Below are 128,721 nucleotides of genomic sequence, written 5' to 3'. Positions count from 1 at the left end.
TTTTCCAGTTAAGCTATACATTTTTTTATTAACAAACAGTATGATATGAGATATAAGTTATGAAAGACAACGTAATAGATTTTTCATTAGTATCATTAATTAAAGTGAATATGCTGATGATAGAGTTTGCTCCCGTCCTTAGTAAAAATTGATAAACATGTTAAAAAATACTTAATCTTGAAGGAATAATCAATAAAGAAATACATGTGTGATTTAAAAAGAAAAAAGAAATACATATGTAGTCATAATTGAGTTACATTATCAAAATTATATGCTACAATTATTGTCTATATTAGAAATTGACAATAAGAATATATACGTCATAAATATCAATAATGGAATAGATTCTGTATCGATTTTATAACGGAACAGATTTTTCATTAGTATCATTAATATAACCAAATTTTAATATAATAATAATTTATGTTTGGAATAAAAATTTATAAGTTTATGGATCTATTATTAAATTATTAATTGTATAATTAAAATAATTAAAAAATAAATTTTTTTCAAAAATATTTATAAAAGACATGAAAATAGTAATGACTATATAATTAAAATTTCTCGTTGTCGCCTAATGGCAACACCTCGTATCTTGAATAGAATAACAAAAAATTATAATAAACCGCATGTAAAAATTTTTATTGTTAATTTATTTAAATAAAAATATGCTCATTTATTACCACATGAAAATTATTTAAGCATTTTGGTCCGTGCTACACACACAGGTATGAAAAAAAATGCTCCATTAATAATGAAATTATAACAAAAATTCTTGATCTGGAAATTGAATGTAATGAACATGAAAACTGTATAAATTAAACGAAAAAGTATTGTTGTAGTAATAAATGTCAAAATCTGTGGAAATCAAATGAAGTTTGACTTCCTATTCGCATATAAGCTATTACAGTCCAGATTCATGTATCGAAAATTTGTAAAACTGAGTGTATGAATACTTCCCTATATATCAAGAGCTGAAATTATAGAATGAGAAAAGACTCCATTAATTTGAATTTATAACAAAAAGTTTTGATTTGAAAATTAAATATAGTGTATATGTAAACCACCACATTTTATGCAAAAATGGATTGTAATAATAAATGCCAAAATTATTGAAAATCAAATAAAATTTGACTATTTTTCCTTATTGACATATAAGTTATAGCAGGCTAGATTCATGTATTTGAAAATTTTAAAAGTCTAATATATAGAAACTTCTTTATCAAAAGTTAAAATTGTGAAGTGAAAAAAAAAAAACTCCATTAATCGGAAATTAAAACAAAAAGTCCATCTGAAAATTGAATATAGTAAATATGAAAACTGCACAGATTATACGAAAAAGTTTTGAATATTAAATGCCTAAAAAAGTGGAAATCAAATTATGTTTGACTACGTTTCCTTTTTTGCTATGAATTATAGCAGTCTATATCCATGTATCAGAAAATATTCAGAAATAATAATTAATATATGTAAATATCAAAAGTCTTGATTTAAAAATTAAATGTATTGAATATGGAAATCAATTTATATTATACAAAAAAGGATTGTAATAATAACGGCCAAAATTAGTTAAATAAAATAAAATTCGACTATTTTTCCTTATTTACATATGGGTTATAGCATGATAGACTCATGTATCCAAAAATTTAAAAGGTCAAATATATAAAAACTTTCTTATCAAGATCTAAAATTATGGAGTGAAAAAAAACTCTATTAATTTGAAATTATAACAAAAAGTCTTGATTTGAAAATTTAAATATAATGAACGTGGAAACCACAAACATTAAATGTAAATGGTATTTTAGTAATTAATGTCAACATCAATGAAAATCAAATAAAGTTTGACTTCCCTATTTGCATATGAGCTATAACAGTCTAGATCTATGTATTTGAATATTTAAAAATCTAATATATAAAAACTTTCTTATCGAGAGCTAAAATTGTGAAGTGAAAAAGTACTTCATTAATTTGAAATTATAACAAAAGGTCTAGATTTGAAAATTGAATATAGTGAATATGGAAACCACTACATATTATACAAAAAAGAATTAATGCCAAAATCATCGAAAATCAAATATATTTTGACTACATTTCCTTATACACATATGAGTTATAGTAGGCTAGATTCATGTATCTGGACGGAAATTGGGTCATATTCATTCTCGGTGTCTCTTGTCAAAATACAATGACACGCAATAAGAAGTAAACAAAAAGCCTTGATCAGATGTTGGGAAAAAGTGAATATAAATCTTCACACGGTGAGCATCCGATAGTGGCCTGGACGAATCATCTCTTTTCAGTAGCTGCAAGGAAAACTCAATCATAAAAAAAGGATCAATAAATGCATTAGTGGACATATATGCATCATAATCACTATCAATACGAAAGGAAATTATGCAAAAATAATGTCAAAAAAATTAATTACAAAATATCATGTCATCTATACAATATAAAAAACTTAAAAACTGGAACAAAAATACAAAAAAATAGAACATACACCAATGCTAAGCCACAATCCCATATGTGGAGGTCGTATACTTTCAAAAAAGGCCTCTCCAGCTTTCCAAACTTTCACCCAATAACTACCTTAATCCAATATTAGGTGAATCATATGAGCTCCCAACATGAGAATACCTAATAATTAATAACAGATACAAACTTATTACAAATTGTTGTATATCACACTAATGATTCTACATGAAGACGTTAACGACAATACGATCGCGTCCAAGACTTTTGAGGAACCAAGACCAAGAGTACTGTATCTTGAAAATGAATGCGTATGAAAACTTTACTCTAGTGCGGAAATCAATTACCTCATGCATGTGCTTTCTTTTGATTCTTGAAAATTGTCTCAACACTTTTACCACGATCCACATCCATTTCTTTTCACACCTGCAGAAACAAAAATTTACGATTATAATCGAGGATTTCGATACCGCAACATTATCATAAAAAGGATTGCAAAACCTGTTGACGACGTTGAATCCGTCTTCATGCTAAAAAAACACGACCACCGTTATCACTGCAATATAAAATAAATGTTACTACCATACACTCTACAAATCGAGAGAGAAAAAAATGATCAAATGATTACAGATGCAAGTAGATAATAAGAATTTCGAATTTTATATAAAAAATAGCAGAGAGCATAATGGAGGAGGAAGAGATTGATTTAGATAAATAAGCACGGATTTGTTATGATTAATTATCATGTTTGAATTTGAAATCAATTAGACGTAGTAATGAGTGCCATGATTGGAGGAACCGAATTCAATGCCTTTTTCAAACTCTCATATGGTTGGAAGATGCTATCAGATCCAAAAAGCTCAATGAGTGGCTTGATCAATGGAACAGCAATAAATGCCACGCTCCTGATATGGCAGGAACTTGCTGCATGCCCAGTGGAAATCGGGTGGGTCGCATAAAAACCCGGAATATTCTTTCATAGTGTTAAGCTAAATGAGAAAGCTGCCGGGTCGATCCGAAGCTTAATGGGTTGATCCAAGAGAAAGTGAAATTACCAAAGCAGCCTTAAAAAATGACTCATGCTTTAAGAATTATATAGATATAGATAAGAGAAAATATACATCAAGACCGAATTTATTATTCGGCATAATATTAGCGGGTCACAAAGGTGAAGACATAATCCATTTTTATTGTTATTTTTTCTTTCAACGTCATTACAATTGTGACAACATTTGATGGTATTCGAACACTTTATAAACAAAGTCAAAGGGCGTTTATATATTTAATTTTCGTTTGTTGTGTTTCTTGTTCTTAGATATGATAATCGGTTTCTATGATCCGGTTTTGGCAAACCCGAATGGAATTATGTTTTTCAAGACGAACTTAAAGTGGACCGAATTAAAACCAAATTGAAATCACGAGTTTTATTTTGGTTCGATTCCGAAACCCGAGATTTATATAAAATGGGTACTAAAAAAATATATCTCAAAATATAAGTTCATATATAAATCTTTTATTCAAGAATTTAACATGTTTTGAAATTATGACAAGCATAATAAAATACACTGGTTAAATTGACAATTATAATCATTCATAATTTAAAAAAAAAACTCCATGTCCTTCCTATTCATTCATCAGTCATTGATTATTTTCATGTTTGCAATGTTGTTCACCTGCAACAACAAAAACAAAATTTATGATATTAGTAATGTAAGGAAATATCATGGCCACTTTCATTCCCAAATTTGTCTTCCCTTTCCACATAAAACATAGAATTAGATAAATCTATTAATTATTTTTAGTAATTTTTGAAATGTAAAATATTAGATATACTCCCTCCGTCCCTCCCATTTCTTATCAAATGGGTTGGGCACGGTGAATTAAGAAATATGTATAAAATAGTGGAAAATAGAAGGAAAAGTGGGTGAAGTGGTGAGACACTTTGATTTTTAATGGTATAAAAAGAAGATAGTGGAGTAAAAATAGTGTAAAAAGGAAAAGGAAAGTGGAGAACTGGTGGGACCTATTGACTATTTTTGGTAAGTTTTGAAATGTAAAGAAATGGACGGTACACCCAAAAAGAAAAGTGTAAATAAGAGCATCTCCAACCATACAAACCCCTTGGCTAAAAAATGAGTTGGCATTCCAAACATAAAAAATTTAGCCAACTTGTTGAAAAAATCACACTCCAACCATATGAACATGTTGTCTATAATTTTAACCAACCTCTTATGTATGGCTATATTTGTCAACCTCTACAGGTCTGTAAGAAATCTATAGGATGATTGCACATCATTTATTACCATATTAAACTGATATATTCTATTTTAACAAACTAAATATTAATAACATTCTATTTTTAAATTATAGCCAACCAATATAGCCAATACCACTGAAGTACAATGTCTTACAGGTTGAGCAAATTTTACATAAAATCTTACAGGCTCAATTTAGCCAACAATTATAACTAACTCCGTTGGAGATGCTCCAAAATGGAAGGGACAGAAAGAAGGAGTAATATTTATAAAAAAAAATGGAGGGAGTAAAAGTGTAACAAGGGGATTTAAAGTGTTCGCGATCGGATAATCCAGATGGACCTAAACTGTGCACAATGGGTTTTAAGCAAATTCGAGGGCGGATATGATGAGATGAAAAGGAAATGGCTGGCCCGAGTTTATTTTGGGCTGTAAAGTTTTCGTAATTTTTGACAATTGGGGTTTAGGCATTTATAGATGATTACCATATACGTTTAGAAAATTGTTTTTTACCAAGCCCAAAGGTCCTGCAATTTTTATTTAATGAACTATTTACGATATCTGTATTTTCAATAATTTTATTATAGACTGTAAATTCAAGGACATCTTTAACATATGATTTACATTGTCAAACTCGAGATCAATTAAATCAAAATCAAAATTTTCCATGACCACCTTTATCAATTTTACAAATATAATATTTCATATTGAAATCGTGTCATTTTGTAGATTATAAAATAATTTATTATATACTTTTAACTGAATAAAACTCGAATGATAACACCACATACTCTGAATTATACAAAAATTTGAAAAAATTAATCTCCGTTCAAGATATTTATATACGAATTCGAGATAAAAAATATATATATATATATATATATATATAATTTATAATAAGAAAAAATCTTAATTTTCTTATTTTGTCCCAAATTTTGACCAGATTGATATTGAGATATATTTGAATGAATATAATTTATAATGTATATATATATATTAAATAAATTAAATTTTTAAATAACTACTAAATATACATATAATAAATAAAATATATCCCGTATATTGTCCCAAAAAGAAGTTGTATTTTTTAAAAATATACTGTATATGCATTTTCAAAAAAAAATTCCCAAAATGTCTATACTCCTGCTCGTGTTATGCTGATCTAAAAAAATTACAAAGTACAGCACTAGTCAAAGACAATCAGAGTGCCGACATCCCCCCTGATTTATCTCGCCTTTTCATCTCCCCTGTTCTTCTTCTTACAAGCCTATACATACACACCCATCTAACTATACTTACAACTCCAATCCAGACATGAGTAGCGGTGGATACGGCGATGCAAGCCAGAAAATGGACTATGTTTTCAAGGTGGTGCTGATTGGAGACTCCGCTGTGGGCAAGTCACAGCTGCTGGCTCGTTACGCACGCAATGATTTTAGCTTGGATTCGAAATCAACTATTGGGGTCGAGTTTCAAGCGAGGACTCTTCTTATTCAGGGCAAATCTGTTAAGGCTCAGATCTGGGACACTGCTGGTCAAGAGAGGTCAAATCTTTTTCTTTTCTTTTGGTGTTTTTTTTTACTGTTTTTGATGGGTTTTTTAGATGGGTTTGTTGTGATTGGTGTGGTTGTTTGAGTTTATTTGATTTGGGTTTGTTTGATTGGCGTTTGATTTGGGTTTTAAGATGGGGAGGAGATGTTTTTGTTGTTTGTTGATATGTTGGTAAATGAGATTGTTTTGAATAGCATGTGAGGTGTGAAATTTTGAAATGGCATTGGTGAATTACTGTTATAAGGGTCGGTGGAATTTTGTGAAAATCGGGTTTTTACTATTTAGGCATTGTTTGGGAAAATTGGGATCGGATGCGGAAAATAGGAAAGAGGGTGAATTAATTTATATATGAATGAGAACGATTAATAACTAGAAGGTAGGTAGTGCGTCTTGCTTTAAAATATATCGAATAGTGTTTAGACAAAGCTCATTAGCTCATTGTTCCCGCCTTTCCTCGGAGGAGTAGTGGCAAGTTGGTATCCTAGCTGTACATCCTTAATGAATGCCTATCGATTCCTAATGTAGGCATTTATTAAGATGCACCACCTGATAAAGTGCATAGTAATTATAATGTGTGATTGGGATTGTCCTTTTATGTACAAATCTAAAATATCTCATTTATCTCCTAATCTCATTTACAAACTTTCCGGATCATCTTTTCATGTCACAAACTCCTTGGCTATACAAAATCTATCTTGCCTTCCCAATGGTAAGAAATCCATCTTCAGAGAGGAAGTCCAAATAGAGTAAATTGTAAGCCAGTCAAATGGAGAAATAAATTCAATCCTATGTGGTGGATTGCCATGAAGATGATTTAACTGGAGTTTAAGTTTTCAAAAACACCAGACAGCATATGCCAAGCACCTATATTTGTTTGTGTCACGTGGCACTCTCTAAATTATAGTAAAAAGACTGTCTACTTGTTCCTAATGGAGCTTAGTGGTCAAGGAGATAAGTTGCTGACAGACTGCATATTGTCTGACGGGAATGCAGAAGAGCTGCCCTCGGCTAAGTGCTCTTTACACACTTGATTAGTGCCTTCCTTTGCATTGATAGGTAACAAATGTGCTATACAATGCCAGTGCACAGCTGTGAGTTCCTTAGACCTTGCTTTCCTATGACTTATCTCCTCTCTTCTGCATAGTTGATCTCCATTCCCCCAGACTCTTCAATGTTGCCTTCATACCCGCGCCAATTTGACATGCCTTGGGTGTGGGTGTGGAATATTGATTCGTATCTTTGATACTAGAACTGGACACTTCATCTTGCAGCAAAATAACTTTCAAATGATATAGAAGGCTTGCAACAAAAAATAATTTGTTGTTACTGGGAATCTTTTGTGGAACATTTTTCTTTTCCCCCTTAAATGAGACTTTGAAAAAGAGAATGAGCTCGAGCTAGTTGGTTTTGTAATATTGAACTTTAGCAATCAGCATAGTTTCTAGGTCCTTTCCAACTGACATTTTTATTTTCTCATATTTATTTCAGGTACAGAGCGGTAACGAGTGCATATTACAGAGGAGCTGTAGGAGCAATGTTGGTTTACGATATAAGCAGACGCCAGACCTTTGATCATATACCCCGATGGCTCGAAGAGTTGCGTGGTCACGCTGACAAGAACATTGTCATTATTCTTATTGGAAACAAAAGTGATCTTGAAGAGCAGCGTGCTGTACCAACTGAGGATGCCAAAGAATTTGCTGAAAAAGAAGGATTGTTCTTTTTAGAGACCTCTGCGCTTGAAGCAAGAAATGTGGAGGATGCTTTCTTGACTGTTTTGACCGAGATTTTCAACATTGTGAATAAGAACAATCTTGTTGCTGATGAGGACCAAAGTAACGGCAACGCTCCACCCCCAGCTGGCAAACAAATTCTTGTTCCTGGCCCCGGTCAGATAATCCCACCTAAGAGAAGTATGTGTTGCTATTCTTAATATGTTTGCAGTTGAGGGTGATATCTGTTTGGAAGATAACTCTCGTTAAACCTATGTCTTCGGCTAGCAAAACCATATAGGAGGAGATTTTTGACATGTTTTGAAGTGAAATTATGGGAAAATACAACAGCCATGTGCGTGACCATGTTTTTTCTTCCTTATAATTCTTCCTTGTCATATACTATTAGTTATTGTGAACATCTGTTTGTCAGTCTCTCTTTATTATGATGTATATTAGTTAATAATGATATTATTGCAGAATTTCGTATATTTCCCATTTACCATTGGAAGGTACTGCAAGCAAATTGGTTATAAAGAGGTGTACTTTCAGTTTTTTGAAACAATTGTTATATTAACAAGTGAGACCTTGTTAACAAGAGCTGACTCGTTCTGCGTCTAGCCTTCAGGAGTGGGTTGATACCCCTCCTGATTTCGTTTACCATGCTATGGTTTTTGATATTTGACAAGTAATGCAAGTACGATCGTTTTGAAAAAACTAATGAACAAGTGAGACATGAATTCAACCTATAATATAAGATATTTGATTATATAAAATTTGTGCTATGGTTTTTGATATTTGACAAGTAATGCAAGTACGATAGTTTCAAGAAAACTAGTGAACTGAGTAAGAAATGAATTCGACCTATAAATATAATATTATTCTCTTTGTCACATAATTCTCTATAAAATCGACCTATAATATAAAATATTTTTTTCGAATAAAACTAATGAAATATTATTTTCTGTCTAACCAAAGAGATACCCTATATTTGATTTTATTGTATTTTGCTTTAGCTGAATACTTATTTTAAGTCAAAATTTTATTTATTTTGATATTTTGTTTCAGGTAATGTGTAGTGGAGCTAATAAATTTCTATTTCAGACAAATAAATTATATTTTATAAACGTCCAAAAATATCTTGTTTTAATTTCAATTAATTAGATGATAATCTTCAAAGAAAATTCTTTTTAATGAAATATATTCTTATACAAGTAGGTACAAAGGGCTTTGGACGAGATAGTATAAATTTGATGTCAGATTGCATTTTTCTCACGAATGGAAGTGAGAAATCGGTTGTATTCTAGCTAATACAAAATAATATGTTCGATTTAATAGTAATATTAACCAAAATTATGATAACATATTTTATAAATAATTTGCACATTTAACCAAATAAATCATGCAGTACAAATGTTCTAAAATATTGCATGCAAAAGAAATCTTATAAATTCCATCAAGTCCATTGAAGTATGGTGCAAAATCTTTTAACATAGTGTTGGCGAAAAATAAAACTCAACCGCTAATATCTGGTGTATGTGTAACAATGTCCTCACTGTCAACGCCGTTCACTTTTGTTACAGCATCATCAGCAATGGGAGGCTTGCAACCATCTGGTGTAGAGCCGTTTACTTTATCTGTTTTCGGTACTAGTCTTTCAAGAAGTTCTTGGCAGTCTATAGCGGTTACCATTACAGCAACATTAGTCCTACCTCTCCAGCAACCAATAGCAATTGTAGAAGCATTAACATGCGGGGGATCATGAACAATTTCGCAGCCTGCAAATGGAAGATAAAGATATCAATGTTTGGTTCATGCACATTCGCCAGATCCAATAACTAAATTTACCAAGTTAAAGATAATATTCGAAAAACCTTTATTCAAAACCACCACACAGCAACCCAACAGAAGTTTTGATGCCTTTTCGCCGAATTCAGCATCAACAAAATCTGCAAACTTAATGGTTTTATACTGCAGAAGATGGTTAAAGTCGATTTCTTTTGCAGATATAACTTGTTTTGTTATATGTGGAAGAAGTAGAGGCAGCCCTTCAGATGATATACGGAACATGGCAGCATTATTCCCTTCCTTTGATGTCTGTCTTTCCTGGATTATAAAAGAATTCACATGATCAACGAGAAGTCATACAAGTAAAATTAAAATGTAATCTTTCTGATTCCAAGGGGACTCCAACAGTCCGTCTCAAGGAGTTCATTAGAACTTTTACTTATTTAACATCAAGCAGGAAGAATATATTTTCCATGCTGAACAAACATTAATTTCTAAATAGGAAACTTACAAACATCTTTAGGCCAATGGAAGTTATCTTCAGTTGCTCCCCTCCAAGGAAGTTAAGCTTCAGCACATCCTTCACAGAGTCTGATACATAGTAAATTCTCTTCACATGATTAGTATCACTATTTCTTGTAACAAGGTAACCACTAAATGGAAACGATTCTTTGATGCCATAAAATGTTTTTATTCCATTTATAATGGCATCGCTATTTAAAAAAACAACTGGATCAACGCCTCTCCACTTTCCTTGAAGCTGCAGCTTTCTCTTCCCTCTTGCAACCTCTGGAACAGTTTCCTGACTGACAGGAGCTGGGATATCCTCGGGTTCAGTTTCTTCAGATATATTATTTGCTTCAGTATCCGTCGAAGCAGCTGTTTGTTCATCCGCTATATCGGAATCCTGAAATGGTTCTGTAGATTGTTCTTTTACATCTGTTAAAGCAATCTCCATTAGGTCTTCCTCTGTGCCCAAATCCTCAGATTTCTCGGATCTGTCATTCGAAGTTAGTAGTTCAGGTGGTGTGATGGTCTTTTTCTGAATGGCTGCATGATTCTGAATAGCTGCGTGAAAACAAACATGTAATATTGATCAAAATAAGTACCACCAATATTTATGATGCAGATGGCATAATGCACCTACAATGAAAGAGTGCTTCATATTATGAAATAAAGATGTATATATTTCCTTAGTTGCCTACACTTTCTCAGACCTCGATAATGGTGGTAATGGAAACTGCCAGAAGTAAACTCCACAGTAAAAAAGGTGCCGGTGCAAGTAATAATATTAACAACCTATAGCAGACCAAAATTTAGGCTGTCCCTTCGATGTTCACCCTTTTTAAAGAAAAGGTTTAAAGATTATATTATTAGATACATGCAACAAGCAGTTTGTCGTTAGATGACTTTAGGTACCACAAAGAATTCAGCAACTATATACAGCTTTCTGTCTATATTTACTACACAAGTTTCCTGGTGAATGCTTTGCCTTATGGGTCTGAATGCTGGGCAATAAAACCCAAGAACAAAGGCTGGAGGTACCAGAAATGAAAAATGTTAAGATGGATTTGTGGACGCACTATGTTTGATTGACTGTCAGTAGTTTTCTTCCGTAGTCAATTACGTGTTGCCTCTATTTCAAATAAAATAAGAGAAGGCAGATTACGGTGGTTTGGGACATGTCTGAAGAAGACAAGTGTCTGCTCTTGTGAGAAAGGTTGAGATTTGGAGATTTCAGGGTCAAGGAGTAAGGGGAGGCCAAGAAGGACTTGGGATGAACTACTTGCAATAGATATGAGAAATTTGAATCTTCAGAGAGACATGGTATCAGATAGGAGTACATGGAGGCGTCGTATTACAGTAATGGATCAGTATACTAGATAGTGTAAGTAGGTTATGTTATCTGTAGGTATAGTCTAGATATATGTGTTAAGTAACGTTACCAGATTTGCCTCATATAAAGAAAATCATGGCCTCAGGTACTTCTTGATCACTTTATAAATTATATGATCAATTTATGTGTTTATGCATATATTTCATATATCTTATTTTATTTAGTATTATAATTCCCATTTTTTACATAATCGCACACATATAATCACACAAGCCATGGGTCTTTTCTGGAAATAGCCTCTTCATTCTGTTGAATGAACAGACTGCTTACATCTTACCCTCCCCAGACCCTGCGTCAAGCAGGATATACTGGGTACGTTTGTTACAAGTTTCCGGGTGAGAAGTGCTATTAAGATGATACTTGGCATATTACATGCGGATAGTGTCATAGTTTTCTACTTAACATAATGGAGAAATGCTCATGGCAGTATAAGGGCATAATTTTGACAGAGAGAGAGTTGTGCCTATTCACGTAAACTAGGATGAAAGGAAGGATTGATTACCAGGCAAAGGAGAAAGTTTCTGAAAGACAGCTATAAAGAAAGCACCACTATCCTGGTCATGAGGCACTATCCGCATACAATATTCCAAAGGAAGATCAGAAATTTCTTCCTCACAATTATTGTCAGAGGAAGTCTTATCCTCCATCAAGTAGGACCCATTTATAGACTCTCCACCATTCTCAGGTATTACTTCCAGATCTGCCTCTTGGTCATTAGCAGATTCCTCATTATAGTGTTTCCCAGAAGGAAACATGCTGGGAACAATTCCCTGTCTACGAAATTTGCGAACGTCTTCGTATGATGCTAACCAACTTCCTTTATCACGAACCTGCATATCACAAAAGAGAGAATTTTACAATCTTTAACAGAGGTAACTATGGAAACATGATTAGAATAATGTCAGAGACTAGAGGTGATGAGCATATTTCCGCAGGAAGCGCCACAGGAGTACTGTAGGTCTCTAATAGACATAGATTACACTGCTAAAAGGAGGTGATTTCAGTTAATATAATTATGCTGTGTGTTGTCTATATTTCTGCTATGCATCCAAACTGCGAAAGTTAATCTTGTTTTTTTTTTTTTTTTTTTGCAAAAGTAAATATACAAATCAAGCTATTATAGACACAATTCAATTGAAGTTTCATGATCTGACCAAACAAAAAAGAAACTCATGTATTAGATGATACACATAAGCAGATTGTTTCATCATATAATAATTCTGTTATATTTCTATAGAAAGAAGACTCAAGAACTTTATCGAAAAAAGACCGGAGAGTCCAATCATAGACCACAGAGGCGATGAATAGTATATAGAAGATAACTCTGCATATGAAGATTTTTGAAACTGCATAGAGGAACAGTAATGTATTCCCCAAGCTTGCATGCAAAAGTATCACATGTTACTACAAAAAAATATACACATCACACTAAATTAACATAAGGATTCAGAAATAAAGACAGACCTTCCATTTCTTAAGACCTGGCCTGCGAATGAGATTGGGAAGCTCAGCTGACACATCAAGAAGTTCAACACTACCTCCACATTTTCGTAATATCTGCGAAAGGGAGAAGGCTAGATGCTAAATAAAAGAAAGCTAGTATGTAACATATAAGGATACACTTGAAATCTCTAATTCTTGCATTGCATCATAGTTAAAGAAGGTAACATATTATTGTCAACGAGCGCAATTTAGGAGTTCATATGTTTTTAGCGGTGCCCTTTTGTGGTGTAGTAATTTTGTACTGGACTTTTCTGAGTAATATAATTTCAATTTGGATCAGTAAAGACCATTATCTTGATATTAAACCGTTGTCAATAACTAAGTGGGGGACTAGCTGTGGGTGCCTTACCAAGTTTTTTTTTTTTGCTTTGAAAAAGTTAGCAATCTTGGATATAGATCCAAAATTAAACACAGGTGCAGGGATTTGACACTTATCCACAACATAAGTATATCAGTGTCTGCAGCTAAAAAACCAGGGAAGAAGCCAGACGTATAACACAACGGGGGCCAATTCAAAATAATATTAAAACATATTTGACATACCCCCTGTCCCATTTTTAATTGATATTTGACCTTTTGACACGTATATTAAGGTGTAAAAAGAAGTAATAGTTACACTCAACAAAAAAATTCAATTCTTATATCAAATTAAAGTTTAGAGTCTAAACTTTTATTTGATATAAATTTAATAATAAATAATTATTTTTAGATGCGATATTTTTAGCCCTTTGGCCCTTACTGTGCTATATATGTCAATATCATAGCATAAAGTTTGAAAGGTGAAATAGGAACACGCCATTCTTGGAACTTGCTCTCTCCAAACAGTTTGTCAAGAGGGCTCATATTTCAGTTCGTTATAGACTGCTTATGCCCTCTCCAAACCATATATGCCAAGGCTATTTATTGTTTCTCTCATACATTGGGCTGCTAACAAATTCAAATATGTATTATTTGACTTGTATATGTTGGCCTTTCTCCCTAGCAACACTCAAATATCCGAATTCAGGTTTAATGGAATTAATATAGTATTTACAACAAGACATTTTTGTGAAATCAGAATTCAAAATAATAATTTGTTACTAAGATTTCATAATATTATACTAAAATAGAATATTCTTCAAAATATTTTTATCTTTGGGAAAATAATTTGGATTGGAGATTGCAGAATTCTTTACCTTCTACTCTGTACTTGCAACAGAAACCGGATGTACATGCTTCTTTCCAAATCGTAGTTTAATTTAGATTTCAGAAAGAGTGAAAGATAACAATACAACTTACATGATTAACACATAATTTACCTCAACCACATCTGGTTACTGCGACACCAATGAAGTTGGCAAATAAAAAGAGAGTTTTCCTCCTATAGGCTTTTTCGTAAGTACGAAGCTAAACCATATTCTTGCATGTACTTCAGGTAGCAGCAATTAGACTCGAGTAGGAACTAAACACCACCGCACTAAAAAACTAACACGAGACAGAATTTAATTCCAAAACCTGAAGGGTGTTGCAACCTGAGTCAACATAGATTTTTCCTCCAACACCCCAAGATTTCAAACAGAAGGAATCCCTTTCAGATGCGGTAACTTTTACTGTTCTTAAATATGTTTAATTGTTATATAAAAATATAGTTGTCTGTAAAGTGTAAAGAGCTTCTTTTCTAGTCATATAAGAGCTCCTCCTGAATTTAAGGTTAGGTTGTACGTTCTCCTCACCTCACGCACACTAATAGCAAAATACTAAGATCTAGATTGACTAGTAAATAAAATGCCAGTATATATTTCTCTGTGAAGAAGTTTTAGAGAATAATTTTGACATTCATACTTTACCTCAGCAACTACAGCCTCATTTTCAACTGGATTCATTGAGCAAGTTGAGTAAACCATTTTCCCACCAACTTTAAGCAAAGATAACCCTGCAATCAGAGCAGATAACCACGAGTAATTCCCAAGTCATTCGTGTTCATAGATATACCAAGGATCCTTAAAACAGATGAGATCCTAATTGATTTGACTGGAAGACCACGACATGGATAATCTCATCTAGACAAGATTTAATCACGGGACTACCTTTAAATTTTCATGAAAAATGCATTGACGAAGAGTATTGGCATTGAAAACATTTCAAATTTTGCAATTTCTGATCAGAACTAATATTAGAGTTTCCCTAGCAAAACATTGAAATGATTTCCTTAAACTAATTTGCTTATAACACTACTTGACTATACAATTAAGATTAGAAAAGACTTCATATTGACACTACAGTTTTTCTTCTCAAATCAGTTTCTTGTATAAGTATCCATAAACATATTAATAAGACTCCCGTGCCACAGTACAGATCCAACACCAAAGTTTAGTACAACTTGAGAACAACCAAATTAGCTTTCAATGTCAGGAAAGTGTTGGTGGCAAGTCTATTAGCTGGTTTTCCAGCCTCGGGTATAGTAGCAATCAAGTCGCAATTCTTTTATTGTCAAGTATAGAGAATATAGTAGCCGTTACCTCGCATTGCTATTTGAACTTGCAGACAGTGTAGAGAATTTCCCATTCCCACATTCCTACATTACAGTAAAAACAAAAGGATCATTCATACAGCTACACGCAACAAGAACCTCATTTAACAAATAAAAAGGACTTCCATAAAAAAGAAAAAAGAAAAAAGAATACCATTTCCGCCAGATATCAGGAGCTTTCCGGAGCGTACCGTCACCGCTGCAGGGAACATCACAAAGGACACGATCAAATAAAAGTTGATCAATAGCAAGCTCCTTTACACCTCCTGTCTCTGACTTGGCAGTGTTATTTTTTTTCAAACGACAGCTAGGGAAATGTTGAGCTTCATGATTTGTGACAATCAAGTTAGCTGTACACATTCTCTTAGTTTGATGGATGAGAAGATTACATCTTTGGACGTCAACATCATTAGCTATCACCTTGAAAACAGAATTTGTATGCAATATATTATTTAATGCAAAATCTGTACCATAAATATTATGAAGAAAATATAACTAAAATCACACAAATGAGTGGAAGACATGCGTATTCATACAAAAATTTCACATATAGATGGTATACAAGAAATATATTAAAAAAATAAAGTTAACAGACAATAAGGAGAAGAATAAGGAATAGCACCATTCCACTAGGCAATGTTCCAGGTTCAACTGATCGATATATCATCTCTAGCAATTGAAATGTCTTTGAACCTGGAGCTGCACACACTACATAAAATAAAATAAAAAGGTCAAATGATTTGGTGGGAGAAGTGGTAATAGAAAATAACACTTTAAGATATAAATAGTGTCTCCTCATTCCAGATCAGACGTCCTAATCTCCTTTTAGTGTTCCCCCAGTGAACATTGTCCTCTTGATAATGTTAGTAGTAATTCTACACATGATTCCACCATGCTCTCAAGTTCATTGCATAACTTAAAAAATTGTTACACACGTGCACATCCGATAATTATCAGTTATATCAAGTCTACTAAGTTTTAACTGCATCTCCAAGTGAGAGAAAAATAAATAATAGTAACCTAATGAGGAAAGAGAATGTCACTGAGAGTCAAAAATTAGGGTAGAATGTTTCTCATAACAAGAGTCCAGGAGAAAAGACGGACGATTGAAATGTCAAATTGTGAGGGTGGCGAGTAACTTTTTAGAGCCTATGGAACCCACAAAACTAACTAGCATGATAACTAAAGAATGGAGCTTACTGTCAAGAACAAAATGATCTGGCCGTACATCCAAGAACAGTGGTGGTACCTGGATAAACAGATTAAAATATATATAAAAGATTTCATCGAGTAAAACTATACATACATAATGTTCCAACTATCTTTACAGAGTTGTTTTCTTTCAAAATTGGTCAATCTTTCTTCCTTTTGGGGTGTGTCTGTGGGGGGAGGGGGGAGGGGGGGGCATGTATGACAGAGGTTTCAAGTTATAACTAAACAAGTAGACAACAATAACCCACGAGGAAGAAGCACGCACCATGCTCACAGCCTCTTGTCTTGTAATATTTCCAATTTCATTTTCTAACTTCAAGAACTCATGGAACCTGACAACCATGAATAATTATGGACATAAATACAGTGAAAATAGATTTCTCGGAGTATAGTAGCATCAAAAGTGGTTGATTGTTTACATAATAAAAAAAAATCTGCATAAACCCCATTTTACTAGACTACCCTTTATTAATAATTTTTAGTATACACACTTGCAATACAAATTTTGTAATTCATATATACTTTATCTTCTGTATTACAGTAATAATTTATGGACACCATATCTTGCCAAAAAATCTGAGGAGCATACCTTAAAATCTTAATATATTTACTGTCACGCATGATAGAGTTCTTTAAAAATTCTTCAAAGCTTGTACAGTTTATAACTACACCTTCAAAAGGAGAATCTTTCCTTACAAAAAGAACTTACGTGCACAGGTTTAACATTAACAAATTCATCGTTGTGTGTGTTCAAAAGTAATTTCAAAACATAATACATTAATAAGACATTTTTTTTCATGTGCAGTTCTGCTGCAGAACCCTAACTAATACTAGAAATAAGGTAATGGTTCTAAGAGTTCTCTCCCTAATGGTTCTCTCTGGAACATGACCCAAATATATATATATATAAACATTTAACACTCTAAACAGTTGATCCCAATATATTGTACTTGGTCCTCATACCAAAATCTAATTTTTAGTACTACGATTAGCCCAAATATCACGAGGCTCTGTCCATTATATAAAATGCAAAACTTTACCTCTCAAGAATTTGGTTTTTCCTCAACTGCATCCGAGAAAAATTTGACTGCCAAGCAAGATTCTCTGGGTACCAAGACAGTGGTTTAATTGCAGCAACTTCGTTCCCATCAGTATCCTGGCCATAATTAAGCATGAGAAAGCAGCAATTGAATCATCTCTTGCAGCTGAATGATCTTTCATCTAAATATGGGTGAATGTACAATACAGTGAAGAAAATCAAACCTCAGCCTGGAGAGATTTCATGAAGTCATTCTCTAATTGTGACCGGATGTCATCACAAAATTGGCTACTGCAGAATTTAAGAAACACAATTGTAATAAACTTTAAGATACATCCTTAAGTTAAAATACTAATAGTGAATGGTGGTAACAACAATTAGACCAGACTCAAAACACAAGGGGATACATACAGGTTATAAATTACATAGCAAGTAAAAAAATAAGGCTGGTTTAAGACACTACCTTAATCATAATAGTTTAGACAATAGGTGTCTAACAGTCTGAGTGGCAACATTTTGGAATTTTTAGCCCTCGAACAGAGCATGGAATAAATAGATAAGTTATCAATTGTTTGAACTTGTTATTTCGATAAAGGTCTAGTCAACCTATATTATCCAGTTAGTAAGATTCTACAATTTTGTAATATATATACATGGTCCATTTCAATAGAGTACCCTTGGATGCAGTTCTAATTGGAAGTTGGAACATATTGCAGAACATATGATCTTCGATTAGCACTCCATTTCAGGGTACATGTTGACTATGTTACCGGACTCGGGTATGAGTGTTGGACACGGGTACGGATCCATGAGTCAGATACATAAGGATAACTAGAATTCTTGGACATGGATCCGAAATGAGACACGGGTACAGAGACTTCGCACTTAAGCTCCATGCAAGTAAAAGTTTATATAGATTGATTTGCAGTACATTCATAAAACTAGTGTCTACTACAGATAAATCACATACACTAATTATGTATGTTAAATTTTAGCACAAAGTTAATAGAATAACATAGAAAAAAGTCATTCCTTAACCCTGATCTCTATAAACAAGTTGTAACACCTAAATTTTCATAAACTGCGATGCTACAAGGTGAAAGTGTCTAGTTGTAATAAGAAGGATCCGACTCAGATCCTGTACCGACACCCATGTCATGTCCAGTGGACACAGGTATAAGCACAAAAATGGAGAGTCCGGGTATCATAGCTTGTTGAACTTTTGCTCCATTTGAAATCCATTTAGCCTAGAAAGTACATGGTGATGATTATGACAGTTACATTTAGTGATTATTCAACTTCTACAATTAAATAAATACATGTAAACACAAATGAACCTCCAATGACCACCATCACTGATTCCAGCCACCATCATTGATTTCGGCCACCAACAAACTTCGCCTATTTACTGCAACTAGGGGGCACTTAATAATTTATTTAAAATATTAACAAGTGCATAGATTTGTTCGAAATTGTATAAATTGAGAGAACAAGAAGAGCGGTGAGCTAGCCGGAGAGGTGGGGGGGAGAGAGTGCAACTAGGGGGCACTTAATAATTTATTTAAAATATTAACAAGTGCATGGATTTGTTCGAGATTGTATAAATTGAGAGAGAGAGAGAGAGAGAGAGAGAGAGAGGGATGCCGCAGAGGAGAAAAGAGGTCGCCGGAGAGGGAGGAAGATCAAGGGCTGGACAAAGTATGGGGATGGATGGAGCGGGGCTGGTGGTGGCACTGGGGGTGGGGGTGTAAGATAGGGTAAAAAAGGTTGTCCGTATTTAGAATATAGTAATTTCCTTTCAGACTCCAAACGATTAAAAGAAGGATCCCGAACATTTTCCATAAGACCTGATACAAACTCCTATGATCAAAAGAATGAAATGGAGAAACTCGTCGAGGAAATGTAAGTGTCTTAGGGTAATAGACCCAACAGTTCCCTTTCTCCTATTAAAGAAAAAGGATTATACCTAGAGGTTTCAGAAGCTTAAGTACCTTCCTAAAAAGAATAAGTTTACTGTAAAGAGTTTTTAGATGAATCAAGCAGGGTGGAGTACTTTTCAAAGCTGGATCGAAAGGCAGGTATCACTGAGTGAGAAAGAATGATTAAGATATAGAGAAAACTGCTTTTGGAACTCGCTTGGGACATTATAAATTTACAGTGATGCCCTCTAGCCTCACTAATGCCCCAGCCACATTTCAGAATTTAATAAATAAGGTATTTGTACCTTATCTCTGGAAGTTTACTTTGGTGTTTTTAAACGAAATTTTGGTTTTTCTCAAAGAGCATACATGAGAATTGGGAACAAATATCCAAGTGTGTATTCATGCAAATCAAGTTGCATATCTAGGGCATGTTTTAACCAATGGGGTGGCCATAGAAAGGATAAAGGGGTAAAATATGTTGGACTGGCTATTACCCAAAAGTGCCAAGGACCATAAGACGATTTTTAGGACTGAGCGGTTAATATTGAATTTGATGCTTCCAACACAGGAACAAGGGCAGTCCTCACACAAAATAGGAGGCCATTGGCCTACTTCAGCAAAGCTCTAGGTGTAAAAGGGCAATGTATTTCTACTTATGTAAAAGGTATTAATGGCTTTGGTGACTGCTATTAAGAAGTGGACTCCTTACCAAATGGACAAACACTCTTTTTCAAAATCAGTGGGCAATGAAATTTCTTTCTGGGCAGAAAATCAATAACCTTTTGCAACAAAAAAATGGATCAACAAGTTAATGGGCTACAACTGCATTACTATACTATATTATACAGGAAATGCAAGAAAATCAAAGTGGATATTGCATTATTCATAATGCATTTTCAAAGAGAAGACTAGTTGTTCATGAGATGTCAGGACATAATAGATCAATTGAAGGAGGAAGAGATGTCGGGATTGCCATAGTATAAGTATTAGCAATCTGAATAGTATCAATAGTTGATTCTTGGGTACTGAAAGCTTTTACTAGTATCAATACTTGGGCAGGGTCTGTAAATAGCTCAAGTAATGTAATTTGAACTATGTTTACTATTATTCAGAAAATGAATTGTTATTTCCACCAACTACTTCTCTCTAAACTCTCTACTCTCTCTGCCTTTAACAAAATTTGCGTGTTCGTTCACTAAGATTTATCTCTCTGTACTCTGAAAATCTAACACTCTATCTGTTTCTACTTGTTTGCGTCTTTCAAACACTATTTCATACTTGTTATCACTAGATTAACCTCTCAAATATAGAAAATCACAAGAACCGGGTCATAACCTTGAGTTCCTGAAGCTTCACCCCAAATTTTCTTTCTTGTTTGACCTTTTGTGGTGAAATTGGCCAAAATTTTGTCGGAGTTCACATATTTAATATATTTGTTAAATAATATAAAATTTATATTATCGTAAAGTATATCTAATGTACTTTGAGAAGTAATTTTATGACTTTAATTATAAAAGAAAATTTTATATTGACAGCCAATTTGACCACGAAAAGTCACACAAAACGTTTAATTTGGGACGGAGGGAGTTATAATCATAGGACCTAAATAAAATTTCATCCGATCCCGAAAGAGAAAGTTTAGTTTTAATTAAAGATTATAAATCTAACTTGGCAACACTCTAACTCATGCATCAAATCACAACAAGTGTTGAATTTACTAGAACTCTCACTAAAAATAGTGTGCAGAAGAAATATTCTGTTTCACAAAAATACATGTTAAATAAATAACTAAAAAAGTTAACCTGGAATTGATTCGAAAAGCAGCAGGAAGCGGTCTGCGTAGAAACTTATTGAAAGTATCCCACTCTTCTAGAGACACAATTCCTTGCTCCTACGACACATAATATCACATAAATGAATTAATTCATCAGCATATACACATAAACACACTACTGCTATAGCAAAATAAAATTAAAATTAAAATACGGTAGCTGCTAAGTGCTAATACATAATACACACATACACTGCTATCCACAAATTAAGAGCATACAAAACAACATACATGAATCGATTACGCTCGATACACATATACACACATCACTACTATCCACAAATTAAGAGTATATAAAACAACATGAATCAATAACGCTTAAGCCTCGACAAATAAATATGCTTCGGACGCGGAACTTTATACATTTATCAAGATAATTCATTTCATCGAACTAGATAATATATACAATGTCCCGCTATATTAGCGCCGGAAAAAAGAATTCAGGCAACTAATTTATTATTTATCGAGGTGTACACAAACAGAGAGGGAACCTTGTAGTAATCATCAAAAGCAGGGTTTTGAGTAGCAAAAGGCTCCCAGTGTTTTTTAGCATTGAAGTCTTCTTGCTGTTGCGCATCTGACCTGGGGCGTTTCCAGACGTTCTCTCTGCCGTCTTTGAAGTGCTTTCTCTGTGTGCGTGACCTCCTTCCTCTCCCTCCCATCTCTCTCTCTATGGAGACGCCGCCGCTTAGTGCTGTTTTGCTGCTCGTTTGGGGAAAGAGAGAGAGTGAAGAAAGCATGCGACTGAGGCTTGGCTGCTGTGATTTTTAGGATTTTTATGTTGTGGGCTTGAGTGGGTTTTGGGTCGTGTTGGGATTGGGTGGTTTTGCATGGGCTGGTTGTTTGGATTGACCTGTATTTTTGAACTGAGCCCAAATTTAAAATCATGAGTTTAACAGTGACTATAATAAGTGTTGACTTTAAATTATTAAAATATAAATATTTTAAATTTATTTTTCAAAACTTTATACATTACTTGACACATATCATTAAGTACATATAAAACATAGATTATAATTTTTTAAAAAAAAATTCTATATAAATATGTGACAAGCACCCGTCCCGAAAATAAATTATCTTGGAGGACAAAGAAGGTACTCCTTCCGTTTCTTTTTAGTTATCACATTTGGTTGTGTGATGGTCCCGAAAATAACGTTTCATCTACTTTAAGATGTAATCTTTAAGTTTTTAAAATAATGAAAGAGTGTCCTATAGTTTTTAGTCAAAAATTAATCAGTTTGACCGACAAAAATAGAAATGTGACAAATAAAAAAGAAGTGAGGGAGTATTATTTTGTTACGATTACGTCCAATAAACAACATACGGAGAAGACCTTGACTTGTCGATGTTGTGATTAACTCATTGCTTGAATGCTTGGACCGGACCACATATTCCAGTCACACTCTTCTTTCGTATTTGAATTTGTTGAGATATTTTCTTTCTCAATTGACTATTGATGTGATTGGAGGAAAAACTCTAATTTCACAAACCACTCTAGTCTACTATCACATTCAACTCATAATGCACCACACTACGCATAACACTCATGCGATCTCATCCAAACTCTGGTCATGATTTCATGCACTCTTGACTCTTTTTAGTGCTTTAACTCTCGAGTATTTGAGCATTTAAATTATAAGATAACGTTTGAAGGCAATTAATAAGTTGAGGTGAGAATAGATTTCACAGTGGTGGTCACGCTGCAAGTAAATCATTATACGAAGATACGTTGAGGATACTATATTTAATGATAAAATGGTAGCAGTGGGAGTAATGGTCGGAATAATACACAACCAGGAGAGAAGACAAGGATGTGTCGCCATTGTAGTTGTATGCCATGTAGGGGACCTCCTCCTCCTCTATCTATCCTCTTCTTTGCTTCACAAACAATTGTACTCTTTGCTTGCAGATGGACCACTCTGCAAAATATTTTAACTACTATTCAACTCTTAGTTTGGTGTCTCAAACTCTGTTTTCTTCGAAACAATATGAAAGTCCTATCTTCTAAAATTAATCCACGTTCATTCTTGTTATGTAACTTGTCGAACTGATTATCTCTGACTAATCACCGATCAATCTGATTAATTTCTGATCAATTTAATTAATTCATGATCAATTTTTGTTCCGTGACTTGGCCGATTAAGTTTGAAACAGATAAATAAACGAGGGAACAGATAAATTATATAGTTGTACTCAAACTTAATCTCTAGGAATATGTCCGGTGATTGGAGTTTTTGTTTTATAACATGATGGTCAAAATTTTATATTGATTTGACCACAATTTTTTAAATAATAATTTTTTTAAAATGATTTAGAAATTAAAAATTATTAGAAAACATATCTTATCTATTGTAACATGTATTTATTTACAATCAACATTTGATCATTTAGCTATCGAAAAATTAAACAAAATTGTTATTTTGATTTGGAGGGAATATATCAATGGCCAGACTGAAGAATAAGATAAGGTTGCAGGCGAATTATTCGATGAAAGGATGCAAGTTGGAAGTTGCTATTTGTGAGATGAGAGCGGTTCAGAAACGGGCCCATGAATAAGCAAGTGAGTGAGGAAAAACAATAGAGACGATGGGTGCGTTGAGGCATGAATGACCCTATGTAATTTCACCACCCCCTCCTCTCACAACAAACTCTCTGATCCTTTTATTATTTGAAGCACAAAATTTGAGACACAAACATGAAACAACTTGGCCCAGTTATTGTTAAACCACAGCCCTATACATTGTTGACACACATGCAACTGGAGGGACATTCACACATGTAATACTAACTTGGGTTTGCCTGGTGTGTGCCTATTAAGTATTAACACATACTCCCTCCGTCTCAATTTATAGGTCTATTTTGAAATAAACACACATATTAAGAAAAAAGTTGGTTAGATAAAATCTTATCTCATGTACCATTAATTAGTGGATTGATAAGTGAGAATATAGTTGAGTTTCAAAAAAATCACAATAAATACAGGGATTTAGTGCATTGAGAAATGAGAATAATGTTGAGTTTCAAAAAAATCACAATTAATGTGTAGATAAATTTGTATTGAAAGAAAAGATGGACAAGTATTTTGAGACAATTTTTTTTTTTCCAAAATGGACCTATAAATTGAGACGGAGGGAGTACTAAACATCAAATTTTATAAGTTTGGTGGATTTTGATTGGTGTGGTATGTGAATTTACAGGAGGTCCACCATTATAAAGAGTTAGTAGCCAATTAAAATCACTCAAATTTATGAATTTTAGTTCTTAACATGTGCTCATTGGCACACACTCTAAGATATATGCTTCCAAGTCATAAACACGAGGAAAGAAAGTGAAGAGAAAATAAAGTTTTTTAAAAAATGAAAATAAGTGAAATAAATGCAATTATAACATAGTTTTACTCTAAAAACTTTCGCTCCAAAATGAAATGGAAATAAAACTTACTTTTACTTAGATTTACTTTATCTCCTGAAAAAATGGGGAGTCCCTGGGTGTATTCAACCATGTATATGGAGTAGGTGTTTGGCGGGGCTTTTAAGCCCCGCTTCTGGACTTTTAAGTTATAAGCATTTATTCGTACCGTTTGTGTAAAAAATCGAGAAGCACATATAAAAAGTTACGATTCCTAGCTTTTGTTTCATGACTTCTACTTTTTTCCCAAACACTTTAATCACTTATAAGTCTTAACTAACTTCTAACTTCTACTTCACTTTTTTATTTTAAGCAAGAAGCACTTATTTTAAGCTCGCCCAAACGGCCCGGAGTGTATGATCTATCAATCTTAATAACTTATAACTGATTTAATTTGATGTCGGCTCTAAATAAATAATTATAGAGTAAATTTTTTAAGTTTTAAATTTTATGAATTATGGTGAAATGTCAAAATACATTAAACACCATAAAATTAATTATTTTATGAAATCCAAAAAATATATTAATATTTGAATATCATCATAATTCAAAAGAAAATTTATAATTTAATATTTTAATTCAATACATCAGATTATGTAGTATAATTTAAAATCTCAATTGAAAATCTTAAGATTCTGATGTATTTTATAAAATTATATCTGAATACACGTCAATTTAAATATAAATGAAAGATTTTACTACAAAAATGTAAATTCTCAAGTTTAATCGAAATCCGCACACACTCGAGTTCTGATTAGATTAAAAAAAAATTAAAACAAAAATCAATTTAATAACCGTAAATATAATCATATCCTCCCTCTGTCCCAATATTGTTATTTATATTAGAGGAAGGGTCTGACTCGCATACTTTCATAAATTATTTCAATTTTTTTTTATTATGAATAAAATTATAATGTCTAAAATTTTATTTAAAAAATTTAAAATAAATCATAAAATTACATTATATGAAATTTTCAAATATATAAAAAGATTATTAAAAAAATGATAGGGAGGAATATTACGGAATAAAAAAAATTCAAAAGAGAATAGAATCCCATATCACCTAAGAAAAGTCTATAAATTCCGTCATGCCTTTCCAATAAACCATTTTCCATTACCTCAACAAAAAAAGTAACATGCTTTCTCACCATCTCCCTCCAATGCTTCCTCTCTTGCTCTTCATCGCCCATGTCATCGCCACGGCCACCGCAGAGCCGCCGCTCCGGCCAGGTTACTACTCCGAGAGCTGTCCACAAGCCGAATCCACGGTTCGGAAAGTGATCAAACAGGCCATGATTAGAGAGCCAAGGAGTGGCGCCTCTGTTATGCGCTTGCAGTTTCATGATTGTTTCGTCAATGTAAAATTCTCTCTGTTTTCTTTTCGGCCTTGGCTCGATAATTTTTTGTTCTGATTGAGTTGCGGATTGATTTAATTTGCAGGGATGTGATGGTTCTTTGTTACTAGATGATACACCGGACATGCTAGGAGAGAAACTCTCTCTTTCGAACATAAACTCGTTGAGATCTTATGAAGTTGTTGATGAAGTGAAGGAAGCCCTTGAGAGTGTGTGTCCGGGCGTTGTTTCTTGTGCGGATATCATTATCATGGCCTCTAGAGATGCGGTTGCTCTGGTAATCAACCTATATCACCTTTAATTTTTTTAGTTCTGGAGAAGATTAATGCTAGAGCACCCAAATTCAGTATTCGAAATTCTTCCCAAATGAGATGAAGTTGATTTTGTATCGGTTTGAAATATTTTAAGGAAAATGATTCATGCATAAAATTGGGTACAAAATTTTTCACAAGATGACATGTGGTAAGTTTTGATTGGAATGAGCCCTTGTATTCATATAAATAGCACTAATTAAAACATCTCATCTCAATTGTCATTTTCAGCAAGATTTTGTATCCAATTTTGTGTACGTATCGCTATTCATATTTTATCATTTGGATTCATTTTAATAACAGATTCGGGTGATCTAGCATTTTCCTTCTGAGAATACAACAGAAGATCAAATGAGAACAATTTTTTTTTGTACTGATCTAGCAATTTTTTTGTTGTATTTTAGCACCAAAGATCGTCTTTTACTAAAATCGAGCGATGACTAGCTATTTCAACTTTAGCATTAAAATTGCCATTAAGGAACACAGCAAAAGCATGACCCCCAAATTTGAAGTAATCCAACACCTCATTCTCACAAAATTTCCTTGGTAGTTTCTTTTCTTGGTGTGTGTTTAATGTTTATAGATATACTAAAAATCTGCAATCTTGAAACGGAACTTCTATTTTTTTTAAATTTCTTTTTCGTACATATGGTCTCGTAAGTATTCATTATTATTAAGGTAAGTCTGTGACCAATTTGTTGTGATTTAGTAAGTCCGTGACCAATTTATAATATCTAGTATTTTAATTTAAAAGCAAGGAAATATTTGCTTGTGTGTCTTGTGCAAGCTGCAGTTGTACATGTTGAATAGAATGAGGTTGTATACATTTTTGATTCATAATGTGTCCTTAATTAGTAAGGATTCTCACGTTGGCTTTGCTGCACAGAACAGCAGCCAGTGCCACATATATGTATCAGTCAGCCATTACTACAAATTCAAACATGTTCAAAAAGTTAATGCTAGTTTCTTAATCTATGTCAAACAAGTCAAAGAACTTGCCTTCAAAGTAATCTAAAGTCTATCCCATTTAGAATAAAGTTTTATGTACACTTTTATCAATAAAGCAACCCCTACAAATTATGTTACCCGAGTCTTCATTTTGACTCAAGAACCCGGGTCGGACACTCGACACTCAGACATGGTTATGGATACTCCGACACTTATTTTATGCAAAAAAAACATGTCAAATTTTCAGAATATTGTTGAGCCGACACTCGTACACGTGTCTATGTCGGACACTTCTAGCCGAGTCTGGGTAACATAGGTAACATAGCCTACGAATATTCAAATATGGTCATGTAGTTAATCCTAACATGTCATAAATTCATAATTGAAAATTTCCAACAATTTGTTGCTCTTGCAACAGAGTGGAGGTCCTAACTGGGAGGTGAAACTGGGAAGACTGGATAGCTTGACAGCAAGCCAAGAAGATGCAGACAATATTATGCCGAGTCCAAGAGCCAATTCAAGTTATCTCATTGACCTCTTCAGCAAATATAACCTCTCTGTCAAAGATCTTGTAGCGCTTTCTGGGTCTCATTCGATTGGTAAAGGCAGGTGTTTTTCTATTGTCTTTAGGCTATACAACCAATCCGGCTCCGGGCGGCCTGACCCAACCATTGAGCCAAAGTTTCGGAAAAAGTTGGACAAGCTTTGTCCACTAGGTGGAGATGGGAACGTGACAGGGGACTTGGATGCTACACCACAGGTGTTTGATAATCAGTATTTTAAGGACTTGGTTAACGGGAGAGGATTTCTGAATTCAGACCAAACATTGTTTACATTTGAACAAACTAGAGGATATGTGAAGCAGTTTAGTGCTGATCAAGAAGAATTTTTCAAAGCGTTTGTGGACGGAATGGTGAGAATGGGAGATTTACAGTCTGGAAGACCAGGGGAGATTAGGAAGAACTGTAGAGTAGCTAATAGCAGACAACCTGAGTTGATGTCTGATGCCTGGAGGAAGAGAAAGTATATGTGATCCCAATTTTTAATGCGACTATAATTAAATGAATGTTTGGCTGTATACAGAATGAGAAGTTTTACAAATGCGTTTCAGGTTTATGTGTTGCCTCATGAAATTAATGATTTAAGATCGAAGTGATGTTCATGTTAATGTCAAATATCAGTTGAAAGACTATTTGTAATTTTCGCTTTGCTCCTGCACAATTTTCCAAGGATCCTCGATTTACAATTCTCTAAGGATCTCGATTTATCGATTACACAATTTACCGATTACACTTCTATTTGATTATAAAAAAATAATAATCCTGAATCAAATTTTGACTATATCACAAAAACCCTCAATCAATATGATTCCCAAATTTCACAAATTTCACAACTATGCTCCTGCATCTTATTGTTCATATTATTTCATATTGCCAAATTTCACAATTATACGATGTTCATTTTGTTTTATATTCATACACAAATATGAAATAACCAACCATATTGCCAAATTTCACAATTATACTGATGTTCATTTTGTTTCATATTCATACACAAATATGAAATAACCAACCATCAAGGATTCCCAAAATTCAGAACCATGCTCCTGCATCTTCATTTTGTTTCGTATTCCCAAATTTTACAACTATGCTCCTGCATCTTATTGTTCATTTTGTTTTGTATTCATACACAAACAACCAACCACCAACTTGTTTCGAGGACTGAGGACAGGCTACAGACAGATTTTCCGTCACACTAATTCATATCATAAATTAAAAATCATCATAAATTGAAAAGCTTTAAATCATCTTCGATCAGCTACAAAATGCTGTTGTGCAATCCAACTAAACTCTTTTCGAAAATCAGAACCTTCAATATCCTAATCTGGTATTCCAAGACAAAAGTAACATTAAAACAAATTACATGTAATCGCAAAGTTAGGTCTGTGTTTTCCTTTTATATTGGAAGATCTCATTTTTCACTGATATTATAACTACTGATCAATCCACAAACCAAGTGAATTGAAAACAAAACTAGCATGACAGACAATATCTGAAACTATAACCAAAATCTGAAATCTTTTTCAAATAGATGACAAGTACAAATAACAAGTCTAACGAAGTTCCATAACACAGTAGATGTTTGACAGACAAAAATACCTCACTTTAGAAATTCAAACTTAAAAAGAACACCATCAAAACTCAGGCAGTGTTCAATTTAGGCAGCAATAGATGGCTTGGAGGCTGCAGAAAGTCTTGACCTTTTCTTTGCCAAACTTTCACTGCGCTTCTCACGCTGTTCCTTCAACCTACTGGCAAGAAGCTTTTGGTAGTCAGCTGCTTCTGACTTGGCTTTGGCAATTCTTTGCTTCTTCTTAGCAATTCTAGCTCTCTTCCTTTGCAGAGTCAATGGAGTCACTAGCCTCTGAATTTTGGGAGCTTTACTGATCTTCTTCCCTGCAAAAAAGTTAATCAGAAGACTATAAGGGATCACAATTCATCACTTTATTCTTTGATTTCTTGAACAAAATGGTCATCAACTTCAAAGATCATAACAGAAACAAACTCACCATTCTTGCTTGTAAATGTACGACGATAGGTGTTCACATACTTCCTGACATCATCATCCTTTGTCAGGTTAAAGAGCTTCCTGATCTTGGAAGCTCTCTTGGGACCTCTCATCCTTGGTTTCTCAACATCAGTCAGGCCAGGAAGATCATTCTCACCCTTCTTCACAATCACCAGGTTAAGAACAGAAAGGTCAGGGCTGACAATGCACCCTCTTACAGACTTCCTTCGGCGCTCACCATTACGCCTACCATAACCTCTGAAGCATGGTGTTCCTGAACATAACATATAAGTCAAATGGATTTACAGTACTTAGTGATAAGTATTAATCCAACATTATGCCAACAAACCTCGAACAAGCAAAAGGCGAACACGGCCAGGAGTCAACACTCCCTGCTTCATTGGAAAACCTTGCTTGTCACAGCCTCCCATAATCTTGAAGACATAACCCTTGAACTCCTGTAATCATTTGTAGGCTCTATTGTTAAACTTGCCACAATGAGATACAGAAATCAAATATATGTACAATATAGTTTTATTAGTTTAGTTTTGAATACAGAAGAAAAATATACCTCCCCAAGAGCATCCCCGTTAACCTCCTGAGAAATCCTCTTATCATAAAAAGCTCGGCTGCAAGATGAAGCTACATGTCAGGTAATAATTCATGCAATGCATATGTTCCACACGTCTTCAACATGGCAACGTAGCTCAACAACGACAAGATTCTGAAATCAAATACATGTCTAACACAGAAAATGCATATGCCAAGATATATATTACTACTATCCTGTGCAAAAAAAACAATCTCTTTACTTTCAGCTTTCACATATGGAAAAAAAAGTTTACATAACAAACAACTGTGTTAATAGTATTATAGACAAACACTGTGCCTGTTTTTTATTACAATTTGACTAGTTCTAGACAAACAATACCTACTTCTGGGGACTTAGGGTACACCCAGAAATCTGCTGTTTGAAAGTACTAAGACTGGAATCTATTATCACACATGACCATATTGTTTAACCTATCAACTTCTTGCCATATTGCAAATATTATATATTTCAAAATTAAATATTACAGAAAACAGAAAAACATCCAAGCACAAATATATACATTTTCACTTGAAAAATCTAGAAATTAGAAAAAGAAATAATACAGCGAATTTATTAGTATTTGTCAAAAACATAGACTTGCAGCCTCATATGATACCAACATATTGCATAACACAAACACACATAAGATCTACACAAATAGAATATCGTAGCTTATAGATTGAATCAAACACAAATAAATGTTAGATACACAACAGCTTAAACACGTACAAATAACAAACCCTGAGATACACTATATCTTTTAGTTTCCTACTATAAATGTAAAATACCAGAGGCGAAGCCAACAACAAATATCAGCACTTATATAAACATCAAAATCAAGAAACACAGAAATGCCTATTAATCAGAACAAAAAAACATATTTAACTGGAGCAGAACAGCACCGCAATGCACAAGCCAGAACAGAAATCACTACAACATAATTAAAATCCCAAACAAGCTTGTAAAGTCAGGGCTTGCACAAAACTTCATTAATATCACATTCATGAAAAAAATTACTCAGTTTATCAACCAGTTTCTTAATACCTCCTAATGTTCATTTGAAACTATCATAACCTAACCACATATATCACCACTTCATATAACAAAACTCAGACACAAGAAACAATACTTAATTGGAACAAACACACGCATAAACATATAATCAATTCCAAACTAGCTCGTTAACAGGGAACAATCCAATTCTAAATGCATAATAACAAACAAATATATCAATCATTCTCATAAATCATCACAAATTCTACACGCATTTATATAAATAAATTCAAAAATTCAAAAAAATTATGAACAAGAGCATTACAGTTTGAGGTCATCATCGATCTCGAGCTTCTTCTGGCATCCAGTGGTGGGATTGGCGATGTTAAACTACAATTACACACACGACAAATAGAAAACTATTAATTGACATACGAGAACATATAGATACATCGATTTGTATGTATAGAATGAGCGAGATTTGATACCTTCATCCTTGCTGAATTTGATTGAGATGAATTGCAGCTGCTGCTCTCACTCTCAGGCTCGGGCTCTTGTTGCTGCCGCTTCAAATTAGGGTTTGGGATGGCCGATATGTTTTGGTTTATATAGTAGGCTTATGGTGATTTAAGATGGGCCATTTGTGTTTTTTGGGCTTTCAGCCCTTAGTTGGCTCTTGGGTTCGGGTTCTCGATACCATTTTATTTTTTTGAAGGTGGGTTTCTGATTCACAGGCTTTTTAACCAAACAAGAGCTTCTTGAATATTGATACGTGGCAATACGAATAAAGAATTATTCAATACATGGCAATAAGAAAAAGGACAATTTACATAGATTTTAAACTTTTTGTAAAGAAATGGATGCTTAATATCCCATAACATCTGTGATTCTGTATGAGCCTTTAGGTTGATGATTTGATAATTCTCCTCGTTGGATAAAGGTAGAAAATTGGCTTTCTCAAATTTTATTTTTTATCAGGTTTCAAAATCACGATATCATTTTTTTTGCGCTGTAGCCGGTATTATCAAGTTTAAATACCATCTCGCCGTCGTTGAAGTTTGGCTCGTTGTACATATTAACCCTAAATTTTAATTGTCAAAAATTCAAAATAAACGTTCGAGTTTTTATTATAAGTTTTCGATTTCCCTGTTTATTTGCTTTTAGAAATTTGATTTAAACAACACAATTATTTTCATCGTACTTATCAAATTATATATACTAGTCTTTAACCCCTTGCAAAGCACGAGCAAGTATATAATTCGTAATTTATTAATTATAATTTAAATCTTAACGCCATGTTATTAGTATTTTAGTATTAATGAATTGGATTTTAATTAAATTATATTAACCAACTGATTATATCTTCCAACAGAAATTTAGCTTTTACAATTTATTATCTATATATAAATATTTTTCTAATATTAATATTTGACATTTTATTATTCAATTAATTTTAAATCAAAATTTTCATATTTCATATATCTTCATATGTTACGTAATGGTTCGTGTTTGAAATAGAAGCGTCTCTAATTATTTGTATGTATTTTAGACAAAAGATATTCAAAATTGTATATTTATAATTTTATTTGTAATGTCATTATAATTTTTTATATGAAATATTATATGATAACGTATCGAAATTTGATAAAATATTATTATCAAAAAATTTTATTTGACTTCCAGTTTGATAAAAAAGATATTAATATACATATAAGAAGTGTTTTTAATATATGAAACTGTTTAATGATGCAAGAGAGTCCTAGATATCTACATGTTGTAAACTTTAGTTTGAGAAAAGAGTACCAAACCAAAATTTTGTACGACTACAAATTATACCATGTTGGCTTTTTTTATAATACTAGTTTTTAACCCGTGCGAAACACGGACGGGTATATAGTTCGCAATTTATTATTTATAATTTAAATTTAACATCATTTTATTAGTATTTTAGTATGAATAGATTGAATTTTAATTAAATTATATTATTCAATTGAATATATATATATATATATATATATATATATATATATATATATATATATATATATATATATGTGTGGGTCAAGTTCCGTGGAGACGCAGCTTATCAAGAGACGAGAAAGACGCAACACCAGCCGTTGATTTCCATCAGTATACTTGCAACCAATACAGGGGCACGCTGGGGAAAAAAAATTATACACTGATGTAATATGGAAACATACGATCTGTATACGTCCCTTATAAGGCAACGTGAATATGCTACTGATTTAGAGATTCAATCATGGATTTTGTAATTTTGGAAGCTTTGTACGTCTTAATATATGATACATATATAACTCATAATCAAGAACAGAAGCGTTGAAAAGATTTTGCAGAGGTTTTGTAATATCAGTGTCAATGGAAGCTAGCATGGACGAACTAAGGTTCTGTTCTTGATTTTGATCTCATCGATTCACAGTTTTTTTAGGAATTTTTAATAGAACACTCTATAGAACCCTAACTCTTGATTCTTTATCTGGTTCAGGCATCAGAACGATAGCCAACAGTTGCAGAACACCGTAAGGTCCATGTCAATTCATCCTGAAGTTCATATCTCAAGGTTAGTTGTGCTTCCTAAACTCTTTTTCAGAATCAACTAAGTATATAGTTGTTATTTTTCTGAGAATATGAAGTAGAACACCAACAATTTTTTGTTCTTGATGTTTTTGCCTCAGCCACGACAAGCCGATTGTTAGAACCAAACCTAGTATGCTTGTTCGTGTGTTGTCGTCGTTGTCTGATGACCAAAAATCATGGATTTCTTCAACCGGCTTTGATTCTATAATAAGTTTCGGACTTAACGAGTACCCCGTGAAGCTTTCTGAATTTCTGTTATCATCTTTTGAACCAAATCCTCAGGTGACGCAGGGTTTGTTCTTGATTTTGATCTGATTGAATGACAGTTTATATACGATTTTCGTACAGAACACTGCAAGGAACCTTAATTGTTCATGATTTTTTGATGTTCTTGTTCAAGCATAAGAACCGTGGGGAAGAGTCGCAGAATTTAGTAAGGTCAGCGTAGATTGATCCTAACATTGTTTTCTCAAGGTTCGTGGTTATTCTTGATTTCTCTGAATCATGTTTGTAGACAATTTTGTTTAAAGAACAGTATAAAGAACAATGATTCTTCTTTGTTGTTGATGTTTTTTGTTCAGGAAAGAGAAGCCGATCGTTAGAATTAACCTTGTATGCTTTTTAATGAATTTGTCGTCACTGTTTGATGATCAAAAATCATGGATTTCTTCTACCGGGTTTGGTTCCATAATGAGTTTCGAACTAAACGAGTACCCCGTGAAGCTTTCTGAATTTTTGCTATCATCTTTTGAACAAAATCCTGCATTTTTAAGGATTAACTAAAAAAATTGAGATAGCGGAGGAGCATGTACATGAAATTATGCATGGGTTTTCCTCTCTGGGGAGTACACCAGGACGACCAGATGCTGAAGAGCAAGAAATGGACATCCAAAAAATTAAGAAGGAGGACTATATCTGGAAAGTGTGTATGTTAGGCTTGTTTATTTCTTATAGAGATTCTAATATTATTAAGAGATTTGTATTAAAGTTTTATCATATCAAGTATTAAAGTTTTACCATATTAATATTAAATGTGTACATTAATGCATACATTTACAATCCCATGATATATGCATTGTATTTAATGATTTTGAAATTTAAATTTTCTTTACTAGTTTCCTTATTTATGTTTCTACGATTTGCTTGCTACGGATGAAATCATTTCCATTCTTTCATGATTCTCTTGGGATTCTTACTTCCAAAGCTAATGTTATATTTTAATAAATAAAGAAACAACAGCTTAATAGAATTTTTGTTCTGAAATAATAAAATATTTAATCTTATACTACAATATTTAAATATTGAATCTTAGTGGAACACTAAAATGGATCAATGATAAGATAAGTGAAATATAAACAAATATAAAAATGGTATAAAATTGATAATTCACAATATTTACTCACAAAAATTATATTAAATTTTATATTAGAACAATTTATATATTATGCACAAACCTAAATATTCAGAGAAAAAAATGTTGTTAGATCTCTCATTAGAACCTTAGTATTTTTGAGAACACCTTAATGAATCTTCATATTAATCAAATAATAAATCTCTATTAGTAAATTTTATAAAAACACAACCATATATATTTATTGTATGGCTACGTAACACTTTAAGGAATCTCCAAGAAATATTGAATTAATATATGAAAATTTTAAATTAGTAGGACACTTAATGAATTAATTTTTTTTAGATTAATCATCTAAATTAAATAAAACAAAAAGGTACAATTTTTAACGTATTCGTAAGTAACATCTTAAAGAATATCTATGAAATCAATAAGAAAAAATTTGAAAATATAAATTATTCGATAATATACGTTACATTGGTGAAGAACCCATCGATTAATATAATTCTTATTTAAATAATTTAAAATATATATATCTTATTATCTAAATTTTAATAAAACAAATTATTTATGATTGTTGAATTATTATCTTGTGTCTAAGAAACACCGGAAAGAATCTAGTAAAAATAAGTTAGTAATTTAATATTAAAAAGATATAAATTAGTAGGAAAAATATACTACAAGGGTTAAGAAAGAATGAGTACTTCTCCTTCAACTCATAATAGTAATAAATACAATAGATTTTGCAGATATTAAAAGTAGACCTTATTAATATTGTTTTGATTTTAATTTTTTTTTAATTTTAATATTAAAACATATAATTATTTTTATCACTTTCACGAACACGTTATACAATCTTGTAAAAATATATAATTGTCTCAGGAACACCTTAAAATATATAATTGTCTAAGACCTTGGAAATTTATTGATATTATTATAATTTTAAATAAAATTTATTTTAATATTACAATATAATTATTATTATCATTTTTTATGAACACGTTATGAAATCTGCATATAATTTAAACAGTTAAATCCTTAATACAAATTTTTTCGAATCTCTATTCACCTTACCAAAAGTCAACATAAAGTTTCTCACATTTTAAATAATAATAAATTAATGAGAGATCAATTTGAATATCTATTGAAATATTTAATTTTTAAAAATAATAATGTCAATATTTAAAAAAAATTAAGAAAATATCTACTTGTAATGGATAGTAAAGGGACATTATTGATTTTACTATGTATTTGAAAATTTATTCAAAGTAGGAGTTCAACTTAAATTAAACAAAAATGCCTAATTCTTAACACTCGCTTCTCCAACATTAAGAATAATGTATCAATAAAATATATTCTAACAAAAAATTTAAATTGAATTTAAAAGTAAACATAATTGTATTGTATTGTATATTCTATTAGAATTTTAATTTTATCAAAAAAATATAATTGAACTTAATATAGAATAAATATATTCAATAATAATATAGTCGAAATATGATACTAGTGAAATAACTATTATATTTTTGGTAATATTAAGGTAACACTTGCGAAAGTTTATATTGAAGGAACTTCAAAATTTTAACATATAATTTTTAGAAAATTCTATATTTCAACTACTTTTCCAAGAAAATGTTATTATGAAAGAGATATAAAATATGAATAAAACACTTTAAAGAATCTCATTTAAAAAATAAAATACATTACGAAATCAAAAATTTTAAAATATGATGATGTAATTTGGAGGATAATTTAATATATGACTTCTATAAATTATCAAAATAATTTATAATAATATTTTCTAGTTATAAATATATTGTTTATGTCAAATGAATTTTTTTTATAATTTATGGTTCTTTAAAGTGTTTTCGATTCTTTAATCTTATAGGTGTTCGTGGATTCTTCAGCTTTTATTAACGTCTCCTAGTGAAGAATCTATTATTAAATTCTACAATATAAAATAAATGGAAATCTATTTGGAGGAATATCATAATGAATCTTTTAGAGATCAAATTTCTAAAACTATCACATATGATTTGAGTTAGTATGATAGCAATCAAAGTCATGAATTTAGAATAATAAAATTTTTGAAATTTTGCGGTTTAGATTAAACATGTTATTCTTAAATTTTCTGGTTCTATAAGAACACCTATAAGAACACTTATGAGAACAATACATATATAAGAATTCGCAATGGGAGAATTAACGAGATTAAATCCAGCAGCTTCTTCTTCATATATAGCCAATAGATCAATATACACTTGATCTCAAGAGGAATCTATACCATAATAACCACAAAACAATGACCTATCTTCTCCTCATAACACAACCAATAGAAGACAAATTGATATTGTTATTGTAGTAGCCACCAACATCTGTCTTCAAATAAGGGGGAGGCTTTAACCAGAGGACCATTGTAGTGTAAGTTGTATAAGATGAATAAGATCTTTCACAACAACAAAGCAAGAACACGCATACAAGCATAAAACATGTTAGAATCAATCGACGTTGACATTAGGATCTTCGGCAACTCTTCCCACTGTTTTCATTCCTGAAGAAAAACATCAAAAAAACTAGAACTTTTGAGGGTTCCTTACAGTGTTCCCTAATGTAAATTGTGCATAAAGATTGTTATAGAGAGGTCAAGAGTAAGAACAAACTATGATTCATCCATGGTGGGAGCTTCTTCAACCTTTTCCTGTAGTTCCGATTTTGCTTCTGTGTTGTCTCTGGTAGCTATATTGTCCCTCAAAGCTTTCAAAATTAAATGATCCCATGATCGAGTCTCTACCAAGCTCTTGTACATCAACATCAAAACTGTCCGATAACCTAAGGTCATCAAATACAGTATTGCTTCACGCATCTGTACACAATAAATAATGAAACGTGAAGGCCTCATCTCGTAGATAAGAATCCAAAAAAAAGTAAACTTTATCATGAAACATAATTCAAATCTCTCGAGAATAAGCAATCAAACCAGAATTCGACTGCAATTCCGTCTTCCCGTTGTTGATCTCCATTAAAGGAGCTTACCGTGGAGAGTAAAGAAACAGAATGGACAACTGTAACGAATAGAAAAGGAAAAAGATAATTTGGTGGTGAGAATCAATCAAGGAGAATATTAATGAAGGAAAGTTTTGTAATAAATCTAAATTGATACACTCAAAGATACATATAAAGAATTTGTGTGTTTAAAACGTTCCATATATTGTCCCTGTGGATAATTAAGTGTATTTATACAGTATGTAGAGTATTTAATTTGATCACAAGACTGATCCAACGGATAGAAATCACGTCTCTCGCTAAGGCTCCGTCTCTTTTGAACCTCCCCATATATATATATATATATATATATATATATATATATATATATATATATATATATATATATATATATATATATATATATATATATATATATATAGGCTCATGATCAAATAGAAACCACTTTTAAAATAAAAACTAGAAACCAATACAAGTTAGTGATATCCTCAGTACAATTTAGTGATATTCTCTTTACGATTTAGTGATATGTGTTGCACGAATTAGTGAAAACTTGCGGAAACTGCCCAGAATTTCTGAATCTGTTCTAGTTGCCGATTCAGGTGGTGGTTGCGGTGGTGGAGATAATGGAGGTGAAGGTGGAGATGGAGGTGGTGGATATGGAAGGAGCCTTTAGCTTTGTCCGGCAGATTTTTGGCAAAGATCTGGAATTTAAATCGGCATTAAGCTAGATATACGGTACTGTAGGTGAGGAAGACCAAGGTGGAGGTGAGGACGAAGATGCAGGTGGAGGTGGAGGTGGGGGTGGAATGGAAGGGGCGGTGGAGGCCGGAGGGGGGTTGGATTTGGTGGTGATATAAATAATGGATGCCGACATGGAGGTGGTGGCTATGGAGGGTCGGGCGGCATGGAGGTGGAGAGAGTAGCAGAGACTTGGCGGGGGTGGTAGCGTGAAGCTGCCGGAAGTGGGGTGGAGGGTTGGTGGGTTGGAGAAGAAGAAGGAGAAAGTGGGGTTGTTTGAGAATTTAGTGATATTCTCTTAGAAATTTAGTGATAGTTTCTAGTTTCTAGAATAAGGAGGTTTCTATTGGAGTAAAACTATATATATATATATATATATATATATATATATATATATATATATATATATATATATATAGATGTATATATATATATCTATATATATATATATATAGATGTATATATATATATATATCTATAGATGTATATATATATATATATATAGATGTATATATATATATATATGTATATATATATATACATCTATACATATATATATATATATATACATATATATATATATACATATATATATATATATATATATATATATATATATATATGGTTGCACTCCACACAGAACACTTTAAAAAAAGAACAACACAGAACACTGTCATAACACTTCATTTTTCACAAATAATTATTTGTTAAAGTTATAACTACATAGCTAAACACTAATTAAACTTAATATATTAAATCTAACATCCAAACTCATCCAAATTATTGATATGAAATATTATAGAATCCAGAACAGAATCCAAAATCGAATCCAGAATATAATCATATAAATATATTTTTTGCACGATTATTTTACATAGAATCATGTTATTTTTAATAAATATTTATAATTAAACATGGTGGATACTATTATCATTCATAATAAAACGTTATTCAGCTTAAAATTTGAATTTAATTCAAGTTTCAGATGAGATTCCATATTTGATTCTAAAGTGTTCTGTTTTGAGCAATGTCCTATATATATATAGGGCATTGCTCAAAACGGAACACCCTTAAAAGAAGAACACTTTGGAATCAAACATAGAATCTCATCTGAAACTTAAATTAAATTTTAACTTTAAGCTAATTAACCATTTATTATGAATAATAATAGTATCCAACATGTTTAACAACAATTATGGATTAAAAAATAACATGATTCTATGTGATATTAATCATGTAAAGAATATATACATGTAACTATTCTGGATTCTGTTCAGGAATCTATAATATTTTATATTAATAATTTAGATAGATTTGGATGTTAGAATTCATATATTAAGTTTAGTTGGTGCTTAAGTATGTAATTATAATCATAACAAATTATTTTTTATGAAAGAAAAAGTGTTATAATAGTGTTCTGTGTTGTTCTTTTTTTAAAGTGTTCTGTGTGGAGTGCAACCCATATATATATATATATATATATATATATATATATATATATATATATATATATTAGTACATTTAATTTGAATTTAGTACACGTAGATTTAAAAATAAAAAAAATCAGAAAATTCAAATTTTTTCGAAATATAGCCGATCTTGTAATACTTTTGAAAGATTCAGTAATCTAATCAATCAATCGAATTTAAACGTAATTTTGTAATCTTGATTTTTGACAACAATAACTTTTAAGATTAGAGTTAGAAAGAGTTATGTAATGGTTCGTGTTTATATTGAAATAGAACACTTTAAAATTAAAAAAAGTTATATTTATAATTTTATTTATAACATCATTATAATTTGTTTAATGAAATATTATATGATAATGTATTGTTATGAGGGTTTTTAGTATTTGAAACTGTTTAACAATATAATACTAATAGACTCCACATTTGTAGACTTGTAGTACTAAAAGAAGAGTACCAAACCAAAAAATATAACTAAAATCTTGTACTACAAATTATACTCAGGTTGGCTTATTATAACATAGATACATAGTACAGATAACTATCAATGCATGTAAGTTATTCATGTTATTCCATGTCACATTACAAAGTAACTACATTACAAACATTACAAAATCGTAACTTTTCATCTCTCGATTACATAAATTCTAAACACTTTACATACTTATCTACTCCATACCTTCTCCGTCTGTTATTTACAACAAAAATGTTTTAGAATTTTATCTTATAATATTTGAATATTACAATTTTTGTTACTTATCTTATTAATAAAATATATATGATACTTTTAAAAATTAGGTCTCATTTTCGGACTATCTGAGACTTCAAAATTTTTGATTCGGCTTCTGCAGGCGTGACTCTGTTTGGATGATTATTAACCAAGTTATTAACTCATATCAAAAGATGAACTTTCAACTTATTTTGATAAAAACGATGTCATACATTGTTTACCCAACTCAGGATGTTTCTCAATTTTTATTCTTACATATCCCTTTAACACTTCTGCACACTTGCTCCATAAAAAAAAAAAAAAAAATCAAAGTCCACATACATTTCTTTAAGGTTTTAGCCATCACTTTGCAATTTGCAGTAGCACGTTGGAGATAACAATAAAAAAGTGAGCCTTTCTATGTTAACATTGTTATCCATTATACCACTTTACTCCACTTTTATATATGTCTTCATCAATGAACCGCAAAGTTTTATGAAGTTGCAAAATCAACCAAGCCAATGTCACGTATATAGCCAATTGCAAAGACTATGGATGTAGCTTTTTAAGAATTTCTTTAATTGTCCACATCAAAACTTATCGATCTTAAGTGCATAACCAATCCTATTGCTTGATTTATCATTTCATCTATTCGAGCCGTCGGGATCATTAGAGTTTGTTGCGTCTGCCACTCATTTCATTACTAATATCATATATTCTTTTTCAATCCATATGAGATAACTACATTTAATAATCTCCCATACTATATCATTCTTGAGAAACATGCGGGTAGTTGAACATTATCCATCACTTGGAAGATAACTTTAAGATATAGATTGATCATTGATGGAGCGACTAGTTGGAGCGATGATCAAGTGCTCAACGGCAAGATAGTCAAGTGTCTGCTTGTTATATACGACAAAATACTTAACACAACGGGAAATTTTCCATATATCATAAAAAAGCGGCTAGATTGCATACATTGTGGTCGGAGAACTCTAGTTTTTTACATTCTCGGATAATTTGATAGAATATTACCGACTTATTTGCTTTTCCACGATTTTTGTATGCCTCACATTGCGCAGACGAATTCACCACTCATGTCAATATCATCAATGTCTGAATCCAACTCATCATCAAGGTCCATGCTGCTCCCTCCAACAAACTGCCCATCAAGTTTATATCCATCTACTGGTTTTCTAGCCTCTTTTATTATTGCTAGTACTTCTTCGGTACTCTGAGCCAGATCATCCAAGGCTTTAGCATCTGAACTATACTCCTCTGCTTCCATAAATTCTGCTGGCAAATTCTTCAGGAACCAGGGGTGCTTTTTAATTTCAGGAATGCTTATTCTCTACAGTAATACAAAATTTAGTTAGATTTTTGACTGAAAATCAATGTTAATAACGAAATAGGTACAATTAGGAGCTGAAAAATATATGCTTCAATAATTATATTAGCAAGTGATTGACCTTTTCAGGATTAGCTACAAAGATTCGAGAGAGAAGATGTTTGCACTCCATCGAGATACGGACATAATCTGGAATTGAGTATTGGACGCTAAGTATGCGCTGCAGAATCATGCGACATTGTTTAATTCAAGATTATAAGGCCAAAGACTAAGTGACAAGTCAGTAAAATACTTAAATTAGGCATGATGCTTACATTAATAGTTTTCTTGAAGTTCCTAGGGTCATCACAATCTTCGAATGGATATGCACCAACCAGCATCACATATAAGGTAACCCCACAAGACCAAACATCTGCAATCTGCAACTCTCCAGATAATGTTATTAATCAGAATCTGCATAGTTGACCTAGACAAATTTCTAAGAAGTATCGTAGATGTCAAAGCAAAAGGTAAAGGACAAATTACTTTGCCATCATATTTGTTTCTTGAAAAAACTTCTGGTGCAATATATGCTGGAGTTCCCACAGTTGATTTAGGTTGAGAATGCAACACCGATGACTAAAAACAAGGCAGACAGATTAGTAACTAAAGTTACAATCTTGAGTGCAAGATGGTATTTGAAGTTGTGAGATCATTGCCTTGGAGTAGCCAAAATCACATATTTTGAGACGAGGCGCTGTGCTTCCGTCTAAGAGCGTGTTTTCTAGCTTCAGGTCTCTGTGGCAAATTTGCTGCAGCAAATAAAAATTTCAAGTCTTAAATTTATTATCATTGGAAAAATAATTTTATTCAGAAAGGCCAATCAGTTAGATTATTACCATCGAGTGGCAGTAACTGACACCTGATATCAGTTGTTGAAAGAAAAATCTTGCCTGAGATGCATAAACACAAGTAAAAAGGTAGTTTAGAGACCAAGAGAATCATATTATGCAAATTGGGTCTAAAATAAAAGTGAATTCTGCAGAAAGATTGATTTACTGTTATATAAATTGTGCCATGAAATAGACTTCGCCAGAATGATTTATTAAAATTTCAGTTATAAGAAAGAAGGAAAATTAAAGTACCTCGTCTTCACTAAATCTACCGGCATTGCAAATCCTTTCAAAAAGTTCCCCTTCTGCAGCATATTCCATGACTATGGCTAGATGGGTCGGTGTTAGCAGCACCTGCACCACCATCAGTGTTGTTATATTTACATGTTTTTAGTTGTTTTTCCTGCGTTTACACTTCTGCTAAGAATAAAAATTCAGCAGCTCACTTGGCCGAAAGAAAAAGAAAAAAGAAAACTACCTATCAGTATATAGTGAATTTTTTGAACAAAGTGACAGCTTCCTGAGCAAGTGATTAAAGCCATCTATTCCTCTGCCAGTTGGCTCTTTTCCACAGAATGTGGAATATTTAGAGGTTCAGAAATTTATTCAATAGTCATGGCTAAGAAATAAAAATCAAATTTGAGGGAACAACTAATTAGTCTGATGCTATTAGTGGACTAGGAATCACAATAATACAACTTTTTTAATGACGTTTCTTCAAACACTTAATATAAATGATTATTCTCTGAACAACTTGTATAGTGGTGTTTTTTTTAGCTCAGTACAATTTTATGAGCCAAGGATCGATCATCCCGAGTTACATCTCCTCTGTTGTAATGTCACTTGGGAAAAGCAAATAGACAGATGAGTTTATATTCACTGAACTATCGGAAAAGCTGATAAAAAAAAATGCTCAGATGCATCTGCTTCACAGGATCCAATACACCACTCTCTTCCGTACATAAAACAATCAAAAAACCAGTAACAAAAAGTTTTGAGATGCAGAGGAACTTAATTACACTTTCAAGTAAGCTGCAAGCATCAGTTAGAACATAAGATGATTCTCAAAACCGAAAGTTAATGAAGCAATATCATACCTCTTTAAATCTAATAATATTGGGATGTTTCAGTGACCTGTGGTTCATGATCTCCCTCTGCACATGCTCATCAATCTGCAAAAACCAAAAACATCACAAATTTAAATGAAATCAACCAAGTTGAATTCATGAAACATTCAAGCAAATATTATTTTCAACCTCAAGAGATAATAAGAGCAGAGAAGAAAAGATAACACTACCTTCTGGCCTCTCTCAATATACTTGATAGCATAAAGCTCACCAGACCATTTCTCTCTCACAAGCTTTGCAACGCCAAAATTCCCAGACCCCAATTCCTTCACTATTTCATACCTTTCCATTGCACTTAACCACCACCTTCAACTTCTCAACACATACACACACCGCACACTTCAATACTACGTACCGGACGGATTTAAATTGTTAACGGAGGAATTTGGTGATAACGGAAAGATTATATGAAAATATGAGAACTGAATGAATGAGTTGAAGAGAGTAGTGGGGTACAATTATACAAATAGTAGGTGCAAAAATTGTACTTTTTAAATTAAATCCTTAAGCTATGCAAGGAGTGACCTGTCCAAGTCTTTGCTAACTGGAAATCTTTGTCCTCAAATTTATACATGCAACTCCCTCAAGGACATGGAATTGAGGTAAAGCTGGATGACACGTGTTGAGATGTTAGAGGTGGAGTTTTCCTAGTCGACTTGAGGACGTTCAAGTTGCCATCAACTTGCAACTATTTTTCTCTATAATGAATAATACCAAGTTAGTTGTATGAGGAAATGGTCATCTTTCCATAGCCATCAACTTTATTGTTGATATATTGGTGATACAAAATGTAGGCTGTAAATTCATATATATATAGTTTTATAGCTATTAAGTATTATCTTGTCTCAATTTTCAACACGTTTATATGAATTGAATTGATCTGTGACCGATATTATTTTATTTTTGTCATGAATAAGTATAAAATAATGAGGTTTGAGACGAATTTCAAATTTCTGAGGTTTTGATTTGGAATAATTTAGTGGTATATAATTGCTTCTATTATTCCACTACCCCAATAACAAGGCTTCTTTTCTTTACGAATAAAGGGGTTAAAGGCTGTGTTGGTGAAGAATGATGGAGTTTGAGAAATAAAAGCTGCATCCTCCAAATAACTCCAATATGAATGCCCAGGGATAGAATATTATAGGTGATTGTTCGGTACACCCAATCAATATTTAGTTAGCAGGCTGGACCCGGTGTATATACCGTGTTATTTAAATTTACTAAAGAGCGTTGATACAGTTATTTACGTCAGTTTGGGATTTTAAGTTGATGATCCGTAGCTCACAGTTTCTACTTTCTATGCTAGTTAATTCTGGATACAATGGGACTGTTTGGATAAATTTAAAAAAAGTGTTTATTGCTTAATCTAAAGAAATTGATTAAAAGTGAGAAATAGTGTTTATTGCTTAATCTAAAGAAATTGATTAGAAATGAGAAATAAATTAAGACTTATAAGTGATTAAACTGTTTGAGAACGAAATAGAATTCTTGAAATAAAAACTAGCATTCGTATCTTTTCATAAGTGTTTTTAATTTTTTTACGCAAGCGAGTCAAGGAAAATATAAGCTAGCTTCTTACGAAAAGAACCGAGAAGTCGTGTAAGCCAAACAGGCACAATATTTATGTGACTTTTAATATTTGACCGTTCATATTAATTCGAGTTGAAAATGTTAAGAGATGTGAGTATATCAAATTACAATTATAACTATATTCACTTATTAGTTATTATAGATTCGTACAAAATTTTGACAATATTTTATTTAAAAGAAAAAGAAAATTTCGAGGCTACTGGTGTGTTGATTCACCCCTGCCAAATGATGAAGTTGTGGTGGCGAAATTCAAGACGCTGGAAAAGATTCTAATCTTCCCACTCCCTGCCACTGTGCCACACTAGCACATCAATATGTCTCACTATAAAACAAATAGCGCCCAAAATTAAGCTTGCTTCGTAAGAAAACATTGATACGCATAATTCCGTATGACACTATAATTGTGCAAGAGGTAAGCCCTTTTCATATTTCATTTTCCATGATCAAAAGTCTGTATAATTAATTTCCTTGTTTAGATGAAATAAAAGGAGAGACGTGATTCCAACAGAAAAAAAAAAGAGAGAGAAAGACAAGTATGGGTAGAAATGCTGAAAAGATAGGTGGGGAATGTAAATATAATTCTTCGCTTTTCCCAAGGAGGATATATAGTTGGGGAGAGATGTGGACATCAACGACCCTCATTCAAATTGCTCGAGGAATGAGTACAAGGACCCGAGACAGGGATAAAATGCAATTAAGCTAGTGCTGGTAGTTTACTTGTATGCATGAAATGCCCAAGTTTAAGTAGCTTATCAAATCAGAACATAAAAATTTTAGGAGTAAAAAAAGATAATGTTAGTTATCCAAAAATTTGTATCAATTTCTTCCTCAAATAACATGGCGAGATTAATTGTAATTGGTTCATTTACCAATTAAGATAAAAAATTGTTGATGTGTTTATCATTTTCGAAGGAAAGATTGGGCCCGCATATGTTAAAAAGATAAGAGTAGTTGTATTTTTCTAAGTGATTTAATAATTCAAAAGTTAAGATTTTCGAATTATTGTCTACACAATTGAGCAAACAAACATGTTCCCGAGCAATAAAGATGGACAAAATTTATGAGCTTCCGAAATCAAACATATAATATTCGAATTGATAAAAAAATTTAATATTTTATGTATTATCAGCTCGGCATGAGATGATTTGTCTGATGAATAAGATCTATGAGCTTTCGGAAATATATAATATTTAAATTTAAAAAAAAATCTACTATTTTATTTATCATGAGCTCAGCGCGAGATAATATGTCTATGCTCCAAATGTGGCCGGAGGCCCGGAATTATCACCCTATCTCCTTGTACATAAGTTATATGTTTCAATCAAACAAATTCAACTCATATATTTAGTATATTTAAGATAATTAATAATAAATCTATTATTTTTTTAGAAGAGTATTGATCTTGTTTTTGTTTGGATCATATTTTTAACTTTTGATACAAATACCTGAAAGCATAATAATTTGTTTAGAAAAATAACTACAGTACATGTTCATGTGCATGTTCTTATCTTAGTCTTATGGTGCCTCTATTCTATACTCGTTCCTAAAATTGATAGAGATATGATGCAGCTGGGGCGCCAATACATGTCTTAAGAATTGTCACCCATTTGATCACCGACCACGTCTCTAATTCATCTAGAAACTTTTTTCAAAAACATAATTCATATACAACCTTTCAGCAAAATAATTGGGGGCAGTGTGTATATGGGTATCAAACATGAATTATAAATTTGAAAAAGACAAAATAATAGTTGACGTCTATTTGAGATTTTAAAATAACAGTTGACGTCTGTTTTTCACGTCTATTTGAGACAAAATTGAATATTTATAATTATACTTTTAACATCATTATATTTTTTTATAAAATATTATATGATAATTTATTGTTATAAGTGTTTTTGGTATTTAAAACTATTTAACGATGTCAAAGTAATAGACCTTTCATGTTGTAGACTTGTAGTTTTAGAGGGAGAGTATCAAACCAAAAAATATGACTAAAAATTTGTATTACAAATTATACCTATGTTGGTTTATTATAATATAGTAGAGTCAATTACAACTTATCTGATATAAAAATTATTAATATAATATTAAAATATGATAAATTATATGAGAGTCACCCGCTCCATCTTCTTATAACCCTAGCCGCCTCCGTCTCCTTCTCCACCTCTTCTACCCATTTCTATCCCTATCTCCTTTCATCCCATCTCAATTCTCTCGCCGTCCCTTCTCCATATACATCACACCACTTCTCTTCTTTTCAGTTTTCTATCAGTAATCTTTTTTGGGTTTTTTTTCTTCAATAAAATCAAGTCTTGTTTCACAAAATTCGGGAAACCCACTTGGGTGTTTTCGTTGTCTTCTGCCTAAGTTATTATTTGTGTGTTTGAGTGTCTCGCTTTGAATGATGTGTCTCGCTTTATGTGATGTATTTGTGTTGAAAATGAATTTTACGGTGTATTGGGAGATCCGAACTCGAATCAATAACACTTTCGGCAGGTCTACAGTTGGTGTCTGACAGGAATATAACTAGGGATGCGTTTGGAACGGTAGTGAAAATCGCATGTGCTCACCTCTCACAAAATATATTCGTTTATAACATGAGGCCCTTAAACTCAGTTTTTGCAACTGAGTCATCTGAACATTGCATTATCCTTGGAATTAGTGTGAGCGTCAATTGTGAAGATACTGTTTTCAGGGGAGATGCAGGTTGAATAGCTCAAGAAACCATCATCTTCATTTTTAATCTCCAGAATATATGTATTCAATTAGTTAAGCAATCCGGAAACAAAGCGGCTAATTATTTAGTTCGATTATTTGTTTTTCAACATGGTTGCATGATCAGTTGGAGGTTTGTCCTGATTGATCCACTTCAAATTTTGGCAAAAAAATATATATGATAAATTATATTTTAAAATAATCCTTTACATATATGTAAAGTCAAAATAATAAATAATTCACTAAAAAAGATAGAATTTTCAACTTATCAGATTTTAATTTATAAATAGAAAACTCGCTTATACATTCTTACACAAATAGCAAGAATAAATTATTTCTCGAAATAAGAAGTGATCTTTTAATCTCGACCAAAAACTTCTCGATATATCTATCACTGCGGTGTAAACAAATCAAACTATTCGTGAGCTACTCGAACTCGGCTCGTAAAATATTCGAATTTGATTCGGTAATAATCGAGCCGAGCTCGAGCTATTTGGATGTTTTACCGAGCTGAGCTCGAGCTTCAAATTACTCGGCTCGTACGGTTCGCGAGCCTTTACTATTTTTAATTTTTTTATTATAAACATATTTTTACAAAAATATTTAATATTTATTTATAATTTATATATTTAATCGAATCAAACTCGGGACAAACCGGTCATATTTCGAGTTTTTGTCAATATTTAGTGACTCGATTCGAGCTTTCGATCCGAACTCGAGCCTATCGAACTGTTTACACACCGAGTTTCGGACTTGAAATGAAGGACTCGGTCGAAATCGAACTTGAGTCCCGAATTTTTTGATCGAGCTCGAGCCGAGTCTGACAGTGTTTGAATTGGCTCGGTTCGATTATCACTCTTATAAAACAGGACGATCCTTGTTTTACCTTATAAAACAGGCGATATACCTTTTTATGTTAATTAAATTTAAAAACCGTTTGCTTGAATAGTCATGCAACTGTTCGGGACGAATCAAGGCATTAACTTATAGAAAATCAAGTGGAAGATACAAATTCAGATGTCATTACCAACAAGTATGAACGATATCTTGGACACTCAAGCCTTTATAAACCAATTTAATACCTCCTATATTACTTCCAAAACACTTCAAACACTTCCCATATTCAAATATATCATACTCCATTTTGACATTTTCTCTACGGACATATTCAATAAACACCACAAAATCAAACTGTTCAATTAACACGTGGCCAAGTATGGACACATGAGAAGTAAACACAAACCCCATATGTTAAGAATTAACCATTTGCCGGCTAAGGAACATTAAATTTAAAACTGAATAGAGTAAAAAATCACCATATTTAATTCGGTTTAGTTAGAAATAAAATCGAAATTTGATTAAATTGTGTGTTAAATCCAAAGTTGTAGGAGTCATTTGGCTACGGCAAAACAAGCTACGACAAATTCCCGCCAAATTCGGACTTGTTCGTAGCCAGTAAAGCTTAACAAACTGTTTGTACCTTGTCACACATTTTCTGATATTCCAAGGATATAGCTGCCCAAAGAATAGTCAATTTCAACAATGTTACGTTCAAAATCAAGGTACCCATTTTTTCTTATATAATATCTCCTTTTTTCTGGTATATATATTTACATGGAATGTTTTCAGTGTTTTCTTTGATGCTCATTTTGGGTTTGTGCATGAATTGAGATTTTGTTTCTTGGTGATCAAAATTTTCGTGTTAGGCCCGGGGTCTTGGATTTTGGAGGAAAGCGATCAGTTCTTTCAAGAATTTGTAGAGGTGATCCTATGATCGATAAAGCGGCTCATGTTTCTGGTGGACAAGGATCATCTGTTGAAAGAAGGCCATCTGCGAAGATTGTGAATTCGTCCGAGGTTCGTATATTTTTAACCAGATTTGATTGTGGTAGAGAAATGTTTTTGATTTGGGATATAATTTGTGTTTATGTGTAGAATGGGGTTGTGAGAGTTTCAACCATGCAAAGGCAGATGAATAAGCTTGATGAGGACATGAAGTTGATGAAGGATCAGCTTGATGCAGTTATGGAAGAAAGAGATCGAGCGTTTGATGAGTTGAGGGATTCGAAATTAGTGGCTCATGAGGCCAAGATGAGATTGAGCAAGGCATTGTCTCCGCGGTCTCCTCGCTCTCCTCGGAGAGGAGCTGAGGATAAAGATGCGTTCTCTTATGGTTTAGATGAGGAATTGCGTATTGCCAAGGCGGCTGAGACACGTGCTATGAATTTATATGCAGAGAGCAAGAAACGGATAAATAAGCTGGAGGATGAAATTGAGAGAGGAAAGCAATCGGAGTCCAAGATGTTTGAGTCTATAGTGTCGCAAACTAAACAGCTTGAGGTGACTAAAATGGAACTGGAAGAGTCCAAGCTTGAAATAGCTTTCCTTCATGAGCAATTGGAGATGGTGCGAAATTCATCTCCAACGAAAGATTATGAACATGGTGATTTAGATGTAGGGGCATTTCGGAGTCTGAGGTCTGAGCTTGAACAGACCAAGGCAATTCTTGTACGTGCTCAGGAGGGGGAGAAGGCAGCATTGTCGAAAGTGAGTGACCTGATGGATGAAATAGAAATGCTGAAGATTGAGCTCCATGCTGCAGTCGAGGCAGAAGAGAAGAGTCAAAAGGCCATGGAACACCTGGCTTTAGCATTAAAAGAGGTTGCAACAGAAACAAATCTAGAAAAAGAAAAAGTTAGCTCTACAGTGATGGAACTGGAGCAAGCACACGAGGAAGCGGAGAAACTGAGGGCGATGCTTAAGAAAAATGAAGAATTTTATGCAAAGCTCTTGCACGAAGCAAATCAAAAGTATTTGATGCACCAGAACACGGTGGAGAGACTCAGACAGGAAGCTGAGGAATCGATTTTGGCATGGAATGGTAAAGAAATGGGATTTGTTGATGTCATCAAAGAAGGTTGCGAGGAAAGAGAGATTCTGCAACAAGAGAAAGCTAGACTTTATGAATCCCTAAAAGCGGCTGAGAACGAGACAAGAGTGGCAAAAGATGATAATCACAAACTCAGAGATATACTAAAGCAAGCTCTTCATGAGGTAAAAATGTCGACAGAAGCTGCTGCTATTGCCAGAGAAGAGAATTCTGAACTTAAGGACACTTTAGCCGATAAGGATGAGGCCATTCGTTTTCTCATCCAAGAAAATGCCCGACTACAAATTAATGGAGCGGAAGATCATGAGAAAACAAAGGAGCTTAAGCGTTTGCGCACAAGTCTAGCAGCTTTTACAGAGTCGAAGTTTGATAGAGAAGAAAGCGGGATGGACAGTGAGGTGGACACCTCGAAATTCTTATCACCAGATTCTGTATTCGAGGAAAACTGCAAAGAAGAAACAGGAAACGAGATAACTGATAAGTTGAAAGAGGCACTCAAGGGATCGGTGTATAGCTCTACGCCAGAGCCTCGTAGCCCTAAAACAAGGCATTTCACCTGGAAAAATTCTTTTGCATCAACAGAAGAAACAAAAGCAAATCGTGCTACAGATTTTAAGAATCCAGATTCAAATGTAGAAAAGCATTCCCCAAAAACTACAGCTTTGTTCCAGAAATTTGGAGATATTATGATGAAAAGTTTGTATAAAAAGGAACCAACAGCCACATACCACTAGGCCTTTTTCTGTAGATTTATTCTTCTTCTTCGTTTGTTTAGAATTATTATTTTTCCCATCAAAGTATTACAGATGTTTGATTTTTGTGAAATGAAACCTTGACCAATGTAAATTAAAAAATGGTCTCAATTGCCGCGATTTTGGTATCATATTTACCGAAGAAAAAACTCTTGAGATGCCTTTCACTACTATGCTTGCTTTGAGTTTCTAATCAAGAAATGAGAAGCTTAGAGACATATTAGAAGAACTTGTAAAAGAAAAGAATCATGCATGCATTTGTGAAAAACAAGTTCCAGATATAATTTGGTCCGAAGCCCTTGCAGTCAAGGGTTGAACTTGGACGCAACAAAATATGGTTTAGAAGTGAACTCACAGCTCTGAGCTACTGTCATATCACATCACCCAATATTGCGTACTTATGAAACAAAAACGGGTGAGAAGGTGTGGATGACTTCGGAACCGATCTAAAAATTGGTGATAGTGGGGAAAAAAGAGTTCAAAAATGTAATTAGTGAGATTCTAAATATAAAAATACCAGCAAGAACTGATCCATGCTCTTGAGTGTCAATTTTAGGTTATTTATTATGAGAATAATAACTATTTGTACAATCATACAAAATATAGATTTTAGTGGGGGAGAGTACCTCACTGGGATATCCGTTCCTAGATCTCGTACACAATTTTTTTATGACTAACGTCCACGATTGTAGAAAAATGAAAGTTCCCGTAGATATCAATCCGAGGGGCTAGCAAGTACATATGATTCAGTTGGTGTAAAGGCACCAGACTTGAAGGTGCTGACCCAGTTTGATGATAAAATTCCATCTGAGGTTGAAACAGAGGATACGGGGCATGCTTTGGGTTTGGGATTTATATCACTTATTGCTTGTATAATTAGAATTGACAGACTCAATTTACTAAATACTCAAGACAAATAAAAACTGCAAACTACAAACATATAATAAACCTTGTAGCCTTTGGGGCCTGCTCCCGAGGTTCTTTTAAGGAAAGTAAAACGACGTAAAAGAAAGTAAATGAAAGTATCCTCTGCTTTCTTTCACTTTTCATCCTAATTTTGGAGTGAAAGTAATGAAATAAAATTATGCTAAAAACACATTTCTTTCCACCTTGTTTTCATCTTTCTAAAAAATTCGGTAGCACAAATAGAAGTTTAAAAAACTCGGGAGCATAAATATGAGTGATTATACTCCTTTACCTCCTTTTCACTTGCATTCCTCCTTATTTAAAACTCGAGAATAAGATAAGCAAAATATATCACTATGAAGAAACGTACAAACCATTTTTCATCAATGAAAAGCAAGCTTAAAACTTAGAGTTGCTGAAATTAGCTAAACATGTATAAAGAAAGCATTAGTGCAAGAAAACAAATCATGTGGTGCTTTTTTATAAACAAGTGCTCTATCGTTTCAAACCCGGTTCCACGCTGAAAATAGAGTCAAGTTGTTGGATCAAGCATTCTTGTTAAGTGGGTTCTCCTCTGCATCTACATCACAACATACATACATCTAAAACTAATAATGTAGAGAAAATCGGAAGTGTGCTGCTACGGGTTTCAAATCCGAACACACACACATGATGCTGCTCCGACTTTCAAATCCTATGGGGTTCCTCATGGCTCAACTGGTATGCCCTTCTATTACAATTATATATAATATTCTTTCTTTTTCTCATGCGGTGACAGTGGTTTCAGGACGGGATCCGGTTTCAGAAAAGAAAGCGCGCTAATTGTGCCTCAATTGAGGGCGGTAATTGTGCCTCGTTATTGAGGGCGTAAATTGTGCCTCAATTATTGAGGGCGTAAATTGTGCTTATTTATTGAGGGCGTTAATTGGGCTTTATTTAAGAGTGTTAATTGTGTCTTAATTAAGGATATTAATATTTTATTATTATGCCTTAATTACGAGCTTAATTGTCTCAATCATGAGTTATCATGATTGTGGGAATATTTTGATGTAATCTGTTAAATATATCGACTTATATTCTTCTTGTTTCTCTTGTTTTATTTTTAGGATTCTTGGAAGAAGACCGGTTTTTCTTTTCGGACATTAAAATTTTATCGTCTAAATTTCCCCGGTCATCTTGCATGTCCGACGGTTAGATAATAAGTTTTCTTGAATGAAAGAATTATCACGGTGAATTGCTGATTCTCGTTGAGATTTATTCTCATTTTCAAAAAAAAAAAAAAACGTACAAACCCTAACTGACGTGTACAGGAAAAACGATTATCAAACAATTCGATTAGGTGCTTTGATCCTTTTAATACTCTCAGAGTCAATTTGATGTTTCCCCTATACCTGACAGTAAAGCGCAAGTAAGATACAGATGCACATGTTATCCCCGGTCATTGCTTTAAAGTCCAGTAAAAGTAGCCTCTTCCTTTAAGACTATCAACAGTGAGTGACTGAGTGTAGTTATACTGTCTAGGGGAGCAAGGCGAGATGCAACGTAAAAATCGGAACTCGGTCCAACTCGGTTTGATTCTGGAAAAATGAGTACTCGGAACTCGGGAGAGTACTCGGAATGAGTTATCGGATAATAAATCGGCTATTTTTTTAATTAATTTTTTCTCTCATATATAGTTATATACTGATTAATCATAAAACTATATAATAATATTAATATTTTAATAACACACTTGAAATAATGAAGTTCAAATAAAAGTTACTTGTTTGATAGTTTTTGACATAATAATCATTCACAAGTTTTAATAATAAAACACATATACTTTCTGATTAATGTCAATACTTTGCAAAAAAAGACCAAAACATATATAAATTTACGTTTAGTCTCTTTTGAAATAATTTTTCAATAAAACAACAAAAAATTGATAAGTCAAACTCGGATTTGACCTCGAGTACTCGGAGTCAAACCGAGTTTTGACCGATTTTTTATTAAATCAGTTTTGAACCCGATTACTCGGAACTCGGATCGGACAAGGGGTTAAAAACGAGTACTCGGAATGAGTACTCGGCCGACTCGCCGATTTTTAGAACACTGCTCAAAAGACAGTAGTTTACCAAACAAATGCTTACCTTCCAAATTACTAACAAGTAAGAGCAATTCCAACACTATGCTAAGAGGTTCCCTAAAAATATTATAAAATAATATGTTTTAGTGATTTAGCACATGAGCTCCAATTGTACTCCCTATATTCATTCCTTATTATTATAATAATATTAAAAAAAGAGGGAAAGAGGAAAAAAGAGAGAGGGAAATTGATATGGGTCAGAAATAATATTTAATTATTATTAGATATTAAAGGACCAAAAATATGAAAGCCCAGTTAATTAGGCCCTGAGACACTTAAATATTAATTAATTTCGTAATTAATTAATAAGGCCCACAAGCAGGTCCACGATTGAGCTACTTGGACTGTCAAAGTTCAAGAATTGAGCTTCCAGCCCACTCGAGGCTGGAATCCAGTAACTAGCCCCTGTCAAGGCCCGAATACACGACTCCTACTCCGTGTAGGAGACTTGATAGAAGGCTCTAGAGCCTCGGTGTTCTACGAGTATTCTAACTCCTCAACGATAAACATCTAGTGTCTTAGATAAACATCGACTCTACAAGATAAGAGTCTTATCTTATCTCAAGATAAGAAGCCTACTTCTATGAGGTTTCTAATAAGTAGAATCATACTTCTACCTTGTCTCTGGCACCGAGACTACTATATAAAGGGCTCTACCCCTTCAAACTAGAACTACGTTCAGACTTGATTCTTTACACAGCTAAAGATACGTAGGCATCTCGAATCCCGAGAACAGTCTTAAAAGCACGACGCTTCACCTTCGTTTTTCGATCCATAACATTTGGCGCCGTCTGTGGGACGAAGACAACAACCATGGTCAGACCCGCGAGATTACGCTCGGAAGTCCATCCTCCGTCAACCGGAGACAACACCGCAACCCAAGATCCACCCTCCACTCATGTCACCGCTGGAACCTCCACTCAGCCAATTCCGCTCTCCACCCACACGGCTGGAACCTCGAATCCAACCATCACTGCTCCCCAAAGCACAGCTCCGTTGATATTCGGCACGTTGCCCCCTATAACTAGCCTTGTGGCAACAACCACCGCTGGTGGAACTCACTACTCAACAGTCATGACGACCACAAGAGGACAAACGGATGAGTATGAAGTTTACACAGACAACGACTCATCTGAAGAGTCGGAGAGGGATTATGATATTCCCCCACGTAGAAGGAGAGACGGAAACCAGGGCCGAGATTCCCAACACCATACTAGACAAAACAATCCTGAGTCCCGAGGACCTACGCATCAGGAATATGAAGCCAGAATTCGAGCCTTCGAACAGCAGATTGATCAATTAAGGAGGGACATGGCCGCCCACCAGGCAAGGCAGCAACCTCCCGAACCGAGGGTTGAAACCCCTCAGAACACAGGTATGACCCGAATCCATCTATTGCCTCCCGGTGACCCTGACAATCCTGTCCCGCCATTCACTGAGGAGATCATGGCAGCAAGAATTTCTCGGAAGTTTAAGTTGCCCACTATCAAGGCGTATGACGGAACGGGTGATCCCGCTAATCATGTACGGACCTTCATGAATGCATTGTTGTTGCAGCCAGTCACAGAGGCTATCAAGTGTCGAGCTTTTCCCCAAACCTTGAGCGGGATGGCACAACACTGGTATAGTCGTCTACCCCCTAACTCGATATCTTCGTTTGCTGATTTGAGTCGAGCTTTCATAGGTCAATTCATTGGAAGTAAGACCCACGCCAAAAGTTCAGCATCCTTGATGAACCTTCACCAGGGCAGGAATGAGTCCCTTCGAGATTACATGAACCGCTTCACCAAGGAGGCGCTCAAGGTCCCGGACTTGGACCAGAAAGTAGCAATGATTGCCCTGCAGCAAGGAACAACGGATGACAATTTCCGTCGATCACTAGCCAAGAGGGCCCCGGACAATATGAATGAGCTCCAGGAAAGAGCCGGGAAGTATATCAAAGCGGAAGAAAGTTTGAAGAAATCTCAGGTTGTCCAAGGACAAGCCTCCAACCCTAAGAAACGTGGAAACGACACCGAGTACAATGCAAATAGCAAGTATTCAAAGACCGGAGATGATGACAAGTCATCCACGAAGAAGAAATCAGGACCGAGGTTCACCGAATATGCGAGGCTGAATGCCCCTAGGAGTCAAATCCTGATGGAAATTGAGAAGGAAGGAGGAGTTCGGTGGCCAAAGCCTATCAGAACTGATCCCGAGAAGAGAAACAAGGATCTATACTGCAGGTTCCACAAAGATACAGGACACAAGACCGATGATTGTCGTCAGTTGAAGGACGAGATTGAATTCCTGATCCGAAAAGGCAAGTTGTCCAGATACACCAAGGAGGGGGATAAGAATGCCCGAGGCAATGATGATCGAGGGAGAGACAATGACGATCGGAGGAATCAGCCTCGAGGACCTGTAGTTAATGTGATTTCTGGAGGACCAACCGCTGCTGGCACATCTAGTAACTCGAGGAAGGCATATGCCCGGGAAGTGATGAGTATTGTTGGAGAACCCCCGAAGAGGGCGAGAATTGAGCTTCCTCTGACTTTTAATGATTCAGAACTTGAAGGGGTGAAGTTCCCCCATGACGATCCATTAGTAATCACACCCGTGATCGGGAATTCATCTGTGAAGAGAGTCCTTGTGGACAATGGGGCATCTGTTGATATACTCTTCCACGACGCTTATGAGAAGATGGGATATGCTGATTCACAGTTAACACCTTCAGATATGCCTATATACGGTTTTAATAACGCGGAGACGAAAATTGAAGGAATGATCCAACTACCGGTAACAATGGGAGCCGAGCCTAGACAGGCCACATGTATGTTGAACTTTTTGGTCGTTAAAGCCTCGTCAACCTACAATGCTATCATTGGAAGAACAGGGATACACGCTTTTAAAGCAATTCCATCCACTTACCATTTGAAGATCAAATTCCCGACTAGGAACGGAGTGGGAGAAGAAATAGGAGATCAAAAGATGGCTAGAAGTTGTTATGTGGGGGCTTTGAAATCCGGAGGAGTCGGGGGGCAAGTTATGCCTATTGAAGATCTAGATGTCAGGGGAGAGGAGGAACGAAAAGGCAAGCCTGCCGAGGACTTGGTCCCTATCACCCTATATCCTGATGAGCCTGAGAAGGTTACCTTCGTTGGGGTTTCACTCCCCGAGGACTTGAAGGTTGAGTTTGTTAAGTTCCTGAGGAACAACAGTGATGTCTTTGCTTGGACGGCTGCTGATATGCCCGGTATTGACCCCTCCTACATGACACATAAGTTGAATGTTAATCCTGATAGGAAGCCGATACAACAGAAGAAGAGAAACTTTGCACCTGAGAGGCAAGAAGCCATTAGACAGGAGGTTGAGAAATTGTTGGAAGCTGGGTTCATAGAGGAGATTCAGTTCCCAGAATGGTTGGCAAACCCGGTTATGGTCAAGAAAGCTAATGGGAAGTGGAGGATGTGTGTAGACTTCACGGACCTCAACGATGCTTGTCCAAAGGATTGCTTTCCTCTTCCGAGGATTGACACATTGATAGATGCCACTGCCGGCCACGAGATGTTGAGTTTCATGGATGGTTTCAGTGGATACAACCAGATCCGGATGGACAAAAACGACGTTCCTAAGGTATCATTCGTCACTGACTTTGGTGTGTTCTGTTACTTAGTTATGGCATTTGGTCTTAAGAATGCAGGAGCCACGTATCAACGTTTGGCAAACAAGATGTTTAAGCATCTGATTGGGAAGACCATGGAGGTCTATGTTGATGACATGTTAGTTAAGAGTTTGAATAAGGCTGACCACCTCAAACACCTCAGTGAGGCCTTTGAAGTCCTGAGGACTCATAAGATGATGTTAAATCCAGCCAAGTGTGCTTTCGGAGTTGGATCAGGTAAGTTTCTGGGGTTGATGGTCTCCAAACGTGGAATCGAGGCCAACCCCGACAAGATTAAGGCTATCCTCGACATGGAACCACCTAAGACCATAAGGGACGTTCAGAAGTTAACCGGAAGGATTGCAGCTTTGGGGCGATTCGTATCAAAGTCCGGAGACAAGTGTTTGCCTTTCTTCAAAGCACTCAAGAAGGTCAAGAACTTTGAGTGGACAGAGGAGAGCCAAGTGGCCTTTGAGGAGTTGAAGAAATACATGACAGAGCCACCTCTTCTCTCGAAGCCGGTGGATGGTGAAGTTCTATATGTGTACTTAGCTGTTTCAGAACAAGCGCTAAGTGCTGTCTTAGTTCGTGAGGACGGGAAAGTCCAGAAACCCGTCTACTATGTTAGCAAGGTTTTACATGGAGCGGAGCTCAACTACTCCGTGATTGAGAAGTTTGCGTTGGCTATGATTACAGCCTCGAGGAAGTTGAGACCTTACTTCCAATCTCATAAGATTGAAGTCTTGACTGACCAGCCCCTTCGTAACATAATGCATAGCCCGAAGGCTAGTGGAAGATTGATAAAGTGGGCAGTTGAACTTGGAGAATTCGATATTCGATATAAGCCACGGGTGGCAATCAAGGCTCAAGCTCTAGCTGACTTCATAGTTGAATGTACCATTGACAACCAAGAAGTCGGGGGGCAGGAGAATAAGGACGAGATGGCTGAGTCCAAGGAAGTAGAGGAGAAACCTAAAGAATACTGGCTATTGTTTTTTGACGGAGCTTCAAAAACGAAAACTAGTGGTGCAGGGCTTGTGCTCCAAAGCCCTGACGGGTTCATAGTGGAATACGCAATCAAGTTGGATTTTCCAACCACCAACAACGAGGCTGAGTATGAAGCCTTAATAGCTGGATTGGGACTAGCTAGAACTCTGAGGGTCAAGAACCTTAAGGTCTGTGGAGACTCAAGACTTGTAGTCTCTCAGGTTAATGGAGAATTTGAGGCACGAGAGGAGACGATGCTGAAATATTTAAGAATCGTGAAAGCTCAGATGACATTATTCGAAAAGTGTCAGATTGAATACATACCAAGGGAGGAGAATGCGAAGGCTGATGCCTTGTCTCAGTTTGCATCCTCCGACAATGAAGTCTGTTCGGGGAGTGTCTATTATCAGGTTCTGAGAACCCCGAGCATCAATGCTAAGCTGATAGCCCCGATTGATACAGGAGCCACTTGGATGGACGAGATTAAGATGTATCTCGAGTCAGGACATCTTCCACCCAATGCCGAGGAGGCACGAAAGTTAAAGGTAAGAGCGTTAAAGTATGTGCTCATTGAAGGGATTCTATATAGAAAGTCGTATGTGATTCCTTACTTGAGATGTTTGAGGCCGGAAGAGGCTCGAGAAGCCTTGAGAGAGGTTCACGAAGGAGTGTGTGGACAACACCTCGGTGGAAGGGCATTAGCACACAAGGTCACCCGCCTCGGGTTTTATTGGCCTGACATGTTGAAACAAGCTCAGGACTATGTCAAACGGTGTGATAGGTGTCAGAGGTTTGCACCCATTGTACGCCAGCCCCCTGAGATGTTAACATCCATCAATTCCCCGATTCCTTTTGCTATGTGGGGGATGGATATCCTAGGGCCGTTCCCACTCGCTAGTGCACAGAGGAAGTTTTTGATAGTTGCAATCGACTACTTCACCAAGTGGATTGAGGCTAAACCCCTGGCCAAGATAACCACAAAGCAGGTTGCTCAATTCTTCTGGGAGAATGTCATATGCAGGTACGGCATACCTCGAGTCTTGGTTACTGACAATGGAACACAATTCAACAATGCTGAGTTCCAAGGATATTGCAAGGACTACGACATTGAGTTACGATTCACCTCGGTGGCACATCCACAAGCCAATGGACAGGCGGAAGTTGCAAACCGGATCATCCTCGATGGACTGAAGAAAAGAGTTGAGAAAGCTCAAGGCACTTGGGCAGACGATATCCTTCCGATCCTATGGGCATATCGAACAACTTGTAGGGTCACTACTGGAGCTACTCCCTTTCAGCTAGCTTATGGAACTGAGGCAGTGGTGCCCCTCGAGATCACTCATACTTCCCCAAGGATCGAGCAATTTGATCCACCAACCAACGAAGAAGGAATGAGGTTGGCTCTTGACATGATTGATGAGGTCCGAGACCAAGCTCATGCGAAGATAGTGGAAAACCAGAAACGAGCTTCGTACTACTACAACCTTCGAGTTAAGGAACGTTTCTTCCGAGAAGGAGATTTAGTGTTGAGAAAGGCTGAGGCCTCTGGTGTTGGTCCTAAGGGCAAGATGGCCCCGAATTGGGAAGGACCATACCAGGTGAAGAATGTCACAGGTCATGGGTCGTATAAGCTTCAGACCTTAGATGGAGTTGAAGTCCCAAGAAGTTGGCATGCAACCAACTTGAAGATTTATTATGTTTGAGTATTCTAAGTATTAGGAGTTCATATGAATAAGGTCATATAGACCACTGTCGTTCAGTAGCATGAAGTATAACTCGTTCATTACTTGCGAAGTTTTAATAAGATCTCGAAGATTACCTAGTATCCTTTATATTTGTTTAAATTCCGTTTGCGTGAATGTTTTCCTTATAGATATTGCGTTGTGAATCCTAAGGTCTGGACAGTAAATGCATGGCATGAAAACTCGAAACATACAACACAAAAGCTAGAAGCTCAAATCCGAAATAGTTAGATTAATAACTTAAGAGTTGTGGTACAACCCTTATAAAAGATACGATAAGTCGAGTACATAAAAGCCATGCAAGGCTACAAGATAAGTTAAAGTCATATTACATTCCCAAATAGAAGTCAAGCAAGCACAAAGCTTTAGCCACGCAGGGCCCGAATAAACAAGTCCTAGATAGATAATAAAATACGCATAGATAAAGTCTCGTAAGACTAGTAAGAGGAGCTGGAACTACTCCCAGCTAGGCCACGCACTGTGAGGAGTCTGATCTCCAACTGCGACCCCTGCTCCTTCCACCTCCTCAACATCAACAACGGCGGGAACATGGGAGGAAGATGCAGTGGCCAAAGACTGAGCTGGTAGATAAGGGCTAGGATACCGAGAAGGATCAAACATTCCCGGGTGATCAGCAACAACGGTCTCGAGGGCCTTGTCCCAGCCAGAAGTGAAAACCGAGGGACGCACCCTATCATCATGGTCGTCCATGAACTGGAGGAAGGGGTCAGAGTCCATGTACTCGTCGATAATCATCCCCTTGTTCTTCTCCAAACCTTCCTCGAGAGTCTTCATCCTGTTTTGAAGAGATGTGACCATGTCCTCAGCCGAATGAGCACGGCTCTCCCAATCGTTCATCGCTCTAGTCAAGCTAACCTTTTCTTTCTGAAGAGCCCTCTCAGACTCCTTGAAGGCATTAGCTTGATAAATAGCCGCCTGGAAGTAGGAGTTGAGCTAAAAGGAAAGGAGGAAAACTGTGAGAAGCCATATCTCATATGCTAAGACAAAAGAAACAAGTATATATATATAAAAAAAGTAAAGTTAACTCACATTATAGGCCGCACTAGCACCAAGCTGCTCCGCCTCGTCAAGGCTCGTTCTCTCCACAATGTTGGTCCGATCAGGAGGAGTTATGCACTCCCTAGACCAGTCCTTAGCTAGGAGAGAACTCCCAGACACCGAATGCTGATCACAAATACCCCAAGCCGGCATGAAAGCAGTCTGCATGTGACCATCGGCATCTCTAAACCTCTTCCCAGCTTGCTGACTGTGCTGGAGGAAAGCAGGAGTGGTAGGCTCAGGAGGGTTGGCTCTCTCAGCAAGCTTCTTCATCATCCTCTTCGTGACTTTATCGCCACGACCCTGGTCATCATCGATAATCTCAACAGCTGAAACAAAACAAATAATATGGATGTTAGCAAACAAGTATCGAACAAATTGACGAAATCCAAATCAACTGTAAGAAATTACCACTATCAGAAACAAAGCTAAGACCAGCTGACCGGAGAGCATTTTCATTAATGATGGCACGGTAATGAGTTCTACCCTTATCACTTATAAGCTCATCTCTTTGTTGATGCTCGGCTCTAGTAAGAAGGCGATCGAACCGTCCGGGATCGTTCACAGTTGCAAACCTAGGTCTGAAGATCTCTCCCCAATTACCTCCTCTCCAACGAAGGATCACAAATCCCCACTTCCATACATGATTAGAATCAGGAAGGGACTCGGTAAAGAACGTATGAGGAACACCGGGACGATGACCGATATGTATCCATCCTTTCCTACACTCAGGACTATTCTTAAACACGAAGATACTCCTAAATAAGTTTATACTAAGCGGGAATCCTTTTTGAACACACAAAGCCATAAAAACGTGGATTATTCTCCAAGCGTTGGGAACCAACTGACACGGATTTATCCTAGCTTCAGCTAAAAGTCTAGGTATAAAATCGTTAAGAGGGAAGCGAAGACCCGACTTAAAAGCATCCTCATAAATAAATAAATCCTCCGGATCCCAGTTACAAGTTCTATCACCCGGAGAGGGACAAACTACTTCATACTGAGGAGGAACGTTATATAACTCAGCTATTCTAACAACATCTTCATCATTAAGTCTACTAGGATAATCATTAGCATCTAACTCAGCATTATTAGGAAAGGCATCTCCCATTTCATTCAGCAATTCGAATAAAGAAGTAACTGGATGATCAAGAACGATAGGGGGACGGAAATCCTTACCTCTTTTTGAAGCTCGAGCAGCCAACCTTTTTGCCCTCTCCTCAGCAATAGAGTGATTTTCGGCCATTGACAAACACCAAAATCTTGAAGATCAAACACCAAAAGATGCCTCCGAAAGCTTGAAATCTTGATGAAACTTTGGAGAACAAACACCAAATCTTGAAGATCAAACACCAAAATAGGCCTCCAAAACCTTGAAATTTTGATGAATCTTTGAAGGTGTGAAGAACAAACACGAAATCCTGAAGATCAAACACCAAAATAGGCCTCCAAAACCTTGAGATTTTGATGAATCTTTGAAGGTGCGAAGAACAAACACCAAATCTTGAGGATCGAACACCAAAATAGGCTTCAAAAGACTTGAAAAAATGAAGAACCACTAAGATTTTTTGAAATCCATGAAGAAACTACTAAAATTCTAGAGAGAAAAAGTTGAGATGAAAGGAAGTTATGAAGTGTGGGGAGTGAAACTACACTCACTTATATAAGCCACAGTTGGTCGCAAAAAAAAACAAAAAACAAAAAAAGGGCTATATAGCCGTTGTATAGCTCCTAGGGAGCAATAAAAGAACAAAATAACGGTAGAGCAAAAACCAACGTTTGGTAGAGAAGAAATTGGGCAGGCCCCACCCTTTTTTTATTATTCATTTTCCTTTTTCTAAAAAGGAAAAAGTAAATAGTAAAAGAAAAAACAGAAAGCAGAGTCGCGGATTCAAAACCAAAGTTCGGCTGAAAATAAAATGGGCTGGGCCCCGCTACCTTTTTAATTTATTTTTTCTTTTTCTATAAAAGAAAACGAGAAAAAGAATAAAAAAATATATATTATTAGCAGAGTAGAAAATGTCGGGTAAAAGCCTTGTTTTGGCGGAATAAAAATTGGGCTGGGCCCCACAGTTTTTATTTAACTTTTTTCTTAAAAGAAAAAAGGAAAATAAAAACATATAAAAAATTCAAATACTCGCCGAGAAGGGACATCCGAGCAGGCGAGCAGATTTGGCCAAGTAGCAAATGGGCTGGGTCCCATTGTTTTTCTTATTTATTTATTTTTTCTGAAAATGAAAAAAAGAAATAAAAAAAAAGAAAAAAAATAAAAAAATAAAAAATCAGAACAAATAGCGGTCGACTAAGCCCCGCCGAGTAAGAGCCTTATTTCAGCCGAGTAAAAAGAGCTGAGCTCCTAAGATTTTTTTAATTTTCTGAAAAAAAGAAAATGAAAAATAAAATTTAAAAAAAAAAAAAAAGCAAAAAAATCAAGCCGAGCAAGCTCCGCCGAGCAAGATGCAGTTATGGCCGAGCAGGAAAAGAAGGGTGGACCCCAGAGCAGTTTTTTTTAATTTATTTTTTGGCAAAAAAAGAAAAGAAAAGAAAAAGAAATGAAAAATGAAATGCAAAATAAAGGAAATCAAGCAGAGTACACACCGCCGAGCAGAAGCCTTATTTCGGCCGAGAAGAAAATGGGCCTGGCCCACAATGTTTTTCTCTTTTTTTTTATTTAATTTTAAAGTAAAAAAAAAAAAAAAAAATGGAAAACTGAAAAAATCAGAAAAAGCGGCCGAGTAAAACTATACGAGTAACAGGCCTGTTGTGGCCGAGTAGAAAAGGTCATGCGGGCCCACCCAGCTTTATATTAAAAAAATACTAACAAAATAAAAAAGGATTGAGTAAATCCCCGAGCAAGTGCAGCCGAGCAAGTCACTGGTTTTGGCCGACTAAGTCCTTACGTGGGCCCTGTAGGTTTTCTTTTCCTGCTTAAAAAAAAAAAAAAAAAAAAAAAGAGTAAATATTTAATTTACTTCGCAAATAATTATGAAAAAATAATATAAAAATCCCTGAAAATTCTAAAAATTAAGGGACTAAATAAAATATTTTTCTCGGTCGAGAAATAATATTTTAAAAATATTTTGAGTATATATTCAGTACTCAAATAAATACCTGAAAGGTGCGGAAATTCTTAAAAATAGGGAGGAATTCCCGAAAATTCTCAAAAATACCCGGAGGTAAATGAAAAATTGTAGAAAAATATAAAAGACTCGATAAGTCATGAAACGACTCGATAAGTCTTAGGCTTGATAAGTCGCATAAAAACCTCTATAACTTTTGAAAAGTTTCTACAAAACTTATCGAAAGTTGGGGGGCAAATGATATGGGTCAGAAATAATATTTAATTATTATTAGATATTAAAGGACCAAAAATATGAAAGCCCAGTTAATTAGGCCCTGAGACACTTAAATATTAATTAATTTCGTAATTAATTAATAAGGCCCACAAGCAGGTCCACGATTGAGCTACTTGGACTGTCAAAGTTCAAGAATTGAGCTTCCAGCCCACTCGAGGCTGGAATCCAGTAACTAGCCCCTGTCAAGGCCCGAATACACGACTCCTACTCCGTGTAGGAGACTTGATAGAAGGCTCTAGAGCCTCGGTGTTCTACGAGTATTCTAACTCCTCAACGATAAACATCTAGTGTCTTAGATAAACATCGACTCTACAAGATAAGAGTCTTATCTTATCTCAAGATAAGAAGCCTACTTCTATGAGGTTTCTAATAAGTAGAATCATACTTCTACCTTGTCTCTGGCACCGAGACTACTATATAAAGGGCTCTACCCCTTCAAACTAGAACTACGTTCAGACTTGATTCTTTACACAGCTAAAGATACGTAGGCATCTCGAATCCCGAGAACAGTCTTAAAAGCACGACGCTTCACCTTCGTTTTTCGATCCATAACAGAAATGATGTGGAGGAGAAGGGGAAATGAATATTTTAATGATAAAAATAGTTTAGAAGTGGCTAGCATATTCTAAAAATAGGGAAGGGGAGGCTTGTGCTAGTGATTTAGCACATCACTAGCATAGTGTTGGAGTGCAATTTTATCCCATATTCCCTATTTTTGGATTTAAGACTTGATTTAGCACACCTATTGGACTTGCTCTAACAGCTACCAACTCTTCTTCATCTTTGTGGTTAAGTAAACAGATACATACCTTGCAAACTGAATAAGTTGTCAATTTACAAGCCTGGCTTAATCTCTTGTCTTTTGCATCCAGATGTCTGTGGTTCCAGCCTCCGTTGAGACAAAGACAAATGTGTTCGTGAGTACTCAAACATTAATACAACATATTAATATGAGTATTCAAACTATCCACTCATACATTATGAGATAGAAATTTGGGATCCACTGAAAGAGATTTAATATTTAGCTTCAACCCAATGGAAAACTAAGCAACCTCACCCATAAAATCATGTTGAAAATTTTACTTCAAATGCCAAATTACAGACTGTTAAATTGAAAATTATAACCCTTCTAAAACCATTAAACTAATTCTGCAACAGAAACCCAAACCAGGAGACTACCAGCAAGATATGATGCCACTTCCATCTAGGAGACTCATTATTTATAAAAATAGATTAAAGGAATCATTAAAACTAACTAGGTCAATCAGAGTAGAGTGTAGTTCACAATAGCCTACAACGAAAAGCATTGTGTAGCGAAATAAAACATGGCATGCATAAAATCTAAAACTGATCACATGTCCGTTTAGAAGCAATCCCTACTATAACATAGAGTTGATGTTACAACTTACAAGCCAGTAGCCACAAGCAGCAATTTTCAAATTAAAAGCAAACTAATACAATTCAAAAGAAAAGCCCATCCTAAAGAAGAAGCATAACTATTCATCATCAGGTTTGGCTGCTTCTTTGATTTCCTCAGTACCATCATCCTATAAATCAAAACATCAGGCAAGTACAGATGAGAAAATAGCAACAGCGGAAACATTTAAATTAAATTAATGGAACTGATCTATTACCTGCATATCTGAAGTCCATAGAGTAAGGTTATCACGGAGAAGTTGCATAATCAGAGTGCTGTCCTTGTAGGACTCCTCTCCTAGGGTATCCAACTCAGCAATCGCTTCATCAAAGGCCTTGTGGAGTGAAAGTGAAAGATTTTACATGTTTAGTGACCAATTATAAATGGAACAGATATATAAAAGCAAACATCTACAAGATGTAGTTACAGTTGACTGGAACAACAATGGCAATCTCGGATAGAACTCAACACCATAAGGAACACATGATTTTAATAGATGCAGAAGGATACAAACAGTTTAATCTGATCAGAAGAACTTCAATACCATGGCTTTTTCTAAGAATCCCCAGCTTTCATAATTTCAAAAACAGGTTGAACAGTCTAATTTTCTAAAGGAGGTCGATCTATACATCATTTGAGCTATGCAATTATGTTTAAATATCAATTCCCATATCCACAGCATCAACCGTATATAAACAGACAACCAAAAGAAAAAAAAAAAAAAATCATATTCACATATATAGAGAAAGATGAATTGTCTTTACCTGTTTCGCAAGATTACAAGCACGGTCAGGGGAACTCAGAATCTCATAGTAGAACACAGAGAAGTTAAGGGCGAGCCCCAGTCGGATCGGATGTGTTGGAGCTAATTCAGCATTCGCAATATCCTACAGCAAAGAAAAAATATTCAAGTTCAACCTCCACTATTAACAATCAACCAACCTAACCTAGATTAGTAAAAAACCTACATAATCAGGTGCAGATACACACACTAAATATCTAAAACAACAAATCTAACAGCAAAAGTAAAAACAACAATACAACAAAATACCTACACACAATGATAATCAAATTAGCCTTCAACATTAACAATTCAATTGCACACACGCACAAGCCCGCAGATAGCAATCACATATAAGTTGATATTTTACAACACACTGCAATTTTTTCCCCTAAATGTATATTTTAGTACACATAATGAACCGACACACAACAGATTCCATAAAATTTACAAGATCTACAATATCCGCTACTCTAGATGACAGATTCAGTGCATTTTCTATACTTACAAACTATCAATACCATCAATTTTTAAGATATCACATCATTAACATCATAATTACGTAAACAAAACAGCATCAATAAGTTAGTAACCCTAAGATAAACAAAAACAAAACAGTATAAAATCAAATGATAATGTATATTTATATACCTGAGCGGCCTTATAGGCGTTGAGAGTGTTTTCAGCAGCATCTTTCCTCTCAGCACCAGTCTTGAACTCCGCAAGATACCTATAATAATCACCTTTCATCTTCAAATAAAACACTTTCGAATCACCACTCGAGGCGGCGCCAATAAGCTTGGTATCAAGCAGCTTCAGTATTCCATCACAGATCCCGGAGAGCTCGCTCTCGATTTTAGATCTGTAGTCACGGATAGTCGCCACGTGTCCATCGTTGCCGCGACTCTCTTCTTTCTGCTCGATCGAGGAGATTATGCGCCACGAAGCGCGCCGAGCGCCGATGACGTTCTTGTAGGCCACGGAGAGGAGGTTGCGCTCTTCGACGGTCAGTTCCTCGCCGGAAGTAGCGGCGGCGACGACTTTTTCCATGAACTCGACCATCTCCTCGTAGCGCTCGGCTTGCTCGGCGAGTTTCGCCATGTAGACGCTGTCTTCGCGAGATGCCATTAGTGAGTTGGGGGGAGAGAGAGAGAGTTCGTGAGCGAGATGTAGAGAGAGAGTGAGGTTGAAAAAAATGCAGGGGAGAAAAAAAAGCGGTGGGTGTCTTGGATTCTTCTTATTTTGATCTGATTTTTCTTTTTCAGAAATTTGAATGATTTACATAAAATTACTAATATTTTTTCTTTTCCCGGCCGCTATCGATTTTCACCGATAAAATTCCAAATCAGTTAAATTTTTTGATTTGTTCTTATATTCCAATAATATTTCTCGCCGGATCTATTCTTAAAATTAGATATGCGGAATTTTCAAATTTTTGATTCAATATTAATTGAGATGAGTAAATGACGAGTTAAGCGCATGCAATTCAGTTTTATTGATATCTGGTGTATACATCTTTTTAAATTTGATAAGTTAAGGACCGTGTGAATTGACCTAACGATAATAATATAAATTCAAAAAATTTTGTTATAGTATTTTTAAATATTAACTTTGATATATGTGATATATGTCTTTTGTTATTGGTTATATATATCGTAATTTGATTTTTGTGATTCGTTTATAATTAGATATATAAGACTTTATATTGTATATTGTGTTATCGTATTTTTGTATTATCTGTTTTAATCATAGTGTTTCTTTCGAGGCATTGTCATTTTTGATTGTTTTTTGGTTGTATGTGATAATTTAGTTTTATCATTAATTCATGATTGTGTCATTTTGATGATTTTGTTTCGGTGCCTAACATTTCCATTTCCTTTCTCCTTTTTTTTTCCCTCATTTTTTTCTTCCTTTCTGGAGATCTTCTGTCTTTCATTTGGGTTTTCTTCTCTGTCATTAAAGTTTTCTTGACTAAATTTCGGAGGCCATCTTTGCATGACCATTCAGATTGATATATCTAATATCCACACAAAATGAGTTGTCTTCAAATTTGATCGGTCTTTTAAAGATGTTCTTGTAAATGTCTGTCGGTGAGTAGATCGATATCCCGATATTTGATCCCGTTGACAACACAAACATCACGATAATTTTCTTTCTTCATATTAAGGGTGAATCGGATGGATAGGAATTGAGAGCGTAAATAAGAGAGCAAACTATATTAATATAGAATAAAAATAAAAAATATGATTCACTATTTTGAACCTAGGTTTTGAGAAGCAGAACTCACATAGATCTAATCATGTTCATAGAAAATATTTAAAACATCGTTTAAAAGAAAGAGGAATAGAGAGCCAGAGGGGAGGAAGAGAGAGGGGAGCGAAAGTGCACTGTTTTTTAAAACACTCATTTTGAACCATACTTATTTTAACTTAAGAGTCCAGGTGGATTAACTTTTTTTTTTTTTTTTTGTCATAAGGTGGATTAACTTTGAATGAGTGGTGTTTGGCGGTCTCGCATGAGACATTTCGGAGAAATTTCTCCTAAGAACGTGAGTTGACACCGTCCAAGGTTCCTGCAGCTTATTCTTAACGATGTGTTTACAGTTTACTAATGAAAAGTAAACATCTTAGGACTCTACCACCTCTTTTACAACCCCTTGGATCATTCTTTTCATGTCAGCAAGAAGGGTATGTTCTTGAACACTTCCTGGAGTTGAACCCGGTAATAGAGTCCTCAATTACAATTGTTAATGACGAAGAGGTTGAAAACTAATAGCCTCTAATTCTTGTCGAAGAGCCTTTCATTTGGCCAAATGAAACCAAGACTTCTATGTTGACCCCTCATTGCCACTAAAAAGACAGTGCATTAGCATCATCACATAAAGAGATGAAATCTACTTCAACAGCTTTGCCTCCTACTAAAACACAAGAAGAACAAAGCTGAGGTAATTGTTGACTCGGATATGTTTATCTTGGGAGCTATTTTCCACCATCAGAAAGGAGCCCAACTTAAAAGACACTTGCAAATTCTTTTCAAGGAAGTACAAGTCTTTGCTCAAAATCAAGAAAAGTTGATGGAAGCAACAATTTATTCCTATTTCACAAGGAAAGAACAAGTGGTTAATGATCCATTAATGGACATACTATAAAAACAGACATGGTTCATTATCAGTCTCAAAACCCTCATCTACCTTCAAGGAATTTCTCACCCTCTTTAGGTGAGAAGCAATAAACTTGCATAAGCTCCATATCACGTAGTGATAAGCGTATTGAGGATCATGTAAAGGAACAAGTGTCATGTCTAGAGGAAACTTAGGTTGTGCACCATTCTCAAGGTCAAAACCAATATCAAGCCTTAGCCTTAAGTCTGCCTTCCTAAAAAAAGTTAACTCTCGGCTGATGCAAGGAATTTTTCACTCAATATAAGTGGAAGATAACTTTTTCCTAGCGGGGTAGCTTTTTATACCTGTACAAGTAAACTTAGAAGTTCACAAGGTGTCACGGTGTTTCAACCAGTGTAGTCCTCAAAAATATATAGCCAAGTTAAAAAACGAAAAACAAAATCACCTAATTTCCTTTTTATCTCCTTTGAATTCGGTGTAAATAATTGTCCACGATATGCCTGATTATTAACAATTACTATTTTGATGTATCTGAGGCAATTATGACTGGCCTTTGCTATCCGTTACTGAGATGTGTTACCTGATGACCACAATGGGAAAGAGGACTTTCGACACAAGCAATTGCAACCTGCTAACCTAGACATCATCTTCTGAAGCTTCAGCCTGCAGCTTTTGTATCACTTTGTTGGACCATAGTTGCACCGACTCCAACATTAATATAACAATTAGCTTATACAAATTTATTTCAGACTCCTCCAAAAAAGCCAAGTAGATGAACACTTATTAAGCGCTCTGCACTTTTTGTAATGGTTGTGAGATTACCTAAATATATGACATAGGTGGATCATACACCTTCAATATAAGCATACATTTACACTTGGTTATTGCATGCTCAAACTGTTTAATATGATCATTGCTCACTAGAGTTACAGTTAGGGCTACACTAGATATTCAAAACATACCTTTTTGATGTTGATCAAATCATGTACTTCATGAATAGAGGTCTATTTCATTGATATAGCTCTGTGACAAAGCTAGGTGCATTCTGTCCTTGTCTTCCATTTGTCGGTTTATCTGCTTAAGCTCTGTGTGTATGTCTTCAATAGATGGGTGTGATATATCACCTCCCAGAAAAGAATGTACTTCATTTCCAACGTCCATCCAACTATACGCAGGTTGCTTGTTAACTCCATGCTGTTTCATCAAGCCTCTCACATAGGTAACTTCTTTCCACATACCACGTGCAGCATACATATTCGACAGCATAACGTACGCAGCAGAATTATCTGGCTCCAGCTTGAGAAATTTTTCAGCAGCAATTTGTCCTAGTTCTACGTTTAGATTAGCACGACAAGCTGAAAGAAGTGCACCCCAAACCCCTGAGTCAGCTTCATAAGGCATTTGTTGGATCAGCAAGTAGGCTTTTTCCAACTGACCAGCTCGGCCCAACATGTGAACTAAGCAAGCATAGTGCTCCGATGAAGGTGTAACTTTGTATTTACTTTCCATTAAGTCAAACCACTTCATACTCTCATCCACCATTCCAGCATGGCCACAAGCAGAAAACATACTAAGAAATGTTAGGCCATCTGGTTCAAAGCCATTCAACTGCATCTGCTTAAAGTAAGTAAGAGCGTGCTCATAGAGTCCATGTTGTGCGAAAGCAGCTATAATGGTGTTCCAGGAAACAATATTTGGACTTCTTACATGTCCAAACGCTGAAACAGAGTCATATATACGACCACATCTGCTGTACATACTAATTAGAGCATTACATATGGACACATGTGAGCTAAACCCATGTTTTAGAACAAGTGCGTGAGTTTGTGTTCCTTCGCTCTGTGATGCAAGATTTGAACATGCCGTAAGAACTGAAATAAATGTAGCATGATCAGGTTGCAAGCCTGTTGCGAGCATTTGTATATGTACCTTCAGTGCCTTCTCACTGCTTCCGTTTTTTGCATAGCCTGATAAAGTACAGATATTGTCATGTACTCATGGCGTTAAAAAAAAAAAGAAAAAGAAAAATCATTACTGGCAATTACATATTTGCCTCTTGTGAGGAACTTATGTATATAGGCCTTTTTTGCCAAGAACTAAAAGAAGTGTTTATATTGACTTAATAAGCATATATACCACAAAAAAACAGTAAAAAGTGTTCGCAAATGAACTGTGCTTTATAATTAAAAACTTATAACATCTTCAAATCAGCGGCATCACAAAACAAGTGAAGAGAGCACATAACTCATCAATACAACTATGCAAATGTCACAGGCTTCACAAAGTACTGTGCTTTATAACCAAAAGTTTAAAATATCTTTGAATCAGTGCCATCACAAAAGAAATGGATAAGAACACATTACTCATCACTGCAAATGTCACACTGTTATGACAGGAAATACGGAACCCTGTCAGAGGGCAAATTTTGGGTACAGGACTCGTTCTCAGATTGCGATAAATTCAAAAGCTCCGAAACACCCAAAACACAAATGAACATTGATAGACACTCCTATAGGAACTCCAGCAATTGAAACTGCTCAAACACATATGCTTGCGGACTCACCGGAACTCCAGCTATTGAAAAACAAACTGTTCAAACACATATGCTTGCGGACTCTAAACACCAACACTATTCAATATCTTAACGCAATAATGTTAACTTGAGATTAGGCAGATTGAGATGTTGAAAATTGAAATTTATGCTTCAGTGTAGTTTAGTCTCCTAGTCTCCAGTTACAAGACCACTGAACTCATCAATGCAAATGTTAATCAAATTGTTACAACAAGAAGTCCTGAACCATCTCACAGAGCAAATTTTGAAGCTCAAGGACCTGTTCAGCTGTTTTCATATTGTGATAATTTTAGAAGCTCACAAACACTCCAACAAAAAAGAAAAGGAAACTGATGGAACACTCCAATTATAATACAAACTGTACAACCTTCTAACAAATACTAGGGAACTTTAAATACTATCATTATCTTAATATGCATCCTAGACATCAAAATGTTAAAAGTTCAAATCAAGCAGTTCCTGAGCTGCCAGGAACATTATGGGAATACCTGCATCACCTTTAAGAATCAGTAACTAATTTTAGGGGTGACCTCAGGGGAGACTCTACTACAATACCACCGAGTTTATTCTACAAATTAGGTGTCAAGTTCAATTTTTTATCGTTCGAATTTGCAGCAGAAAAAAGAGTTTGAGGAATTTTTGTGGTGGCACAGATTATATTTTTAAAACTTTCGAGGTGCCCTCGGTGGCTAAATTTCCTTGATCCACTGCAACAGGTTGAGTGGTTGCCAGGGATACATGTTTTTGCATGCACAATGGACAGTGAAAGGCTCAAAGTTGTTTACTTGGAAAAACTAAAGAGCAAACAGCTCATATCAAGAAAGGATAGCAAACAAATAGAGAACATAACTATCAAGTGTAATTTAAATGTTGATTGTTTGCATAACTGTGTAAGTATTACTCTGGAATACCTGATATGATTGCATTATATGAAACGCAATCCCTAAACCGAAGTTTATCAAACAGAACCCTAGCCTCCTCCATCCTCCCCTCTTTACAAAAACCAGTGATCATAGCTGTGGTTGCAATAACATTCTTTTCCGGCATCTTTCTAAAAAGCTCATTAGCCTCTTCAAATCTTCCATTGTCCACATACCCCCTAATCATCACAGTCCAAGATACCACATTTCTACATGGCATAATTTCAAATAATGACCTTGCTTGCTCAACATCCCCAAACTGCATATACCCATCAATCATAGAAGTATAAGATACGACGTTCCTCCTCGGCATTATTTCAAATAGCCTGCAAGCCTCTTGTATCCTCCTGGACCGAACAAAGCCGGATAACATTGTATTGTAAGAAGCAGTATTCCTCTCAGGCATGGATGTAAAATACTCATAAGCATCATCTGCATTATCATGTTGAATGCAACCCGAGATTATTGAGTTCCAAGACACCACATTTCTTGAAGGCATAGAGTGGAACAAGGTCTTGGATTCTTGGAGGAACCCATTTTGCCAGTAAGCTGTTATGATAGAGTTCCATGAAACCACGTCTCTGTGAGGCATTTCATCAAACACTTTCCGGGCAGCTTCGACATTGCCGGCACGGGAAAGACGACTAATCTCGACATTGCAGGCGGCAATATTACAAGTGGCGTTGGTAAAGAATTTAAAATGAATATGGTTGAACAAGTGAAGGTTACTCGAGCGGATGGGGAAAATGATTTGAAGCTTGAAATGGGAAAGAAAGAAAGCGAGCATTCCTATTTGTTATAAACAAAACCCTCCCCACATGAGCTGCGAAACAATCATTAGGCCCGGTCAAGCAGAATCTAAATTTTAAGGCCTGAAAATTATTAACCATAACTATTTGGTTGAAAAGTTTTGGAATGTATCCAGTGTAGATAAGCAACTCATCCTGTACTATCTATTTCAAAATATACTCACAGAGTCACAGATGGTATTACATTGTTGACTCAACTCCTTAACACACTTTGGGGCCGTTTGGGTGAGTTTAAAATAAGTGCTTATTGCTTAAAGTAAAAAAGTGAAGTAGAAGTTAGAAACAAGTTAAGACTTATAAATGATAAAAGTGTTTGGGAAATAAGTAGAAGCCGTGACACAAAACCTAGTAATCGTAGCTTTTTTTAAGCACTTCTTGACTTCTTACACAAACGGTACAAATAAGTGCTTCTAATTTATAATTCAGAAGCCGGGCTTATAAGCCGGTGCCAAACACCCACTTTGTTTAAATTTAGCTGATTATTGCAAACATCTTTTTGCTACAGGAGAGAACCAATGAGATGTTATTGACTTGGCACAGATTAATTCTGGGCTTTGCCATGTTGTTAAACTATTTTTTAAATAATACATTTAATATTATTAAAACTACGATACGATTTTTCATCTTTATTTTTCTATTCACACTTTATAAAATACAATCTAAAAATTATTTAAAATAAAACAAAATACTTGACATTAAACAATTTAAATAACTATTATCTTACAAAATACTGCTTAAAATGCGTATCACAGACATCGGCTTCACAAACAATGTACAAAAATATGAGACGGAGGCAGGACCATTATAATCCATGGAAGCTCTATGGAGCCATGCATGCTTAAATCACACAGAAAATTTATGCTAGACATATTAAATGACCAGATATTAAAACATATAAGTATAGTCTTTATGGTATTAAAGATCAAACCAACAGATCAAATATTAGTTCCCTGACAACGGAAATTCTCCACCATACTACAACCTTCAGAATAGAATTAAACAAATCCCCGCTAAACAGCTTTTACTATCACATAGTTCCTAAACATATATCTACCAACTTAAAAAGCAACACAACTTAAACCGGCAGCCTAAGCACGCTCTCCGCGGATTCTCCTAGCCAATTGGATGTCTTTGGGCATGATTGTGACACGCTTGGCATGGATAGCGCACAAGTTGGTGTCCTCAAAGAGACCCACCAAGTAAGCCTCCGCAGCCTCCTGGAGAGCCAAGACAGCGTGGCTCTGGAAACGAAGGTCGGTCTTGAAGTCCTGAGCAATTTCCCTCACCAGTCTCTGGAACGGGAGCTTCCTGATCAACAGCTCGGTACTCTTCTGGTACTTGCGAATTTCACTACACAACAACAACAAGTACAATTAGAAACCCAATACATCAATAACAAAACTGATTACAAGGACATGACAAATTGATAGATATATACCGCAGAGCAACGGTTCCAGGTCTGTATCTGTGAGGCTTCTTGACTCCTCCAGTAGTGGGAGCAGACTTGCGAGCAGCCTTGGTTGCAAGCTGCTTCCTGGGGGCCTTCCCTCCGGTTGACTTACGGGCGGTTTGTTTTGTACGGGCCATCTGAAATAACATGACAAGATTCAGAAATATGAGACGAAGACTTTCAATAACCATAAACAATTCCCCCAATCTACTATCAAATTACAATTTTTCAATCACAAACTTGTAATATATCGAACATATGTGAATTTTGTAATTACTCGGTTGAATAAATTGAAATTCACTTTCCCCAATTGAATCATTCGCTGAAACCCTATTTTACATATACTTAACCAATTGCAGAACAAATTAAAACGAAGACATGTGATTCAATCCCCTAATCAACATAATCAATCAACGAAACACGAAATTCACAATGAAACAGGTAAACCATAACCCTAATTGACTCAATTGGGCAAATTACAAAACAAACTAATACAAAGACACCATAGAGAGTGAAAATCGAATAACGAAACAGCACATAACAGAGAGATGGAGAGAGAGAGAGAGAGAGAGAGAGAGAGAGAGATGCATACCTCTTAATTCTCCTGTGAGTTGTTTGGCGACTTGTTCTTCTTTTCTTGCTCCTCGAAAGATGAAAGTTTGTGAATAGACAGGTGGGTAAGATGGGGATGATAATGTTTATATAGGCGAAGAGAGAGGGTTGTTATTAGATTGGACGGCTCAGATTCGCTATCCGTGTGCTTTCTTAAATATAGATCGACGGCATTTACTGTTGTTGCTTGTGTTTTCTGGGGGCTAGCTGGACGGTGTAGATTTCATCTGATAGGTTGACGCGGATCGAGAGGACTAGTCCCTATGTTTTGATTGGTTGAGAACCCTGGGTTATGTTGTTGTCCCTCAATTTAACGTGATTGTAGTAGTTACACTAGTAATTACTGCTCCGTACTTTCAAATAGATCTAGGACGTGTCATCATGGAACTCGTACTCGCTCATCATTTTTACGGGCGGTGTTGTTCACTGTCACGATATCTATCGTTAATGTTCCGTCTCACGTCACAATTGATTTTATGCAAGTCAAATTGACCAAAATTTGACTGAAATTTGTTACCAATTGACTAGATATGAAAAATATGTCACTGAAAATAACTTTTAATCTAATTTTCGATTTTTTAAAATAATGAGTGAGTGATTAATAATTTTTGGACAAAACGTCAATTTGATGAATGCTAGTTTATGTAGCGTTATGTTAGGGTTACCCTAACATAACGCTACATCTTTTAGAATTTTGCCGGGTTGAAATAACAAAACGCTACAAAATTACCGTTTTTTTCTAAATTAAAAACGCTAGATTATCAAGTGTTAATAATTGGTATTTGGAGACATTTTTTCCAAGTTTGTTGTTCTGGGCATTCCTTCCACATTTTATGAAATTTGGGTCCATATTTCTCATTTTACCTCTTTTGTTTCTTTTTTCTTTGAACAATTACATGGGCCTAATAATATTGCATAATCAGTGAAAAAGTGCGAGATTCAGACTTAGTCGGTGAGGGAACCATCCAAAGATTAATCGAATAACCAGAGATTAATCATAATAATTTAATATCATATTTTAAATTATATATAATTATTTTATCATAGTCAATGTTCTAAAAGTCGATGATTAATCACATATTAGTCCATGTTCTATAACTCGCCGAACTGATTAATTTTTTGATTGTATGATAAATCAACTAATTATTCACCGATTTATCCGTGTTTCATGTATTCATCGATTAAGTTCGATTCATAATTTTTACAATAGTGCATATCTTAAATAGTTTATAGTTCTATAAAGTCAAAACAACATTTTTTAAACCCGTCTAGCGGTTAAAAAGTTGTTAGACCGGGGTCATTTTTCTCATCTAACGGCTAAAAAGCGCTGGACGTGTTAAAATATGTTGTAATCTTGACCGCTGAATATTCATTTAACGGCACATAATCTGTATGTTGTTTTATGTTGTTTAACAGGGATCATGACCCTGTTTTGAAATAGATGTAGTATTTACAAGGAAATAAAATTTTGTACGCCATCTGTCTCTCTCATTTCTTTATACTTTTTTTTGCATTGTTCGACACACAATCTGAGACGCAGAAAAAATATAATTTCATAACTTTTTTTATAAAAGTTTAGATAGTAATTATATATTCAGAAAAAAAAATTCAAAATAATTTATCAAATTATATTTCACGAGAGCATCAGAATGCGTGTCGAGTCCCCGTCCTGCCTAAACAATTAAGGGGGACAATACAGTTTTTCCTTAAAGTGCGGAAATAAACATTATACTAATAAATAATTTATATTTAGATCAAGGGACCCATGGTAAATGTCAGTAACCGACCAATCATCCCATGCAATTTGATGACCTCGAAGGGTAACGACAGAACCACATTAACTTTATTCACTTGCCTAACAACTGTTGAAGGGTTTACAAGGCATATTTGTACAAGTTTACACCACCTCTACATATACCTTTATGAACCAAACTAATACATTTGTGCAAAGAAAAAGCCCAGAAAGGGATAGAATTATTCTCACCTGGCTACTAATCTCTCTCTTTTACAAACAGTATAAACAAATTAGTATTGTTCTTGCAACAACTATGGCAAACAGCTAATGTACACTGAACATTATCAAACCCAACCAACACATACTACTATTCACCAATACTATCGGACATGATAGCACAAAGAAGTCTGCATCATAACTGATGAAAGTAGTCTCTTCAGCAGCATTTCATGAATCTGACCCAGAATATAATTTAATGTCAAATGATGAGAGCTCCAAGGAGATGTCATCTTCAAATCCTAATGTGCTTGCCGTCAAACTGCAACTAACAATACAAGCTAGCATGTATATATATAGACCAGACTATAGATCAGAAAAGTTTGGAAACATCAAGTAGATTGGCAAGTCGAATTATAGCAGCTTTCACCACTCCAGAATCTGGAGCCAAAGAATCAGGAAGCTCTGGTAGGCAAACAGGAACATGCTGCTCATGGTCTTCTTGAGGGCAAAACAAAGCAAGCACGGCTCTGCAGAAGATAAATCTGTAGAGGGGATAGAATAAGAAAGGTAGATGATGAGTAGAATGGTAGATAATGACAAGGAAATACAATTTTACACGTGACTAGATTACAAACAAACTAAACAATAACTGTGCAAGTAATCTTAGATCCTTTATGCAGTGATATGTGTAATTCCAACAATCAGACAAAAAATTTCCTCTGGAGTTCTGGCCTGCATCAGTTGATGAATGTCGAAAGTAGAACACACATTAATCTAGTCTCTTGTTAGCATATAACTACCGGGGTTTGTTCTTACTTCCATTAAACAGAAGTACAAAAGCAATCATAGGATGGGACCAAAATTTAGTATAATTGAATCATAAATATGATTATACCTAGATACAAGTTTTCAATAATGCAGTTTAAAAGCATCCCTACAGATTGGTGTGTGAAGGGAAACCAAGTAACATTTCAATAGCACAGTTGAAGGGAGGAAAGATCCTCAAGAGTGAAGTTAGAATGTGGATTTTCTAATTGAGGGATACATCAATATACCATACGTACAATGTCATGAAAAATCTTAAATTGCTTACTTACATACTTTAAATCAAGGTTACATCATCTCTTCTAAAATATATGATTACGAGATATGAGGTCGTCAATCAGCGAGTTCACTCCTCTTTTACTTAACAAATACTTTTATTGAAGACCCAAATTACCAGCGAAGCATAAATTGTTTAGCTCCCATTGAGATGAAATGTCAAAGTAAAACTGAAAACTGTAGGCAGCTATTACTATAATCATGACATAACCACTTAAGCAGAATTGATCAAGTGATCAGGCTTTAAAAATAAGAGAATTACCTTAGAATAATCCGGCGGAGAAATGGATCTGATAAAACTTGAGCCCAAGTAATATCCAAGCCACTTGATGTACATAATATCACTTCCCACTCTGAGAATACAGTGGAGATGATGCCATCAGCATCACTGTATGCATCCTGAAACATGCCCAAATGATAGATCAATCCACGTCCCCTGGAAAACTCAGGTTTTCAAAAAATTCTCCAAAACATACCTCGCTATAATTAGAAGAGACACAGCCAACCATTTGGCAAAATGCTTGTAACGGAGCAGTTAGAAAAAAGGTGAACTGACTCCCATTCTTTGCCACATCACTACCAGACTTGTCCTTGAATGTTGGCCTTTGAGGCGAAAGAATTAATGCAGCTGGTTCTCCCCTTTCTGCACCATGTAAGACCTGTAAAATAATAAATAAAAAATTAATCTTCTGGTATACCAAAGGTATCGTAACAGATAACAACATATCTTCATGGAGAATGGCACAGGAAACTGATTGGCACAGTAAACAACAATGTCTATATGAGCGTGCATAGCGTCAAAACCTGTAGTGCTACGTAGATTCCGATTTTAATTTTTGTAGCTAAGCACTAATAGTGTTTCCATCTTGACTAGTTGTTGGTCCAAGTAATGCACACATCCTTACATAATTTTCATTTCCTTTATATAAGCAATCAATTACTCATCTCCTAGAGGAATCTGCCCGACTGTGTGCAGAAAATGACAGTATGCAACTTCAAGTATCTTAAATAGCTGCTGCAGATAATGAATGTTCACAATAAAGCTACCATGTTATCATGATTCTAAAATCACAGAAAACCCAAATTAAAATAATTATTATTAATCTGAGAAGGTGAACACAAATGCAAGTTAGGGGGTGTTTGATAACTCTTAATAGCCTCTTAATGGCCATTTTACTTATTCGGTCAGAGATTTAATTTTTTTAACAGATTATCAAACGTGCTTAATGAAACCAAAACACACTTATTGGATAAGAGCGTGGACTCTCGCTTAGTGGGTAAGAGAGACTCTGAATAGGGTTTTCCAATATATACCCTCAAACTCAATCCTTTATTTTCACTCTTCCTGCGTTTATGCTAGCTGCTTTAACAGTGTATTATCAGGTGCCCGTCACTTTTCTTTAAAAAAAAAGAAATTGAATAATCTTGATATGGGCTATAAATATATAAAATTATAAAAATTTTGGATGATTTTTATAATTTTGGATTAATTTTTTTATGATTTTGGATCAAAATTTTGGATGATTTATGATGTGTTTTAGATAAAAATTTAAAAATATAATTTTGAAATTATAGTTATGGATAAAATCATAAAATTCCAAAATTATAAAAATTATAAAAAATTTAACATCATCAATCATCCAAAATTATAAAAATTTATCCAAAATTATAATTTTTTAATAATTTCGGATGATTTACATTTTTGTAATTTTTATAATTTTGGATAAGATTATACTTTTTTTATAATTTTGAATAAAATTATATTTGTTATAATTTTGGATGATTTATGATGTATGTTGGAATTATAAAGGTAAAATGATAAATATATTGTCATTCAGATATTTTAATATGATTGTTATCAAACAATAAATTTCTTTCAGTAAATTTTTCATTCAGGTAAATTTTTCATTCAGTGTATTCAATAAATTTAATGACTCAGCATTTTTTATTCAGTTTTATCAAACAACCTCTTAGTAGCAGTTTGATTTTTACCAGATTATTCTCTATAATCATCGACCTCAAAAAAATGAAGCATAAAAGCATAACACGGTCCATCATATTCTCTAAGGTTCAACAAAACACAATACGAACTTATCTAGTATAATCAAGGGCAATCATCTTCGGTACTTTTGACTTAACAATGAATTGGAAGTTGCTTCTTTGATTGGGGAAAAGTTAGGGGGATTCACACAAACTACAAAAGTGTGGAACGAGATACAACATGAATCCTATGCAGAACTTTCAAATATTCATTTAGCTTTATAGGATAAAATTATAGGTATCCTAGATGTCACCAGAACAGGATTTGGTAGGTTTTAGGTAAAAAAAAGTAACCATAAATGTTCTTTGTGTATGTTCTAACATTCAGAAATAACTTTCCCAGCCAAAGAAGCAATAAACTACTTAACCAGTAAGCTTTTTATAGTCCCCAAGACTGTTTTATTTCTCACCCAAGAAAACACTGACAGCAGTAAAAAAAATTGATTATCAGAGAATGGAAAAATACTGCAAAGTTAAGACAAACCTGCCTTGAATGCATGGCTGTTATCACTATCAATAATCAAGAAAAGCGGTCTTCTTGTAAAAGGAATTATATCTGCAGGGTATAGGTTATCTGATCCTGAAAACCAAAACAAGCATATACAAGGAAAATGCTTCAATTTGCATGAACACCACAGCATACAAGTCATAACTTTGAATATACAGATCCTACCTCCATTTTTACTAGGACCTAACCATAAACACTTTTCAGAATGGTGACCAGAGTCCCCGTTGCCATTTGCATAATATTTTGGAGACATGATATCCTTTTTATAGGAAGTACGTGATACAGCATTAAGGTTTGAAGAATTTCTTGAACCTCCTGAATTTTCGACATGCGACATACCACTGTTACCAGCCTTTCCTGCAGGGATTTTGGCAGAGTAAGTTTTTGGGACATAAAAGTATAGTCAAGACATCCACAGCACCAAATGAGCTACACTAGTTACCTGATGCAGAAAGGTATATTAGCATGACGCTATCCGGAGGCAGCTCATCGACGACTGTAGCAAGCACCTGGTCACAACATATATACATAACCAAGCACAAGTAGAAATATCAGATATCTGCAAAGAATAGAGAATACCTAGATTACCTAGGAAACTATCCATTCTAGCTCAAACTCAACATCATTAATTATGATTAGAAAAAGAGTACAAGCCACAACTTTTGACAACTTAAACAACGGGTTTTATATCAAGGGAGCCACTCATTCTGTCTAAAAATCTCACCTAGACCACCCATTAAAAAACCATATCATTTAAACCACTAAATTGAGTATATATATCATTCTGTTTGATAACGTCATGGTAATTGACGGAGAATGATAAGTTTTTAAACTTTTGGTCCCATTCAAACTTGAGGGGTCGAATTTATGACCTCTCAAACGCATTTTCTCCCAAATGAATAGTTTAATTAGGGCTTTTATTCTACTTACATGTTTTTATTAGGTTGGCCCGATTAATCTATTTAATTTATCTTTTTTTCTAGACGCCATGTCGGATGCATGCCGGATTCAACATTGATGAACACGTCAACTTTGAATTGGGACAGAAAGTTTAAAAACTTAACAATTTATGTCAATTACCATAACCTTATCAAACATAATGATATATATATACTCAATTTAGTGGTCTAAATGATATGGTTTTTTAATGGGTGGTCTAGGTGAGATTTTTGAGCAGAACGAGTGGCCCATTTGATATAAAACCCCTTAAACAACATAGCTTAATCAAATGCTACTAATACTTTTTTATAAGCCCTTGCAACTTCATAAATACCAAAAAGATGAAAGACTGCCAGCACTGATATTATATTGAACAAAGAGAGAGATTAAAATAAGCAGGCGGCAAGGAAAGTTATGCAAAAATGACATTGCAGTCTATGTTCCAGGTTCAAATTCATCACCATGCACATGTGCCCTCTTACTAATGCACTAATTTAATTCTGTTTAAAACATCATCTGCTTTTACCAAGAGCTGCTAGAGATCAGAAATTAAAAAAAAAAAAAGTAACGAGCAGCGATACAATGCCTCCTTGTCAATTTTCTCCTTTGTACCAAAACACAAATACTAGAGGTAAGAGGCCTTGCACACACTTAAAATAATAATTACATCAAATTCATAACTTCAAAACACTTACAGCTATTAACTGAGTCACAGTTGGGCGATAGAGAACAGCCTTCCTTGGATTAGGAGGCAGAGTGGGATCCGTCATATCTGCCAAAAGATTAATGTCAATAAGACCAGAGGTACCAGACTGATCAGCTAAGGCGCCATGGTGAAGTGGTTGAGCAGGTATCTTTTGATAAAAAGACCCACTTGGTTCCCATTCCAAACATTGCAACATTCTAAAAGCATCTAGAGTCAGTTCAGCATATTTCACCTGAAACAATTATGATTGAGTAACAAAAGGAAATCACATGAGACCAATCCTGATGCAAAACAGATACAACAATATTATAGTCAACACCAGTCCTGTGTAGATGTGAGCATTTACCTCATTCCGGTGATAACTTGTCAGCAATGCATCTCGAAATCTAAGAACCTTATTTGCATGGAAACGTGCAACACATGGAAGAGAAGCTGGAAAAGAATCAAACGTTGCACAATATCGTAGAGGCCTATTGTTCATGAAGGTAACCTCAGCTTTCATAAATCGGACAATTTCTTGCACGACCTGCTTCCACTCTTTAAAGTTTGTATCCTGAGAGGATAAGAGGTAATTTAAAAGAAGAAAAGAACATTGGAATACAATTTTTTAATAAAATATGAAACATTCAGGGAAGATCTGAGGGATAACTGAATGATTAATGTCTTCGTAATTTATTTTATGACAGACATCTGATAACATAATTAACTATTTAAGGAATCATTGAAGATAATACTCGACATCTTTTTTGTTAAAATTAATGTACCACCCACTCTTTTTTATTATAAAAAACTTAAAATAGAAAATAGAGGAACTTCTACTTCATTCGCCTCCTCTTTTCCAATGAAGTTAAAATATATAGCTCATCATATAGCATAATTAATATCAAGATCCTTTAGCTTCGAATAATAAAAAGGAAAAGTTAACATGAAACCTACAGTGATAAACGCATGCAATTTGAGAAAGAAATTCAACCTACTGGATATGAAATATTGTTTAAAAATTGAAATGACATTTTATATTCCAAACACAACTATCAATTCATATTTTACAGAAAAATGTAAAAAGTAATAGCAGATAAACTGTCGTTTTGAATTTTAGTTTGTGCTTTTTCTTTTGCCCTTGGGCCAAAAGCAACCCATCCCAGGAAAAATGAGCTTAAAGTGTGAGAACATTACAAGATAAATTGTTTGAATTTTGATTCAGAAGGCTAATTCTTAGAAAAGATTATGGTCCTAGAAAACTTTATGACTAATTATTAACAAGATACCTTCTCATCCTACCAGGCCCAGTATTTCTCTTTTAGTAAATCACAATAAATTTCAGTCATGTTCTTAAAAATCATATTACCCGGAGAAACTGGAAATAAAATATCCCTCTTTACAGATGACAGCAACATATATTTCCAATTCATCAAACTTAAGTCAAATATTGGAAACTTAACAATAACTTATAAATTGAACTGTTCATATAGACTTTCATCCAATCAGCAGAGCACAATGAGAAGTCCAATAATTTGTTTATCAGAAACCAAAAAGTGTAACATGGTCAGAGAAACCCATTACTCGCTTTCAATTCAATGTCTCTAAAGTATAAAGTAACATCGCAGTTCTAGCACATTAAAGCTACTAACCAAAAATTAATATCTAGTAGGCACATCAAAATATAATTTGAAAGTTTTTATCATGTCAAGACTATAAATTTATCGAGCCTGGCTGAACACAGTGAGAACTGAGACTCTACTAAATTGTTTAAAGCTCAAACTTAATATTGAGCTCTATGGTGCCATAAATTAAGCCTGGGTCAACTAAAATCCTCCATAATCAAACTCGCCTCAAAATCACCAATTAGCTATCCTAAATATTACATTCAATTCGATTATGAGCTCTACTCCGAGCTAAATTTAATCACACATGTGAAATCCAAATTAATTCTGAATATACAAGAGTGAACTTGAAGCTTATACTAAAATAAATTACAGAAGCACTCAGCTAGCCAGACTGACTTATTTAATATCAGAGATCAGCTTGATACATCCACCTACTTAAGCTGACCTGATCATCATCAAGTCAAATCCAAAAAAATTCCAAGTCAAGCTGAAGACCTTACATAGCTCACCTAGCTTACCTCTCTAGTTAAAACACCACTAAATTAATAATATCATGCTGAATTTCTTAAACATAATAACACAATCCAAGTCAAGCTCGAGAGCTCATGAATTGATTGACTACTTAATGCAGTAAAAACACACAAAAATATTAACAAAATTACCAATAGCATGCTTAATTATCGAAAAACAAAAACTTTGAACTTCAACCATACCCGAAAATTAGCTCTACTATCATCGACAAGCGCCTTAAACCGTTCAGCAAGCACCTTAACCATCTCCCAGCGATTCAAAATCACCGAAACGAGCAAAAACCTCGCGTAAAACCTCAATTCCTTAAACCTAAGTCCCCTATCTTTCACCAAACCCTCGAAATACCTTCTATTCAATATAGCCTCATAAAAAATATACGATTCGAGTAGAAACCTAGCTTCACTCGTCCTCATATACTGATTGAAGTAGAGTTGACCGATTCTTGACGCGATCTCGCCGATTTCCCAGCGTTGAAGGCCCGAGTTGACGAGTTTCGACCGATTCTCCTGCTGATATTTCCATAGGCGCATGTATGATTTGAACACTTTGTGAAAGTAGTGGTTGTTTGGTGCGCGTCCGTACACCGGCACGTCGCGGACACGCGCGAATTTCCGGTCGGCGCTCTCGACGAGCGCGCGGAATGTCTTCGCTACGACGTCGTCTGACATGGCGATTGAGTGTCTGGTTACCGGAGAGATTTTCCGGTCATGTCGCCGGGAAATTGGGAGTGTGTGTAGAGATGTGTGCGCTGTATTTTTATGTTTTTATAGTGTGGCGGCGTTAACGAGGTAGATATATATTCGTTTGTGAGAGTGAGGCTGCGTGTGTGTGTGGGAGAGAGAACGAGAACGAGAGAGAGAGAGATGGAATGAGCTGGAGGAGTGGTGGGTATGCGAATGTCAAAGATGGCAAAATTATTTCTACCTGCTCTGATTTGGGAGGAAAGGGGAATAGAATAAACGATTATAATAGTCCTCCTGGATGTAATAAAAAAAACAAAAATAGTGCGATAATATTAAGACAGACTAATTAATATCTTTAAAAAAGAAAGAAAAAAAAAGATAGACTAGTTAATGTGTGTTATTGAACTTGTTTTAATTGAGAGAAGGAATATTTAATATTCAAAGGTTGACAGGTTACGTTTTCTTCGCTCACTTAATAAAGGATATAGGAATAACTTCTTTGATTAAAGTTTATACATGAGTTTGAGTTCGTCCCACAATTTCCTAGCAAATGTCATAAAAATATAATAAAAATGATGTCGTAATGATTTATTCGTATATCAATTTTAACATGATTCATTACTATGCTTTATTATTAAAATAGTGAGATATTAGGATTGTTATTGGAAGGAAAGGAATAAAAAAGAGACAGATGTGTTGAAATGGAACGAAATTATTTTTTATTGAAGGGAATGGTTTAGCATCTCCAGCAGATTAGCTATATGATATCTTAAGCTAAAATTTTGAGGAATATGGACAAAAATTCACTCCAGCGGAGTCCCTACTCATTCCCTAAATTTAAGGATCCACTTTTCATTCCTTATAAATAGGTAATTCCTAACACATTCCTCATTTGTTTTTTAATGACTAAATATTCAACTCTCACTTTTTGGCACTCTTTTCCACGTTTTTCTTATTATTTTTTTGTTAAATGAATTTGAATTTAATACTATAATAATAATAGGGAACACAAATAGTGATCATTGTTGAAGTTGTCAACCAATATAGGATCCCTATTTTTAGAATTTGAATTGTTTATTATATATTCAAGGAACCTAGTTGGGACACTGCTGGAGATACTCTAAAATGGTGCCTCAAAAATAATACACTTAAGAGCAAGTCCAGGAGTGTCCTAGTTGAGCCCTTAAATATAATATAAAAAATTATGTCATAGTGATTTAGGATATACTTAACTAACTTCATCTCCAACAATGTGCCTTATCCTCATTACATATTTAATATTTTATTATTAAAAAATTTCTTTCATCATTAAAGGGCAATAAAAGGAAGAGAGAGGAAGACATGGTGGGTAATATTTTACTATAAAATCTAGGATAGGGCAAGCAAAGATGTGCCTCAAAAATAAGGCTCGAAGAGCTTGTCTTTGTGATATAAGGCATGACTAGGACATTGTTGGATTAAATTTTTTTACCAAATGCCCTAAATTACGACTGAGGACATCACATAGGGCATCTCTTGGACTAGCAAGACCAAAAGTGCCCTAAAACTATGTCCCGTACTAGAATTTAAGGCATCTTATACATATGAATGCTCCAACAATGTTCCAGTGCTGTCTTAAAACACCAAGACATCCGTCAAATGTCTTAAACTTCGATTTAGGATATGAATTTAAGGCACTGTTTGACTTGTTCCTAGCAAGACGGAGCCTGAAATGTCCAAAAAAATTCGATATCATTTGGTGTTTCTATGCTTTGCAACAACAGTTGTTTGCTGTAATGTCAATTTAAAATAAGCTTTTCTAGAACATAACTTTTAGTGCAAAAACTGTTTATAGAAAAACAAATCCTCTCATGTTTTTGTGAAAAACTAGGGATGAGCAAAAAAAAAACTAAAAACCGAAAAACTACACCGAAAAAAATCGAAACCGAAAAAAACCGTAGCCTAACCGAACCGACGGTTACGGTTTTACCCCTATAACCGAACTGATAAACCGAACCGCTAATATTATTTTAATATTTATTTATTTATTTATCTATTCTATACAAATTTATGTGCTACTGAATATATACAATTATTGTCACCATTTGCCAATGCGTGGTAACAAAGCTAATGTGTGGTAACAAAAGATGTAGTCTAGTCCCTGTATCCTGAGTTTTCAACTTTTACAAGAAAAAGTTTGTTATCTTGCCATCATTTTAAGGCTTTAATATCAATATGTCCACTGCCTTTAATTAATTTTTGCACTGTTAATATGATTTTTATAATTTTTTATTAGCACGATATTAAAGAGAATAAATTATTAAATTTGAAAACCGAAAAAAACCGAAACCGACAAACGGTTAACCGAACGGAGAAAAACCATTCCGAACGGTTCGGTTACGGTTAATACCTAGAAACCGAACCGAACCGACATACACGATTTGGTAACGGTTTTTGGTAAAAACCGAGCCGAACCGACCCGTGCACACCCCTAGTAAAAACTACTTTTGAGGTCTCGCGGAAATATATTATAGATTTTGTTATTAAACCTTATCGAACACATTAATTTTTTATATCATAACTCAAATTATGCAAAGATCAAAAAAAAATATCAAATGATTATATGATTTCTAAGACACCCGTTTTTAACCCCGCTTTTTCTAACAATATAACAATTTTTAACAGCACTCCCGAACACTCCTGAACAGATATTCAGTAAGAAGCTCGGATTATGTTTTATGAAGACTAAAAAGTACGTAAGATCGAGTTTAAGATTAAACTCGTCAATCTTAATCCAATCTAGTAATTCACTTTTTAGATTTTATTTATTTTATTTTTCGAAAACATTTACATAATGTGTTTGAAGTTCGTACGAACATTAATAAAATATTTTTCCAGAACATTATTTTAGTATTTCAATTTTATCATTGAGTCATGTTTCATAAGTTGTCTTATCTCGTTTTATATTTTGATCCGCAGGTAAATACTAAAGATTTTGTTTCATAACAATATGATCGTTTCTCTAATTTTAGAATAAATTCTGTTTAACTTATAATATACAGTGTTGTAAAAAACGTATTAAACAGCCGTCTAAACGGAATATGTCCTAAAACACTTCGATTTGCATTTTTCACAATATTGGTTTTAGATGAATATGATATAAATAATAAGTAATTTTTATTTATAAGTTGTAAAGTCTTTGAATAAATTACTTATAAATGTAATTAAGCATTTGGTAATTTCAAGACTCGTAAATGGATAACTTATTTTCTTAAAAAATATAAATTTTATATGGATTTAAAATTTCAATTTTCAATTCTAAAACAAAATTTTGAAATAAAATTTAATAAAAAAAGACGAGAATAAAAAATTATAGTAACATTTAAGTTCTATTGTTATTCAGCAACAATAACATCCCAGACTGTAATTCAATGACCATCATTACCATCTCTTTTGGTATGTCCAGTTCTATTATTATTATTAGTTCTAGTAGCGGAATTTTCCGAAATATAATTTCTCGTTTAGCAGTTTAAAACGCGCTATCTTTTGCATTTGAATTTCGGATGTAATTGTGAATTATCATTGTAATGATATAAATATAGTTTGTGTATGTATCCACTTTGCAAATCTAGCTTTCCATACCGCAAATGCCATTTCAATAATCATTCGACATGGAAAATGAAATTGATTAAATTTTTCTTTAGCATTTCAAGATAAACACTTAGTATCATCATGACGATAGAACTTTTGAAGGTGATATCTCAATCGAGCACCTTTATACAAAGCTATATATCCTCATTTTTGCATCCATTTTTGCATCCACGAGATAAAACTTATTTTCGATTGGATTTGAGAAACAACTTCTAATTATAGCATCACTTAAAATGTGACTATCATGTGATCTTGAATATCTTATCATGAGATTATATTTTATTGATTATTGATAAATATGTTTATTATGTTTTTTAACAGTGGTAAGTTAATATAATAAATGTCCTTAAAATTATGAGATGTATTATACAAGTTAAGTAATTGACTTCAGCATGATATTATATGAATTAAGGATGTCATTAGTCTTATATATCCCTAGTTGGATATTAATGTTAATTAGGACAGTAATAATACATAGCGACTAGTATTATATCACAACTATCAGTTTTTATTAAAAGATCTATAATTTATTATATCAGAGATCCTTGAGCAACACAAAAATATTATCTTCTCACTTAGACATCAACCCCGACCATAGAATAACCACAAAAATATTAACAATCAAATCCCATGATATTATATAACAGTAGTGCATGATCGTCGTGATATAATGATAATAACACACTTGAAGTAATTAAGTCAAAATCATGAAAATATATACTCTGCTCTTATATCACATGACACTAGTAATACTTTAAAAGAAACTAAACTCAGGATGACAATCCAAAACAACATCAACTTGGAATATAAAATCAAAGTCCACATCAATAGCCAATACATCGTCATCATAACTATCATTCCCGTCATGGCTCATCCAAAATATACTTCAGAATTATTATTAATAAGATGTTAGATGTTTGAATAAATTTGAATATTTGATTTTGAATATTTGAATATTTGAATATTTGATTTTGATTATTTGAATATTTGAATATTTGATTTGCATGTATTTATTTGATATTTTTTTGTAACTTATGATATAATTTTGTAACCAATAAAATTGATTTGTAACTCTTAATAATAACTATGGTTTTAGTGTTATGTGGGGGTTACAAATTTCAATTTATTGCATTGCGGGGGTTACAGAATTAATTGGGTTGTAAGTTATAAAATTCTTACTCCTATATAAGGAGGCCTTTGCACATTGGTTGTGTACACAAAATATATCACTTACTTGCATTCCTCTTAGAGCTCTCTGGGATTCAGTTTTTTGTGAGATAGAAACAATACTTGTTCGGTTAGGAGGCGGGTCTCTAGTGCTTTAGATCACCTCTATTCGTTGTATCCTGGGAGACGGAAGCCACAACACCTTCAAGCACCACGTGGAAGGGGCTAATCTGTTTTAAGGACATCGTGGTTTTCACGTGCCTCGAATATTTGTTCGGTATTTTTTGTTGATTATTGATTTCAGGTAATTTTTTGTCTTATACTCCTTACATAAGATTTATCACAATTTTATTAGGTGTAATAAGTTTTGCATGAGATTTTTATTTAAAAATTTTTAATTAAAAAGCAATCAAACAATTAAAGAGAACAAAGACCAAGCTATTATTTTAAAACACAAAAACAATGCTTAATTATAAAAACAAGAACTCCTTAGTCAAACTTGAAATAAAGGAAGTCTACCCCCTTATCACATCAATATTCAAGAATAAAGTTGATTTGAAAAAAGATTTTGGGTGAATGGGTTTAGATGATATTTGTAAATAAATGAATAAGGTCGTGTTGGGGAATTAGCGGTTAGCTGTTAGCGGATCGAATTAGCTGTTTTAACTAGCTAAATGAATTAAATGTTTTGACTAGCGGATTGAATTAGCTGTTTTTCGTAAACTTGTTTAGTAACTGGCTGATTGATTACCTTTTTCTGATACAAACCAATACCACTAATCCGAAAAACTCCTCTGAGTAAGTTTTTCAAAATTAGCTTTTTGGATCCAAACCTATATTTTAATCCACTAACTACCAAACACTAATATTAGCTTGTTTTAGTGATCAAATCTCTAAAACATCTCAAACTTCTAAATTTGCCTTAAACTTCTAACTTTCAAACAAACAAGGCCTAAGAGTGATTCAAAATGAAACGGGTTTAGATGTTTTAAAATGAATTGAGTGCAGATGATTTGAGATGAAATGAATTTGTATGATATTACAACAATGTCCGTAAAAAAATGATTATTGAATAAAAAAAATGCATAGGTGGTGTTTGGCAATGGCTTATAAGCCCGACTTCTGGATTTATAAGTTAGCAGCACTTATTTGTACCGTTTGTGTAAAAAGTCAGGAAGTATTTAAAAGAAGTTAGGATTACTGGCTTTTGTTTGAGGACTTCTACTTATTTCCCAAACAGTTTAATCACTTATACGTCTTAACCTGCTTCTAACTTCTACTTCATTTTTTTACTTTAAGCAAAAAGCACTTATTTTAAATCCACCCAAATGGCCCCATAATTTAAGAAAAAATACATCAGTTTTGTTTTAATAAAATTTAAGTAACATTCTTTCAGCGTCATCATATTTCTCAATAATAATTTATAATAAAACTTAATAACCACATTCATTTAATCTAGAAAAATTATGAATAGCTTTGATTAAGTATGCCTCTTAATTTGATCAAAAAAAATATGCCTCTTAATTACTCACTTCGTCCCGGTCAATAATATATATTGGGGGACGGAGACGCAGCACAAATTTTAATACTTCAATAAAATATAATTCTACAACTTATTTTTAAGATTTTCTTTTTTATATAAAAATATAACACATATTTTTATAAAACAGAATTTTTTTGAAATAAATTATAAAATTATATTTTATAAGAATCTTAAAATACGTGTCGAGCAGTGAAAAATAAACGTATACAATTGAACAGGATGAAGGAGTAATTAATCTAAATTTTCAAAAAGAAAAAGTAAAGTGAAAAAGTAAGGGTACAAATAAAATGCTGTTTTACCGGTACGACCTAGGTGCCTTTGGAGTTGTAGTTATGAAGAGAGGAGACGCGTTTAAACTATGTTCAAGCAAAACAAATACATACAAGCTGTGTGTATGTATATTGCACAAACGTGGATCAATATGCAGCAAGCAAATGTACACATGAAGAACATGTCCACAAAGCCAAACTAACAAAAGTACAAAACCCTAAACCCAAAACAAAACAAAAGTACACATACTTACAAATCATGAAAGAGGCGGAGGAACACAAATCGAAGACAAGTGTGGACGAGGAATGGCGGATGAGAGAGTATTATAGGATATGTACGTTGGGCGGAATGTTAAGCGCGGGGACTACTCATCTCCTCATCACTCCTCTCGACGTTCTTAAAGTTAATATGCAGGTATATCATAATCATATACCTCTCTGTGTTTGTGTATATGTTTCAGCATTTGAATGATCCACATTTGATTGTTGAAATGTGTAAAATGATTGACGTTTCGTGTCAATGCATTAGAATTAAACAAATCTCTGTTTGGTGTCGTCACTGGGCTTAGGGAAATTGGTTTAGAGTTTGCGGTGATTGATTGGACGCCTATTGAGTATTAACACATTAGGCATTGTAGGTAGTGGAAAAATCTAATTGTTATGTTATGAATTCGAGGTCTATGCGGTGCAGCTTGTTGATCGCTTGCCTTCCACTAATATAGATATTGATTTAACAGATATATCGTGATAATCAACACAAATTTGGGAATAAAAGCTCTGTAATATAATTTACTTCTAATAATATTGAGTTAACAACACGAAGCTTGTGTTATGATAATAAGACAAGAAAGTTTAATTCCAATGACAATAAAATGTGTTTATGGCTCCGAAGATTATTTGCAGTTCAAATTTTAGTATTATTGTTAGTATCATCATTATTATTAGATTAAATTGAAGGCCAGGGGAAACTCTCTTCTTCTCAAAAGGTCATAACAGTAGCTTATTAACGCTTAAGCGGCATTTCATGGGAGTGGCTATTTTCAAGCAAAGCACAAACTCAAACTGAGTGCTCAATTGAGCTTTGGGCTTAAGACACACTTTTCACCACCATGCAAGCAGATTGTTTATAAAAATATGCTTCAATCGAGGAACATATCTTACAGATCCGTCCTGCAAACATTTAGAATTTGGGAATGTTAAAAACAATTACTCTGAAGCTACTCCAGAAAGATGCTTGTCACACTCCAGAAAACAAATTCATTGAAGAACTCTATTTTCTAATAATCAATATATTAAAGATGTGCTGCAATTTCACACCTTGGCTCAACAAACACCTATTCATGTCCAAGGTTTTTGAACCATTTTTGTCTTAATTTGCCTGCTCGTCTGATTATGTATGTACTTTAGGTAAATCCAGTGAAGTACAATCGCATGGGATCAAGTCTTAGTATACTTTGGAAAGAGCAAGGCTCTTATGCTTTTTGTAGAGGTTGGTCCAGCAAATTCTTTGGATATGGTATTCAAGGAGGTTTAAAATATGGTCTCTACGAATATTTTAAAAGGTTTTACTCTGACGTGTTGGTGGAACATAATAAGAGTGTCATATTCTTTCTGAGTAGTGCATCTGCACAATTAGTTGCTGATGTAGCTCTATGTCCGTTCGAAGCTGTAAAAGTTTGCGTTCAAACACAGCCAACTTTCGCAAAGGGATTGGTTGATGGTTTTCCAAAACTCTATGCATCCAGAGGGATATCTGGGTCAGCTTCCTAGCAATGTTTTACTTTCTTCTTTGCGTTTACAGTATTCATATAGAAATTTTGACCTTTTAATATTTGTTTGCAGATTGTACAAAGGGCTTTTCCCACTTTGGGGTCGTAATCTTCCATGTAAGACAAGCGTTATCTTAAATCGTTAGTATATATTGCATACCATGATTTCATGTCTTCAGCATATACTCTGCTTTTGGTTGTGGTCAGCCAGCATGGCTAAAAAGCTAGCCTTGTGCAATTATAGTAAGATCTAAACTTTATAAGTGTGCTTTTTAACTTCTATTCCGGCAACTTCCTGGCAAACTTTCTCCAGAATCTCTGGAGGAGAATGAAAAGAGTCACTTCCTATAACTAAGTGGAATCATTAAAAATCCATATACACATATAATAGCTGGAAGAACTAGTAACTGGGGAGGAAAAGAATATATACGGTGTGTGTGCGTGAAGCAGGGCTATTTGCAATAATAAGTATCTTTCTGTTGTTGTGCATCCTTTAGTGAATTACTTGTATTTTGGAAGGAAAAATAATATCATCAATTCATTTGAATTTAGTTAATTCCTTTTCACATTTTCTTGCAACTTAAAAAATATAGCTAACTCATGTTTTGCTAAAGTGCACAATAATGGTTTCAAATTTATATTGACAGTGGTATACTTGTTCTAACCCTGGAATTATGTTTGGCAGTCTCAATGATAATGTTTTCAACATTTGAGCATTCGGTGGATATGTTATATGGAAATGTTATACAAAGAAGAAAAGAGGATTGTTCAAGGGCTCAGCAACTTGGTGTGACATCTTTAGCAGGCTTTGTTGCTGGTGCTGTTGGTACCGTAATATCTAATCCTGCAGACAATATAGTTTCCTCTCTTTATAACAAAAAGGCTGATAGCGTGCTTCAGGTTTTGCCTTTAACCAATTACTTGCGATCTAAAAATATTCATCCGAAAAACAGGCTGCTGTACTAATTCTATGGCATCTTTCAGGCTATAAAGAACATTGGGCTCCTTAATTTGTTTACTAGAAGTCTTCCTGTTCGTCTCACGATTGTAGGGCCAGTCGTGACTCTGCAATGGTTTCTCTATGATAGTATCAAAGTACTCTGCGGGCTGTAAGTTCATTTCTTATAACTGTGATTGTTACTATTTGTGCAGGTTAGTAAGTTAAAATGCCAATCACGAGTAAGTTCTAGATTTTTTCACTTATTGTCCTCTGGGGGTGCACTAGTGATTGTAATTGGCCACTATATCAGAAGAGGAATTTTCTTGTATTATAAATACAAGACCAATTAGACATATTTTCTGCCCCTCTTTTTTTCTCTTTTATAAACAATCTTTTTGTAGAGCTTCTAGCTTACTGTTGTAGTGAAGATTGACATGAGAACTTTCCCACTTATCTTTGATCCTGATTTCATTGTGCTCCTTATCTTGATAAAGTTTCATTTCAGTCTTTCAAGTAGCCAATTTGTGGTAATCTAGCCCTTTAGACATTTTTGCTCATAATCTGTTCACATGACCTAAGTACCATGTGACATTTTCCCCTGGCATATCCACCTACTGCCATTTGTATCAGAAACGATTATATAGAATTGAAAACTTTAGAGCTTAGATAAATGAATTTCACTACTGGAACAAGCTGATGGTCACTACCCCTGTGGCTGTCAAATTCCACAGATTAATGAAAGATATTAACAGATTGATACTGAAAATAGCTACTTCAGACCGTCTTTCTGAATTAAGTCTGGATCCCTCTTACTCGAATATATAGTGGAATCAAGTATGGAAGCTAGCATCATGTTTAAAGAATTGATGTTTGTTATTAAGTGAATGCAAAGTGTTTCTTCAATTCTTGTTAGGCGTAATCTCTATCAGTTTGATTTTGATATGGAAAATTTTCAGGCCTACGAGTGGAGGGCTCAACCGTCACACAGAAGAAACTACCCATATCATGAAGAAACATCAACGGGTTGCCTGACAATTTCTGCAGCAGATTTCAGGAATCCTGTATACTGTATAAGTAGGACTAGAACCATAGCAATAAATTCTAGGCACAGGCTGAGAGAACGCCTGGTGAGATTCTCCGTCATTGTCTGATCGGTAGTATTTTTGTTTACAATTCTTTGATCCGAGTGAGATTAGTAAATTGATTTGTATAATTTGTCAAAGGAGACAATATATATAGTAGATATAGGATGATCTGCCTTTTTGAGCAGCAATGGCACTGGATTTTTGTGGAGTGAGGTCACTCTGCAAACTTGTCTGTTGGAGATTATTTTTCAATAGAATTGCAATTTCAGTTCAAGTTATTTTTTTGACAATGCAGGCTTATATGCCTTACAAATTAGTATCTGTTCTAATAATTCTCGGGGTGAGCCAGAGTCGAACCCGGGTGTCCCGGGACAACAGAGGATATGCCCGCCACTTGGGCTATCCAATCGTGCTCATTTCAGTTCAAGTTATTGGAATCAGCTTATGTGGCCATTTGAACGTGAACATGTTGTCTATATGTATATCAAATTAGCAACTGAACTACCAGAAGAATTTAAAAGTAGATACAGTGACACCTTTCATTTGAATTAGCATATGAAGCTCGGCTAGCCAGTTGTACAGGTTAAAAGGAACAAACCTAATAAGAACAATTTAATGAAGTTTTTATAACCCTACTTCGGCAAAAACATATATAATTTTAAGAAGTCATATATTAAAATATTATTAAATCATAAAATAATATGTTCTTAAGTTGTTTTTAGTAACTTTGTCATTCTAAAATAATAACATTTTAACTTTCTCAAATTATATTACTTAAATCCTGAAATTAAATATATCAAGTAAAGTTATAATCAACTAACATAATATAGCAGGTCAAGTTTTGTAACAAATTATTAACGACATGTTTAGCGGAAAGACAATAATCCTAAATCTAAATTTAGAATTTTCTTCTTTACGTCGTAAAATATAGCAGATAGTTCATGTCGAAAATCATGATTACGAAATTTGAGAATCGATAAAATAATGATGATATATTTTAAATTAATCAGAATTTAATTAAATTAATATATTAGAGATCTTTAAAACAATGTCCAACAGAGACCTGTGCTCATAAAATAAAGAACAAATTAATATGACATTTTTTGACAAAAAAAAATAAAATTAATTTGACATTTCGTTCTGCTGTATATAAATAGTCAAAAAGGGGCAGAGTCGCAGAAGTGAAGGAGGACCTGCAAAGCAAACGTGGCTGATGGCGCACGTTAGCACACAACCTAACCGATTGCAGCAAGCACCGCACCGATCGCCCAAAATCTAGACACACACACACAATACACACACAATACTTTTGAAGCACCACTAGTCCACATTACACATTATTATACACCTCAACAAACTCAATTTCTCCAACACGAGAGTCGAGATGTGGGTGTTTTATCTGATCTCGCTGCCTCTAACGCTAGGCATGGTCATCTTAACTCTCCGATACTTCGCCGGTCCCGACGTCCCCAGATACGTCTATATCACCGTTGGATACACTTGGTTTTGCTCTATTTCTATCATTATTCTCGTCCCTGCCGACATTTGGACGGTACTAAATTATTTAATTATTCACTTTGATCAGTTGAATTTGTTTAACTTCATTTGAATTGGCTGCTATGCGTGGATCAGTTGCGTGATTAGATGAGTCAAGTTTGTTGTGGAGTAGTTAGGAAAGTTGTCATGTGGTTTCGTGGTGGCAAATTGTGTGAAATCAGGGGGAATATGTTGCGGTGATTGTTTATTTAGGGTATTAGAAATGAGTGTAAGTTTGATTTAATGGGTTTTAATTTGAGATAGTTTGTGAGGGTTAGGTATTGAGGCATTATCTAGTTGTTGCTATTATGTCTACTAGGTGTCTAGTTCGGAACTACTGATCATTAACTCCGAGTGACTAGGAAGCAGAAGTAAGGCTTTCAGGTGCCTGATGAACACCTCATATGTGTGTGACACCAGTTCAATTAGACAATTGTTGTAGTGCTCAAGGCGGGAAGCTCAAATGCTCAAATTTTAGCTGTCAAGTGACTAGATCAAAATTTGTAGTTATTGTTGTATAGTTAGGTTCTATGGAGTCCATATTTAAGACGGAGTCTTGGAGTACCGGTCATAATTTTTTAAGTTAATGATAAATAACATCTTTAATTTCCAAAATTTATATATATTTTATCATTTATAAATAATCTCAAACATTTTTACCAATTAATTAAACATTCTTTAACTTTATTAATCATTAAGATCATTGTTTTTCTTATTAGTTATATTGTAGAACATAGTGTCTTGCGATTTATAGTACTTGTTGATTACGTTGTAGAACATAATTGCAGGTTGCCGGATTTTAAAAATATTGTAGAACAAAAAAAAATTGAATTGAAATAATTAAATTATATTTTATCCAGTTTCGAAGAATATGGACTCCATAAATGTGGACTCTATGTAACTTCTCTCTCTATATGTATACATATATATAAAGTCTCACTCTAGTATCAACTAAAATACAAACCAATGTTTTTAAGAGGATGGGGAGGTTTGTGGACCCCGAGCTGGGCCTTGGAAAGACCTATATGAGGCCTACTGGGTGGGGGTGGGGGCCAAATATTGGCTCTTGAGCTTGTCCAGGGCCTTAGTGAGGCTCTAGTGGGCCCAAGCTGGATTGAGTGGGGTTTGGGAGTGTGCACCGGGTGGGTGATGTCATCTAGGGGTGGGTGATGACATATAAGGGTTGGGTGATGTCATATAGGTCTAGTTTCCCTTGTTTTGTATTTGATTACTAGCCTCTATTTGATGTCCCACTTGGCAGTAGAGGGGTCCCAGTGAGATGTAGGATCGAGGTTTTGTCTTTGATTTTGGTTGATTCGGCTGGAGTATGATAGCAAGACAATACTAATTTTTTTCTCATAAGCTTACAATGTGGGCTGTTGAATCATCTGACAAGGTCCTATATGATTTTAGTTAGAGCCCAAATAGTAACGACTGCTGTCCAGAAAATCCAAATTTAAGTAAAAATAATCTTCAAACTTTGCATCTTTAATCTCAAATCCATCTTTTATTGTAACTCCCCCTATTGAAATTATTTTAATAAAAATCCTATTTAATAAGAAATAACCAAGATATAGGGATAAAAACATAACTATAGTTAAGTAGGGATGGCAGAAAAGACCGATCCGAATGGATATCCGACCGTTTCGACCCGAATGGATTTTATCGAACCCGATATTTTGGATTTGGATTTGGATTTGGATTTGATTTTTAGACCCGAACGAGTTTGGATTTGGATTTGGATAATAGGTGTTCCGTATCGAAACCCGACCCGAAATCCAAATCCGATCCGAACCCGATCCAAACCGGAAACCCGAAAAAAAATCCGAAGAATATATATTATATATTATATATTATATATAATATATAATATATATTGTTTATAATTTTTTAAGAATATTTATATTATTTATAATATTTTAAGCTTATATAATATACATATATTTTTAGTTTTAGTTATTATTTAATATTATATATTATACTAAATGAGAAGTTAATTCAATAACTCAGACGTGCACATCCAGTAAGTAATTCACGGGTCTTACTCTCAGCCTCTCATCCTCTCACAAAAATTAAAATCCCTAATTTCATTTTCATCTTTAGCTCTCCGCCGCCTAGTTCTAGTCGCCGCCTGTAACTCCGTTGTGCGCCTCCGCTGCTCTGTCTCCAAACCCACTGTCCGCCTACAACTCCGTCCGCCTCTGTTGTCCAAGTCGTAGTGCTGATGGTCGTAGTGCGTGCTGATGGCCGTAGTGCGTAGTGGTAGATTACTGGATCTATGTATTTAGGTGTTGATGGGTTGTTTAGTGAATGGGAAAGAGAGACGTGGTGGTGATGGTAGTCGGCTTGGCAAGTGTTGATCAATTACAGTGGGGAGCTGATTGTTGCAGTTTCGCCGGATTGAGTTAAGATAAGATCTGAAGAAATTCGGGTTTGGATAAACCCGAACCCGATCCGAAATCCGTTGGATCGGGTTCGGGTTTTGTTTTTCAAATCCAAACGGGTTTGGATCGAGTTCGGGTTTGGTGAAAATTTTCGGGTTCGGGTTTGGATATCACAGATATCCGAACCGATCCAACCCGTTGCCATCCCTATAGTTAAGCACATCACTTGTAAATTAACTTGATCGTTGCTTTCGGAGATGGATAAAATAGTTAGTTACTTATATGTTTATCATGGGCTGCATATCCAATTATTGAATTTAGATATATAGGGTTTAAAGTGATTTCTATTGAACTTTGGTAATATTACCATGTTTCAGAAAAACGTATATAGCTGCACCCTCAATTTAAGCACTCATTTTTATGTAGAACTCCCAATTAGACACCTTCTGTTTACACATTATGTAGTGGGCCATGTGCAATTATATGCATATATTATTCTGTAAATAAGGACTTAAAACTTAAGCTATATATAATGCAATTAAATTTCTGGGTCCAACCCAGTACATGTTTTATATATTAATTTTCATGTTACTGGCCAACACTGTCAAATCCTTCTCTGCACTAACCAATGAACATAGAATTTTGGAATTGAATTGGATAAGACAAAAACAAGTCGAAAGAGGTTAGAAGAGTCTCCAAATTTACTCACTGTATTTTTTTCTGGTACTTCCTAAGATGTGTTTTTTTGGAAAAACTGGAACAACTTTGTTTCACTGAAAACATATACGAATGAGCAAGAGGGTTGCTTGTATAGGCGGTGTCTGCACTAATCGATCAACTGCTCGAGTATATTTTGTTGGCCTGTACAACTTCTATTTCTCTATTAATCATCTAGGACTTGGCTGAGCAATCTCCTTAGTCGTTTGACATGATGGGTCAATTGGTGCACAACTATATTGTAATGGTTACAACTTACAATGCACTTATATTTTTCTTTAAGTATACAATACTGTAAAAAAATTTGTACAGAAATCATATAAAATTTAACAAAGTGGATGATATTTGATTCCCCCCCTCAAGTTTTCCCTTGATATTCAACTGTATGGTACGGGTTTAATATATTAAAGGTGCTTGTTTGCTACTTTTATTTTTATCGGAACTTCAGCTTAAATGTTCCAAAGAAAATTTAACAAGAATAAGCACTACCTATACACATTAACATGATTGGTTATTATAATATTTCAAAATTCTTTCCATTCTTATGCAGACAATTCTTGGTCATGAAAATAGTGTCATCTCTTTTTTCTGGAGCTGGTCCTATTGGAGTACGTTCTTGCTTACTTGGTATGATGTTGTAGATTGGTGAATCGGCACACTGTTATTGTCATTGTGGTTTCTGTTTATTGCATATGCTCTTTTAGATAAATATTAGTGTGATTAATGACTTGACATTGATATGTTTCTATACATTTAGTTCCGTAGATATCGAGTATTTTGAAGAGTGAACTAACTAAATGAACCAAAGTAATATACAGATTACATTGAATAAGTTAAGAGTTATCTTGACTTTCATAGTCATGTAGTGGTCTGTATCATCTGCTGACATCCTAAAACATGTCCTAAGTTACACCCAAGTACAAAATTCCTTATAGTTCCAACTTTGACATCCAGTTCTGTTACATGTGATTTGATCCATTGAATGTATATATTTGATGCAAGTAACAAATTTATTTTTTGCCCTGTAATGTAGGCTGTAGGGGTGAGCACGGTTCGGTTTGGACGGTTTTGGAGGTTCAAACCAATCCAAACCGAATTTTTCGGTTTTAAAAATTCACAAACCATATCCAAACTGAATGTTATAAAAACCAATCCAAACCGAACCGATTCTTAACGGATTGGTTCGGTTTGGTTTCGGTTTAATACCAAAATATTAAAAAAATTACACTTTTATTAATTTATAATAATTCTAGGTGCTCCCTTTTTTGTCACTTAGCAAAATACTTAATAAAAGATAAAGGTGAAACTTGTATAACTCTTCGATATATATAATTTTAGGCGCTACCCTTATACATTGTTATGAAAACAAATAATTCATTTTATTTTTAAATACTAAACAAAATATTTTATTTAAAAGAGAAAAAGAAGAAAGTTTGATTATTAATGAAGAGTAAATAAAATAAGGATGGAGAAAAAGGGGAACAATAATTTTAAAAGTAAGAAATATTTATTATATGGATCAACACTTGAACACTTAAATACCTAAACTAATTATATAACAATATTAATTATATAACATATGTGCTAATGGTTCGGTTCAGATATTTCAGTTGGTTTGAAGGTTAAAACTGAAACCAAACTGAAAATTTTCGGTTTTTAAATTACCAAAACTAAACCAAACCGTTAAGAAACCGAAATATTCGGTTTGGACGGTTTGGATCGGCCGGTTTGGACCGGTTTCGAATAATTATGCTCAGGCCTAGTAGGCTGCATTATATAGTTACTAACATGTAAATGGCTTTCTCACCTTTCCCACAATTAATGCTGCATGGTGTTTATATTGAGTAGCATCTGGAGTGTTGAATTGTAAAAGCAAACATTGTTGTTTTTTTTGACCGAGCAGGCTCGTGGCCCCCCTTATCCAGGGTTATGAAGATGCTGGAGACTTTACGGTGATGGAAAGACTAAAGACTAGCATACATGTTAACTTAATCTTTTACTTCATTGTGGGATCTATTGGTCTTTTTGGACTTATTCTTCTCTTTACTCTGCGCAAAAAAAGGTTAATTCTTATTGCTACTACATATTGATTTTTGAGATCTTTGTTCAAATTCTATTGTTATTACTATAGTTTACTTAACAGCTATATGTTCAGTTTGAAGTGCTTCTGTCATTTTCCCATGTATTCATGCATATAGGGGTTGTTTGGGTTAGCTTAAAAGAAGTGACTTCTTGTTTAAACTAAAGAAGTGGAGTAGAAGTGAGAAGTAAATAAGTTAATAAAGTGTTTGGAAAAGAAGTAGAAGCTGTGAGAGAAAAGCTAGCATTCTCAGCTAAAAGTGCTTCTACTTATTTACATAAACGGGTCAAGAGAAGCAAAAGCCAGAAGTAGCCCCTGCTTCTACGAAACAAACAGCCCAATAGTAACACTTTTTTTTTTTTTTCCTGAATACGATGCATAATTCATGAATGACATACATGAGGACCAAAAATAGATGGGTGACATGTTATTATTAAACAAAAAAACATTGTAGGTGTCAAAAAATTCATCCTGGAAATCCTTTCTTCTTGCTAGGTTTTATGCTTCTGTGGATTCATCTAGTTTCCATGTTCTGTTAAATCAAACTTGTCAATGTTGGTGCTACACATTTAGGGCAGCACGAAGATATTAGTGGATATGTTATCTTGCATGAATATCTATAAACTTATTAAAATCTGGTTATACACTCTTTCTTTGTATATTTACATTACACACTTCTTTATATACATTCTTTTTACATTATTTAAAATTTAGTAACTTATAAATGGTAAGTTCCATGATCCCTGGAATACAAGAAGTATGCAATAAAAGCATATATTGCATAACTAATTATTAAAGTTATTCTTTCGGCTAGTTCACGAGTAGTACAAGCTGGATCTCTGTCGCCAACAATTAAATCTTCGTGATTGACTCTGGTTTAATGTATATATTGACAGGACTGGAACTGTGTTAGGTCTAGCCATGGGTTGTTCCAATACTTTTGGACTTGTTACAGGTGCATTTCTTCTTGGTTTTGCATTGAGTGAAATTCCAAAGAGCATATGGAGAAATGCTGATTGGACCACACGCCAGAAGGTCCTGTCTCATAAAATTGCCAAAATGGCTGTGAAACTTGACAATGCTCATCAAGATCTGTCCAATGCCATTGTAGTAAGTGATTTAATTGTCAGTTAAAGATTTTTCTTACAAATGGGAAGACTCGTGATTTGTTGCATAAAATTTTGCTCGAGTTATTTTTGTACTTCATTTAATGTTTCTCGTAATTTTGATGGTCGTAACTCTAGGCCAAGTTGGATTTGCTCATATTTTGCCAGCCAAATTGTTTGAATATAGTCAGTATTCCCATCGTCGTACAATATAACTCAATTTGAAACTTAATTTTACACCATGGAAGTCGTGAATTCTGTACTGTCAGTTATAAAGATTTAGTGCATAACATTTTCTGACTTGTAGTACCATAGCTGATAGCACTAGGGGAATATCTACACGTGTAAATAAAATCAATATACCTCAAATTAAATTTCTAGCGCAATAAGATGCTCTTTGAATTCTCCAAGTCAAGATGTTTTAGAGTGCCTGTTATTGATATCAACCGAGCAACAAGTTGTTCCCATCACGGCCTAGTTATGCATGTTGTGCACTGGTATCTAGGAACTAGGATAAGCAAAGCCAGTCCCTTGTTATTGAGGTCATCATGTAACATTGATTCTTCATATTCTATCATATCTTATGTTAAATGGATAATTACAGATTTTCTATTCAATATTTATGTAGTGGTTGTTAACAGAATAAACTATTTGTGAAAGGTTTGTAGTTCATCAAGCTTCTTTTCTGTCATTGGAATCGTGTAGGTTGCCCAGGCTACTTCCAAGCAGATGTCCAAGCGTGACCCTTTAAGACCCTACATGAATGTCATCAATAATATGTTGGTTCAAATGGTATATTCATCTGTCTTGCTTTTTTGTATGATCTCATCTTTTACGAATTATTCAAATGCCAAATTACTTGGCTTAACACGGCTCTTGGTTTCTTTATTCGACATCAATATCACAGTTCAGTGAAGATCCATTGTTCAAACCACAAGGTGGTCGTTTAGGGGATAATGACATGGACTATGATACAGATGAGAAATCTATGGCAACACTTAGACGCCATTTAAGGGGAGCTCGAGAAGAGTACTACCGATACAAAAGGTAGAATAATGAGAACTATCATAGTGGTAACAATAATATGACATATGCCTTTATTGATTACTGGATTTAAACACAAATTGGTGACAAATTCATATTATTAAATCACCTCGTGCATGCTACCATGAATTAGTTGGATATTGAACTGAATCACTCTGTTCAATCAACTTTGAGTTGGCATATTGTTTCTTTTTTGCTTAAACCAGAGCTGGTCATATCTGAATTCTATTTAGTGACCATTTCTATTGTCTTGCTTGGGCATATGGTGTATGCTTTGATAATTAGCTTTTGGCATAATATGTTACTTTCCTTTGGGGTAGATAGGGAGCTTTGGGGATACGTAGGGTCCTCGGGATCTTTGCTTAGGTGGCCGGGTTGTTTTCCTTGGGGGTGGGGGGGGGGGGGGGGGGGGGGGGGGGGGGGGGGGGGTTAGTGGGATCAGTATTTTGGGGTCTTTCCTAGGTTGATTAATTACCTAGGGCGTATAACTTGCTTCAGGACTCGTATTGCCCTATTTAACAAACTATTTTCTGCTACAAGGTATTGTATTCTGGCAGATTCATATTTAAGCAATTTAAATGGTACTTGGAGTGAGCTTGTCATCCTAACATATATGACCTCTCAAAGCTTTTCAGACTAATCTATCTGCAAAATTATCAATATATCATAATAGAGATCTAGGCTTCTTTCTAATTGATCTAAGCCTACAATTACGTCCGTAAACACACTTCCTTCCTCAAATCCTAAACTTTACATTTTACATTTTTGGTAATTCCTCAGACATATAGATATTCTGGTTCTTCCTCAGATTGGAGTTCTTTAAATACTTCCCAAGTGTTTGTTGAAATCAACATTTTTGTGTTAAATCAGAGAGTTTGCTGCTGATTAATGTGTTTGTGTTCTGGAAGGAACTTTATCAATCTTTCCTGGTATCACAGAGATGAAGATGTGAAGGATGTCAACTGTTGGCTACCCCTATCAATTGTTGAAATAAAATGGCTATCTGTTCTTTTACCATGGGTGCTATGCTGATAGGTTTGATGGGAATTAGGGATGGAGAATTGCATATTTGCATTAAATAACCCTTGTGTTTTGAAATATATTATAATAAAAAAGAAGTCATCTTTTTTCTTTTGTAGTTGGAATTTTATGTATAAATTCTTTCGCTATCACCATTTATGACATATGTATTGGAGGCTCTTGAGCCAGGGATGCGACCCGATTGGATGAATGACATCTATGTAACTTTTGTTTTGCAGCGAATATATGACATATGTATTGGAGGCTCTTGAGCTCGAAGACACAATAAAGAATTACGAAAGGAGAACTGAAACTGGATGGTGCGTTTCAAATTTAGCTTTGGTTCAGTTTCTTCCTTACATTTGGCTAGTCTAAGTTCACTGTTATGTTAAATTTTAAGTTAAAAGGTATTGCTGTTTACCAGAGAATTTAGTATATGGCATGCATGTTTCTAGTGGTTAAACAGTATAGTTAAGGGGCTGAAAAATGAAAAGGGTTCTCCGTGGCGGGGAAATCGAGAATCTGACCAGCGCAGACATAATGTCTGGAACTATAGGGTTCTAAGTTGTATTTTTTGTCTAGCTTAGGTATTTCTAGGTTTATTTAATAAGAAATGCAGATAACAGTTAAGAAACAGATATATATATATATATATATATATATATATATATATATATATATATCATGCTTATTAAGTCGACAAGTCGAGTCTCGGCGCCCGGACACCTTGGAATCGACTAGTCGACAAGTCGCCCGACTAGTCGAAATAAGTCGACAAGTCGTGATATACATAAATAAATAAATAAATAAATAAATAAATAAATAAATAAATAAATATATATATATATATATATATATATATATATATATATATATATAGTAAAGATTATATAATATAGATAAAAACATATCATTTAATATTTCAAATAGGAAAGAGACACGTACACAGCACTACAGCAGCCCCCAGTATATACACACACCGTCGTGTGTATATACTAATCTATCGGCGTCGTGTGTATATACATAAAAGAAGAAAAGAGATGAAGAGAGAGACGAAAGAGAAGAGATAGGAGAGGAGAGAGGAGAGGAACTTACCGGAAGCCTGCTCTGAAGTCCGTTTCGTTTCAAGATGAAGTCAGAAATCGGTGTAAGTATCGTTTTTAACCCTAACCGGGTCGGGTAAAACTCGATTGGACCGGGTCGGTACCGAGTCGGGTCGGGTTTTACCCGTGGACGACTTATAAGCCCAGTCGCTGGTCGACTTGTTCTGCTGGGCCGACTCGGCGACTAGTCGGTGACTAGTCGTCGACTCAATAACAATGATATATATATAGCAGAATGTAGATAGAAATCAGAGAGATTAGGGCAGAACTGTAGTGAGAGATCAGAGAACTAGGAAGAGAGGTAACAAAAATTATAAAGGAGAGAGATAGACTGCAGAATGAAGAGAGAGTTATAAGTTGGGATAATAAAAACTAGAGAGAGAAAGAGAGAGCCTGGTAGAAACAAATTCAATTTTTCATAAGCAAGCGTAATCGCAAGTACAAAGCATGATAAGTATATATAGACACCATTGCTAACTAATACTAAAATGACTTAATTACCCCTGCACTCATATAATATCTCAAACATATCCGACTGCTTGAGTATGAGTTGGCTCCGGCTTGTATATGTATTAAGATAATATCCTAATTGTCCTGTTGATTTATGATATTGGTGTATTCTCTGTATCTTTTGTTACTTTTCAGGCTTCTTGAAGCCGTTAAGAGAATATAAAAGTAATGTTTACAATGTTTTCCACATATTATCAAAACTCCGAATGCCTTTGAGCTAGGATAATCTGTGCTTGCAGTCTTTTATTTTGCTGATTCATCTTTGCCTGCATTTTAATTGTTAGTATCTCAAGTTCTGATAAATTGCAGGAAATTTGTTTCAAGTCTTAGACCTGAGCGGACTGGCACATTGGGATCCTTCCTGGATTCTGTAGGTAAACAGAAGAATATTATAACTTCTATTTTTTTTTGGCTAAATAGCTAATATTTTGTTTTGATTACTATATTTATTTAATAGCTTCTAATCTAGATCTAAATTGTTGAATGATAATTTTAATATGTCAGGGGTTTGTAGCTATTGGGGAATCACAATAATAGCTCATTTTTTTTTTACAAGTGTAATGTACGACTTATTGATGGTACACCACTGTATTTTTTTGGGCCCGAATTGGTGTGAGTTGGTCGTATGCAAGGGTTCTTAAGGTCCCTAATGGGTGTGAGTTGATTACGAACAATTGTTTTTTGGCTCTCATCCTTTTTAAAAACATCTGTCACAAGTGCTTTTCATTTAACAGCTTTTGATGTACAATTTATTTAATACATGTTTCGCCATATAGTCCATTTAAATATACTGGAATTAGCTTTGAAAATATCTAACTTTGGTTAATTAAGAGTCCAAGAAAGGATATTTTGGGTGTACACAGTTTTTGTATATGTGCACCCAAACTTATTCTTAACTTTAAATTCTTCTCTCCTTCATCTCCTTTATTTTCTCCAGCCATTCTCTGTCTACCTCCACTATTTGTTCACTGTTTCCCACCTAGTTATAGTACATTCTTTGTCACTTTATCTCCTCTTCATTTACTTCTCATAGTTTTTCATATCTTCATTATGTAATACTTTGATTAGACTGAGCGCGAAGCAAAGAAATACATGAATAGATGAGACAAATACACCTTACAGCAATGGCTTGGTCCTGTGCGTGCTGAGCAATTGGTGAAACTTTTTATTTATTTTAGATTTTTAGTGCAATGTTATTTCTATTTTTAATACTTTCTCTTTTCAGCTTCGAAAGTAACTGGTTCTCATATGTATGAACAAAAGCTTCCAGTAATTTACTATATCCAGACAATCTTGATGATAGAATCTCATTTTCAGTATCATAATACTCCAATTTCTTTCGTGATATTCTTGAGTTCATGTCAAGTTCAAAGGGCCCTCTCGAAGACAGAATAGCGTGATATTTGTGAGAATAAAAAGATAATAGAGATACTACTACATATGACCCCGAGAGGGTAAAGGGGGGCTGTGCTGATTTAGTAGTTCTCGAAATCTGAGGTAAAGTTTTTGAAAAACCATCGCACAGAAATTTTGACCTTACCAAAGTGATTAACAAACATAAAAGAAAAGGTTGAACACGGATGAAGATGAGATTTAAACATAGATGAAGCATTTAGTGCCATAACTTCCCACAAGTCTTGGTGGCGTAACATCTTCAGACCAGATTTCTTCTCCTCTGATGCTGTAATCCGGTCATTATCATGATTAAAAACATGGAAGTGGCTTGTGTAGTCTCCTGCTGGCAGAGTTCTAAGAGCAAGAGTTTAAATGAAAACTTATTATTGAGAATTCTGTTTTAACAAGATTGAAGGAGAAGTAATAAGATATTTGCCAACAGTAATACACCATGACCATTAAATGTCGCCTGCACTTACCGGCACAAAATTCCTGTGCCGTGATGGTAGTTTTAAGGTCACGAAGACTAGTGCTTGCGTATATTTATATATGCAAAAAATTTTGGATATACCTTTTGCATGAAATTATATTAAAAAGTTCATGTAAGTCTCCGTAATCGACATAAAAGTCAAATAAATTAGGTCAGTGTCGAATTGAGGAGTTTCCTATTGAAAGAATAGGAGTGCCTATTATTGATTTTTTTTACAATTACATTTTATTTGTGTTACTATTATAGAGTGAAGGTACTGTTGCACCAGGGGGCAACTACAATCGGCTTAATCTAGACAGTCAAGAAGAAAATATTATGATAACTGTTGATTTTTGACAGAATTGATCTGGCGATGTATGATGCGGAAGCATTTGGAAAAACTGCTGGCTATCATTCTTGGTTGCATGTCAGTGGCGATTCTTTTAGCAGAGGCTACTCTCTTGCCTAGTGGACTTGATTTGTCTCTTTTTTCAATCCTTATTAATTCTGTTGGAAAGCAAGAGATGCTTGTCCAGGTAAGTTCAAAATCTTTTTTCTTTTTTACTTTTTGACTTGCAAAAGATATGGGATGTATTTGGTGTGGATGTAGTACAGACCAACTCATGTTGTCTTCGAACTAAGTTTATACTCAACTTAATAGCTTAGAGATATGATGTATTGTTGTGCGTTTATGCACTTCTATATATGATGGAAAATTGTTGGAGTGCCCTATACCAATCACAATCTTTAGAAAACTGAGTGTTGCTTTACTATATTGAAAAACTGCATTCTGTTGTAAATTCTATGTTCCCTTCCATTTTAAACTACTGAACATGATTTAATACGAGTATAATATTTTCTCATCTGATGTAAACAACAGAGGACCTTGGTGTCTATGTAAGTTTTTGATGTGGTTTCTATTGAGCTATTTGCTTCAGATTGACTCCCAAAAACAATTTAGATGAGCTTTTCTCATCTGAATTCTCTGTACTCATTTCTCAACCCACTATTCATTCAAAAAACTGGCAGTATTTGGCTAATAAATAGCAAATCTTTGACTTTTATATAATTTTTTGTTGTTAGTAACTAAACAGTTCATTGCAAAATTTTCTTTTTACCTTTCTGTCTGTTTCTTTGTATGTTTTGCTCAAAATTCAATACCCATACCCCCTACCTCCCAAACCAGAATTTAGTAAATAAAAGTTAGAATGAGATCCTGAACTACCATCGTCTCAGTTGTACACACATTTGTTTTTTTCGCTTGCATCATAGCACATATGGACCTCTATATTTCTGCTACCCATGTATTCTTTGTACCTAAGCTTTATATTCTGCAATGTAGGCTTCATATCGTACTAAAATTGGATGGACTAATTAATTTTTACATTCCTGATCTCTCTAGGTCTTTGCTTTTGTTCCTTTGATGTACATGTGCATTTGCACTTACTATTCATTATTCAAAGTTGGAATGTTAATGTTTTATTCACTTACACCAAGACAAACAAGCTCAGTCAACCTGCTTATGATCTGCTCGTAAGTTTTTCTTGTAAATTATACTATTTTTTCGCCCTTCGTTTTGTTATCTTATCTTATCTTATATGAAGTGTTTTGATTATGTTTATTTGGAACTTGTGCCAGAATGGTTGCTCGATATGCTCCACCAATTTCTTATAATTTCCTCAACCTCATTAGTCTTGGTAAAAAGAAGCAGACTATTTTTGAGAAGGTGAACATAATTATTTTTTTTTTATCAGCTTCGTAGCTATTTTTTCAGCAAGGAACTGTGATATTCCAGGTCTTCTCATGTCAGATGTATAATAAAAGAATCCGAAGTCTAAAAGGACGTCTTGGTTTTGTTGCTGATATATTAAAACCAAGTTCTAATTATGGTGTTCCATTGTAGAATAGACAAGAAATTGTGCTATATCGTTTTTTCTTTGCGTGTGGGTGGGTGGTGTCTTTCTTGAAGTTAGCCAAATAAACGTTCCTCCATCTTATCATCCTTGTCCATGACAAACAACTATTATTTTTTATTCTCTACTTTAATTATTTATTTTTGGAATCAGTCACTGATAAATGATAATACCATGTTATACCTGTTGAAGATATGCCTGTTTAGTTACAACTACAACATAGTCAACAATTCGTCATGCAAGATTTTCTACTTGTATTAACTTTTCATTTATCTCACATGCTGAACACTTTCTATGGCTGCAGAAAATGGGGAATATTGACGACGCTGTACCTTTTTTTGGCGAAAATTTCAACAAAATTTATCCACTAATTATGGTTGTATATACAGTGTTGGTAGCTAGCAATTTCTTTGACCGGATAATAAGTTTTTTTGGCAACTGGAAGATATTTAAATTTCAAACTGAAGCCGATGATCTAGATGGATTTGATTCATCAGGATTACTAATTCTGCAAAAAGGTAAGTGTATCAATTTTTTTTTCCAAATGGCTTAAGCTTCTGTATTTACCCACCTCATCGAGATAAGATGAGAAGTGTACATATATTTACTGACCATTAAAAGGACAGAAATTCTGCTGCTTGCATGCAATTACTTGAATAATCATTTGTTTCTCAGAGCGGACATGGATTGAGCAAGGACGAAAAGTTGGTGAAGCTGTTATTCCCTTGGCCAGGAATTTCAAAGACCCTGGACTGGATTTGGAGACATCCAGCAATGGCACAGTATGTGTATCTTTGCCTTAGTCTATAGATAATTCTTTCTGTTAAAAATAGCAATATATATTTTCAGCTGAATGCATCTGATATAGTTCTGCATTGGATATAAAAAAGTAGAGTGGTGCTCCTTGTTTTGTCAGTGTCTTGACAAAAGTTCCTTGTATCTATTATTGCCTTGTTAGGACTCAACATGTGCAGCCTAGAGATATCTTGTAACCGGAATTTTGAATATTTCAGGATAGAAATATTGTTGAAATGAAAGCGACTTCCAGTTTACATGAGAATGAGTTGAAGGAAAGTTCAACAGCTTCCAGCGAGGCTCGTAGATACAGTGGACATAGAGAAGCCATTAGCAGCAAGTATGCTGCAATAAGGGAACAAAATAGAAATATAGACAACATGAATCCGGTGGAGGATGCTGAAGCCTCGTTGTTGGATGCATCCAACTCACAAGCAACTAAAGATGCAGGAGGCCCATCTTCTAGCTTAGCATCAAAGTGGGCAACAATGAAGTCAGGTTTTCAAACTCTAAAGACAAATATAGGAGCCAAAAAGTTCCTGCCCTTGCGTCAAGTTGAGGATCCCAAACCTATCCCTCGTGTTTCCTCACCGGAATCTCTAGATGATATATTTCAAAGACTGAAACGGCCTAATGCCGAGGAAGATATAGATATAATGGATGTATAGGTTTTCTGGAGAAGCTTAATTTTCTGGTTAATGTTGTAAATCTGGCAAGCAGACTGCAACATGTACAGGTCCGAAAGAAGAATTTACATCAAGGTCGTTCAGATTTTCAGCAGTTCAGACCTGGGACAAACATGTCCACTATTGACAGGTATCATATTATTACCGACAAGCTCATAGGAATACAAAGTAAAAATCATATTTTTGTTAATTTTTCATTAAGGTAAAGCAAATTATAGAATAGCTAGTAGTTAGGTTTTTTACCCAGATTGATTGATGACGTTAGACAGACTGTAACATAATGTTCATAATGTTGTTCTTCAGACTATATTTTTGTATACATTGAGGATGCAACTAGAGTGTTGGACATGCCAAATGTTACTATATATTTACAAACATGTTTACTTTTAAAAGCTCAAGTGGACTGGAGACATTTAAATTGCATAGGATTCTGTACTGTCTGGTTCAATATCACCTGAAAATATCTGCTATTATTCCGCATTACACTAAAAAATATGTAATTCCTTTTACTGTTTCAAAAGTCTGATATATTTAATTTTTTTTATTGATTTGGAGTATTTTGATTGGTGTGGTTGTAAATGCAAGGGAGGCTATCATTATTAGATGGTCGAACAGCTAAACAATGTTTCTTTCTATTTTATTAGACGCTCTGTTGACGCCATTAGTTTCTATTTTGAACTGCACATATTACTTTGGAACGATCCATTATCCCTGACTTGAATTATTTTGTGCAGTCACTTAAATAAAAAGATGGTTCTTGATTCACCAATACATTGATAATAATGTGAGTACATTCTGCGATGAGTTGAAAGCTAAATTCAGAAGATAAGGACCAGCCTTGCTCCTATATTTACTTGCTGCCTACTATACCCACCCGTTGACGGAAACAAGACTCTCCGTGTAGTTGATAGCCACGCGCTGTCTTTGAAGATTACACATCTTAGTCTCTCTTGTTTCGTAGTTATAAAAATAGAGGCCTTCCTTATCAAGAAAAGAAACAAGAAACTCCCTGGTACCCAGATAACGATAAATTTTTACTATCTTCATATCTAAATCGAATAATTTAGTCCATGACAATTTGCCACAAACGTCATTCCAAATAAATAGACTATGAGCAGATTCATCAAGAGTTTTCATAGCCATAGCATTATAACCTTCAAAATCCAAAAGATTTGACGAGGTATGGCCGGGGGGAATCGGGTATAGTCGGAACACCTCCTCATGCAATTTAAACGCCAAGATATTAAACTCAGTTCTCAAATACAAAATCCCAGGTTTAACATGGACAATTTGTGAAAACGGCGATATATATAACTTTCCTATTTTTTAGGAATTTGAATCTCTTTCCAAGAATTAGCTTTTGAGGAATACAGCTCGGCTTAGGGCTGTTTAACGAACTGAGCTATTCGCGAACAAGCTCGAGCTCGGCTCGTTAAGAGCTCGTTCGGCTCGGCTCGTTAAGTTAACGAGCTCGAGCACGAACATAAAAAATTGTTCGTTAAGTAAACGAGCTCGAGCCGAGCTTTTAGTATGTTCGGCTCGAGCTCGGCTCGAGCTCGTTCGGCTCGAGTTCGGCTCGTTAAAGCTCGAAAAAATGTAATATTTTCGGGTTTTTTTTATAATTTATATATGTTATTGGACTCAGAATTCAACATAATATATATATATTTTAGTGATGTAAACAAAATTTTAGGAAATAATAATTTTATTTGGTTTTTAACAGGCAAGTAGAAGTTTGACTAGTACCGCTAACTAGTGTTTAATCCTAATTTAGTGTTTCAATATTTTAAAAAATATTTTTTACCGATCCAACTGTATGAATGTTAACATATATACATTTTAGTGATATAAACAAAGTTTCAAAAAAATTGAAATTATTAGGTTAGCTATTTTAAGAGTCAACTAGCGGTTTGTCCTTATTTTTTTTCTGGCTCGGCTCGACTCGACTCGACTCGGCTCGGCTCGTATTTGTTCGCGAACAAACTCGTGTTCGGCTCGTTAGTTAACGAGCCGAGCTTGAACACAATTTTTGTTCGATTAAAAAGCTCGGCTCGGCTCGGCTCGTCAGAAAAAAAATTAAAGCTCGGCTCGGTTCGGTCAAAACTCGGCTCGGCTCGGTTCGTGAACAGCTCTAGCTCGGCTTGTATTCGTCGAGGCGGAAACCGAGAGCCAATCCTAAGAAGCTTATAGTCATTGGAAAACGAATCGAAACCCAGGCCAAGGAAAACATCCCAACGAGACAAATTTTTGTTAGGAGCAGGAAGCATCCTACACTGTTTAGTTGACGGATTCCATAGATATGCAACATCGCGCCCTTTATTGGATAAACAGACCAGACCATCACAAGAATAAATGTGTTCAATGTCAGCAATAGTAGGTGGCAGGTTAACCCTGTATGAATCCTGAGGAGTATAATGGACATCCATGTGTTTATTACTATTGTCAATATATGGTTTGAAGTTAAGTAAAAAGGCTCGTTTTTTGTGGGAATTGGTGAGGTGGGTTTGGATAAATTCATTGGAAGAAATCATGAATCTCCAAGATTTGCAAACAGACTTGAACTGAATAAGTTTTTTTATGGGCAGCCATATAAGTATTATGAAGATTTTGTCCTCAGGTAAATACCTGTTACACCTCCTCGTTCTATGACTATCCATTGATCACAAAGATCGAACAAAGTTGAGATTGCAAATTTACCTGGAATTTCTAGAATTTTACAAGAGAGATTGAATAAGAATTGATATATTTTTCATGTTGGATTGGGATTTTAAATAGTATTCAAGAAACTAATTATATTATCTTCAAATCTTGTGTAACAAGTTTTGGCTGCTAATATATTACCAAATTTGATTAAGATACAGATTATATTTGGTAAAAATTATATTTTCCGTTGATTCCATCGGATTTTATCCATATTTACCTTTATTTCCTGTTTTTTGAATATCTATGAGAAAATAGATTAGAACTACCCAACTGCAATCAGGCAGAGGGAGCTCTAACCTGCATAGCCGCTAGGACAGACAAGAAATCTTTGCACTGTTCAAGCACAGACTGTTCTTTCTCACAAACTTGTGCAAGTTCAGCAACCAAGGAGTGCAGTTCCTCCACCTAGATGTAACAACTCAAGTTAGATATTATCTGAGGTTATCTGATTGAAGGCCAAAATCGTTTATATTTTAGCTAGTCTTTTTCACTAATATCACAAGGATAACGAAAAATAATATCCATGTGTTCACCGGCTCAATCGTAACAAACGAAATCATAGACCCGACATCTCTTGGTGTAGCTGTATCCCACTCGCTCCCTTTATGGGATGTCGAGGGTTCGAACCATGTCCAAGACAAGGTGGGTGCGTGAGTGTGTTAACTAGCAAAAAAAACATAAACATAGCATGTGAAGATTTTTTCGCAGGAAATTAAATGGATATTTTAGTAGTGTATCACAAAATTAATCCAACTACGAGATTCATTTAAGACACTTCGCCTGTTCAGAATGGCATTTTTCATTTGTGGAAGAGTAATAGAGTGTACTAGAATAAAGAAGAAGCATCAATAAAATTAGAGAGCATTAAGTAAATTTTTACATTGATCAATGATTTCTACTTTATATACTTCCACAGCAAAGAAAGGTTCTATTACTTTTAATTGTTTTGTTGTGGACCTTTTTCACCATCAAAGACGGACAACCATGAACCTATAATCATCTCTAAGAAGGCAATTGCTCCTTGGTTCTTCAAGCGGAAATGAAAAATTATAATTAGCAAAAGAAAATAAAAAAATAAATTATAACTTAAACGGCTGAACCTATTAGTCATAGTCTTATAGATCATCCTTGTAAGCATTTGGGGTTTTATGGATTCTCAAAGTCAATGATATCCAGGCACACAAAGCTCTAACATATTCATACATCCCTATGAGCTGAAAACTTGAATTCTCACGGCTTAGCTGGTTATTACAACAGCTATGCACACTACAATAACCAAAAATAAAGAGAACAAAGTGAAGATGATGGTGATGGTAAAGAATAAAATTGAAACCAATTTACGTATAAAGAACAAAAACACCTAGCCACTAAAACGAAAAGCCCATAAAGATGTTTATGCTATAAAACCTTAGTGCCCATGTTTTGCTAGAGCTATATGAGGGAGTAGGGACTGAGCAGAGAACCAACTAAACAAAATCAACAATTTTTGTGAGAAAAATGCAAAAGTCACCTCTTGTGCAACTCATTCCAGAGATCGGTGTGTGATGTGTGACAAGTAAGCAAAATTTATTTTCAAGACAATAAAGGAATTTATTATCAGATAGAAGTTTATGCGATGATAAGCACAAAGAATGCATATTTATGAATTACGCGATAGAAAAAATCTTTTCCTTACTAGGTAACAGGAAAGGCAATATGGGGCAAGGTAATTTTGAGGACAGCATTATGGGAGCAATAGGTATTTCATCTGCAAGCACCAGGGCAGGAGAAAGAACTAGTAATGCAGAAAATGAACCGGTCAGTATATGTTCTTGATATGGACATAAAAAGAACAGTTAAGTATCAAGTTCGTCACTGAACTCAAGATCATGTATCAATTCTTTAATTTCTTTCATTGATTTTTAGAGGTATCATCTTGATTACTAATATTATGTAAAGTATCAAACAAATACCTCGAAAAATGTGTCAGGAAAGTAAATATCTTTTCGGTTTTTCTATGGTGTGCCCATGAGCACATGCTAAGCGCGAAAAATTTTGTGCTTGGATCATTTTGATTGGCTTCTATCTCATGATAATGGTAGACCCAACCTGCAAATACACCAACCACACCAATCAAAATCTCCCAAATCCAAAAATTTCCGCGCTTAGCATGTGCCCATGGGCACACATCAGCCAAACCGATATCTTTTTCATTAAGTTCTACACATTTTTCTTCAACGCTATTATAATCAAATAAAAAGTGGTCAATTTTGGTATCTTAGATAATATATCTAGATTTTTAAAAAAATAAATATTTCTTTTAAATTTTCCAGTTATTTAATCTTATTTAAATAAAAATATATATTAAATATGTTTTTAAGAATCTATAGCTATATTGCTACTTCCATCAAATCTACAGCTATAATTTTTATTTCTAAGATTTGATTTATTTATTATTTAGTTATATTCTCATTTTTCTATGCATTATTTAAAGGTAATCAAAAAAATTATCTAACATTTTTAATATCTATAATATACACGTAAATTTAGATAAAAGTATATGGATAAAAATAAAGAAAGGAAAAAAAATTTATCTTAGGATTCATTTTTTTTGTTACAATTCTCAGCTAGATCGTCTTTCCTGCTCCTGAAGGTCACGTAGGCCTCCTGTTGTTCCTATTGTTATTCCTTGAAGACAAGTTAAATGTTATCCTAAGTTGATTATTACCTAAATAACATAAAATTATTAAATAATTAAATTACTTATAATTCAATATATATATCATCCTCGTCGAATATGTTACTCACATCATTTTTATCCACGTTCCTGTGCACGTCAGACACTACTAAACTTTTAGTCTTTTCTAAAAATTTAAAACATTAAATTTTGTTAGATAATAATTAATTACTCTTATTTTTATTTGTAAACAAATCTTTAAAAATCCTTTACACATCCATGTTTGTATATTATACTTTACAAAATTGCAAAACAAAATTACTACAATTCGATTGTTTTTGCAGTTTCAAATCTCCTAGCAAGATATTCAAATTAATCCTGACAAAATATTACAAATTGCAATTAGTGTGTTGTATCACAATTAATTTCTAAGTGTTTTTATAATCAAGTTTAGCGGTGATAAAAGAAAGAAGGTGTATTTTGTTATGAAATATTTTATCACATAATCCAATACATCTATATTATTATATCGTAATACATAACAACATAGATGTAAGAGTTTATTTCAAACGTTAATTATTTAACAGGCATGTTCTTAATTTTCAGCTCCTTAAGTTTATTTCAAACGGTAATTATTTACATCGATTTTAGATTATAAACAGTAATTATTTATTTACCGTTACACAACATTTCTTTACCGTATCACTATATTATCTATAATACTATTAATGTTATGCCTCCATCTTATTTAAATAAAAATATATATTAAATATATTTTTAAAAAATCTATAGTTATATTTCTACTTCCATCAAATCTATAGCTATAATTCTTATTTCTAAGATTTGATTTATTTATTATTTAGTTATATTCTCATTTTTCTATGCATTATTTAGAGGTAATCAAAAAAATTATCTAACATTTTTAATATCTATAATATACACGTAGATTGAGATGAAAGTATGTGGATAAAAATAAAGAATGGAAGAAAGATTTATCTTAGTATCCATTTTTTTGTTACAATTCTTTAGAGCAGTTAGATCGTCTTTCCGCTTATTAAAATATACAAATAAATTGAGATAAAAAATATGTGGATAAAAATAAAGAAAAGAAGAAATATTTATCTTGGAATCTATTTTTCTGTTACACTTCTTCACAGCAGCTCGGCAATCTTTGCCGCTTCTAAATGTCCTAAATGTCACCTAGGCTAAATGACCGTCACGAGCATTGCCGATCCTAAATGTCCTAAATGTCACGTAGACTAACTGACCGTCACGAGCACGATCCTTCTTCCTATCGATAAAAAACAGGTTAAATGATTAATTATTTTATAAATTAACAAAATTATTAGAAAAAACTAAATTAATTACAAATGAACAAATATGTCTTCCTCATCGAATATGGCACGCACGTCATCTTTGTCCGCCCTCTTATGAACTCCAGTGATCACTAAACTCCTTATCCCCTAAAATTTAAAACATTAAATATTTTAATTAGATTACAATTAATTACTCTTATCTTTATTTCCAAACAAATCTTTAAAACTCCTTTACACATGCATTTTTCTATTTTAAGTATTACAAAATTGGAAAACAACAATATTATTACCATCTGATTGTTTTTTCAGTTTTAAATTTCCTAGTAAGAGATTACAAATTCCAACAGGGTTGGATCACAATTCATTTCTAAGTTTTTATATATTCTTACCTTCGATTTTAGCAATGATAAAAGGAAGAGGTGTCACATAATCTCATACATCTATGTTTCTTTATTAGATTATATATTTTAGGTAAGTCTTAAAAATTTTGTTGAAAAAATATTTGAAAACTTTTGTAATAGTACATAAACATGATATTATTTTATGGATAAATATATTACAAAATTTGTAATTAGGTTGGATGCCGGGGAAAGCCAAATATATTTTATTAATTAGATAGTTTTTTGTTTTTTATAACAATTAATGATTAAAACAAGCTACTAGTCAAGGATAATGTTTCGCTGTAGATGCATAAATATTCTTATTATATTCTATATTGTAATTATAGCACCCCCACTATTTTGAGGTAATAAAGTTTATATCATTGAGTTATTCTTTTTTTTTTCTATTTTGATCGCTCTTATTATTTAGATAAACTTACAATCTATATTTTTATATTCAAATTATTTTATAATTTTTTTATCTCTGTCTATTTGTTGATTTTATTATTATAATTAATGATGAAATTAATTTATTATTTTAAAATATATAAATATATTAAATATGAATGAATTTGGATCTCGGCTCGAGCTCGACTCGATAAAATCTTGGTTCGACTCTTTTCGATAAAAACTCGAACTCGAGCTCAAAAACATAAATGTGTTCGTTAAGAAAACAAGCTCGAGCCGAGCTTTTAGTGTGTTCGGCTCTAGCCGACTTTCTAGTGAGCTCGGCACGAGCTCGCTCGAGCTCGAAAAAATACAATATTTTCATGATATTATTATAATATATACATATTATTGGACTCAAAATTCAACATATAACACATCCATAGATTTTAATGATGTAATCAAAATTTCGGAAAAATATAATTTTATTTGGTTTACTATTTTATCAGTCAAGCATGAGTTTGACTAGTACAACTAACTAGTGTTTAGTCTTGAATTAATGCCTTGATTTTTGAAAAAAATATTTTTCATCGATGCAACTGTATGAATGTCAACATTTATATATTTTAGTCCGCAAGGGTTGGTTCAGCTGGTTAAAAGAGCGGACTTGTATCCTCTTCGTCACATGTTCGATTCCCGAAGAGAGTAGAATTTGTGATTATGCCTCTTGGACCAGAGCATGTCGCTAAACCGCACGTATATTTGGTTTGATTTACCGTTTTAACGGTATTTCACTAGTACCGCTCTTAGAGCATCCATGAAGCACTCCAACCATTACCTCTTAGCAAATTTTAGATAATATAATTATACATAACACCATTGGAAATCTAAGACCTCTTAGTTATAATTTTAGATGATTATTCATATATCATATTATAGCTAATAAATATGCATAACACCTTTGGAGATGCTCTTAGTGTTTAATCCTGATTTAGTGTTTTGATTTTTAAAAAAATATTTTTTACCGATTCAACCGCATGGATGTTTTGTTGGAAGCTGTCTCGGGGAGAATTAATCAAAATTCAAAATGATGTCCTTATGATTCAGGTTGATCTGAACAAGGTTAAGAAGGCTCTATTCATTATGCATCCTGACAAGTCACCATGACTGAGACGGTTTCACCCCTGGTTTTTATCAATAGTTTAAGAATTTTATTAGTAGCGATATGGTGACTCTGGTTCAGGATTTTTTTCACACATGAAAAGCTGGCAGATCATATTGGCGATGCAAATATTGTCCTGATTCCTGAACAGAAAAATCCAGCTAGCATGATGGACTTGAGGCCTATATCTTTATGTAATGGTGCATATAAGGTCATTTCGAAAGTGTTAGCTAATAGATTAAAGCCGATGCTCAAATATCTCATCTATGAAACTCAAAGTGCTTTTATCCCGGTTAGATTTATCAGACAATATTATGGTGGTCATATACTTTATGAAGCGTAAAACACACGAAAAAACGGGATGGATGGGTCTTAAATTAGATAGGAGCAAAGCTTATGACCGGGTAAAATGGGTTTTCATATGAGAAATGTTATCTGAGATGGACTTTGGAGGAGATTCAGTTGGTTTGATTATGCAATGCCGTAGTTGAGCTAAGTATCAAACCTGTCATGCTCGAAGGAGATTTGGTTCATTTATTCCTTGTCGTGGCATCCCTGCTTTCTTTCCATCTGTTGTTAATTTTGTATGGAAGGGTAATCTGTTTTGCCTCAAGAATATGAAAGGAGTAAGTTACTGAAGTGAGCGTTGGCTTAAAAGAGACATTGTTTATTTTTACAAAAGATTGCATTACCTCCACTGAACAAGCCATTGGAGTGCTTAATCTTTTTTCCAACTTATGTTTTTAACAAATTCAACAGCACTACTCAAAGTGCTCTCAAGTCTTAATTAATCCATAATAATAATAATAAAAATAAAACTACTCTAACCATCCTGCACGTCATTGATTCGCCAACCCTCCACTACACGGCCCCACCACCTGATTTCCCTCTGCACCACACCACACGTGATTCTCTCCCACCTCTGCACCCTGCAACTTCTTCAATCTGTACAAATAATTGAGAGACCAATCTTTTTTTACCCTTTTTTTTGTTTTTTTTTAAATTTTAAATTACCCATTTCCATGAATAATTCATCAGATCTCCCAAGAATATTCTTACTCTCCTTATTTTTTACCCCATTAATTTGATTTCTTTATTCTTGACGGGGTTTATTTTAATTCCACTGATCATGACAGTACCACTGAAGACTAGGATCTTGATCATCTGAGAAGAAGTTGCAAGACTCATCTCCACTAAGAAAGTTGTGTTCTTCAATCTTCACAAACTGTGGCTGATAACAGGCTTTCTGAGCATCTCCAAGAAAAGCTTTCGACGTCGATGAGCTGAAGGGGAAGCAGTTCATGGACGATGGCATGAACTGGTGACTCCGAATAGGAACCCCATTAGTAGCATATGAAGAAATGGCTGCCTTCGGGCTGTTATTGTCTTCGTTTAGGATTGCACTTGAATCGCTATCATCTGATGACCCGTCTTTGAAGTCCGGGAAAAATGTAGTTAGATCAGCAGCCATTGTGATCCCATTGTTGCTTTGATGATCAAAACTTTCAAAATTAACCTCTGTATTAATATCTTCACATTCGATCGATGGACTTTTCAGTACTACATCAGTAGCTTTCTCACTGTCTTCAGTCACCATCATCTCTTCTTTCACTGAATGTTCACTGGTTTTATCAGTGTTATCCTCTCCCAACTTCGAATTCAGCTCTCGTATCTACAGTACAACATGAAATTAATCAATACACGATGATCATATCTTATATTCCATACTAATAATTTTTAAATGTGTGGAACATAAAAGTCCTGGTATCTAAAATTATAAACTTTAAACGCGAGTTGATCTCTGGGAGTTGGCATTCGAGCTAATTATGTGTGCCTTAGCCCTCTCTATAGATTACTGCAACAATTTAGGTTTAAATTGTGGAATAAGTAGTACAAATTTTGATTGTTATTCTATGCATTCTTGTATACATGTAAAGATCCTAAACAGTTATATTAGCCTGCTAAGTAATATGATAGACTTGTTGCCTATATAAAAGGAAGTACCTCTTTGAGCAGAGATTGATTTTCTTGTTGAAGAGTATCATTCTTAAGCTTGAGGCTGTCATAATTGGCTTTAAGAACACCATAGTCTCTCTCCAATTGTTTGGTTTTCCATCGGGCACGGCGATTTTGGAACCAAACCGCAACTTGTCTAGGCTGCAAACCAAGTTCTTGAGCAAGCTTCACTTTTCTTTCTGGTTCAAGCTTGTTTTCAACTTCAAAATTCTTCTCCAATGCCTTGACTTGATTTATGCTCAGTCTCCGCTTTTTCTCCGAGATCTGCCCCATTTCTTCTACACAACCTTCTTCATCTAACCCCTCCAACATAGACTGAAATTCCCTGCTGTAAACATGGTTGTTTCCTGGACTCCCTTCTTCTATAACAAGTCATCAAACATCAATTATAAATATCAGCCAAACCTTAATCTTAAGCAATTAAGCTAAGTGCAAGTATGTAAAGTTACTTAATTGGGAACAAACTTACTAACCAAACTAGTAAAGGAAACTAAGATCACTCTGAATCATGTAAACTTACTAAACTGGGAGCACACACAAACAAACCAAAACTAGGAAAGGAAATCAAGATGATTCAAAATCATGTAAAGTTACTAAATTGGGAAACACACACACACACACTTGATCTACCAAAACTCAAGCATACAACACTAAAGCCACATTTATGAGCACAAAATGAAGTTGGAAACATGAGACAAGAAAACATGAAATGGGTATAATCAAGAAGAATAAATAAAAAGTGCAATAAAATTAAAAAAAATGTAAAGAGAGTGATAAGTAAGCACCTGTTGTTGGACAGATGGACATCAAAGCACCCAAAGAATCAGAACTGCTAAGTCTCTTCATGACTAGTAACACAACAAAGTGGCAGCACAAGTACCACTACAACTCAAGATCTTTAACAAGATCAAGAACCCAACCCAACCCACTTTTCTTTTATTTATCTCTTCTTGATGGTATTTTAGAAAATATTTTTTTCTGCTATTTTTACAAGGAGGAGCTTAAACTCAAGGATTTATTTATTGTGTGCAAAAATGTGGTAACAAGAAAAAAGAGGCCAGGTGTTAGCACAGTGTTTGGTGCAATCTGAGTGACTGTGCAAACCTCTCTTGGGTTTCCCATCTTTCTCCTTTTTCATCACCACTTCTCCCTCTGAACCCATCAAACCAAATCCCAAGCCAAACAACCCCCAGCAGAGAATTTACCAAAACAAAAAAGATTCTGCAAGAACTCTCACTACATCATTATTACTCAATCAAATTTGAAGAAGCATGCATAATTATTACAACACTAATCTAGGACTAGAAAAGAATACAAGTGAGGGAGATATGTAATAAGAAACTAAAACTAAAACAGCTCAGCTGGCCTTCTCAGTTGTCTCTCGCTCACTCTTTAAATAAATCCAACTTGGGTTATATGTAGAGTTAGTTTCTTACTTGGGTTAGGTACATTCCATTTGAATTTGCATTTGCATTTCGCAAATTTAAATGAAATTTGCCACTTTTTGGCAACCGGCTACTGTCAGTTTCGGAAATAGATATTTAAGTTGCATGTATATTTTATTTTTCTTTTTATAGGTGATAAGCGGAGTGGTGATCGGCTCGGCTCGGCTTGAAGATATGGTTGGCGTCAGCGTATCACACAAGTCCTTGTGGCGTGGTTGGGGAGAGTGAGTGTAACTGTTATTGACGCGATGTTTATTTATTTTTTCTCGCAAGTCATTTTCCGTATGATAAGAAATATATATATTTTTCTCCGTTTCACATGTTAAGTGGCTTTCACGAATGTACAACTGCGGAATCTAGCAGTTTGGCGTACATTTTATTCTTATACAAAGTTGAATTCGATAGTAAAAAAAATGTATGTTGTTGAACCTATCGCACAAATATTTAAAATAAGGATTTATTTCAAGGAAGAATTCAAATTTATATAATATTTTCAGATATTAAATATTTAGCAAGTGTTTAAACGAGTAACTTATATTTTGAGAAAAAAGTATATTCAAATATTCTTTGAAATTTATTTTCGGAAAAAAGATAATTTAAACGTGACCATTGTTTAGAACTACATATTTATAAAAAAAAATATGATATCGTTTTTCATTACACTTTATTCTTCGTTTCAATTTAAAGTTAGTGTTGACAATTATGATTTCCATACGTGTTGTTTTTCTTATTATATTTTTTATTTTATATCTAATTAGATGATGGTTATATCGTTTTGAATTATATTTTTTTTCTTTGTTCCTTTTTCAACCTAGTATTATTAATTTCAATTTTGATTTGTATTATTCTTCTTTCATCATATTTTAATTAAATGATGATTATTTTAATTTATATT

At 34.4% G+C, this 128,721-nt stretch overlaps 14 protein-coding genes across 18 annotated transcripts; 5 read left to right on the top strand and 9 right to left on the bottom strand.

Moving 5' to 3' along the window:
* The first annotated feature begins 5,877 nt into the window (after positions 1 to 5,877).
* On the top strand, positions 5,878 to 8,478 carry LOC108205411 (ras-related protein Rab11D). Its single transcript, XM_017375356.2, has 2 exons — positions 5,878 to 6,268; positions 7,764 to 8,478. The coding sequence occupies exons 1-2, from the start codon at positions 6,039 to 6,041 to the stop codon at positions 8,206 to 8,208; spliced, it is 675 nt and encodes a 224-aa protein (XP_017230845.1). The 5' UTR covers positions 5,878 to 6,038; the 3' UTR covers positions 8,209 to 8,478.
* Positions 8,479 to 9,353: 875 nt separating this feature from the next.
* LOC108204226 (uncharacterized) lies at positions 9,354 to 22,483 on the bottom strand. Its single transcript, XM_017373555.2, has 15 exons — positions 22,180 to 22,483; positions 21,660 to 21,748; positions 18,160 to 18,226; positions 17,937 to 18,052; positions 17,162 to 17,228; positions 16,885 to 16,933; positions 16,307 to 16,392; positions 15,839 to 16,104; positions 15,674 to 15,729; positions 15,002 to 15,087; positions 13,137 to 13,229; positions 12,175 to 12,502; positions 10,287 to 10,843; positions 9,862 to 10,093; positions 9,354 to 9,765 (listed from the first exon to the last, which is right to left on the bottom strand). The coding sequence occupies exons 1-15, from the start codon at positions 22,426 to 22,428 to the stop codon at positions 9,503 to 9,505; spliced, it is 2,604 nt and encodes an 867-aa protein (XP_017229044.1). The 5' UTR covers positions 22,429 to 22,483; the 3' UTR covers positions 9,354 to 9,502.
* Positions 22,484 to 26,194: 3,711 nt separating this feature from the next.
* Positions 26,195 to 28,909, top strand: LOC108204546 (peroxidase 17). The gene is made up of 3 exons (XM_017374044.2): positions 26,195 to 26,454; positions 26,537 to 26,728; positions 28,129 to 28,909. Exons 1-3 carry the CDS (start codon positions 26,233 to 26,235, stop codon positions 28,741 to 28,743), a joined length of 1,029 nt encoding a protein of 342 aa, XP_017229533.1. The 5' UTR covers positions 26,195 to 26,232; the 3' UTR covers positions 28,744 to 28,909.
* An 860-nt stretch (positions 28,910 to 29,769) lies between these two features.
* On the bottom strand, positions 29,770 to 32,558 carry LOC108204547 (small ribosomal subunit protein eS6). The gene is made up of 6 exons (XM_017374045.2): positions 32,352 to 32,558; positions 32,189 to 32,253; positions 30,850 to 30,907; positions 30,628 to 30,736; positions 30,280 to 30,552; positions 29,770 to 30,166 (listed from the first exon to the last, which is right to left on the bottom strand). The coding sequence occupies exons 1-6, from the start codon at positions 32,355 to 32,357 to the stop codon at positions 29,928 to 29,930; spliced, it is 750 nt and encodes a 249-aa protein (XP_017229534.1). The 5' UTR covers positions 32,358 to 32,558; the 3' UTR covers positions 29,770 to 29,927.
* Positions 32,559 to 42,655: 10,097 nt separating this feature from the next.
* On the bottom strand, positions 42,656 to 45,648 carry LOC108205041 (serine/threonine-protein kinase SAPK2). The gene is made up of 9 exons (XM_017374803.2): positions 45,249 to 45,648; positions 45,049 to 45,123; positions 44,204 to 44,305; positions 43,958 to 44,011; positions 43,778 to 43,870; positions 43,605 to 43,697; positions 43,394 to 43,498; positions 43,201 to 43,299; positions 42,656 to 43,082 (listed from the first exon to the last, which is right to left on the bottom strand). Exons 1-9 carry the CDS (start codon positions 45,366 to 45,368, stop codon positions 42,801 to 42,803), a joined length of 1,023 nt encoding a protein of 340 aa, XP_017230292.1. The 5' UTR covers positions 45,369 to 45,648; the 3' UTR covers positions 42,656 to 42,800.
* A 5,037-nt stretch (positions 45,649 to 50,685) lies between these two features.
* On the top strand, positions 50,686 to 53,136 carry LOC108196697 (uncharacterized). Its single transcript, XM_017364103.2, has 3 exons — positions 50,686 to 50,951; positions 51,096 to 51,246; positions 51,325 to 53,136. The coding sequence occupies exons 1-3, from the start codon at positions 50,932 to 50,934 to the stop codon at positions 53,011 to 53,013; spliced, it is 1,860 nt and encodes a 619-aa protein (XP_017219592.1). The 5' UTR covers positions 50,686 to 50,931; the 3' UTR covers positions 53,014 to 53,136.
* Positions 53,137 to 62,639: 9,503 nt separating this feature from the next.
* On the bottom strand, positions 62,640 to 65,144 carry LOC108204887 (uncharacterized). Of its 2 annotated transcripts, none has more exons than XM_017374549.2 (3): positions 64,673 to 65,144; positions 63,485 to 63,822; positions 62,640 to 63,388 (listed from the first exon to the last, which is right to left on the bottom strand). In XM_017374549.2, the coding sequence occupies exons 1-3, from the start codon at positions 64,737 to 64,739 to the stop codon at positions 62,891 to 62,893; spliced, it is 903 nt and encodes a 300-aa protein (XP_017230038.1). In that variant the 5' UTR covers positions 64,740 to 65,144; the 3' UTR covers positions 62,640 to 62,890. The 2 variants fall into 2 exon arrangements, with proteins under 2 accessions (XP_017230038.1, XP_017230037.2); XM_017374548.2 differs by lacking the exon at positions 64,673 to 65,144 and adding an exon at positions 63,905 to 64,666.
* Positions 65,145 to 68,155: 3,011 nt separating this feature from the next.
* Positions 68,156 to 70,313, bottom strand: LOC108204889 (14-3-3-like protein). The gene is made up of 4 exons (XM_017374550.2): positions 69,699 to 70,313; positions 69,031 to 69,153; positions 68,484 to 68,600; positions 68,156 to 68,396 (listed from the first exon to the last, which is right to left on the bottom strand). Exons 1-4 carry the CDS (start codon positions 70,173 to 70,175, stop codon positions 68,346 to 68,348), a joined length of 768 nt encoding a protein of 255 aa, XP_017230039.1. The 5' UTR covers positions 70,176 to 70,313; the 3' UTR covers positions 68,156 to 68,345.
* A 2,276-nt stretch (positions 70,314 to 72,589) lies between these two features.
* On the bottom strand, positions 72,590 to 76,677 carry LOC108211193 (pentatricopeptide repeat-containing protein At4g02750). 2 transcript variants are annotated; one of them, XM_064085657.1, is made up of 3 exons: positions 75,652 to 76,677; positions 73,131 to 74,135; positions 72,590 to 73,020 (listed from the first exon to the last, which is right to left on the bottom strand). In XM_064085657.1, the coding sequence occupies exons 1-2, from the start codon at positions 76,445 to 76,447 to the stop codon at positions 73,159 to 73,161; spliced, it is 1,773 nt and encodes a 590-aa protein (XP_063941727.1). In that variant the 5' UTR covers positions 76,448 to 76,677; the 3' UTR covers positions 72,590 to 73,020; positions 73,131 to 73,158. The 2 variants fall into 2 exon arrangements, with proteins under 2 accessions (XP_063941727.1, XP_017238215.1); XM_017382726.2 differs by having other exon boundaries at positions 72,590 to 74,135; positions 75,652 to 76,675.
* Positions 76,678 to 77,354: 677 nt separating this feature from the next.
* LOC108205287 (histone H3.3) lies at positions 77,355 to 78,672 on the bottom strand. Of its 2 annotated transcripts, XM_017375187.2 has the most exons (3): positions 78,512 to 78,672; positions 77,908 to 78,056; positions 77,355 to 77,819 (listed from the first exon to the last, which is right to left on the bottom strand). In XM_017375187.2, the coding sequence occupies exons 2-3, from the start codon at positions 78,054 to 78,056 to the stop codon at positions 77,558 to 77,560; spliced, it is 411 nt and encodes a 136-aa protein (XP_017230676.1). In that variant the 5' UTR covers positions 78,512 to 78,672; the 3' UTR covers positions 77,355 to 77,557. The 2 variants fall into 2 exon arrangements, with proteins under 2 accessions (XP_017230676.1, XP_017230674.1); XM_017375185.2 differs by lacking the exon at positions 78,512 to 78,672 and having other exon boundaries at positions 77,908 to 78,125.
* A 1,680-nt stretch (positions 78,673 to 80,352) lies between these two features.
* On the bottom strand, positions 80,353 to 88,874 carry LOC108204897 (uncharacterized). Its single transcript, XM_017374570.2, has 9 exons — positions 88,100 to 88,874; positions 86,126 to 86,332; positions 85,769 to 86,011; positions 84,577 to 84,643; positions 84,300 to 84,491; positions 84,115 to 84,206; positions 82,063 to 82,245; positions 81,849 to 81,985; positions 80,353 to 81,027 (listed from the first exon to the last, which is right to left on the bottom strand). The coding sequence occupies exons 1-9, from the start codon at positions 88,583 to 88,585 to the stop codon at positions 80,856 to 80,858; spliced, it is 1,779 nt and encodes a 592-aa protein (XP_017230059.1). The 5' UTR covers positions 88,586 to 88,874; the 3' UTR covers positions 80,353 to 80,855.
* A 6,434-nt stretch (positions 88,875 to 95,308) lies between these two features.
* LOC108214801 (mitochondrial phosphate carrier protein 1, mitochondrial) lies at positions 95,309 to 99,277 on the top strand. Its single transcript, XM_017387004.2, has 6 exons — positions 95,309 to 95,624; positions 96,617 to 96,966; positions 97,052 to 97,095; positions 97,664 to 97,878; positions 97,963 to 98,087; positions 98,875 to 99,277. Exons 1-6 carry the CDS (start codon positions 95,469 to 95,471, stop codon positions 98,948 to 98,950), a joined length of 966 nt encoding a protein of 321 aa, XP_017242493.1. The 5' UTR covers positions 95,309 to 95,468; the 3' UTR covers positions 98,951 to 99,277.
* A 905-nt stretch (positions 99,278 to 100,182) lies between these two features.
* LOC108204875 (uncharacterized) lies at positions 100,183 to 116,159 on the top strand. Of its 2 annotated transcripts, XM_017374531.2 has the most exons (14): positions 100,183 to 100,555; positions 104,191 to 104,267; positions 105,544 to 105,702; positions 106,617 to 106,830; positions 107,532 to 107,618; positions 107,734 to 107,873; positions 109,130 to 109,210; positions 110,813 to 110,877; positions 112,728 to 112,903; positions 113,770 to 113,900; positions 114,006 to 114,093; positions 114,585 to 114,798; positions 114,956 to 115,062; positions 115,294 to 116,159. In XM_017374531.2, exons 1-14 carry the CDS (start codon positions 100,388 to 100,390, stop codon positions 115,741 to 115,743), a joined length of 2,157 nt encoding a protein of 718 aa, XP_017230020.1. In that variant the 5' UTR covers positions 100,183 to 100,387; the 3' UTR covers positions 115,744 to 116,159. The 2 variants fall into 2 exon arrangements, with proteins under 2 accessions (XP_017230020.1, XP_063941726.1); XM_064085656.1 differs by lacking the exon at positions 100,183 to 100,555 and having other exon boundaries at positions 104,197 to 104,267; positions 105,566 to 105,702; positions 115,294 to 115,881.
* An 8,852-nt stretch (positions 116,160 to 125,011) lies between these two features.
* Positions 125,012 to 127,770, bottom strand: LOC108204384 (homeobox-leucine zipper protein ATHB-6). Its single transcript, XM_017373787.2, has 3 exons — positions 127,167 to 127,770; positions 126,370 to 126,743; positions 125,012 to 126,037 (listed from the first exon to the last, which is right to left on the bottom strand). The coding sequence occupies exons 1-3, from the start codon at positions 127,225 to 127,227 to the stop codon at positions 125,480 to 125,482; spliced, it is 993 nt and encodes a 330-aa protein (XP_017229276.1). The 5' UTR covers positions 127,228 to 127,770; the 3' UTR covers positions 125,012 to 125,479.
* Between the last annotated feature and the right edge of the window lie 951 nt (positions 127,771 to 128,721).

The sequence above is a fragment of the Daucus carota genome, chromosome 1 (assembly GCF_001625215.2).
Source record: "Daucus carota subsp. sativus chromosome 1, DH1 v3.0, whole genome shotgun sequence".
NCBI lineage: Eukaryota > Viridiplantae > Streptophyta > Magnoliopsida > Apiales > Apiaceae > Daucus > Daucus carota.
This window is presented reverse-complemented; position numbering and strand designations above follow the sequence as displayed.

Excerpts from the sequence above, each read along its gene's own strand:
- LOC108205411 (XM_017375356.2), top strand. The coding sequence starts at position 6,039 with ATGAGTAGCGGTGGATACGGCGATGCAAGCCAGAAAATGGACTATGTT. Across the intron at positions 6,269-7,763 it reads GACACTGCTGGTCAAGAGAG|GTACAGAGCGGTAACGAGTG; the intron begins GTCAAATCTTTT and ends TATTTATTTCAG.
- LOC108204226 (XM_017373555.2), bottom strand. The coding sequence starts at position 22,428 with ATGCTTTCTTCACTCTCTCTCTTTCCCCAAACGAGCAGCAAAACAGCA. Across the intron at positions 15,088-15,673 it reads AGTTCAAATAGCAATGCGAG|GGTTATCTTTGCTTAAAGTT; the intron begins GTAACGGCTACT and ends CTCTGATTGCAG. Across the intron at positions 13,230-15,001 it reads ATGAGGCTGTAGTTGCTGAG|ATATTACGAAAATGTGGAGG; the intron begins GTAAAGTATGAA and ends TCCCTTTCGCAG.
- LOC108211193 (XM_064085657.1), bottom strand. The coding sequence starts at position 76,447 with ATGCTCGCTTTCTTTCTTTCCCATTTCAAGCTTCAAATCATTTTCCCC. Across the intron at positions 74,136-75,651 it reads ATATAATGCAATCATATCAG|GCTATGCAAAAAACGGAAGC; the intron begins GTATTCCAGAGT and ends GTACTTTATCAG.
- LOC108204547 (XM_017374045.2), bottom strand. Across the intron at positions 30,908-32,188 it reads ATCGATGATGACCTCAAACT|CCGAGCTTTTTATGATAAGA; the intron begins GTAATGCTCTTG and ends TTCATCTTGCAG. Across the intron at positions 30,737-30,849 it reads ACGGGGATGCTCTTGGGGAG|GAGTTCAAGGGTTATGTCTT; the intron begins GTATATTTTTCT and ends AAATGATTACAG.
- LOC108214801 (XM_017387004.2), top strand. The coding sequence starts at position 95,469 with ATGAAAGAGGCGGAGGAACACAAATCGAAGACAAGTGTGGACGAGGAA. Across the intron at positions 95,625-96,616 it reads TTCTTAAAGTTAATATGCAG|GTAAATCCAGTGAAGTACAA; the intron begins GTATATCATAAT and ends TATGTACTTTAG. Across the intron at positions 98,088-98,874 it reads ATCAAAGTACTCTGCGGGCT|GCCTACGAGTGGAGGGCTCA; the intron begins GTAAGTTCATTT and ends GAAAATTTTCAG.
- LOC108204546 (XM_017374044.2), top strand. The coding sequence starts at position 26,233 with ATGCTTTCTCACCATCTCCCTCCAATGCTTCCTCTCTTGCTCTTCATC. Across the intron at positions 26,455-26,536 it reads TTCATGATTGTTTCGTCAAT|GGATGTGATGGTTCTTTGTT; the intron begins GTAAAATTCTCT and ends TTTAATTTGCAG. Across the intron at positions 26,729-28,128 it reads CTAGAGATGCGGTTGCTCTG|AGTGGAGGTCCTAACTGGGA; the intron begins GTAATCAACCTA and ends CTCTTGCAACAG.
- LOC108204897 (XM_017374570.2), bottom strand. The coding sequence starts at position 88,585 with ATGTCAGACGACGTCGTAGCGAAGACATTCCGCGCGCTCGTCGAGAGC. Across the intron at positions 84,207-84,299 it reads AGGTCCTAGTAAAAATGGAG|GATCAGATAACCTATACCCT; the intron begins GTAGGATCTGTA and ends TTTGGTTTTCAG. Across the intron at positions 82,246-84,114 it reads ATAACAGCCATGCATTCAAG|GTCTTACATGGTGCAGAAAG; the intron begins GCAGGTTTGTCT and ends ATTATTTTACAG.
- LOC108205287 (XM_017375185.2), bottom strand. The coding sequence starts at position 78,110 with ATGGTTATTGAAAGTCTTCGTCTCATATTTCTGAATCTTGTCATGTTA. Across the intron at positions 77,820-77,907 it reads CCTGGAACCGTTGCTCTGCG|TGAAATTCGCAAGTACCAGA; the intron begins GTATATATCTAT and ends GTTGTTGTGTAG.
- LOC108204875 (XM_017374531.2), top strand. The coding sequence starts at position 100,388 with ATGTGGGTGTTTTATCTGATCTCGCTGCCTCTAACGCTAGGCATGGTC. Across the intron at positions 110,878-112,727 it reads ATCCTTCCTGGATTCTGTAG|AATTGATCTGGCGATGTATG; the intron begins GTAAACAGAAGA and ends GATTTTTGACAG. Across the intron at positions 112,904-113,769 it reads AGCAAGAGATGCTTGTCCAG|GTCTTTGCTTTTGTTCCTTT; the intron begins GTAAGTTCAAAA and ends TGATCTCTCTAG.
- LOC108204887 (XM_017374548.2), bottom strand. The coding sequence starts at position 64,604 with ATGGGAGATGCCTTTCCTAATAATGCTGAGTTAGATGCTAATGATTAT. Across the intron at positions 63,823-63,904 it reads TAGCTTTGTTTCTGATAGTG|CTGTTGAGATTATCGATGAT; the intron begins GTAATTTCTTAC and ends GTTTTGTTTCAG. Across the intron at positions 63,389-63,484 it reads GTGCTAGTGCGGCCTATAAT|CTCAACTCCTACTTCCAGGC; the intron begins GTGAGTTAACTT and ends CTTTCCTTTTAG.
- LOC108204889 (XM_017374550.2), bottom strand. The coding sequence starts at position 70,175 with ATGGCATCTCGCGAAGACAGCGTCTACATGGCGAAACTCGCCGAGCAA. Across the intron at positions 69,154-69,698 it reads ACGCCTATAAGGCCGCTCAG|GATATTGCGAATGCTGAATT; the intron begins GTATATAAATAT and ends TCTTTGCTGTAG. Across the intron at positions 68,397-68,483 it reads TATGGACTTCAGATATGCAG|GATGATGGTACTGAGGAAAT; the intron begins GTAATAGATCAG and ends TTTGATTTATAG.
- LOC108204384 (XM_017373787.2), bottom strand. The coding sequence starts at position 127,227 with ATGAAGAGACTTAGCAGTTCTGATTCTTTGGGTGCTTTGATGTCCATC. Across the intron at positions 126,744-127,166 it reads GTCCATCTGTCCAACAACAG|AAGAAGGGAGTCCAGGAAAC; the intron begins GTGCTTACTTAT and ends GACTTGTTATAG. Across the intron at positions 126,038-126,369 it reads ATCAATCTCTGCTCAAAGAG|ATACGAGAGCTGAATTCGAA; the intron begins GTACTTCCTTTT and ends GTTGTACTGTAG.
- LOC108205041 (XM_017374803.2), bottom strand. The coding sequence starts at position 45,368 with ATGGAAAGGTATGAAATAGTGAAGGAATTGGGGTCTGGGAATTTTGGC. Across the intron at positions 45,124-45,248 it reads ATATTGAGAGAGGCCAGAAG|ATTGATGAGCATGTGCAGAG; the intron begins GTAGTGTTATCT and ends TGGTTTTTGCAG. Across the intron at positions 43,300-43,393 it reads ACTTCAAGAAAACTATTAAT|CGCATACTTAGCGTCCAATA; the intron begins GTAAGCATCATG and ends ATGATTCTGCAG.
- LOC108196697 (XM_017364103.2), top strand. The coding sequence starts at position 50,932 with ATGTTACGTTCAAAATCAAG. Across the intron at positions 50,952-51,095 it reads ATGTTACGTTCAAAATCAAG|GCCCGGGGTCTTGGATTTTG; the intron begins GTACCCATTTTT and ends TTTTCGTGTTAG. Across the intron at positions 51,247-51,324 it reads AGATTGTGAATTCGTCCGAG|AATGGGGTTGTGAGAGTTTC; the intron begins GTTCGTATATTT and ends GTTTATGTGTAG.